Here is a 144,179-nt window from a genome sequence, read left to right on the forward strand (position 1 = left end):
TTGTAATTTAGTATAGGGTAGGGAATTTTATTATTTTGGGGGGCTTTTTTATTTTATTAGGGGGCTTAGATTAGGTGTAATTAGTTTAAACCTTGTAATTTTTTTTATTAGTGTTTGTTTTTTTTGTACTTTAGTTTATTTTATTTAATTGAATTTAATTTTAAATGAAAAACACCACCAGTGAAACTTACCAGATGTATAAATAAGAGGCGCCAAGTGCTCAAGTGTATAAACTATTCAAAATTACTCTATAAAAAACTACTCTAAAAATAATGCTCTAATAGTGTTAGGTACATTATTAGTGTATACACAAAATCGTGAGATGACTAAATGTCAGCTATATAATTCACTCAAAAAAGTAATAATAAAAGTAAACCAGATATAATGAGTATCCTGATGTATATCACAGAATTGTGAATATCAATGACAATAGCAAAACAGGTGAAAATACGTAATAAATCACATATAGATAGGTGTATTTCCAATAAGTAATAATAGTAACTAAAGTTTATAAATAAAACAAAAGTGTCTTTGAATAAAACCAGTGTTCAAAGAATTCCCATATAGTGTTCCAAAATTGTTGATGATAAACTTTTTGGCAGCTCCTCTGGTGTGTTATGCCCCAGTAACACGATCACGATATCCTAGAAAACAAAACATAGAGGGCGCCACATGCATGCGTGCAGGTCAGGCGATCAGGATCCAAAATATTAAAGTTAGCCAAATAGCTACTCACATGGTATAAAGCACAGTTGTGCAATATGAGCAGACTGGAACCTCAAGTCGTCCGGTAGACACTCAGGCAGTATATTGGATGTTCCCACAGGAGAATGGTAGCAGGGTCCCTCTATGGCAGTGATTTTTAACCTTTTTTTTGCCGTGGCACACTTTTTTACATTAAAAAATCCTGTGGCACACCACCATCCCAAAATTTAAAAAAAAAATCACACATTGTAGCCTAATACAGCATATATAAATACACACACATACTGTATGTATTGTGCTGTTATGCCATGCCTCCTACAAACTACCCCTGCACTGGAAGTTAAAAACAAGCAAAGTTTAAAAAATATGTCACACTTTTGTCAGTCTGCTGTGGCACACCTGAGGATCTCTCACGGCACACTAGTGTGCCACGGCACACTGGTTGAAAAACACTGCTCTATGGCACCAGGGGGAGTCCAGGAGAGATGAGCACAGGGCACTTTGATCCCACCAGGGGGAGTTTGGTAGAGGCTAGTAGCCAAAAAGACACACTGTGATCCAAATATGGAAATAGGATATTCCCAGTCAGGCGTATTGTTTCAGCTCTGACTCAAAGAATAATATATGGTGTTACCAGTAGGTGGCAACTGCAAATACTATAACAAATAGCAGATAGAGCAATGCTTGATTCTTCCAAAGAAGATTAAAAAATAGCACAGAGTAGCAGCGAGTGTGAAATTTAAAAAGATTATTTAATAAAAAGGTTTTAAAAAAGCAACGCGTTTCTCCGTGTCGCAGCACGGTTTCATCAGGCCCACCCACAAACTAACATAGCTGATTTTAGTGTTGATGATTGAAAGCATACAGTGTCAAGGGCTGTGGCTTTAGTCAGGTGTGGTTTAATAACAAACATAAGAGGTTAGTAAAGGTTAGTTCCTTTCAGCATATGACAAGATTGTTAATGAGACCACAAACAATGAAATTACAACTCCCCAAAAATAGAAAGATATGGGATTAGGTCAAAAACAAGTATCAAAAATAAGTATCAAAAACGAGTATCAAAAAATAAGACTGACTTAATTATAAATACATAACAACCACATCAATAAGCGGAATGACCCACCAGTCATATATAGGGGATGTGTTTGACAGAATGCTCTGCCATTGATGGAAATATCTACTTAAAAGGTTATCCTTCGTTGTTCATATTGTATATATTACTAAAGCTCTCCTCAAGTCATATATAAAGGGCGTGTGTTTACTACGTGTTCGGGGCTGGCATCCAATAGAGAATGAAGAGTGTATTTGTTTACACGGTTAGCGGCCAATCCTCTGTAAGGGGTATATCTTATTTACAAAACTCACCAATGTACGTACAAAAGATTTTGACTTATTACTCTCATCGTAGTATTATGGTCACTACAGTCTATATCCTACGTTACGTGACTTGGTTATAGATACAAAACAACCACGACAATAAGCGAGATAACCCGCCAATCATATATAAGAGGTGTGTTTGACGGATTGCTCGGCCAATAGTATACAATAGAAATATCCACTCAAAAGATTATCCTTCATTATTTGAATTATATATATTACTAAGGCTCTCCTCGAATCGTGTATAGAGGGCGTGTGTTTGTTAAGTATTCAAGGCTGACAACCAATAAAATATGTAGGGTGTGTTAGCGGCCAATTCTCTGTGAGGGCGTGTATTTATTACATGTTCGGGGCTGACATCCAATGATATATGGGGGGTGTATTAGTTAATATGGTTACCGGCCAATCCTCTGTAAAGGGTGTATCTTATTTACAGAGATCGCTGATGTATGTACAATGGGTCATTACAGTCCTTATCCTCCATTGTAAAGGCCAATATTTTCAGTTGGTCACCAATTCAATGATCAACACGCCTGTACACATCCACCATACACATATAGAATAGAAAATAATAAATAAAATAATTAATGGCCCTCCAAAACATGATCACAAGATATTAGCCAAACAGACAGCAGAGGTATAATCACTGTCCCTTAATCACATAGTGATCGCCGTAAAAAAGATCTGCATCGTAATCACATGACCAAACCATGGTGGGTTCTAGAACCTAATTGGACTAATAGAGACACAATATGTCTAGTTGCTTAAGACAAATATGTATAGTTATCAATATTTGATCACCCCTAACGCAGTAAAGATATAAGTATAAATAAATACTCAAAATCTATAGGCGATATGTATCTACGGTGGAAATAATGACATAAGGCCATCTATAATCAGACTATATGTCAATAAGCAGTAAATAAGTCTATATCAAATCTAAACACATAATCCAGTACAATCACATCACTGACAGATGTAATACCATCAGCCCATTGACCAAAGTATCATAAACCAAACATAATAATATCAATAATTCCTAAATGTATCAGACCAACAATCATAAGTTGTGAAATTACATTAAAACTACAAAGCCTAAATGTATCAGACCAAAAATCATAAGTCATGAAATTACATTGATACTACAAAGCCATATGTATATATGTATATATATATATATATATATATATATATATATATATATATATATATATATATATATTATAGTGAAGATGATTCACCTAGATCATCATTTTAATCATACCAATGTACTGGAGTATATATCTGTGACACACCTTAACGCATAACCCAAATCAAGAACAGTGAGCCAAAATCGCCATTAACAAATACGATTGATCCTAAATCGGTATACAAATAATAAATAACTTAATAGATAAGTGTATATAACCCATAGGGTCACTAAATAATACATGTACTGATAACTGTATCAAAAGGACAACAAACAAAACCTTAAACTATCAAAAGGCAGCAAGATCCATATTCATATTAAGGCCAACTGGGAATAGTGTCCTAAGTTGGTATATCCAAAAAGTCTCCCTTTGTGGTAACCAGGTGAATCTATTGTAAAGATGGGATGGTGGGATAGATTCAATGGGACAGATAGTAAAAGTATCAAGGGAACCATGATGGTTCAAATGGCAATGTCTAGGCACACTGTGGTTCCTAATGTTGTTCTTCATATTTCTATAATGTTCGTTCCATCTATTCCTGATTAGTCTGCAGGTGCGACCTACGTATTGAACCCCACAATATTTACAGGAAAGTAGATAAACTACATATGTGGATTTACACCATAAGGATTGACGTATTTTGTACTGTTTCCCTGTGGTATAGGAATGAAATTTATTACCTCCCTGATTGATATATTTGCACATGTTACAATTCCTTAAACCACATTTAAAAATACCCTTTTTGCTTGTACTAATACTAGCTGGCCCATTATTACGTTGGTTATTCACTTGTTTTTTGTGGACAACTACTTTACTTGGTGCCAAGTGGTTTGTTATTGTTGGTGCTCGCCTAAAAGTACATCTAGGTACAGGAGCCAACAACTTTCCCAAAATGGGGTCCCTACATAATAAACCCCAATGTTTTTCCACAATATTCTTAATTTTCTTATGGTTGATGTTATACTGAGTAATAAAAGTGGAATTGGGTTTAAATTCACTAGTACTTTCTTTTTGGTTATTTTGTCCAAAATAGGATTTTCTGTCATCCCTCTTTGCACATTCATAAGCTGTTTGGATTACCTGTTCCGGATAACCTTTTTCACTGAACCTATTTATTAAGATTGTACTCTGTTCCTCAAAATCCTCCAGACTACTGCAGTTTCTATGGATCCTTTTAAATTGTCCGTAGGGAATATTATTTTTCCACACTCTATGGTGGTTACTTTTGTAATTAAGATAACTGTTACAGTCTACGGTTTTGAAATGGGTGGTAGTAACAATCTTGTCAGCGCAGAAAGTTAAACAAATATCCTTTGGGCTTATGTCATTATGTCATTATGTATCCACCATCACCCCCATATCGGAATGAATAATAAACCCCCCACAACGCAATATGCCAAATTAAACTATTAACCCCTAATCCGACATTCAGCCACATTGCAATCTCCCTAATATATGTATTAATCCCTAACCCGCCATTAACCCACATTGCAATAAACCTAATTAATCTATTAACCCCTAAACTGCCAAACCCCCACAATGCATTTAACCTATTTAAATTAATAAGCCCCCTAAACTAACTCCCTCTAAATTAACCCCAATTACCTAAATTAAAAAAATATTAAGTTACAATTAAAAATCTAACATTACTTAAAAATAAAAAATAACTAAATTTAAATTAATCTAAAATTACAAAAAATAAAAAAGTCTAACATTATAGAAAATAATAAACCAAATGATCAAAAATAAAAAAAATAAACATAATCCCTATGAAAATAAAAAAGCACCCCCAAAATAAAAACACCCCCTAATCTAATACTAAACTACCAATAGCTCTTAAAAGGGCCTTATGTAGGGCATTGCCCTAAGTTAAACAGCTATTTAGCATTAAAAAAAATCTAAGTCCCCACACTAACAGTAAACCCCCACACCCACCAAACAACCCAAAATAAAAAAAACTAACACTAAAAAACCTAAGATACCCATTGCCCCTAAAGGGCCATTTGTATGGACATTGCTTTTAGAAGGGCATTCAGCTCTTTTACTGCCTTTAAAAGGGCATTCAGCTCTTGTACAATGCCCAAAATCCCTATTCTAAAAAAACAAACCCCCAAAAAATAAAATCCAAACTCTAACCCCCAAATAGGTACTCACCGTTCCTGAAGCCCGGCGGAGAAAGTCTTCTTCCAAGCGGCGATATCTTCTTCCATCACAATCTTCTATCGTCATCCAGGACCAAGCCAACGCGGAGCGGAGATGAGCGCGGAACAGAGGACCGGCGACCGCAGAGCCATGGAGCATGGAGATCCTCTTCGTACGATCACGCCACACACTGAGGATTGAATTCAAGGTACACGTTTAAATATGGGGTACCTTGCATTCCTATTGGCTGATTTGGATCTTCAAATTCAAATCAGCCAATGGATGAGAGCTACTGAAATCCTGTTGGCTGATTTGAACAGCACTGTGAGTTAATAGCTTAATTAGGTTAATTGTGCTGTGGGGTTTGGCGGTTTAGGGGTTAATAGATTTATTAGGTTTATTGTGATGTGTGTTAATGGCGGATTAGGGGTTAATACATTTATTAGGTTTATTGCGATGTGGGTTGATGGTGGATTAGGGTTTAATAGTTTTATTAGGTTTATTGCGATATGGGTTAATGGCGGATTAGGGTTTAATATACTTTATTAGTTATTGCTGTGGGGGTTGGCAGTTGACAGGTAGATAGATATTGCGCATGCGTTAAGTGTTAGTTAATATTTTCTGGGAGTTACGGTACTCACATTTTCAGTGCAAGGCTTGCTGCACCTATCTATGTGTGGCGAGGTGAAAATGGATTAAAATTTCTCCATTTTCGCAGCGTAAGTCCTTGCGCTGAATATGTGATAGCGATTTGCAATGTGATTCTATATTAGCTTATGGGAGTAAATATTGCGGGCGACGGGTGAAATATGCGCACCACATTTATATGCAGCGCGGTATATGTGATACCAAAACCGTGTAAAAAACGTCATTGACGGCTTTTGCGAGCAATGACGCATATGTAATCTTGCCCATTGTATATTGTTTTTTTTATATTTTATTTCTGTAGGTTTTCTACAAAATGTGCATGATGGTACAAAATGAAAAAAAAAAACCTTCTGATTTCTAATTACTATTTTTATTTGGAAAATATACTTAAAGAGTTTTATATATATGAAAAAATATGCTAAACGTAGATCCGGAAAGATTATTAAAATTTAAGGGGAAAAATTCACTGTTTTTCTCATTTACAAGATCAGGAAATTTCTTTTTTTTTTCATTGTGGTGGTCGATTTTTAATATATATTTTTTTTATTTATTTCGGAAAGTTATGGGGGCATATCTATCAAGCTCCGTATGGAGCTTGACACCCCGTGTTTCTGGCGAGTCTACAGCCTCGGCTTATTCATTTTAGAATCTCTAAGTGAAACATTGACAAAGGCTCACGGAGCCGAAACGCGTTTGTTATTTAACTTTAGAGTCTAATACCGCATTGTCACTCTAGCCACCTGATGCCGGTGTTTCCAGTTCCCGGCCAGGAAACAGAGGAGTGACTAGCGGTTTAATTGCTTTTAAAGTTGTTTTGGTTCTAAGGTTGTGGGTAGTTTAACCAATTTCTAGGGAGGTTTATCCCCCCTTTTCTTTTTTACTTAATTAAATAAAGCATGTATGTTTTACAATGTTACCTTTGAAAGTGAGAGTGAGTGCTATCTAAACCCCTAATCTGTCTATCCTCTAGTGTTTAAATGTATCTTATTTAAAGGGGTAGCACCGGAATATAAATTTCTTATCTCACTTATCTACAGTGTAGTGCCAGTTTTCTCTCTTTGTTTCCAATAGTATTATAATTGATGTGAGAATTATACTCATATTTTCTTTGAAACTAGAGCACACACTTAACGTTTAAATATGGCCTCTTTTGATTTAGGGGCAGAAATGCTCGAGTGGACGAATGATATTACTAATTTAACAGCAGAATTACAAAATAAAAACACCAATGAGAGTAATAAGAATTTTGAGTGGTTTGAACCTTTGAAACAGCTTAAAAAAATAAGAAGGAAACAAATTAAAAAACAATGGAACATTGGAATGTATAATTTTTATAAGGAGAACAATGTCATTCCAAGAGGATTACGTTTAAAAATGTTTCCTTCTTTCAAAGATTTCAAACCTGAATTTAAAATAAAATGGGAAATGGCACTTACTGAGTGCTCCCTTAAACTTATGGGATATCTCACTGAACATGAATTAGACAAATTAACTGAAATTAATGAGGATATTACGACTTTATGTAATGATCTTAAACAATATGAGTTAAAGGAAGATTTTCAAAAATCTTATAAGAAAATTAAAGGGGAAGTTGAAAAATTTGCACGCTTTATATCAGAGCGCAAAGAACGCAAAATAGACAGGGACCTTAAAGATTACTCCTCTGATACAATTTACTCATGGGGGCAAAATAAAATTGTCAATTCAGACACAGAGATGTCAGACAGAGAAGGTGACAGCACGGAAGCTGAAATCTCTGAGGATGAATCAAGGCCCAAAACCATATTAAAAAATACAAACAGAATTAAGCCACACAAAGTCAATAATTCAGATATCCCTTTAGGCGTAGAACAAGAAGGGGGCGCAAAAATAAAACCCAGAACAAGGAAACAAGTGAGGTTCAATTACAAACCCCAGTACACCAAGAAATGAATACTCAGGAATTAAATATTATTAATCTCTCAGATGTAATTCTTACCCCTGAACAAATATCAGTCCTCAAAAAAGGCCTATCCTTTATACCCACACCACAATTTAATAAATTTGAGGCAATAAAAGATTTACACTTATTCACGCGTAAGATTCTTTTAAAAAAATACTTCAGTAACTCTGATTCAGAGAATTTGAACTCTACAGACCAAGCAGCTATTAATGATTTGATTGCATTATTAGAAGAAACCAGCAGCTCCATAAGTACTAGTGAAAACACTAGTTGGCGCAACATATTGAAAATAAAGTCCAAATTTGTACCCCCGAATAGTACTTCACATAGTGCACTCACATTTCTGAACTTAGTATGCCAAGATATTCTTAATATTCAAGGGAACACTGAAACTTCCGGTTTTAATCTAAGCAAAGAAGAGAACATGGCACTAAAACAACTATCTGAACTAAAACATGTCCAGATCAAAAGTAGTGATAAAGGGGGGAATATTGTAATTTGGCCTGACAATATGTACAGAGAGGAGGCACTACGCCAACTAAATAACCCTCTGAATGACAGAATTCTACTTTGTAACCCTATGGATATGTTCCTCAATAGTTACAATAAACTGATCAAATCAGCTCTAGCATGTGGTACTATAGATCAAAAAGAATTTAACTTTCTAGAAATTACACAACCCAAAATAGCCACTCTATATTTACTGCCTAAAATTCATAAGGATACTATCAAACCACCAGGGAGACCAATAGTCTCAGGGATTGGTTCCTTAACTGAGAAAGCTAGTAAATATATTGATGCTCGGCTTAGATACATTGTAGAATCCCTACCATCATATACGAGGGACACAATGCATCTCTTGAATAAACTCAATGATCTCCAGATTGACACAAATGCTCTGTTGGTAACTTGTGATGTGGAATCGCTCTACACTAGCATAAAAACTGAGTGGGGTTGTAGAGCAACCACACACTATCTCAACAAGAATACTAATATGACTCAAGAGGTTAAAGAATTTATTTTGGATATGTTAAAGTTTGTACTCACTCACAACTTTTTCGTATTTGATGATAAGTTCTATTTACAGACATGTGGTACCGCCATGGGCACATCTTGTGCCCCGACATACGCTAATATATATCTGGGCTGGTGGGAGGAAACAGTGGTTTTCAATGAAGACCTTAAACATCTGACCCAATATGTCTCCCACTGGTCCAGATATATAGATGATATATTATTCGTATGGAATGGACCACCAGACCTTTTGACTAAATTTATAACAGTTCTCAATGACAATCCTTTTGGACTATACCTCACATCTACTATAAATAAGACAAAAGTGGAATTTTTGGACCTGTATATTCATAAAACCGATAATACTATTGAAACATCGGCATATAGAAAGCCTACATCCACGAATAATATTTTAGATGCTAATAGTTATCACCATCCAGCAACTATTAGGGGGCTCCCAATGGGGGAATATATACGTCTAAGACGTAATTGCAGTACTATTGAGAACTTTAAGATAGCTGCTAGAGATCTGAGAAAAAGATTACTGGAACGTGGTTATTCTAGAAAGTTACTAGCCAAAGCTTACAATCGAGCATTACTGAAGGATAGAAGGGAACTTTTAACTCCCAAATTAAAAGAATCTAATACCCCTCTTAGGTTTATTACCACTTTCTCACCACAAAGTGATCACATTACCAGCATTTTACGAAAACATTGGTATGTCCTTACCCAGGACACACTTTTAAAACCATTGCTACCTGAGAGACCGTTGGTAACATACAGGAGAGCAAGTAACATCAGTGACAAGCTTATAACTAGTCACTATGACAGGAATGCAAAGAAATCTCCAACTTACAAGGGTTCTATAGGCTGTGGGCATTGCAAAGTATGCCAGCATATGGTAAAAAAACAATCTATAGTGGACAGATTTAATTATACGTGGACCATAAAAGAACATATTAATTGTCAAAGCACCAACGTAATTTACTGCATATCTTGTAGTTGTAATTTATATTACGTTGGCATGACTACACGTAGTCTGGGTAAACGTATAACTGAACATCTGAGCAATATAAGGACAGCCCACAAAGATGTTGAAGATAAAAAACAAATAACTAGTGTAGCCAAACACTTTCTTCAATGTCATAGTGGGAAAACCAATGCTTTAAAATGCTGGGGATTAGAGAAACTGAAACCAGGAATAAGAGGGGGGAATACGGAAAACAGACTGTTAAAGATGGAAACCAAATGGGTTTTCAATCTGAACACTGTCATACCCAATGGCATGAATGAGTTTAACAATTATTGGGTATATATCTGAATAGTGATCACTTTCTCTATTGCTGTCTGTCAATGTGTGTTTTGTATTTCCAATTAATATCACTTTATTTTAGAGGGATACGTGGTTCCGAATAATGAATAATTTGGCCACTGTAATAATTGGATGTGTAACGGTGAATCGGGCATATACCAAATAGTCCATAGACAAGCACATATAAGGGGTCTGTAAATGATGAATAATCCAGGCCAAAGTGAGACGATAATACGTTTTCTTGTCCTGTTTAATCCTTTTTGCTAAAGAAAGTAAAAGGCCTTTATGTGTCAAATATGTGACCCATCACCCTACATTATAACCTAACCATCTCACACACTGACTTTAGATGTTTTGATTGCTAGTGATATAGATGTAATAGAATCATTATAATTGTTTTTCAAAATTGCACATATATCTGTAATCACCCACTGTCTAAAGTCATATTATTTTATGATTTTAAGATACATAGTGGAGTTATGTATAAGAATTTTGTGCATGCTTAACCCAAGAAGCTTATAGGAATATAAACACAATCCTTTTTAACAAGTGCGATATTTATGGCAACCATGAAATACACTCTGTGAATAACACAATAATGGGGAGCTATAGATTATCGTTTAAGGAATTGTAATTTATAAGCAAATAGGGATTGAAATTCGGATTCTAATTAATATGCATCCTACTTGTAGTTTGATGTCTTACCATGTTTGATAAATAGGAACATTTTATAAGAGATTTGTCCGGTGTTGGATTAATTTCCAAATTGAACGATATTTCATTAACAATATATATCTTCAATTCACCGTTATATGATGGTAATGAATGTCATCTATTAGTAAGCAAGAGAAAGAGCGTGATGACTTTTACTTTTTCTGATATATTCAACCAATAATAGTGCAGACTATTATAAGAGAACCTAACTAATATCCAATCCTAACTCGTTTAACAGTGGGTGGAAGCATACCTGAACGCCCATTGATAGATAATGAGGCGTTGTTTTGTAGCACCCTCCGGATTGGCTAGCAGCAGTACAAGGTTTAAATAAAAAGCCGCGCACACTACAGCCTCGGCTTATTCATTTTAGAATCTCTAAGTGAAACATTGACAAAGGCTCACGGAGCCGAAACGCGTTTGTTATTTAACTTTAGAGTCTAATACCGCATTGTCACTCTAGCCACCTGATGCCGGTGTTTCCAGTTCCCGGCCAGGAAACAGAGGAGTGACTAGCGGTTTAATTGCTTTTAAAGTTGTTTTGGTTCTAAGGTTGTGGGTAGTTTAACCAATTTCTAGGGAGGTTTATCCCCCCTTTTCTTTTTTACTTATTTAAATAAAGCATGTATGTTTTACAATGTTACCTTTGAAAGTGAGAGTGAGTGCTATCTAAACCCCTAATCTGTCTATCCTCTAGTGTTTAAATGAGTCTACAGACTCGCCAGAAACACAAGTTATGGAGCAGCGGTCACAAAGACTGCTGCTGCATAACCATGTCCGCCTGCTCTGAGCAGGCGGACAGGAATCGCCAGAAATCAACCCGATCTAGTACGATCGGGTTGATTGACACCTCCCTGTTGCGGCCCATTGGCCGCGAGTCTGCAGGGGGTGGCGTTGCACCAGCAGCTCTTGTGAGCTACTGGTGCAATGCTGAATACGGAGAGCATATTGCTCTTCGCATTCAGCGATGTCTTGCGGTCCTGATCCGCACTGTCGGATCAGGTCTGCAAGACATTTGATAATTCGGCCTCATGGTTTCTCCTAAAACTGCATGATGTAGTAAAAAGGCAACATATCAGTTGTGTGAGTAAATCAACTGAAACAGATGTTTAAAGAGACATAAAACCCACATTTTTTCTTTCTTGACTAAGAGAGAACATTGAATTTTAACCAAGCTTGGCAGATTCGCAAAGGTGCAAAAGAGAAAAAAAGCCCAATTTAACCAATAACTGTTTACAGCTATAAAAAACGATAATCTCAATTTAAAGCAGAATACGTGCCGAGAGAGACACGTGACAGTTTGTCCTGGGACGAGATGCTGTGAAAGTGAACACGCTGAAATTGCATCTTAAATGAAAACACATCAGCAAGAAGGCATTGTGAGGATACTCTAGTGGTAAACCACACTTTATCTAACAGAACTACGGATATGTGCTGAGAACCATCAGAGGTCCAGTAAGAATTCCCCGGGTAAGCCCGGTTGTACACTCCATGAATTTTATTTGAATCAATAAGGATATTGCAATATACAGAGTTGTCATTCTATTTGGACATTTGGGACTCTATATTTGTTTTGTTTTTGGTTATTATATGAACACTTTTATGTATGTTTTATGTTGTGATCTAGAAACACAATTTGCTCTAGTGGGGAAACAATAACAGCATCTAATCAGAAAATCATATGCAAGAGTGCAAACAATCAGTGCCACATGAAAAAAAAACATTCCTGTAGTGAGCAAAAAATTTAGAAATGGTAGAGCACACCCACTGGGATAGAATATTAGAAGTGAAGAAGATCAAAAAACTGACAGACTGTGTGCCAAACGGCACACTCACCCAACCTCTGCCGGTCCAGTCGTACAATTAATCACTGCATATGCTTCTGTAGACTACTATCTTCAAGGGGGGTGGAAAGCCAAGCAACAAACTTAATCCGTGGGTGTCTGACACGGCACCTGCTCACACCCTCATGTAATGTATTCCTCCACTCGGTCATCCGTAAAAACCTATGATTACAGGTCACCAGTGGGCAGCACAGATAGGGGAAGGACGAAGGAGTATGCTGGTTCCAGACCTCACCAGGGGAGGGGCAGTGTTAGATTGTAGCAGGAGCTTCCACACAGAAAAAGGTAAAGGTAGTACAAATAATTCATGGATGCTTAAAGGGACATCCTCACCAAACTGCAACATAACATAAGGCACTTTGTAATCCAATCCAGTGTGTGTCCAAATCCCAAGGGAAAAAGAGGGGGCTCAAATCATGGGCACTAGGAGACTACACATTCGATATAGAGAGCTGACAATGGAGTATAATCCCAAAAAGGGGAATCGAATGGGATAATAAAACGTAAGGACCTGTGAAACAGATATGGATGCCCAGTAAAGATATATGTTAATACATCACTTGACATTACACAAGTGCTACATATGTCCTGTGCACATGCATTAAAAAACACAGGCCATGCTCAGAGAACGTTATTTGTTTTAAATATTGCCGAATTTACATCGGTGCCGGATGTCTTGAAGATGGACCCGCTCCGTGCCGGAAGGATGAAGATAGAAGATGCTGTCTAGATGAAGACTTCTGCCCGTCTGGAGGACCACTTCTGCCCATCTGGAGGACCACTTTTGCCGGCTTCGTTGAGGGCATCTTGCCACTTGGATGAAGACTTATCCCGGTAAGTGAATCTTCGGGGGTTAGTGTTAGAATATTTTACGGGTGTATTGGGTGAGTTTTAATTTTAGGTTAGGGCTTTGGGCAGCAATAGAGCTAAATGCCCTTTTAAGGGCAATGCCCATCCAAATGCCCTTTTCAGGGCAATGGGGAGCTTAGTTTTTTAGGGTTTTATTTGGGGGGTTGGTTGTGTGGGTGGTGGGTTTGGTGGGTTTGGGGGGTTATGTGTATTTTTTTTACAGGTAATAGAGCTGATTTCTTGGGGGCAATGCCCTGCAAAAGGCCCTTTTAAGGGCTATTGGTAGTTTAGGTTAGGCTAGGGTTTTTTATTTTGGGGGGCTTTTTTTATTTTATATCTTGTAGTTTATTTTTTATTTTCTGTAATTTAGTGTTTGTTTTTTTGTAATGTTTTTGTAATTTAGCTAATTGTATTTGATTTATTTAATTGTATTTCATTTAGGTAATTTATTTAATTGTAGTGTAGTGTTAGGTGTTAGTGTAACTTAGGTTAGGTTTTATTTTACAGTTAAATTTGTATTTATTTTAGCTACGTAGTTATTAAATAGTTAATAACTATTTAGTAACTATTCTACCTAGTTAAAATAAATACAATCTTGCCTGTAAAATAAAAATAAACCCTAAGCTAGATACAATGTAACTATTAGTTATAATATAGGTAAGTATTTAGTTTTAAATAGGAATAATTTAGTTAAAGATAGGAATTTTTTTTAGATTTATTTAAATTATATTTAAGTTAGGGGGTGTTACGGTTAGACTTAGGTTTAGGGTTTAATAAATTTAGAATAGTGGCGGCGACATTGGGGGAGGCAGATTAGGGGTTAATACATGTAGGTAGGTTTGCGGCAACATTGGGGGAGGGAGATTAGGGGTGAATAAATTTAATGTAGGTTTCAGCGATGTTGGGGGCAGCAGATTAGGGGTTAATAAGTATAATGTAGATGGCAGCGATCTCCGAAGCGGCAGATTAGGGGCTAATAAGTGTAACATTAGGGGTGTTTAGACTCAGGGTTTATGCTAGGGTGTTAGGTGTAAACATAAAATGTGTTTCCCCATAGGAATCAATGGGGCTGCGTTATTGAGTTTTACGCTGCTTTTTTGCAGGTGTTAGACTTTTTCTCAGTCAGCTCTCCCCATTAATGTCTATGGGGAAATCGTGCACGAGCACGTATAACTAGCTCACCGCTAACTTAAGCAGCGCTGGAGCGAAATTTTGCGCTACGCTCACTTCTTGCCTGTTAAAGCCGGGTCGATAAAACCCCGTAATACCAGCGCTGCAAGTAAGTGAGCGGTGAGAATAAACTGCAAGTTAGCACCGCACCCCTGTTACCGCAAAACTCGTAATCTAGGGGTAAGTTAAGAAGTAGCGGTCATAGGACCAGTGCCCCTTAACTTGTCCGCCACCTTTAGGATACGATCGGGATGATTGAAACCCCCACGATTGAGCAGGGGGCTGCATTGCACAAGCATTTCACAAGAAATGCTTCTGCAATGTTAACTGCCGACAGCGTATGATGTCGTTATCTAGCAATGTCGGGCGGACATGATTCGATACAGTGAATCATGTGAGCTCGACATATGATAAATGTACCCATAAAACATTTACACTTATTTTGTCAATATTTAAACAAATTAAACTATAAAAAATACATCTACATGTTATTCTCATACTAATTCTCTCTTTGGGGCATATTTATCATAGTGTGAGCGGACATGATACGATGTAGCGTATCATGTCCACTGCACATCGATAAATGCCGACAGCATATGCTGTCAGCATTTATCATTACACCAGCAGTTCTTGCGAAATGCTGGTGCAATGCCGCCCCTTGCAGATTCGCGACCCTGCTAGATTGGCCGCTAGCAGGGGGTGTCAATCAACCCGATCGCATTTGATCGGGTTGATTTCTGTCTGCCACCTCAGAGCAGGTGGGCAAGTTATGGAGCAGCTGTCTTTAGACCGCTGCTTCAAAACTTCTGTTTCCGGCGAGCCTTCAGGGGCATCAAGCTCTACTCAGAGCTTGATAATTTGGCACCTTTGAATGCATCGTTCTATCTAGCATTTATTTAGGGAGATATTTATCAAAGCGTCAATCTCTGTGCATTCACCGGCATCAATATGCTCGCCAGACATCTCTGCCACGGATCTACTTACGATGCCCTTATTTATCAAAAAACTGTCAAAAACACGGGCGTCAAATACACAATGTCGTGGTTATTCTGTTTTTGCCCAACTTTATTTATACCATTTCAATACTGTCCATGAACAAGCACATTTCTCTAAAGCTAATATTTTATTTTCCATCTGTTAATGTTCAAGAAATAGCTAAATTTATACCTCAACAAACAATATCTAATAGAAAGTTATTTTTATATTTATTTGTTATACAAACAAATCTGTTATATATGTATATATTTAAGTATATATTTATGTATACATTGCTAGATTGCTAGACATTTTTTCTGCTCCTTATTCCTTTTATTTTATTTTTTTTGTGTGTGTAACTTGAAGCAATACCTGGCTATTTTTTATGCATTTCTTCTATTTTTAGCAATTATAATAATGTCTCATTTGATAAAAACAACCCTCATAAATTCTGCTTTATCTTTTGCATAAAAATGATTGCATTAGCTTTTTTTGGTTTTATAGGAACATTGCAAACGAAATAATGGTCAAAGGACATTTTTCTTGTTTATATTTCTGTGATATTTCAGGGATAACGTTTTCTAACTATTGCAAATAGTAAATATTTGGAATTTGTATAGATGATAGTAGAATATATTATAAATGATTGAAGTTATTCCAACCATGAATTAATTATGGCATTACAAGTTTTACAGCTCTTATATGAGTAATTAAAACTAAGTAGAGAATACTATTGTAATGATGTGCAGTGAAAAACATTTACAGCACACCTTTTAGCTTGAGGGAAAATTATGTATATGTATAAAATAATAATCTGATCCTTAGCCAAACACAGGATTGTGTCGTTAGTGTGTATTATTCTTTGTCTGCTTTTGTTACACTGTAATCCCACATGCAGACAACTACAACCAATAGTACATTATGGGCTACATTACAAGTGGAGCACAAAATATCGCTTTCACTATTTTGCTGGTATTACAGTTGAGGTGCAATGCGAACGCGACCTCGTGTTCGTATTGCATGGAAGCATTGTGCTCATGAAAGCGCACTTCTATAGGCTCCAATGGATCTGATCTCTGGTTAATTTTATAAGTGCTAATTGCTAGCGCAAGCTCGCGGTAGCATTAGCCAGCCACTTGTAATGGCTGGTTACTTATCACGCTCCCACAAACGGGCAAATTTGCCCATTTGCGGGCGTGAGATAAATTAGCGCTCCACATGTAATCTAGCCCTATATGTTCATTTACATTTTGTACATAAAGGAAATAAAAAAAAAGTATAACCAGGCCTTATCTTATAGTCTAAACAATTTAATGTACATTTGTGTATATCTTTATTTGCTCAAGATTATATTACAAAGTTAAGCTCATTGTTTTCTAAAATTGTCTTTTTTGACAAAACTATTTGAACTGAAATAAAATATATGATGTGATTTATTTATTTTTTAATGACAAAGTATCTGTGTATCAGTGTTGAAGCTGTAGAATTGAAAGGGTTGGTTTGTGAAGAAGAATTTCTATATTTGGTGTGAGAGTGATCCCACTGCCTGCCTGAGCGCACACACTCTAAGTTTGAATGCAATGTTTGCTGTGATTCACTGTGTTTGCTTCCTGAGTTTACACACATTGTCTTAACAATCTTTTTCAGACTGTATTATCAAGTTTGTCTCAGCCCAGGCTCTAAATAAGTAAATATTGCCTTCTTATACAACTAGAAGTCTCAGGTTTTTTTGTTAGGAAGCTACTACATTAGCATGCTGTATGGCTTACACCCCACTGTATGTTCCAGACACCTGATAATTGCAGCCTCTCCCCTATGCCTTACAGTCACACCCAGCCTTATGTGCTGCAGCATTACAACGACATTGCTTCACAATTTTATTTCAACAACAGATAATTTTTCACAAAGCCAACAGCTAGTAGTTTAAGCTGCTCGAATGGCTTCTTTTTCTCAGTCATCCAGCGGTGATGTTTTTCCATGGCAACCAGATGCTTCAAAGGGGGGAAGAAAAGCATATCTTGGTCCAACTACATCAGAAAACCATGTGACCAGAATTTCTAATAGTTCTTCTTCTTTCACCACAGAGGACATTTTTAAATACAACAAAGTAACAACTACTACTACAATTACTAATGGCTGCGCTAATGACTCCCCTCCTTCCATATCCGAGGACATATTTAAATCTCAACTCAAGATAACATCTGACCTCCACAATTCACATACTTTGGAGGAGGCGGAGACCAAACTAAATTCAAAACTGTCATCTTTCATGGACAAGGTGGGTACTGGGGGAAGGGCATATTATTTCACTCATTACTTCAAACTGATTTATTAACAAGAGCAAAAACATATGAGTAGCACTAAACAGGTGTTTATGTAGACAGATAGATACATAGATAGATAGATGATAGACAGACAGATAGTAGATAGATAGATAGATAGATAGATAGATAGATATAAATATAGATAGATTATAGATAGACAAAAATATAGAAAGATTACATCTATTATTATTTAAATGGCAATTTTATTAAGTGAATAGAAATACAGAAATAATTTATGCAATCTTAAATTATAAGTTCTAATTTAGATTAAAACTGAACTTGCAGTGATCATATCTGGTTTGCATCAAAAACAGACATGATGTGAAATATGTTTTATTTATCTTATTTAACTTATTTTTGTGTTAACCTACTAGTCCTAAAGCCTGTGTACACGGGTCATTTTTTGCAGTACATCGGTCCCACCCATTGCTCTCTCCCCTCCCTCTCTTTTGCTATCTCTCTCCCCCTCTCTTTTGTGCTCTCTCCCCCTCTCTTTTGATCTCTCTCTCCCCCTCTCATTTGCGCTCTCTCTCCCCCTCTCATTTGCGCTCTCTCTCCCCCTCTCTTTTGCTTTCTCTCTCCCTCCTCTCTTTTTGCTCTCTCTCCCCCCTCTCTTTTGCTTTCTCTCCCCCTCTCTTTTGCTCTTTCTCCCACTCTCTTTTGCTCTCTCTTTCTCCCCATATCTTTTGCTCTCTCTTTCTCCCCCTCTCTTTTGCACGCTCTCTCTCCCCCTCTCTTTTGCTCTCTCTCTCCCCCCTTTCTTTTGCTCTCTCTCTCACCCCTCTCTTTTGCTCTATCTCACCCCCCTCTCTTTTTCTCTCTCCCCCCCCTCTTTTGCTCTCTCTACCCCCTATTTTTCTCTCTCTTCCCTCTCTTTTGCTCTCTCTCTCTCTCCCTCTTTTGCTCTCTCCCCCCACTTTTGATCCCTCTCCCCTCTCTTTTGCTCTATCCCCCCTGTTTTGCTCTCTCTCTCCCCTCTCTTTTGCTCTCTCCCCCCTCTCTTTTGCTCTCTCCCCTTCTGTTTTGCTCTCTCTCACCCCCCTCTTTTGCTCTCTCTCTCCCCCATATTTTGCTCTCTCTCCCCCCTCTCTAAATATTCACATATCAACTTGTATAAATATATATTTAAACTTTGCTGCCATTGCTGCGCTACTTACCCCCTTCGCTGTGTGAAGTTTTCATGCAGTGTCACGGCATGAAAACAAGGCTCCCGTTTGGAGCCTATGGAAGCGAGCTCTCATGAGCGCAATGCTTCCCAGTAATGCGAACGCAAGCTTTCAACTTGTACACTCAAAATTGAGTTCAACATTCCCACATTGCTCTCAACTTGTAATACCAGCCCACATTAGCATGAGCTGGTATTACTCAGTGGAGCTCTAATATCACAAAAGCGATATTTAGTGATCCACTTGTAATCTGGCCCTAAATATAAACTTTATAGCACCGCACAAAGTGTGCTAATGCTACTGTCCCCCAATTGTTATCAAAGTCAGTGTTTCGCACTCACCATCATGCATGCTTGTTTACAGGGGGGGAACTACCATTGGTGCAGCAAGTGCGGTGGAACCAGGGCCCAAGTGCTTGGGGGGCCCAAAGCAGCCATTCTATACATAGGCATGTGCAGATTTCTATCTATATTATTGTTAATGCTTTTTGCTGAGTAACCTTTGGGGGGGGGCCCAAAAAATAAATTGCACCGGGCCCTCTATTAAGTAGGTCCGCTACTGCTTGTTTACCTACCTCTCAGGGCTCCAGTAGAGTCTATTTATTTTAACCTGTCACCAATAAGAAGCTGTAAGCCCACTACATAGAGATAGGAAGTGGTGCTCATGCGCCTTTTCTTTAGCTGGGCATCAAGCTCTTTTTATGGAGACAGCTGTACAGGTTCTTATTGGTGGTACTGCTCAGTGAAAGGTAAGGTTAAAAATAGATGTGGGCAAAGTACCTACTGATGTTACTAAAAGTACATTTTCATTACAATTTCATGGTAGCAGACTAACCAACTCTTTGCAGTGCTATAAAGTACTGTACATAAATGACACAAAAATTAGATTTACCGTTATTTTTTTCGGTCATTAAGGGAAGTCATATAGGCAAGTATTATTTATGCAGTTCTGAAGAAAATTTAAGCATCCAAAAAACGTTTCAAAACATAGAACCCATTCCTATCTATATGAGTTTGCCATGCAAAAATTTCCTATTCAGGAATGGTGAATTTTTTTATTTGTTGTCTAAGCCTTTCTGACTAGTTGGCATCTATTTATCAAGCCGTCAACTTACCTGCATTCAACGGCACGAATACGCTCGCCTAAGATCGCCTAACATCGCTGCCACGGACCTGAATACGCTCTGCAAAATTATCAAAAAAGCTGTCAAAAAGCCGTGCACCAAGTACGGTGCGATGAGCAACGGACTGTTGTTAACTAACAGTCATCGATCTCGATGCTCTTCGGCTTTTTTACAGCATTCTTGGTACCCTGTCACTAAACACCCACACTATACTATACAGTATACCCCCTAAACCGCTGCTCCTGGAGCCCACCGCAACTGAATAAATTGTTTAACCCCTAAACCGCTGCTCCTGGAGCCCACCGCCACCTACATTATACTTATTAACCCCTAATCTGCCCCCCTACACCACCGCCACTATATTAAATTTATTAACCCCTATTCTGCCCCCCCCCCTACGCCGCCGCCACTATATTAAATTTATTAACCCCTAATCTGCCCCCCCACACCGCCTCCACTATATTACATTTATTAACCCCTAAACCAAACCCTAACACCCCCTAACTTAAATATAATTTAAATAAATCTAAATAAATATTCCTAGCATTAAATAAATTATTCCTATTTAATACTTACCTATAAAATAAACCCTAAACTAGCTACAATATAACTAATAGTTACATTGTAGCTATCTTAGGGTTTATTTTTATTTTACAGGCAACTTTGTATTTATTTTAACTAGGTACAATAGTTATTAAATAGTTATTAACTATTTAATAACTTCCTAGTTAAAATAAATACAAATATACCTGTAAAATAAAACCTAACCTAAGTTACAATTACACCTAACACTACACTATAAATAAATTAATTCCCTAAATTAACTACAATTAAATACAATTAAATAAAATTATCTAAAGTACAAAAACAAACAAACACTAAATTACAGAAAATAATAAAATAATTACAAGATTTTTAAACTAATTAAACCTAATCTAATCCCCTTAACAAAATAAAAAAGCCCCCCAAAATATAAAAAAGCCCTACCCTACACTAAATTACAAATAGCCCTTAAAAGGGCCTTTTGCGGGGCATTGCCCCAAAGTAATCAGCTCTTTTACCTGTAAAAAAAAATTACAACCCCCCCCTCCCAACATTAAAACCCACCACCCACCCAACCAACCCTACTCTAAAACCCACCCAATCCCCCCTTAAAAAACCTAACACTAACCCCTTGAAGATCACCCTACCTTGAGACGTCTTCACCCAACCGGGCCAAAGTCCTCAACGAAGCCGGGCAAAGTGGTCCTCCAGACGGGCAGAAGTCTTCATCCAAGCTGGGCAGAAGAGGTCTTCCAGACAGGCAGAAGTCTTCATCCAGACAGCATCTTCTATCTTCATCCATCCGGCGCGGAGCGGGTCCATCTTCAAGACATCCGACGTGGAGCATTCTCTTCATCCGGAGTCTTCTTCAACAATGACGGGTCCTTTAAGTGACATCATCCAAGGTGGCGTCGTTGAGGACTTCGGCCCGGTTGGGTGAAGACGTCTCAAGGTAGGGTGATCTTCAAGGGGTTAGTGTTAGGTTTTTTTAAGGGGGGATTGGGTGGGTTTTAGAATAGGGTTGGTTGGGTGGGTGGTGGGTTTTAATGTTGGCGGAGGTTGTAATTTTTTTTTACAGGTAAAATAGCTGATTACTATGGGGCAATGCCCCGCAAAAGGCCCTTTTAAGGGCTTTTTGTAATTTAGTGTAGGGTAAGGTTTTTTTTTATTTCGGTGGGCTTTTTTATTTTTTAGGGGGATTAGATTAGGTGTAATTAGTTTAAAAATCTTGTAATTATTTTATTATTTTCTGTAATTTAGTGGGGGGTTTTTATACTTTAGATAATTTTATTTAATTGTATTTAATTGTAGTTAATTTAGGGAATTAATTTAATTATAGTGGTAGTGTTAGGTGTAATTGTAACTTAGGTTAGGTTTTATTTTACAGGTATATTTGTATTTATTTTAACTAGGAAGTTAATAACTATTTAATAACTATTGTACCTAGTTAAAATAAATACAAAGTTGCCTGTAAAATAAAAATAAACCCTAAGATAGCTACAATGTAACTATTAGTTATATTGTAGCTATCTTAGGGTTTATTTTATAGGTATTTAGTTTTAAATAGGAATAATTTATTTAATGCTAGGAATATTTATTTATATTTATTTAAATTATATTTAAGTTAGGGGGTGTTAGGGTTAGGGTTAGACTTAGGTTTAGGGGTTAATAAATTTAATATAGTGGCGGCGGTGTAGGGGGGGCAGATTAGGGGTTAATAAGTATAATGAAGGTGGCGGTGGGCTCCGGGAGGGGTGGTTTAGGGGTTAAACACTTTATTTAGTTGCGGCAGGCTCTGGGAGCGGCAGTTTAGGGGTTAATAAGTATAATGTAGGTGGCGGCGGTGTAGGGGGGCAGATTAGGGGTTAATAAGTACAATATAGGTGGCGGCGGTGTAGAGGGCGGCAGATTAGGGGTGTTTAGACTCGGGGTACATGTTAGGGTGTTAGGTGTGAACGTTCCCATAGGAATCAATGGGATATCGGGCAGCAGTGAACATAAGCTTTCGCTGCTTTCAGACTTCCATTGATTCCTATGGCATCCGCCGCCTCCAGGGCAGCGGATTGAAAACCAGGTGCACTATGCCGGAATAGTGCCAAGCGTACCTAGGTCAGATTGTGCCGAACTTGCGTTCGGAACATCTGTAATGACATAAGCATCGATCTGTGTCGGACTGAGTCCGGCGGATCGTATGTTACGTCACTAAATTCTACTTTTGCCGGTCTGTAGAGTTTGATAACTAAGGCGAATCAGACTCGCCACAAATACGCTGCGGAATTCCAGCGTATTTGCGGTTGACAGCTTGATAAATAGATGCCTTTGAATAGACACCATTTAAATTAGAAACACTACTTTAATTATGTAATAGAAACATTTAGTTAAACATTCAACAAAAAATACAGTCAGGTGTTTTATAGGTGTTTCAAGGTTTTGCTTAAAATGTGTCAGAGCCAACCTTACCATTTACGGGGCCCTGGGCAAAATGCATTTGTGGGGTCCCTCAGCCCAGTGCCCTTATTCCCCTCCACTGTATTCCCTGTCATTGTATGGCCCGCCCCTGTGCCAACATTCAGTGATACCTATATAAAAGAATAACAGAAAATATTAGACCTCCTGATGTCATAATCACTTCTCATAAACTAAATACAACATATAGATTGCACCATCTCATAACCTCATCGCTGACATTGCGGGGCCCCCCAAAGAGCTGGGCCCTGTACGGGTGTCCCTCATGCCGTGCCTGAAGGGCAGGCCTGCAATGTGCATCAATATAATTCAAGTCATTTGCATATATTTTGAGAAAATGAGGCAAAAGCATGTGTATTTGCCTGAAAACCATACAAACCCTTGTAAGAAACATGAACAATTAATTTAATTAAATTTGCTATAAATATGTTATGAAAAATAGGTGAAATTGTTCCCTTTTATGCTTCTGTTAAAGTAATTGCTGTTACAGGGTGGTCAGATGAAGAAACCCAGTGTTCTGTAATGTTTCCCTATGGCGTTACGTTTTCCTACCTACGACCACGCCTACAATAAACTTGCAAATACCCCTTGAATGCATGCGCTCACTGCCGCAGTCGGCAAACATTATAGAACACCAGCCTACAAAAAACTTGTAAATACGCTTATGCACGCATGCGCTCACTGTCGAAGTCGGCAAATATTCCAAAACACAGTCCACAATTTCGGCAACTAGCTATTTTTATTCTGCATATTCAATATTATGATACTGATTTCTATGATTAAAGGTGTGAATGTATTTCAATAAAGCAGACATAATCCAAATAGTTACAAACATTGAGGCCTACTTATCAAGCCATCAACTTACTTGCATTCAACGGCACCAATATGCTCGCCTGACATGCCTAACATCGCGGCCGCGGACCTGAATACGCTCTCCTTATTTATATAAAAAGCTGTCAAAAAGCCGTGCACCAAGTACGGGGAGCGATGAGTAGTGGTCTGTTGTTAACTAACAGTCATCGATCTCGCTGCTATTCGGCTTTTTCACAGCTTTATTTGTATACTGTCACTAAACACAGCCACTATACTAAACTGTTTAACCCCTATCCTACTGCACCCGGACCCCGCCCCAACTAAATAAAGTTATTAACCCATAAACCACCGCTCCCGGAGCCCACTGCAACTCTAATAAACTTATTAACCCCTATCCCGCTGCTCCTAAAGGTATTAAGCCCTAAACCTCTGGCCTCCCACATCACTACCACTTACTAAACCTATTAACCCCTAAACCGCCAGCCCCCCACATCACCATAAACTAAGTTAAACTCTTAACCCCTAAACCTAACAACCTGCTAACTTTATATTAAATATTAACTCATCCCTATCTTATAATACATTTAAACTTACCTTTAGATTTAAATTAAACTATATTAAACTATTAATTAATCTACCCTAACTATTATACTACAATTACATTAAACTATATTAAACTAATAATTAATCTACCCTAACTATTATACTAAAATTACATTAACCTATATTAAACTAATAATTAATCTACACTAACTGTTATACTAAAATTACATTAAACTACAAATTAAATTAACTATATTATATATTTAAACACCTAACCCTACTCAAATAATTTAAATCTACAATAAAAAATTACAAATTTGCAAAAAACTAATAACTAAGTTACAAAAAAAATAGTTACACAAAATAAAAAAGAAATTATCAAATATTTAAACTAATTACACCTAATCTAAGAGCCCTATGAAAATAAAAAAGCCCCCCCAAAATAAAAAACCCTAACCTAGAATAAACTTTAAATAGCCCTTAAAAGGGCCTTTTGCGGGGCATTGCCCCAAAGAAATCAGCTCTTTTACCTGTAAAAAAAAAATACAAATACCCCCCAACAGTAAAACCCACCACCCACACAACAAACCCCCCCAAATAAAACCCTAACTAAAAAAACCTAAGCTCCCCATTGCTCTGAAAAGGGCATTTGGATGGGCATTGCCCTTAAAAGGGCATCTAGCTCTATTGCTGCCCAAACCCTAATCTAAAACTAAAACCCACCCAATAAAACCTAAAACAATTCTATCAGTCAATCGGAATTAAGGTTGAAAAAATCCTATTGGCTGTTGCAATCAGCCAATAGGATTGAGCTTTCATCCTATTGGCTGATGCAATCAGCCAATAGGATTGAGCTTCAATTCTATTGGCTATTCCACTCAGCCAATAGAATGCAAGCTCAATCCTATTGGCTGATTGGATCAGCCAATAGGATGAAAGCTCAATCCTATTGGCTGATTGCAACAGCCAATAGGATTTTTTTCAACCTTAATTCCAATTGGCTGATAGAATTCTATCAGCCAATCGGAATCTAAGGGACGGTATCTTGTATGACGTCATTTAAAGGAACATTCATTGTTCAAGAAGACGTCGAACGAAGGGGATTCTCCGCGTCGGATGTCTTGAAGATGGAGCCGCTCTGCGCCTGATGGATGAAGATAGAAGATGCCGTCTGGGTGAAGACTTCTGCGGGCTTGGATGAAGACTTCGGCCGGTTGGATGAAGACTTCTGCCGGCTTCTTTGAGGATGGATGTCGGATCTTCAAAACTGTAAGTGCAGCTTTAGGGGTTAGTGTTAGGTTTTTTTTAAGGGTTTATTGGGTGGGTTTTAGATTAGGGTTTGGGCAGCAATAGAGCTATATTCCCTTTTAAAGCAATGCCCATCCAAATGCCCTTTTCAGGGCAATGGGGAGCTTAGTTTTTTTTAGTTAGGGTTTTATTTGGGGGGGTTGGTTGTGTGGGTGGTGGGTTTTACTGTTGGGGGGGTATTTGTATTATTTTTAACAGGTAAAAGAGCTGATTTCTTTGGGGCAATGCCCCACAAAAGGCCCTTTTAAGGGCTATTTGTAGTTTATTGTAGGTTAGGGTTTTTTTAATTTTTTGGGGGGGGTTTTATTTTCATAGGGCTCTTAGATTAGGTGTAATTAGTTTAAATATTTGATAATTTCTTTTTTATTTTGTGTAACTTAGTGTTTATCTTTTTTTGTAACTTAGTGTTTGTTATTTTTTGTAACTTAGTTGTTTTTTATTGTAGATTTTAATTATTTGAGTAGGATTAGGTGTTTAAATATGTAATATAGTTAATTTAATTTGTAGTTTAATGCAATTTTAGTATAACAGTTAGGGTAGGTTAATTAATAGTTTAATATAGTTTAATGTAATTGTAGTCTAATAGTTAGGGTAGATTAATTAATAGTTTAATATAGTTTAATGTAATTGTAGTATAATAGATAGGGTAGGTAATTAATAGTTTAATATAGTTTAATTTAAATCTAAAGGTAAGTTTAAATGTATTATAAGATAGAGATGAGTTAATATTTAATATAAAGTTAGCGGGTTGTTAGGTTTAGGGGTTAATAGTTTAATTTAGTTTATGGCGATGGGGGGCTGGTGGTTTAGGGGTTAATAGGTTTAGTAAGTGCTAGTGATGTGAGAGGCCAGGGGTTTAGGGGTTAATACATTTATTTAGTTGCGGTGGGCTCCGGGAGTGGCGGGATAGGGGTTAATAACTTTATGTAAGTGGCGGCGGTGTCGTGCGGTAGATTAGGGGTTAATAAGTATAATGTAGGTGGTGGCGGTGTAGGGGCGGCAGATTAGGGGTTAATAAGTATAATGTAGGTGGCGGCGGTGTAGGGGCGGCAGATTAGGGGTGTTTAGACTCGGGGTACATGTTAGGGTGTTAGGTGTAAACATAACTTTTATTCTCCCATAGAAATAAATGGGATATCGGGCAGCAGCGAACATAAGCTTTCACTGCTTTCAGACTCCCATTAATTCCTATGGCATCCGCCAGGGCGACGGATTGAAAACCAGGTACGCTGGGCCGGAAAAGTGGCGAGCGTACCTGCTAGGTATTTGTTAACTAGCAAAAGTAGTCAGATAGTGCCGAATTTGCATTCGGAACATCTGTAGTGACGTAAGCATCGATCTGTGTCGGACTGAGACCGACGGATCGTATGTTACGTCACAGATTTCAACTTTTGCCAGTCTGTAGGCTTTGATAACTAAGGGGAATCAAGCTCTCCACAATTACGCTGTGGAATTCCAGCGTATTTGCGGTTGGCGGCTTGATAAGTAGGCCTCATTCCCTTTCATGATGAAACGCTAATACATTTTGGAACTATTAAAATTATGTATTCTTTATTGAAATACGTTCACTATTTTAATTAAATGAATCAGTATAATAATATTGAATATACAGAATAAAATAACAGTTGTAGGAAACCTTTTTTAAAAAATGGTATTTTGATGTCCCCAGCTAGTTGCCAAAATTGTGGACAGTGTTTTGTAATATTTGCCGACTTCGGCAGTGAGAGCATGCATGCAAAAGTGTATTTCCAAGTTTTTTGTAGGCTGATGTTCTATAATGTTTGCGAACTGCGGCAGTGAGTGCATGCGGACATTTTCAAGTTTGTTGTAGGCGTGGTCGTAGGTAGGAAAACGTAACGCTGTAGGGAAACATTACAGAACACCAGCCATAAAATATACGTAGATACTTTTTCTCTATGTCCCACTATCTTTTGATGCAAAGTAGCCATTGTGCTTGTTTTGATTTTTTTAAATACCAATTTCACATAAAGGTCATGTTTCCATAGTTGTTATCAACGTCCGTTACGTGTTATTTTTTCATTTTACCTGTTAATGTGTCTAGAAAGTTTAAATTTTTTTCAACTTAGCACTTCCTAAACATTGGCACCACATTTTCACCGTACAAATTATTGTTTTAATACTATGCCCAAAAAGGATGTCTCACAAAAGTAGACAGTAAGGCACAAAGATTATCACGGCCAGTAGTACAATGTACGTCCAGGATATGGCCCTTAGGTTAGGAAGTGACTAATAGGAAAACACAGTCCCAGCAGAAAGGATAAGACCCAGGATATGGCCAATCTAGTGGCCAAGGCGTAATCAGACAAAGCAGGTTTCGCAACAATTTGGCAGAAATATGTCAGAATCATAGAAGAGAAAGTAGTAAAGTCCACGCTAATAGGTCAGAATCAGATGGGCAGATATGAGCCAAAATCAATGTCCAAAGGAATACTAACAGACGAGCCAGAGGTCAGAAGGTTGCGGGCAAGAAAGGTACCAGGGCATATCCATATACATGGTCAAGAACAAGCAAAAAGGTCAGACACAAGATAAACAGCAAGAATAGTGCACCCAGAATATTAAATATACATGAGCGCAGGGTAACTGCAGGAAGAGCCTTTAAAAGTGCAACAGGACCCAAGATAGTGAGCCTCAGCACAACAAGTAATTAGCGCACCAGCGTAGTGTCGGTACAGCAGAAAAGACTCAAAGGTTAGCTGCACTACCCACCAAGGAGACAAGGAGGCAGCCCTGCCAATATGTGTACAATAAGTCTGGCAGAGGATTGAAAAATGCAAGAACCTATTCTTTCCTACATCAATATACACACCTTAAGAAGAATGGTGTGTATGACAGCATATGCCTTTTATTTGTAATGCTTCACATCCATTTGAATAGCGGGTGCACATATTTCAACAGTATTTCAAACATATTTCAAGCAGATTTGACAACATACTTGATTTTAAATATCTTTGATTGACAGAAGCAACATATACCCTTGTCAATGCAAAAATAAATATCACAGCAAATATCAATTCATAAAATTTGCAATTAATAATTATATATTATTTTATGTAATTTTAGAATTAACATTTTGAAATGTCCATACACTTAACTGGACATTAAAATCAAACGCAAACACACATATACATACTGTATATATATATATATATATATATATATATATATATATATATATATATATATATATATATATATATATATATATATATATATATATATATAGTGTATCCCACAAAAGTGAGTACACCCCTCACAGTTTTGTAAATATTTTATTATATCTTTTCATGTGACAACACTGCAGAAATGACACTTTGCTACAATGTAAAGTAGTGAGCGTACAGCCTGTATAACAGTATAAATTGGCTGTGCCCTCAAAATACCTCAACACACAGCCATTAATGTCTAAACCATTGGCAACAAAAGGGAGTACAACCCTAAGTGGAAATGTCCAAATTGGGCCCAAAGTGTCAATATTTTGTGTGGCCACCATTATTTTCCAGCACTGCCTTAACCCTCTTGGGCATGAAGTTCACCAGAGCTTCACAGGTTGCCACTGGAATCCTCTTCCACTCCTCCATGATGACATCACGGAGCTGCTGGATGTTAGAGACCTTGTACTCCCCCACAGATGCTCAATAGGGTTTAGGTCTCGAGACATGCTTTGCCAGTACATCACCTTTACCCTCAGCTTCTTTAGCAGGGCAGTGGTCATCTTAGAGGTGTGTTTGGGGTCGTTATCATGCCCTGCAGCCCAGTCTCCAAAGGGATGGGATCATGCTCTACTTCAGTATGTCATAGTACGTGTTGGCATTCATAGTTCCCTCAATGAACTGTAGCTCCCAAGTGCCGGCAGCACTCATGCAGGCCCAGAACATTACACTCCAACAACCATGCTTGACTTTAGGCAAGACACACTTGTCTTTGTACACACGCTTGACACCATCAGAACCAAATAAGTTTATCTTGGTCTCATCAGACCACAGGACATGGTTCCAGCAATCAATGTCCTTAGTCTGCTTGTTTTCAGCAAACTGTTTGCAGGCTTTCTTGTGCATTATCTTTAGAAGAGGCTTCCTGCTGGGACGACAGCCATGCAGTCCAATTTGATGCAGTGTGCGGCGTATGTTCTGAGCACTGACAGGCTGATCCCCCACCCCTTCAACCTCTGCAGCAATGCTGGCAGCACTCATACGTCTATTTCCCAAAGACAACCTCTGGATATGACGCTGAGCATGTGCACTCAACTTCTTTGGTTGACCATGGCGTGGCCTGTTCTGAGTGGAACCTGTCCTGTGAAACCGCTGCATGGTCTTGCCCACCGTGCTGCAGCTCAGTTTCAGGATCTTGGCAATCTTCTTATAGCCTAGGTAATCTTTATGTAGAGCAACAATTCTTTTTTTTCAGATCCTCACAGTGATCTTTGCCATGAGGTGCCATGTTGTACTTCCAGTAACTAGTATGAGAGAGTGTTAGAGCGATAACACCATATTTAACACACCTGCTCCCCATTTACACCTGAGACCTTTTAACACTAATGAGTCACATGACACCGGGGAAGGAAAATGGCTAATTGGGCCCAATTTGGACATTTCCACTTAGGGGTGTACTCATTTTTGTTGCTAACGGTTTACATTAATGACTGTGTGTTGAGTTATTTTGAGGGGACAGCAAATTATACAGGCTGTACACTCACTACTTTACAAGTGTCATTTCTTCAGTGTTGTCACATGAATAGATATAATAAAATATTTACAAAAATGTGAGAGGTGTACTCACTTTTGTGGGATACTATCTATCTATCTATCTATCTATCTATCTATCTATCTATCTATCTATCTATCTATCTATCTACAGGGCTCAACATTTCAGGTCATATGCTACTAACCTAGCCAAAATGTTACTTCTGATTCTACCCACTACTTCACCCTCCTCTTTGCATATGTTTAGCCATTCTGCAGTCATTTTTTATATTTTTTTATTTTATACCTTAACAAATTAAATAATTCTATATACAGTAATAGATTTATTTTATATAAGTGCATAGCAGTTAGTAACATCAACTTGGCGGTTATGGGTAAGACAACAGCTGAATAGAAATAGGAAGTTGTTGAAGTGAGAGTGAAGAAAGATAATGCTGACAGTCATGGAAAGTCATAGCAGACCTGGAAATTTTCTTTGAATAATTAGCAAATCTCCCTTCTATCTCCTAACTATCTTTCTCTCCTCCCTCCTCTCTTCAATCTCCCTTTTTACCCTCTCCCTTATCTCTCAGGTCATATTTTCTCTTTGCACTCTCCTTTCCCTCTCTCATATCCTTTCACTCTTTTTTTCTCTACTCTCTATTAAAACTATCTTCTTCTCCAATCTCTCTCTCTCTCTTCCCCGTTAACCCTTGCAGAAGTGACAGTCTAACCACTAATGGTGTTCCTACAGCCCTAGAGGAATAACATATCCTTGTCCTATCTAGGATATGTAATATCCCTTCAGATAATATTTCTAGCACATAGTTGATCTCTTGTTAATTTTATTAGCGCTAATTGCTGTTTGCAATAGCAATAACCAGCCGCTTGTAATGACTGGTTATTTATTGTGCACCAACAAACGGTGCGCAATAAATTAGCGTTCAACTTGTAATCTAGTCCTTAGTTGCCAGAATTTGCATTAGTTTGTAGTTCAGGGCTATACTCCTTAAAAATCCATTTCAATATGTTTAACATCTCCATTGATAGGACCAATTGGGGAAAGATAAAATAAGTCCTAAACTAATCAAACATTCACTGTGTAGCATGTAGCAGGTTCACAATCCTAGCTTTCATTGTTTTTTGGAATGCCACTGTTGAGGTTAACACGGTACAAAGCCACTGGAAAACCATGTGATAACTGGCTTACCTTTTTTTAAAAGAATGAACTAGCTTCAACTTTGAAAACCCTACAAAAGCAAGTGAGGGGCTTCAAATTTAATTATATTTAATTGAAACAGTCCTGATACATTGTAAATCTAGTCCTATATTCCAAACCACATTGTATTTACAAAGAGAAAAAAAACATATAGTAAGTTTCCTGATTATGTCTCAATTGTAGATACAATTCTTGGAAAAGCAGCGTGAGATTCTGGAAAACCGTTGGTCAATGTTGCAAAGTGTAGAAGACACCCCAGTTCAAGACCTGGAGCCTATTTATCTGTCTTACTTAAGTAAATTACTGGCAGAAGTGAATCGTGTATCCAAGGACAATCATCAAACCCAGAGGAGCCTACTGGACATGTTGGATTCAGTCAATGAAACAAAGAACAAGTAAGAGACACTGTAAATGTGGGGAAGCTGGTTTGTTAGTGATGGTTGTATCCAGAGCCTAGTTCAATGAATTGTTCTCATTACATATTTATTCACATTAACAATTAGGTAGCATAACTCGGAAACTTAAATGTCTGAGACTGATTTAATATGGTCATGTATTTCAAATTAGGTTCTATCACACTTACAATGTTTTGCCACTACACGTCCTTTATTTATTCATGTATTATTTACTGCCTTTGCTGACCTGATCCTTAAAATTAACACTTTGATAAATTACCTGCTTTTCCATTTTCATTGCTAGCAGTCATATGTCAAAGTGCTGGGCTGTCATTATCTGTTATGAGAAAATAAATAGGCAGCACATCATATTGTACTGAGCTCATATGTGGCTGAAGTAGGGGTGAAGGGTTAAGGGGATATGATGAGGCATGCAGCTAACAGAGAAGTTGAAGGGCAGAGAAGTCTGATGAGGCATGTAGCTAACAGAGGCACCTGAAGGACCAGGGAAGTCTGATGAGGCATGTAGCTAACAGAGGCACCTGAAGGGCCAGGGAAGTCTGATGAGGCATGCAGCTAACAGAGAAGTTTAAGGGCAGAGAAGTCTGATAAGGCATGTAGCTAACAGAGGCACCTGAAGGACCAGAGAAGTCTGATGAGACATGTAGCTAACAAAGAAGCTGAAGGGCAAAGAAGTCTGATGAAGCATGTAGCTATGAGAGGCACCTGAAGGGCCAGAGAAGTCTGATGAGGCATGTAGCTAATAAAGAAGCTGAAGGGCAGAGAAGACTGATGAGGCATGTAGCTAACAGATAAACTGAAAGGCCAGGGAAGTCTGATGAGGCATGTAGCTAACAGAGGATCTGAAGGGTAGGGAGTCTGATGAGGCATGTAGCTAACAGAGGAGCTGAAGGGTAGAGAATTCTGATAAGGCATGTAGCTAACAGAGGAGCTTAAAGGCATAGAAGTCTAGTGAGGCATGATAGAAGTTCAAAGGCAGGGAAGACTGATGATGCATGTAACCAACACAGAAGATGAATGGCCAGGAAAATCTGATGAGGCATGTAGCTAACAGAGGAGCTAAATGACAGAGAAGTCTGATGAAGCATCTAGCTAACAAAAGAGATGAACAGCCAGGGAGGTCTGATGAGTCATGTAGCTAACCAAATAGCTGAAGGTCAGTGCAGTCCAATGAGGCATGTAGCTAACAGAGGAGCTGAAGGGCAGGGATATCTGATGAGGTATGCAGCTAACCAAAGAGCTGAAGGGCGAGGAAAGTCTGTTGAGTTATATAGCTAACAGAGAAGCCAAAGGGCTAGAGAATTCTGATGATGCATGTAGCTAACAGAGGAGCTGAAGAGCAGGGAAGTCTGATGAGGCATGTAGCTAACAGAGGAGCTGAAAGGCCAGGGAAGCCTGATGAGGCATGTAGCTAACAGAGGCACCTGAAGGGCCAGAGAAGTCTGATGAGGCATGTAGCTAAAAAAGAAGCTGAAGGGCAGAGAAGTCTGATGAGACATGTAGCTAACAAATGCACCTGAAGGGCCAGGGAAGTCTGATGAGGCATGTAGCTAACAGAGGCACCTGAAGGGCCAGATAAGTCTGATGAGGTATGTAGCTAACAGAGGCACCTGAAGGGCCAGAGAAGTCTGATGAGGCATGTAGCTAACAAAGAAGCTGAAGGGCAGAGAAGTCTGATGAGGCATGTAGCTAACAGAGAAGCTGAAATGCCAGGGAAGTCTGATGAGGCATGTAGCTAACAAAGAAGCTGAAAGGCAGAGAAGTCTGATGAGGAATCTAGCTAACAGAGAAGCTGAAGGGCAGATAAGTTTGATGAGGCATGTAGCTAACAGAGAAGATGAAGGGCAGGGAAGTCGGATGAGGCATGTATCTAACAGAGAAGATGAAGGGCCAGGGAAGTCTAATAAGGAATGTAGCTAACAGATAAGCTAAGGGCAGGAAAGTCTGATAAGGAATGTAGCTAACAGAGGAGCCGAAAGGCAGGGAAATCTGATGAGGCATGTAGCTTAAAGAAGAGCTGAAGGGCCAGGGAAGACTAATGAGGCATGTAGTTAACATAGATGCTGAAGGGCCAAGGAATTATGATGAGGCATATAGCTAACAGAGGAGCTAAAGGACATGGAGGTGTGATGAGTCAAGTGGCGAACAGAGGAGCTAAAGGGCAGGGAAGTCTGATGAGGCATGTAGCTAACAGAGGAGCTGAAGGGCAGGGAAGTCTGACGAGATATGTAGCTAACAGAGAAGCTGAAGGGCAGGGAAGCCGGATGAGGCATGTAGCTAACAAAGGAGATGAAGGGCCAGGGAAGTCTGATGAGGCGTGTAGCTAACAAAGGAGCTAAAGGGCAGGGAAATCAGATGAGGCATGTAGCTAACAGAGGAGATGAAGGGCAGGGAAATCTGATGAGGCATGTAGCTCAGGAAAAAAGAGAGGAAATGCTCAATTGGAGTAAAAGTTCAAAATATTTATTTGTAATCCAAGTAGGTAAAAACGTCATAGAGGAACATAATGTGCAATAGAGAGTAGCACCACTGGCTTACGCATTTCGGCTTGCTCCGTAATCATAGCCTAAGGCGCTATGTCTAGCTCACAACTTAAAACAGGTATAGAGAAATCCTATTGGTTAAAACATTATATGCCCTAAATGCACAGGCCAACGAACAGCATATGGGAAATACAAGTTGAAACATATATAACATATTTAAACAACTGATATCAATTAGTATATTTGTAATTTTGTACACTAGGCAAATACATTGTTTCATACATATATTAGAAACATAGTAATGACAAGCAGTTGGATCGTAGATACAAATGACAAAATATGACATGAATAGTATAAAAGGCAGGTATATAAGGGACATATGACACCCATAAATGAGGGAAATGTAGCAGATGAGACCAATGCATAACTGTTAAATAAAAGTGTCACTAGATATCAAGATATTCATAAATATATTATTGCATAAGTCATAAATTCACTCCCAAAAATGTATAAAGTCAAATCTAGAATTAAGACCATGTGGTATCCTAATTCCCATTCGAAAAATCCAGTACATCTTCCTTTTGGCTAATAGGAGATCTAGGTCACCACCCCGTTTGGGGGTTTTGACCTTTTCAATAACACACCATTTTAAAGTATTGAGGGAACAGTTGTGCCGTGTGGCAAAATGTTGGACCAATGGAGTAGAGGACTTCCCAGTTGTAATAGTTGAGAAGTGTTCCCTAATACGTGTATTGATATCTCGACTAGTGAGTCCAATGAATTGAACCTTACATAGGACAAAATTTATCAGATATATTACACCAGTAGAGGTACAATTAAAGCAAGATTTTTATGTTGAATACTTCACCCTTGGTCTCAGATTTAAAGGTAGAGGTGACATGAACATGGTCACAGGGTTTACATTTCCTATGTCCACATTTAAACATGCCTACATGTCTGAGCCATGAGGAGAAAGATTGGGTAATAGGTTTTAACTGAGTGGGAGACAAGATAGATCCTATAGTGTGACACTTTCTGTAAGGACAATTCATACCCTTTTTAGTTACCATGGAAAGAGCATAATCTGTAGCTAACAGAGAAGCTGATGGGCCAGGCAAGTCTGATGAGGCATGTAGCTAACCGAGAAGCTGAAAGGCCAGGGAAGTCTGATGAGGCATGTAGCTAACAGAAGAGCTGAAGGGCAGGGAGTCTGATGAGGCATGTAGCTAACAAATGAGCTGAAGGGCAGAGAAGTCTGATAAGGCACGTAGATAACAGAGGAGCTGAAGGGTAGAGAATTCTGATAAGGCATGTAGCTAACAGAGGAGCTTAAGGGCATATAAGTCTGGTGAGGCATGAGAGAGACGTTCAAAGGCATGGAAGACTGATGATGCATGTAACCAACACAGAAGCTGAATGACCAGGAAAATCTGATGAGACATGTAGCTAACAGAGGAGCTGAATGGCAAAAAAGTCTGATGAGGCATCTAGCTAACAAAAGAGCTGAGCGGCCAGGGAAGTCTGATGAGTCATGTAGCTAACCAAATAGCTGAAGGTCAGGGCAGTCCAATGAGGCATGTAGTTAACAGAGGAGCTGAAGGGCAGGGATATATGATGAGGTATGCAGCTAACCGAAGAGCTGAAGGGCCAGGAAAGTCTGTTGAGTTATATAGCTAACAGAGAAGCCAAAGGGCCAGAGAATTCTGATGATGCATGTAGCTAACAGAGTTGCTGAAGGCCAGGGAAGTCTGATGAGGCATGTAGCTAACAGAGGAGCTGAAGGGCAGGGAAGTCTGATGAGGCATGTAGCTAACAGAGGAGCTGAAAGGCCAGGGAAGCCTGATGAGGCATGTAGCTAACAGAGACACCTAAAGGTCCAGAAAAGTCTGATGAGGCATGTAGCTAACACAGAAGCTGAAGGGCAGAGAAGTCTGATGAGGCATGTAGCTAACAGAGGCACCTGAAGAGCCAGAGAAGTCTGATGAGGCATGTAGCTAACAGAGGAGCTGAATGGCAGAAAAGTCTGATGAGGCATCTAGCTAACAAAAGAGCTGAGCGGCCAGGGAAGTCTGATAAGTCATGTAGCTAACCAAATAGCTGAAGGTCCGGGCAGTCCAATGAGGCATGTAGCTAACAGAGGAGCTGAAGGGCAGGAATATCTGATGAGGTATGCAGCTAACCGAAGAGCTGAAGGGCCAGGAAAGTCTGTTGAGTTATATAGCTAACAGAGAAGTCAAAGGGCCAGAGAATTCTGATGATGCATGTAGCTAACAGAGAAGCTGAAGGTCATGAAAGTCTGATGAGGCATGTAGCTAACAGTGGAGCTGAATGGCAAGGAAGTCTGATGAGGCATGTAGCTAACAGAGGAGCTGAAAGGCCAGGGAAGCCTGATGAGGCATGTAGCTAACAGATGCACCTAAAGGTCCAGAGAAGTCTGATGAGGCATGTAGCTAACAAAGAAGCTGCAGGGCAGAGAGGTCTGATGAGGCATGCAGCTAACAGAGGCACCTGAAAGGTCAGGGAAGTCTGATGATACATGTAGCTAACAAAGAAGCTGAAGGGCAGAGAAGTCTGATGAGGCATGTAGCTAACAAAGAAGCTGAAGGGCAGAGAAGTCTGATGAGGCATGTAGCTAACAGAGGCACATGAAGGGCCAGGGAAGACTGATGAGGCATGTAGCTAACAGAGGCACCTGAAGGGCCAGGGAAGTCTGATGAGGCATGTAGCTAACAGAGGCACCTAAAGGGCAGAGAAGTCTGATGAGGAATCTAGCTAACAGAGAAGCTGAATGGCAGAAAAGTCTGATAAGCAATGTAGTTAACATAAATGCTGAAGGGCCAAGGAATTATGATGAGGCACATAGCTAACAGAGGAGCTGAAGGGCAGGAAGGTGTGATGAGGCATGTGGCGAACAGAGGATCTGAAGGGCAGGGAAGTCTGATGAGATATGTAGCTAACAGAGAAGCTGAAGGGCAGAGAAGCCGTATGAGGCATGTAGCTAACAGAAAAGCTGAAGGGCAGAGAAGCCGGATGAGGCATGTAGCTAACAAAGGAGATGAAGGGCCAGGGAAGTCTGATGAGGAATGTAGCTAACAAAGGAGCTGAAGAGCAGGGAACCCCGATGAGGCATGTAGCTAACATAGGAGATGAAGGACCAGGGAAGTCTGATGAGGCATGTATTGTAGCTAAAAGAGGAGCTGGAGGGCAGGGAAATCTGATGAGGCATGTAGCTAACAGAGGAGCTAAAGTGCAGATAAGTCTGATTAGACATGTAGCCAACAGAGAAGCTGAAGGGCAAGGAAGTCTGATGGGGCATGTAGCTAACAGAGGAGCTTAAGGGCATAGAAGTCTGGTGAGGCATGAGAGAAGTTCAAAGGCAGGGAAGACTGATGATGCATGTAACCAACACAGAAGCTGAATGGCCAGGAAAATCTGATGAGGCATGTAGCTAACAGAGGAGCTGAATGGTAGAGAAGTATGATGAGGCATCTAGCTAACAGAGGAGCTGTATGGCCAGGGAAGTCTGATGAGTCATGTAGCTAACCAAATAGCTGAAGGTCAGGGAAGTCCAATGAGGCATGTAGCTAACAGAGGAGCTGAAGGGCCAGGGAAGTCTGATGAGGCATGTAGATAACAGAGGAGCTGAAGGGCAGGGAAGTATGATGAAGCATGTAGCTAACAGAGGAGCTGAAGGGCATAGAAGTCTGATGAAGCATGTAGCTAACATAGGAGCTGAAGTGCAAAGGAAGTCTGATGAGGCATGTAGATAACAGAGGAGCTGAACGGCAGGGAGTCTGATGAGGCATGTAGCTAACAGAGGAGCTGAAGTGCAGGGAGTCTGATGAGGCACGTAGCTGACAGAGGAGCTGAAGGGCAGAGAAGTCTGATAAGGCATGTAGCTAACAGAGGAGCTTAAGGGCAGAGAAGTCTGATAAGGCATGTAACTAACAAAGGAGCTGAAGGGGCCAATGAAGTGTGATGAGGCATGTAGCTAACAGAAGTTGAAGAGCAGGGAAGACTAATGAGGCCTATAGCAGAGGAGCTGAATGGCCTGGAGAAGTTCAAAGGCAGGGAAGACTGATGATGCATGTAACCAACACAGAAGCTGAATGGCCAGGAAAATCTGATGAGGCATGTTGCTTACAGAGGGACTGAAGACTAGGCAGTATAATGAGACATGCTGATGACAGAAGGGGTGAAGTAAGAGTAGTCACCACCATGTTTTTCTGGACAGTAAATAGTTGTACATCCTTCAGGGTGTGCATAGAGGAACATGAATAGCGCTAACCAGCAACACTATTCATGTTGTGCCCTACAGCATGTGCTACTCATAGCTGTACAAGAAATATGGAGGAAATATGTTGAAATTGCAACCCTAGCTGAAGTGTCAGAGGTCTTGATATGACATGACAGTGATAGTGAGACTGTAGCTAACAGAGGAGCTGAAGGGCAGGAAGTCTGATGAGGTATGTAGCTAACAGAGGAGCCAAAGGGCAGGGACATCTGATGAGACATGTAGCTAACAGAGGAGCTGAAGGACAGAGAAGTCTGAGAAGGCATGTAGCTAACAGAGATGCTGACATGCCAGGGAAGACTGATGAGGCATATAGCTAAAAGAGGAGCTAAAGGGCAGATAAGTCTGATTAGGCATGTAGCCAACAGAGAAGCTGAAGGGCAGGGAAGTCTGATGGGTCATGTAGCTAACAGAGGAGCTGATGGGCAGTGAAAACTAATGAGGCATGTAGCTAACAGAGGAGCTGAAGTGCAAAGAAAGTCTGATGAGGCATGTAGCTAACACAGGAGCAGAAGGGCCAGGGAAGTCTGATGAGGCTAACAGAGGAGCTGAAGTGCAAAGGAAGTCTGATGAGGCATGTAGCTAACACAGGAGCAGAAGTGCCAGGGAAGTCTGATGAGGCATGTAGCTAACAGAGGAGCTGAAGGGCAGGGATTCTGATGAGGCATGTAGCTAACAGAGGAGCTGAAGGGCAGATAAGTCTGATAAGGCATGTAGCTAACAGAGGAGCGTAAGGGCATAGAAGTCTGGTGAGGCATGAGAGAAGTTCAAAGGCAGGGAAGACTGATGATGCATGTAGCTAACCAAATAGCTAAAGGTCAGGGCAGTCCAATGAGGCATGTAGCTAACAGAGTAGCTGAATGGCAGGGATATCTGATGAGGTATGCAGCTAACCGAAGAGCTGAAGGGCCAGGGAAGTCTGTTGAGGTATATACCTAACAGAGAAGCCAAAGGGACAGAGATTTCTGATGATGAATGTAGCTAACAGAGGAGTTGAAGGGCAGAGAAGTCTAATGAGGCATGTAGCTAAACAAAGAGCTTAAGGGCCAGGGAAGTCTGATTAGACATGTAGCTAACCGAATAGCTGAAGGGCCAGGGATGTCTGACGAGCCATGTAAATAACAGAGGAGCTGAAGGGCAGGGAAGTCTGATGAAGCATGTAGCTAACAGAGGAGCTGAAGGGCATAGAAGTCTGATGATGCATGTAACTAACAGAGGAGTTGAAGGGGCCAGTGAAGTGTGATAAGGCATGTAGCTAACAGAAGTTGAAGAGCAGGGACGACTAATGAGGCCTATAGCAGAGGAGCTGAAGGTCCTGGGAATTCTGATGAGGCATGTTGCTTACAGAGGGACTGAAGGGGAAGGCAGTATGATGAGACATGCTGATGACAGAAGGGGTAGTAAAGTAAATTTTTTTACCACCATGTTTTTCTGGACAGTAAAGTGTTATACATCCTTTAGTGTGTGCAGGGAGGAACATGAATAGCGCTAACCAGCAACACTATTCATGTTCCGCCCTACAGCATGTGCTACTCATAGCTGTACAAGAAATATGGAGGAAATATGTTGAAATTGCAACCCTAGCCGAAGTGTCAGAGGTCTTGATATGACATGAGGGTTATAGTGAGGCTGTAGCTAACAGAGGAGCTGAAGGGCAGGAAGTCTGATGAGGTATGTAGCTAACACAGGAACTGAAGGGCAGGGAAGTCTGATGAGGCATGTAGCTAACAGAGGAGCTAAAGGCAGGAAAATCTGATGAGACATGAAGCTAACAGAGGAGCTGAAGGACAGAGAAGTCTGAGAAGGCATGTAGCTAACAAAGATGCTGAAGGGTCAGGGGAGACTGATAAGTCATATAGCTAACAGAGGAGCTGATGGGCATAGAAGTCTGGTGAGGCACGAGAGAGGTTGAAGGGCAGGGAAGACTTTTGAGGCATGTAGTCAACAGAGAAGCTGACGAAGCATGTAGCTAAGAGGAGCTGAAGGGTGGAGAATTCTGATGAGGCATGCAGCTAACATAGGAACTGAAGGGTTAGGTAAGTCTGATGAGGCATGTAGCTAACCAAAGAGCTGAAGGGCCAGGAAAGTCTGATGAGGCATGTAGCTAACAGAGGAGCTGAATGATAGGGATGTCTGATGAGGCATGTAGCTAACTATATAGCTGAAGGGCAGAGAAGTCTGATGAGGCATGTATCTAACAGAGGAGCTGAACGGCAATTAAGTTTGATGAGGCATGTAGCTAACAGATGAGCTGAAGGGCAGAGAAGTTTGATGAGGCATGTAGCTAACAGAGTAGCTGAAATGGTCAGGGAAGTCTGATGAGCCATGTAGTCAACAAAAGTTGAAGGGCAGGGAAAACTAATGAGGCATGTAGCTAACGGAAGATGAAGGGCAGGGAAGACTAATGAGGCATGTAGCTAACAGAAGAGCCGATGGGCCAGTGAAGTCTGATGGGGCATGTAGCTAACAGAGTAGCTGAAAAGGTCAGGGAAGTCTGATGTGCCATGTAGTCAACAGAAGTTGAATTGCAGGGAAGACTAAAGAGGCATTTAGCTAACGGAAGATGAGGGGCAGGGAAGACTAATGAGGCATGTAGCTAACAGATGAGCTGAAGCATGAGGGAATTCTGATTATGCTTGTTGCTTACAGAGGGACTGAAGTGTAAGGCAGTATGATGAGCCATGCGGATGACAGAAGGGGTGAAGTAAGGGTAGTCACTACCATGTTTTTCTGGACAGCTATGAGTTATACATCCTTCAGGGTGTGCAGGGAGGAACATGAATAGTGGTGACCAATAGTTCTATTCATGTTCCTCCCTACACCATGTGTAACTCATAGCAGTCCAGGGAACATTGAAGAAACATGGTTGAAATGGCAACTCTAGCTAAAGTGCCAGAGGTCATGATATAACATGAGGCTGACAGTGAGACTGTAAATCCAAGGGGTCAGATATGAGGTCTGATGTGCTGACTGAGGGGTTGAAGGTCCAGGAGGTTTGTTGTTGGCTGGCTCTAGACATATGCGGGTGGGGTTACTGTACATCTAACGCAGGCCTGTAATTTTTTGCTGTACTTATTTTATTGGGGCAAAATATGTCTGCACCCAGGTGGCAATTTAGCTTAGCACTTCCCTGTAATTATGTATATTATAACCAGAGCATTAAGTGTTAAAAGAGGAACCAAAATGCATTTTTCATATCTAATTATGTGTGCTCACTAGTTGATAGGGACAACTCCCACAGTTCTCATAACTAAATGGCCTAGATTACAAGTGGAGCGCAAACTAAAGCACAGGTTGCGTTATCCTTATTGTGACCGTGCTCTAAGAATAGCACACAATCTGGTATTACAACTGAATGGTAAAGTTTAACCAGAAAATTTGGGACATGAAACCCCAAATTTTCCTTTCATGATTCAGATAAAGAATACAATTTTTGAAAAAAGTTTCCAATTTACTTCTATTATCATTGTTTTCATTCTCTTGTTATTCTTTGTTGAAGAGATAGCTAGGATGGTAGCATGCACGGCTGGAGTACTACATGACAGGAAATAGTGCTGCCATCTAGTGCTCTTGATAATGTGTAACATTGTTGCAAAATTGCTGCCATATAGTGCTGCAGACACGTGCATGCACGTGCACTCCTGAACTTACGTTCCTGCTTTTCAACAAAAGGATAAACAGAAACAGAAGTTAAGAAGCAGTGGTCGTAAGACCGCTGCTCCTTAACTTCTCTGTACTGCAATCATCCCGATCAGATACGATCGAGATGATTGACACCCCCTTTTGGCCAGGAATGTGCAGAGGGCGGCATTGAACAAGCATTTCACAAATGTTAAATGCTGACAGTGATGCCGGGCTACATCGAATCATGCCCGCCTAGTATTTAATAAATTAAACCCAATATGTTTATTCAGGAATGGAATATTTGTTTTTTAAAAACTAAGATACCTGTAATTTATTTTGAAATTTCATTGTTTAGATGAAACAAATAAATGAATACAATGTTAGTGGAAACTAACTTATTCCTGTTGTCAAAATATATACGGCCAGAATATGAGTTTTGCGTTATGAGCGGCTCGCTGCTAACTTGCAAGTTATTTCCACGGCTCACCTCCATATAGCGCTGCTATTACAGGTTTGCAAAAACCCGACGTTAGCAGGCAATATGGCAGCGTCAAGCTCCATACCGCACACAAATACCAGTGCTGCTTTGAGCTGGTTTTACGTGCTCGTGCACGATTTCCCCATAGACATCAATGGGGAGAGCCGGCTATAAAAAAGCCTAACACCTGCAATCAAGGAGCGTAAAGCTCCGTAACGCAACCCCATTGATTCCTATGGGGAAAGAAAAGTTATGTTTACACCTAACACCCTAACATAAACCCTGAGTCTAAACACCCCTAATCTGCCGCCCCTGACATCACCGACATTCCCAATGTCGCGGCCACCTACCTACACTTATTAACCCCTAATCTGCTGCCCCCAATGTCGTCGCTACCTACATTACACTTATTAACCCCTAATCTGCCGCCCCCAATGTTGTCGCTACCTAGCTACACTTCTTAACCCCTAATCTGCCGACCCCAACGTCGCTGCCACTATACTAAAGTTTTTAACCCCTAAACCTAACCCTAAATCTAACCCTAACCCTAACGTAACCCTAACCCTAACACCACTAACTTTAACATAATTAAAATAAATATAAATAAAAATTACAATTAATACCTAAATAATTCCTATTTAAAACAAATACTTACCTATAAAATAAATCCTAACCTAGTTACAATATAACTAATAGTTTTTAGGTTTTATTTTTATTTTACAGGTAAGTTTGTATTTATTTTAACTAACTAGAATAGTTAGTAAATAGTTATTAACTATTTACTAACTACCTAGTTAAAATAAATACAAATTTACCTGTAAAATAAAACTTAACCTGTCTTACACTAACACCTAACATTACACTACAATTAAATAAATTACATTAATTAAATACAATTAACTAAATTACAAAAAAATAAACACGAAATTACACAAAATAAAAAAGAAATGATCAAATATTTAAACTAATTACTCCTAATCTAATAGCCCTATCAAAATAAAAAAGCCCCCCCAAAATAAAAAAAACCCTAGCCTAAACTAAACTGCCAATAGCCCTTAAAAGGGCCTTTTGCAGGGCATTGCCCCAAAGAAATCAGCTGTTTTACCTGTAAAAACAAATACAAACAACCCCCCAACAGTAAAACCCACCACCCACACAACCAATCCCCCAAATAAAATCCTATCTAAAATACCTAAGCTCCCCTGTTCCAATCAGCTGTTCCAATCAGCCAATAGAATGCAAGCTCAATCCTATTGACTGATTGGATCAGCCAATAGGATTGAAGCTCAATCCTATTGGCTGATTGCATTAGCCAATAGGATTTTTTCACCTTTATTCCAATTGGCTGATAGAATTCTATCAGCCAATCGGAATTCAAGGGACACCATCTTGGATGACGTCCCTTAAAGAAACCTTCATTCTTCAGTAGCCGTTAAGAGAAGAGGATGCTCTGCGCCGGATGTCTTGAAGATGGAGCCGCTCCGCGTCGGAAGGATGAAGATAGAAGATGCCGTCTGGATGAAGACTTTTGCCCGTCTGGAGGACCACTTCTTGCCGCTTGGATGAAGACTTCTCCTGGCTTCCTTGAGGACTTCTGCCCGCTTGGATGAAGACTTCTCCTGGCTTGATGAGGATGGATGTCCGGTCTTCAAAAACTGTAAGTGGATCTTCGGGGGTTAGTGTTAGGTTTTATTAAGGGTTTATTGGGTGGGTTTTATTTTTATCTTAGGGTTTGGGCACCGAAAAAGAGATAAATGCCCTTTTAAGGGCAATGCCCATCTAAATGCCCTTTTCAGGGCAATGGGGAGCTTAGTTATTTTATATAGGTTTTTATTTGGGGGTTGGTTGGTTGGGTGGTGGGTTTTACTGTTGGGGAGTTGTTTGTATTTTTTTTACAGGTAAAAGAGCTGATTTCTTTGGGGCAATGCCCCGCAAAAGGCCCTTTTAAGGGCTATTGGCAGTTTAGTTTAGGCTTGGGTTTTTTTATTTTGGGGGGGCTTTTATATTTTGATAGGGCTATTAGATTAGGAGTAATTAGTTTAAATATTTGATCATTTCTTTTTTATTTTGTGTAATTTAGTGGGGGGGGTTTGTAATTTAGTTAATTGTATTTAATTAATGTAATTTATTTAATTGTAGTGTAATGTTAGGTGTTAGTATAAGACAGCTTAGGTTTTATTTTACAGGTAAATTTGTATTTATTTTAACTAGGTAGCTAGTAAATAGTTAATAACTATTTACTAACTAGTCTACCTAGTTAAAATAAATACAAACTTAGCTGTGAAATAAAAATAAAACCTAAGATAGCTACAATGTAACTATTAGTTATATTGTAGCTGGCTTAGGTTTTATTTTACAGGTAAGTATTTAGTTTTAAATCGGAATTAGTTAGTTAATGATAGTAATTTTTATTTAGATTTATTTTAATTATATTAAAGTTACGGGTGTTAGGGTTAGACTTAGGGTTAGGTTTAGGGGTTAATAACTTTAGTATAGTGGCGGCGGTGACATTGGGGGCAGCAGATTAGGGGTTAATAATTTTATTTTAGTGTTTGCGATGCGGGAGGGCCTTGGTTTAGGGGTTAATAGGTTCTTTATGGGTGTTAGTGTACTTTGTAACACTTTAGTTATGAGTTTTATGCTACAGATTTGTAACGAAAAACCCATAACTACTGACTTTCAGTTTACGGTACGGATCTTGTAGTTATGGGCTGTACCTCTCACTTTTTGGCCGGACAGGTAAACTCGTAATACCAGCGCTGTGGAAGTCCCATTGAAAAATGACTTTTTGAAAGGTGCGGTAGTTACATTACGTTACGGCCAATAAAGTGTGCGGTACAGCTATACCTGCAAGACTAGTAATACCAGCAGTAGTGAAAAAGCAGCCTTATGAGGCTTTTTCACTCATAACGCAAAACTCGTAATCTAGCCGTTAGTTTCCAATGGTGGTGTTAACCAGTTTCAGGCACCCATTAACCGCTAAAACAGCTGTCAATAAAAACACTATCCATCTGTTTACAAATCTGTTGGATTTTTGTTTTCCTGTTCTCAATCTATGATAAAGAAAGGCCAATTTCAGCTTCCATTCAAGCTTATGGGAGTTGAAAAACTAGAATTTCCTCATATTTTTTAGTTTATGATATGCAGCTGTTAATGGACTTTTGACAGCTTCTCTACAAAGGGTGAAAATGCCCTTTACGTCTTGTATTTCAAAATATGAAACATACTTAAAACATGTAAAACACATAAATACAATTAAATAATTGGAATAATTAAGACGGTTCCTATAAATATGAATGTTTGATTTATTAAATGCTAAAATATTATATATGAAAGTAATAATTCATAATTCATGAAGAAGAAAAATATATTAAAAAGGAGATTAACATAGCTGTAAAATATATGCCTGTTTATTGTGGCTGAGCTGATAAAGTAAGTTTTGCAAGTGAGTTTTTACACCATCTTCTTTTTTAAACAACATACACTGACACACATTTTCCTCAAAAGTTCCCAAGCTGATGAATGTTAAATGACTCAAGGGGAAGTTATGTTTAACACCTTAAAAAATGTTCTTGCTTGTTTCTTAAAGTTGAGACTCAGGGGCCGAATTATCAAGCTCCAAATGGAGCTGCTCCATAACTTGTCCGCCTGCTGCCCTGCAAGCGGCCGATTGTCCGCGAATCTACAGGGGGCGGTATTGCACAAGCAGTTCTAGTGAAATGCTTGTGCAATGATAAATGCCGACAGCGTATGCTGTCTGCATTTATCGATGTGCAGCGGACATGAAACGCTACATTGTATCTTGTCTACTCGCACTTTCATAAATATGCCCCTCAAAGTTAAGACTACTGATGTGAACGCTACTATATTTCCTTATGTATCTCCTGAACATATTTCTCCTACAGCTTATTTAGTCTAATAAAAACATACTACATTGTGGAGTGATTTATTTTGTACGGCTTCCACTAGACTAACTCAGTTACTCCAGATTAACGGCTCAGTGAGCTCCTTGCTCACATGCCTCAGGGCAGGTGTCTTCAAACTTTTTTCCCCAAGACCCAGAGCCATGATACCACATACCTTCGTGACCCTATTTGTATGCTTGGTCTGAACATTTCTGAAGTAATATTCAAGATAGCTGCAATTTGTGGAAAAGTAACTAAAATGTGTGCATACTACTGATTGTAGTCAAACCTGGAAGTGTTGTAAAAGGTAATAACACACATACACTCTCACACAACACACACAATCTCTCATACAACATACAACCACACTCTCATACAACACACACACACACACTCTCATACAACACACACACACTCTCATACAACACACACACACTCTCGTACAACATACAAACACACTCTCATACAACACACACACACTCTCATACAACACACACACACACACTCTCATACAACACACAAACACACTCTCATACAACACACACACACACACTCTCATACAACATACAAACACACTCTCATACAACACACACACACACTCTCATACAACACACACACACACTCTCATACAACATACAACCCCACTTTCATAAAACACACACCACATACTCATATAACACACACACAGCACACACACACTTATGCAACACACACACACTCATACAAAACACACACACCACACACACACTAATGTAACACACACACATATAACACACACACACACACACTCATACAGCACACACATACCATACATACTCTCATATAACACACACACACTCATACAAAACACACACACCACACACAAACTAATGTAACACACACACATATAACACACACACACACTCATACAGCACACACATACCATACATACTCTCATATAACACACACACTCGCCCACAAAACACACAAGTTGCGACCCAGTAAACATGGTGTTGAAACCCGATAATGGGTCCCGACCCGTAGTTTGAAGAACGCTGCCTTAGAGAGATGCAACTGCAACTCACTGACGAGGCCCATGAAGGCAGAATTATAGTTCTGGTATTTATTGTTTTTTTGTTCATGACTGGGCTGTCTTTTTGTCATTATTAGACTGATATACCAAAGTATATTAATCCTCTGTGAAAGGCATAGTGAGCTAAAAGAGACTTAACCGAAGTGGCACTGGCCTGACAATCAAGCAAGGAACTTTTCCAGCTTATGTTACTTCTCATTTGAGAGTGTCTCTATCTTTTCTTTCTTCTATTTCATTTTTTTTTAATGCTACTGTATGTCACTTTTTTAAGTGATTTACAACTTTTGAAGTTTAATGGAAATAAGGACTATGATTTTGTTATGTGTTCCTTTTCTTTTTTTGAGATCCCTACATTTAATCTTTTTTTTTCATGTTTTTAAACTTAAGTACATTTAAAATTTGATTAATATTTGTAAAAAAAATAATTTTCTACTATTTATAAATTGTTATAGTTTATTGCAGTTTGAAGCTTCTATCCTTCTTGAAGACTTTATCCTGGGACCCACAACTTAATATGATCATGCAATTAAATGAACATGTAGGGGCCTATCTATCAAGCTCCATATGGAGCTTGAGGGCCCGTGTTTCTGGCGAGTCTTCAGACTCGTCAGAAACACCAGTTATGAAGTAGTGGTCTAAAGACCGCTGCTCAATAACCTGTCTGCCTGCTCTGAGGAGGAGGACAGAGATCGCCGCAATTCAACCCGATCGAATACGATCGGATTGATTGACACCCCCCTGCTAGCGGCCGATTGGCCGTGAATCTGCAGGGGGCGGCGTTGCACCAGCAGTTCACAAGAGCTGCTGGTGTAATGCTGAATGAAGAGAGCGTATTGCTCTCCGCATTCAGCGATGTCTGTCGAACATGATCCGCTGATCGGATTATGTCGGATAGACACATAATAAATAGGCCCCGTAATCTAAAGTGCTGAGATTGAAGAAGGTCCCTTTTGTTAGAATATTTAGTCACTGGTACTTTTCCCAATCTAATTAATTTTGGTACATTTCCAATAGCATGCCAGGTCAGGGCAGAGCCTAGTAAGAAACTGTGCTCTGAATGAGTATTACATTATAATTATACACAGCAATCTCCCAAACTTATTCACATACCACATCTATATTTACCTTATTGAATTTATAATTCTGCAACCAAAACACCAAATTACTGGGAGGATACCAATAATTTGGAAAACATTTCACAACATAAAGCACCTTTCTGGGATGATTTTTCCTATTCATGCTACACCTCTTTAATGTAGGTTAATCCATTAACATCACGATCAGGGAAGAAAATTGCATTGTCCTCAATGCTTTTGATAACTTAATACCATTGAAGCTTAGGGGTAGATGTATTAAGCAGCGGATGCTGCTATCTACCCCTGTAGTTTCAGGCTTGGAAACATAAGTTAAGAAGCAGCGGTCATAAGACCGCTGCTCCTTAACTTGTCCGCCACTTTCAGGTGGTGGACTGCAATCATCCCGATCCGATCGGATGATTGACACCCCCTGCTAGCGGCCGATTGGGCGCGAATGTGCAGGGGGCGACATAACACAAGCATTTCACTAGAATATTGACCCCTTAGTATCAAGATGGAATATTTAAGGGTGAGAACTGATATTCCCAAGTCAATGATAGGTACTGAATATTAAGAAATTGGTTCAGTGATCTTCCTCTCTATGGGTCAGATAAAAAGTTGTGGGTTATTTTTTTTGTTCACTCACCCGCTAACTGCGCCTAAAGTAAAAAATTATTATGCCTGCATTAGTACACGTATTACAAGTTGAAAGATGGGCCAACTTCAGGACTTTGGACACACTGCAAAGGCGCTAAATTATCTCCATAGACTTCTATGGGGCATGCTGAAAAAAAAGTTATCATTCGCACGCTAACCCAACACTGTGCTAGAACACGTGCGCTAAACCTGAAGTGAGTTAAGAATACTGTAATTTCCTATGTTTTTCATATAGAAGAACATTTTATTTTTATTTATACTGTATATTATTTTTTTAAATATATCTATACCTATATGTATATATGAATATATAAATACATATACATATATATATATATATATATATATATATATATATATATATATATATATATATATATATAAAAAATAAAAATACATTTCTAAGTGAAGAACAAAGGAATTAGTACTTCATTTAAAAAACACATTACAACATTAAAAATTAATACAAATTATAGATATATATGTATGGGCTTATGTGTGTATTTATATATTTATATGTGTATTCATCGATATCTACAGTATTATCTACATGTGTATGTGCAAATTGTACTCTACATTGAATATTCTAATATCCTTAGGCTTAAATATGACTTAGGGCCCAATTCTCTATTTGTGTGGTGTGATTTAATCAAATTGGTCTCATGCATCTTGTGGTGTGTTAATCTCAAAGAAAATGGGCTGCCCCTCATTGTAAAGATGATGGGGCCCATTTATTACAGTGCGGATGGACATGATACAATGTTGCGTATCATGTCCGCTGCACATCGATAAATGCCGACAGCAATTTATCATTGCACAAGCAGTTCTTGTGAACTGCTTGTGCAATGCTGCCCCTGCATATATACAGCCAATCGGCTGCTAGCAGGGGGTGTCAATTGGGCAGATTGATGTCCGCAGCCTCAGAGCAGGCGGACAAGTTATGGAGCAAGGCTTGCGCGTAAACAGGGGCATCAAGCTCCATTCGGAGCTTGATAATTTGGCCCCGAACTGCTGGTGCAATGATGAATGCTGAAAGCGTATGCTGTCGGCATTTATCGATGTGCAGCAGACATGATACGCTACATCGTATCATGTCCACGCGCACTATAAGAAATATACCCCATATTCTCAATTGACTGCAAATATCAGCGCACAATGAGTTGCCATATTTCATCTAGATTGTAATTGGGCCCTCAATTCCCCCTGTATTTGTCTGTAAAATGTTGTCTTTTATTTTATTGGTTCTCCGTTGTACTTTGATCCTTGTACCCATGGGCAGCGCTGCAGAATCTGTTGGTGCTCTACAAATAAAGAATAATAATAATAATAATTTCTGTTAAATATTACATTTTTACATTACAATTTAATAAATATATTTTTAATCTGAAAGGGTTTTATGATTTGCCATATGGAAATAATGTATTGATGTTAATAATGTATTACGTACAGTATTTAGATTATGTTAAAAAATATATATTTTTTAATTTAATAAAGCGGTTATAAATAAAATTGAATGCACGCTATTGAAATATTTCTACATATACAATTCCCAACAGACCTACAGACTTTTTTTTGGTGGACATGCCACTTTGTGTAGCTGTACACAATATCTTGCTCAATGTGCCTAGAGAGATATAGCTCACTGACGAGGCTGAAATGACTATCTGGAGTTGCCATGTTCCTTGTTCAGAGGAGTATCGCCTGGTATTACAGAGTTGGATCATCCTTTTTAAGAGGAATGATACTGATATACTTCAGGAAAGTTCTCCTCTGTGAAATTGGGCTAAAAGAAGCAGCTCCCAGGTGGTGGCATACCAAAGAAAAGGCTCTTGTGGTGCTGTTCGTTTCTAGTGGAACACTTCTCTTTCTCGGCCTAATATTCAAACCCTCACTGCCCAGGTGGGATGTTCTAAGAAGTCTGGTTGGTACCGTGAGGCCTTGAAAATAAATTTAGAAACACAAATTTTATCTTGAGAAATGTTTATGTTGCTATGTAGTGTTCTTTATGTGAAAGACTTCTACATTACAATACAAGGTCTAAAAAAAAGAATCCCAAAGATTTTGAGTGAGGTTATAAATATCAAGCCCTCTGCAAAGTCTCAAACAATTAGCAATTGGATCTTAAATCACGCAAACACTTGTTTTGTACTTGAATCCACTGTTGTGGTATAGAATGTATATGTATCTCATAAGCTACCTTTAGAGCACACCAGTGTAAGGATAGCAATTATATAACTGATTATTAGTCAAAGAAATAATGCTATCAATGTATCATAGATGTAGCCTAAGCATGGAAGATTCATGTCAAATTATATAATAAACCAACAATATATTTATTAATCTATATTTTACTTTTATTTTTTCATAGGTTTGAAGATGAGTTAAGTTTACGTACTGACTTGGAATATTCTTTTGTGGGGATAAAAAAGGTATGTGTCTGTGTATGTATTTATGGTATATACTTACTGGATGCAGTAATATAAAAAACTAACCATAAAATAAACTGGTCTTACTTTCCCATACCCCTTACCAATTCCTAACCCTAAATCCAATCACGAACCCTGACTTTAATGCCAAATCCAAATTCTAAACCTGACCTCAAAACCTAACCCTTACATGAATTCATTAATGATTTTGAAAGTGAAATCTCTTAGATGGAAATATTTAACAAAGTCTCTGCCTGTGAGACCCCAGCCATGACATTGTTTTTAGTTATTATCATGGCTTGAGACAACTTAATACTGATCCTTTCTGCTAGGAAATTTACTACTGGAGTGCCATGATTAAAAATATTGTAATAGTGAATAGTGAATGGGGAAAAGAGGAGGCAGTGCGACTGCATGTTAGCTGAGAGATGGACAGCTCCAGGCAGAAGAAATATGAGTTGATGGATAAAAAGTGAGAAAACTACATATGGTAACCAACTACATAGGGTGTTTGAGGTGGAAGGTCATAAGTAAGGTAGTTTGCAGTTGGCAGAAAGTTGCTGTTAATTGCACTTATGGCGAATCAATGACACAAGCACTTAAAGGGACACTAAACACAAATTTTGGGGTCAGTGTCCCTTTAAGGTGGCACTCAGAACATAATTGCTGGAACTCTGCCTCTAGACTAAAACCATACTGCTTGGTTACATTGTAGTGCTTAACAAATTATTTTTTCTTTTAAATCCATGCATATTCTCAGCAATCAAACTTTAACTGATGATAAAGCTTATAGATTAGAAAGAATAAAAGAATGGTTCTTTAACGTCCCACACAGATCACACAGATGCTAATTGCATCTATCAATGATGGCCTTTAAATTCAAAGGAATAAACTGAACAAACACATTTTTTTATATTTTAATCACTATTCTAAAGACCAGCCCTATTTTCTGTACATGCCTCGTTTTTCTCAAAGGGGATTGGGATATGCCAATATTTTCTTCCAGAATTAAATTATATTAGTTTGTATTAAAAAAAACTGACAGATTGTTGTTATATAGGCACCATACAACCCAACTGCATTCATTAAGCACTTTTTAAATTGTTGCTTTCCAGCCCCAGCTACTGGTGATTAGGGTTAAAAGAATATTAAAGTATTTTTATTTCTCTAAAAGGGTGTGTTTTTTACTAAAATGGTTGTTCATGTGCTGATAAATAAATACTTTTTATTTATAAGAGGGTGTGTAGCTGTCCACCGATGACAATGCAAGAATTTTCCTTGTATCAGTACGTGAGCTTGTTTCCCATGGACAAGTAGTGAATAAAAAATCCATCTCCTGTTTTTCTCCTTATTAGTTTAAATGGCTTTAACATGAACTTTTTCATGCAAAAATATTGTAAACATATTTATATTTACGAGCATGAAAACCATGAGTTTGAGTATATACATAGCTATGTGTAAATACGGTAGCTCATCCAGATTTAATCAACACTGCCAGCACAACTGACAGACCGGCTAAACTGGTTACAGTTGGCAAATTATGTAGCAAATCTATGATTACATCATGGTCAGGTGCATAATCCATGGCATGATGCATGAGAATATTGTCCTGAAAGTAATTTCTCCCCCAAGGAGGAAAGCAAAGCGTATACGTTGCTTATAACTAGGCCTTGTGCTAACTTTAGGAATACATTTTTCACAGAAATGCAGCTCAATATATGTGATTCTAATATTTCTGGTTTGCATCACTGGAATGAATTGATCTGGGAACTTCTGACATTCTGAACTTAGCTTGCTTGGGACCTCTCTTCAAAAATGTATTCTTCTGTTAGTGCTTCTGTTCAGAAGATTTTGACTTTAAAGGGATATCAAACCCCTCAAAAAAAATTCCCAATAGAGGGCTAGATTGCAAGTAGGGATGGGCGAATGTTTCGCAACATTCGAAAAACGGCACGAATTTTAACACATTCGTTCATTCAAATCGAATTTCAAATGTTTACATAATATTATAACATTCGATTTTCAAATGTTCGATTTCGAATTTTACGATTACATTCGAAAATATTCTTTTCGAAAAATTCAAATTTAGATTGTAATAGCATTTCTAATGCTTTTTCTTTAAATGTAATATTCGAATTATGCAATATTCGAATTCGAAAAATTCGAATTTATATTCAAATTTGAAAAATTCAAATTTATATGTTTGTAATAGTATTTCTAATGCTTTCTTTAAATGTAATATTCGAATTATGCAATATTCTATATGGAAACATTCGAAATGATATATTTGTATCTATTATGTATCAATTTACTAGATTCCCGCCCTACCACATAAACTATTGAACTTCTGAATAGTATTTGTTAAATAGAATGTTAAATTCGAAATTTCGAATGTGGACATTCGATATAATTATAAACATTCGAATTATAAAATGACATTCGAAAACTGTAAATAACATTCGATTTTTTAATTTTTAAGAATATTCGTTCTAATCGACATTCGGATTTAGAATTCGAATTTTGGTAATAACATTCGTTCTACATTCGAAATTTGAAAATTTACACATTCGCCCATCCCGAGGGCAAAAATATTAGTGATATTGTGCTATTTGTGCACTCTAATAACAAGTCCAAAGTAAATGTTTACCATTTAAGTGTTAGGGTGTGGTAACATCTGTGTGTTGAATAATAGATGAGCAAACTCCCTCACATAATAGACTCTCATGAAAATCTGTGTTATATATATATATATATATATATATATATATATATATATATATATATATATAGAGAGAGAGAGAGAGAGAGAGAGAGAGAGAGAGAGAGAGAGAGACATAGGGGCCAAATTATCATTGGGCGAGCAGACATGATTCGATATTGAGGATCATGTCCGCTGCACATCGATAAGTGCCAACAGCATACGCTGTCAGCATTTATCATTGCACCAGCAGTTCTTGTGAACTGCTGGTGCAATGCCACCCCCTGCAGATTTGCGGCCGCTAGCAGGGGGTGTCAATCGACTCAATCGTATTCGATCGTGTTGATTTCTGGCGATGTCTGTCCGCTGCCTCAGAGCAGGCGGACAGGTTATGGGGCAGTGGTCTTTAGTCTTTAACCTTCAGGCTCACCGGAAACACGGAGCTTGATAAATAAGCCCCATATAATAAATACTGTACACATAAACACTTTTGTCCCCTTCCCTACACCCTTGTTATATGCTATATCCCTTTAATTCTGCCACAAAACCTTTGTTTCCTAAGTGTTAAGCCTAAATATAGTTTAAAACTCTTTATTTCCTTAGCATTTTATCGCCCCTTCTAATACAAGCACAACGAAAATATTTATGACGATTTGCACTATCTATTAGTTAAAAGCATCAAAAGTTTTAACCGTGTTGAGATGCTTTTGATTAACATGCCAGTCCAATAATTATAACATTTTATGACAATCAACCCTATGCTACAGTGTGTATAACCCCTCTCAAAGAAGTTAAAGCACAGAAGAATTGCTGCTCAGGAACCACGGAGCACTGCTGATCCTGAGTGGATCCAATCAGCAGAGCTGGTCGCACGACTTAAATATAGGGCTTAGCTTATCAAGCAGCGGATGGCTGCTTCAAAAGCCCATTGTTTCCGTCTTGCCTGAATTGAAAGTTAAGACGCAGCGGTCCTAAAAGGTGGCGGATTGAATTCATCCGATCCAGTGAGCAGGAGCGGCAGCTCACAAACATTTCTGGTGAAATGCGCTGTCCACATTTAGTGAATCAAGCCCATAGAAGAATGTTGATGTTATGTGTAATGGAATGATGTATGACCCTTGATCACATTGGATGCTGTGGGCATTTATCGATGTGCAGAGGACATGATCCACACAATGTTAAATCAGCCCCTATTTCTCTAACCCTAACATTAATTCCTAACCCCAATTCTCCTTACAGTTAATAACAATGTTGTATGTTGCATGTGACAATGTTGCTACAGCATCTCATAGGAAGTGAGATTTCTGCACTTCTTGTGAAATCTCAGTCTTTTAGTTGTGTATAAATATGCACTCTCTAGAAATTTTAAGTAGAAATATAAACTACATTAACATAACTAATTTTCACACAAAAAAAGTTATTTAACCCCATATGAATCAAGGTTAGTTTTTACATTAAAGGGCCTAGTAATTATGGTCTAGTTTCCATTGAGGTGGTAAAGTTTGGTAACTGATGGAGATGGAAACTAGGCCAATAATCGAAACTGATTTACAATTTTCTGCAATTGTTTTTTCATTTCATGTTCTAATGTTGTAGCAAGTATCATCAGTGAGATTTTAGTTGTGTTTTAGTGACTCTAAACCATTATGTAATTTATTCCCTAATGTTTTTTTGGGGGAGGGGTATAAAATGTATTCATTATAATGCTTTCAGTGGGTTCTCTTAATGTATGTAAATAGTTTATATATATTTTTATAATGCGATTGGAAGTGTCTGGAATAAATACAACATTTTAGTTTAAAAACAATTGTGGAATTTTGTGAACAGAGAAAAAAAAATCCAGCTATTATCCAGCTTGAAGCTGAGGAACAGCAAAACCATCTTAATCATCTGGACATGTATAAACATCATCAGGGTCCTCAAAGCCCAGGACTACACATATCCTAATGGTCCTTAGTTGTTTAATGAGTTTAATTGCCATTCTTTCAAAACAAATAGAAATTAGAAAACATTTTACTGTGCAAACAGCACTTAAAAAAAAGGGTGACTATTCAAGGGTCATTACTTCTACATCATTGTGTCAGGCTGTTCAAATGTATTTCTAAGAGGAACTTACATTTTTTAAATCCTTAGCCACCTCACATTTTATGCATAGATCACTGCTGTAAGCAGAAAGAACTTAATCATAATAATAATAATACTTTTTTTTATCACATAGTATATTGAAAGCAATATTTTTATCTAGAGCAATTAAAATAAAAGAACATATATTTACATTTTATATTTGCCTTTAGTTACTCATTCTGTTTACATTTGTTCTAATGTTTCCAGGTGTTAACACAAAATATTTCCATGCTTTTACAAGTGTTTAACTATAAAGTATTGTACTTTCATAGCTCAACATATGGCTCGTTTCCATTGAGTCGTAAAAAATTAAGCCGTAAGCTACCGAAGTTGGCGACAGCTAAAAAAAACTTTACGGCTCAATTTTAGTACCAGGTTTCCATTGAAATATTTTGCGCATTGTGTGCAGTGACTCTCTCCGTATAGGTGTAAGTTACCATTGTGTTAACGCTTCCATCTGACATTGGATTTCTTGAAAATCAAGTTAGTTGATATAGTAACACGACCATACACTATAAAATGTACAAATGTACAACGTCCTTATCTCTGATCACCACTAAAGAGAAACAAAAACAAAGATAAACTTATTTATAATGCATATTTTTTTAACTATAAGCAAATACTACTTTTTAATATAATTATATTTTCCACTGTATTAATATATGTAATATTTATTGCTGCTCTTAGTTTGAATTTTGTCGATATTTGCTTGCATTTATTCATATATGTAAATACATACTGATATTTCCATAAGAACATAAGTGCAACTATTCCTATACATAGGACAATAATAATATTACATATTACATTTTTTTTCTACATTGAAACACTAGAATTATTTGAAAGTTTTAAAATTCCTATGGGAAATAGATTTCAAAAAACATATTTTTCCTCTTTTACACCTAGTTGAGCTGGGTGTATTTTTCTCAATGTATCGACAGCCTCCAACAGTGTATTAAAAGGTCAACCTAAATTTGGTTCTAACTCATAATATAAAGTTGCAACCAATTATTGTTTTCAAATGTAGTCCAATTTTCGACCAAATATGGTTAGCATGCAAAAAGACTTACTATTTACGTCTCTGCTGTTTTAAAATGTCCGCCTGACCCCTCCCCTATTTTGTCACCAGCAGTCTGCAGGGGGCTGCATTCCACCAGCTGTTCACAAGAACTGCTGGTGCAATGATAAATGCCGACAGCGTATGCTGTTGACATTTATCAATGTGCAGCGGACATGATACGCTACTTCATATCATGTCCACTCGCACATTGATAAATATGCCCCATTGTGTTATCCTTTATATAGGACACAGTGAATATTGGGGCAGGGATCGGCCATACTTAAGTCAGGGCTTACAGGGGCAGAGGAATAAGGGAGATGGACTGAGGGGCCCCTCAACTTTTTTCTTGTCCAGGGCCCTGCAAATGCTAAGGGTGGCCCTGCCTTGCAAGCATTAATTCATTTGTTTTGAGTGTTGATTACATATGTATATATAGATAGACATACACACATATATATATATGTTATATTTACTTTGGAATGCTTAAACAAATAAATTATATACATTATATTGTAATGAGATGTTCAGGTCAGGTTGGATTACTAGTTGCTTATTCGATTATACTGTGTAAATGCCTGATATGCCTGAAACTTGTGTTAGTTATGAGTCTTTATGTATTAACTCATTTTCATCCCTTGGTTTGATTTTCTCTTTGTAACTATTTATCTACCATGCTATTGTGGGGTTAATAATGTCATACTTACATCAAAAGAAGGTGGGGATTAGTCAATTTAAATTCTATGGCGAGTTGAGGGAAGTTATGGTCTGGGATTAAGGCTGTGGTAATACCTTATTGCTTTGGAAATGACTGTAAGTGTAAAATATGTCTGTTTTGTAATAAAGTACTCTTGCTGGATAGACTGAGAGGTATCTTGGAAATTTCATAGACACGGAGGGCTTGCACTGTGGGCAATTCAGCATTGTGATTAAGATTTTACAACTGCAGTAACACAAGTATGTCAAATTCATAAAGACTCTATTACCCTTGTGAAGAATATCATCTTGCAGTCTAGTCTTGCTTTTGTAAAGATGATGAGGTTGTTTTGATTTTTTTTTCTTCAACAGTTTTCTTCAATGCGTATATTAGAGTATAAAAGAAAAAAAGAGTACTTTTATTTATACAGCATTTCCCCATGCTAATATGTTTGTTCCAAAAGCATTTTCAGATTGTGGTACAAATCTCTGTAAATTACCCAATTTACTGTAAGTGTAAAATATGTCTGTTTTGTAATAAAGTACTCTTGCTGGATAGACTGAGAGGTATCTTGGAAATTTCATAGACACAGAGGGCTTGCACTGTGGGCAATTCAGCATTGTGATTAAGATTTTACAACTGCAGTAACACAAGTATGTCAAATTCATAAAGACTCTATTACCCTTGTGAAGAATATCATCTTGCAGTCTAGTCTTGCTTTTGTAAAGATGATGAGGTTGTTTTGATTTTTTTTTTCTTCAACAGTTTTCTTCAGTGCGTATATTAGAGTATAAAAGAAAAAAAGAGTACTTTTATTTATACAGCATTTCCCCATGCTAATATGTTTGTTCCAAAAGCATTTTCAGATTGTGGTACAAATCTCTGTAAATTACCCAATTTTTGAGTTGCTAGTAGGCATGCGTTTATTTTCAAATTTGAATGTTAGAACAAATGTTATTGTAGAAATTCGATTTACATAATCGAATGTTGATAAAAACAAATGTTCTTATAGAATTCTATAATCGAATCTTATTACTGTTTTCGAATGTCACTTTCAATTACAAATGTAACTTTGGATTTCAAATGTAATTTTTGATTTCGAATGTCACTTTCAATTTTAAATGTACATTTGAAAATCCAATGTGTATATTCGATTTTACATTTATAAAACACAGTTGTAGACTAGAAATACTATATCGAATTCAAACTCGAGTATTACATTTATAAAACACAGTAGTAGACTAGAAATACTATATCGAATTCAAACTCGAGTATTACATTTATAAAACACAGTAGTAGACTAGAAATACTATATCGAATTCAAACTCGAGTATTACATTTATAAAACACAGTAGTAGACTAGAAATACTATTTCGATTTTGAATATTAAATTTATAAAATACTAGTTGATAAGCCTGCCCAGAGGGCAGTCTATGTGTTGTAAATACAATCTCCCAAGCTACAAAAAATAGAAATACAGAATAAACAAAGCTATAAAAAATAATAAAATTAAACCTAAACTAATACCCCTATAAGAATAAAAAATCCTCCTCAAAATAAAAACACCCCCTAATCTAATACTAAACTACCAATAGCCCTTAAAAGGGCTTTTTGTAGGGCATTACCCTAAGTTAAACAGCTCTTTTACATTAAAAATAAACAAAGTCCCCCCTAACAGTAAAACCCCCCACCTACCAAACCCCCCCCCCAAAAAAAAACTAACACTAATAAAGCTAATCTACCCATTTTTGTATGGGCATTGCCCTTAAATGGGCATTCAGCTCTTTTTCTCTGCCCTTAAAAGAGCATTCAGCTCTTTTGAGATTTGCCCCAAAAAAAACCTAATCTAAAAAAACAAAACCAATAAAAAATTGAAAACAAATCGAATATTAAAAATTTTAATCAGATAAAACGAATTAGTAATTGAATGTGATACAGTTAAACATTTTATTATTCGAAAGAATACTTTTGAATGTTATTGAAAATTTTAAAATTAAAATTTGAAAAAAGAATGTTAGAGTGTTATATAAACATTCAAAATTCAATTATAACGAACGAATGTATCGAAATTCATTTTACATTTTGAATGTTTCGAAACATTCGACCATCTCTAGTTTCCAGATATTAGTTTCCTAAATCAGTTTTAATGAATCTGGTACAATAACATGCCCAACTAGCTTAAAATGTATTCTAGAATTCAGCAAAAAAAAATCAGTTTAAATAAAAAAAAGTTAAAACATTTTAAAACATTGTTTATTCAATGCAACATGCAAAAAAATAATAATCAATGTCCCTCCAAGACCTTTGCAGTTGAAGATTAGAAGCATTATTATATTCATAGCTTATGAGGAGTCACAATTATGTCCCAAACTCACTGAATACTACCACAGTGTAAAAATCGGAGTGCATGATGTTTTTAAAAAATAATTTGTTCCAGGTCATCATAAACCTGCTTGTTTTTTTTAGAGTCAATATGTTAATACCAACCAGCAGGGACGTGCATTCATTAGAGGCAGGTGAGGCAGTGCCTACCCTGGCCAATGTGGGAATTACATCTATTTTTTAATAAATACAAAAAAATAAAAAATGTTTTTTTATTTTTTTTATTTTTTTTTAACATATGAAAGGTGACCCCCCCTACCCCCCCAGCCCTCCACCAAATTATGCTTATTATTGCAATTTTATTATTGTTTCCTAACTTTACTACATTGCATTCATATTGCGCAAGAAGGTAAGAGGCCAGCTGTCCTTCCATTGCGCAATATGAATGTATTAGTCTGTTATGTTATGGGCTGCTTTAGAGACTGCCACCCAGTGGGGAATAATACTAATGCAGCAGTCTCTATGCAGCCCATAACTGCTCCCACCGGAGGCTAGCCTCGGGAGCCCTGAGCCCTGCCTGCCCGGCCGCTCAGCCAATCAGGCATCAGTATGTCTGAGTCTCTCTAGGCTGAGTTGCCGGGCGGGAAATTGTTGCGCAGCCGCATTGGTGGTCAGGTTGATGTGCAGTCAGTGTCACGTGCGACCGGCGTCAGAGCAGAGATTGAAGATGACGGACCGGACGTGCTGCTGCAGTTCTCCCAGTCTCTGTCTCAGAGCGTGACCTAGGCCAGCCCAGTTGTTGTCAGGAGTGAGGAGTCACAGGAGTGAGTCGGTCGGTGACGGTCAGGAGCGGAGGAGTGGAGCAGGAGTGTTCTGTCACAGTGTGTTGGAGTCAGGTCAGGTGTCACTGTCAGCCGGAGGACTGGAGGTGGAGGACTAGGAGCCCAGCCGGAGCGTAGCTACTAGCCAGGTAGGTGAGGTGAAAATTGCTATTGCTCAATGTGGCATTGTGGCTGGCTGGTCAGGAGGACTCAGGAGGTGTGAGGGTGACAGTTCAGACGACCGTCGGTCAGTGCCAGTGAGTGGTGGGATCGGGTGGCTAATAACAGGAGTGTACTACTCCTGTTATTAGCCACCCGACCCACCACTCACTGGCACTGACCGACGGTCGTCTGACCTGTCACCCTCACCTCCTCCTGAGTCCTGAGTCCTGACCAGCCACAGGCAGAGTCCTCCAGTCCAGAGTGGGATCAGTATTTTAGCTTTACTTTGTGTCTGCTGCTGCCCCAAAGCGCTCTAATGTATTTGTGCAGCAAAGTCCTTCATGAACTTGGAAATGGGGCCTTTGGAAAAGTTTACAAGGTAAATGTTTCCAAATTTAACAAGTTTGGTTGAAACTGAGGATTCATTTGTACACTGTATACGTAATAAATACTGTATAACGTCCCGTGTAAAAAAAGTCACGTACCAAATACAGAGCTTTTTCTCCACAATGAAAAAACTCTACAATTTTCATAGAATCCTGTGGAGTTTATTCACATAATAAAAAGTGGAGTGGTCATGCACTGGAGAGAGAACTCCCATCCTAATGATTATAGGTCATAGAATGTTCTTACTATATAGGAACATTTATTCTTTACCTCCCTAAGTATGTACCCATGTACAATTTAAAAGTATTTTTTTATGCACAGTACATATCAACAATTAACCATTGCATTGCAAAAGATTTACATACAAAATAAATGCTTTAAAAGCATTTAAAAACTTTCATTTGCACTGTTTTAGTGAAAATCTTTTTGAATATTGTTTATCTTAACTCGTTTGCTGTGGCCAGTTTAGGACACTTCTGAACTGATCAAACAATTACTGGGTAGGAGGGTCAGATATAGTACACTTTAGATTACCAGGGGCAGTGGAAACAAATTTGTGAGGGGTTAGTATCAAAGGAGTGACAAATAGGAGAAGAATTTCAACAAAGGATATCTGTTTTTCTTCATTCTTTTGATATCCTTTGTTGAAAAGCATATCTAAATATGCTCAGTAGCTAGTGAGCATATTTAGATATGAATTTCAACAAAGGATATCTGGTTTTCTTCATTCTTTTGATATCCTTTGTTGAAAAGCATATCTAAATATGCTCAGTAGCTACTGAGCATATTTAGATATGATTTTCAACAAAGGATATCTGGTTTTCTTCATTCTTTTGATATCCTTTGTTGTAATTCATATCTAAATATGCTCAGTAGCTACTAAGCATATATAGATATGCTTTTCAACAAAGGATATCAAAAGAATGAAGAAAATCAGATATCCTTTGTTGAAAATCATATCTAAATATGCTCAGTAGCTACTGAGCATATTTAGATATGCTTTTCAACAAAGGATATCAAAAGAATGAAGAAAATCAGATATCCTTTGTTGAAATTCATATCTAAATATGCTCAATAGCTTCTAAGCATATTTAGATATGCTCTTCAACAAAGGATATCAAAAGAATGAAGAAAATCAGATATCCTTTGTTGAAAATCATATCTAAATATGCTCAGTAGATACTGAATGGTGGCTGCATATAGATATTGGCTCGCCCATGTGCAATTGCTATTTCTTCAACAAAGGATATCTAAAGAATGAAGGTGTATCCGATTCCTAGACACTGCCTCACCAGCCTCTGAAGTCACCGCACATCACTGCCAACCAGGGTGTCTGGACTGTATTAATTTTAAGCTTTATTTAACACCAGTCTGAATCAAAGTCTTCTGCTATATATTAAATGTGTTTTTTCTTTACAGGATATGGATTGCTGCAGTTTGGAGAAAACTGAATTAGAATGCAAACTGCAGGAACTGAAAGAAATAATAGAGTTGATGAAATCGGTCTATGAGCAGGTAATGTAATTATATCGCTTGCCTCTCTGATGTTTCTTAATTTAACACAAATCTTTAAAATCTGTGGTTGTAAATTTACATAGTAACATTAATTTGTCACCATACTGTCTGAGGGCCAGATTACAAGTATAGCAAAAAATATTGCTATCACGAGTGCAATATTTGTGCTCCACTTAGTAATACCAGCACATGTAAATGTGCTCTGGTATTACAAATTAGGTGCAATGTGAACGCGACCTTGTGTTTGCATTGCATGGAAGCATTGAGCTCACGAGAGCGTGCTTCCATAGGCTCCAATGGGAGCCTCGTTCCCATGGTGTCACACACGGCATAAGGACCTAGCACAGTGAAGGGGGTAAGTCGCACAGCGATGGGCTTCAAATTTAAATATATATGTAAATTAATATATACAGTACATATATATTTAAATGTTATGTGTTTATATATGTATATACACATATTAAAACATAAATATATGTATATAAGCATATACATATATATTTACAGCGATAACACAGTCCTTATAGACCGCAATGTTTCAGTGCTGTTTTTTTCTAACACCCTAAATCCGCCAATTTTAACCCCTAAAAACTGCTTCATGCATTTAAAAAAAAAAAAAATGCTACAATTTTCTATTTTAGAAAACAAACTTCACACTGCATTTTGGGGGCAAATAAGGCACATTTAGAAAATTAAGCAGAGATCTGATCTCTGGTTAATTTTTGGAGCGCTAATTGCTACCTCAAGCTTGCGGTAGCAATAACCAGCCACTTGTAAAGGCTGGATATTTATAGTGCACCCGTAAACAGGCAAATTTGCCAGTTTACCGGAGAGTGATAAATTAGCAATCCACTTGTAATCTAGCCCTAAGTGATTAAAAACAGCTTAGTGTGTAAAAAGAAGCAGTCATTTGTTTTAGAATTGAGATAAAGAGAAAAATATACAGCGCTAAAAAAGTCTAAAGATTTTCCAAGCCACTCCCCAACCACCTCTCCAAAATGGCCACAGTGAAAAACAGAGAATACGAAAATGAGAGGGAGCTAATAGCCAGGAAAATCAACACACTTAATCTGTAAATACTATGGTATAAAAATAAATCAACGAAATGTAAGGAATAAAAACGTTTTTACTACAATTAATCACAATAAAAGCAACAAGGGACGTCTCCCTATAAATTAATATAACTCACATATAACATAGAAAGTTCATATTAGAAAAGAAAAAAATAATATATATTATTATCTTGCTAGAATACCACCCAAAGAAAAAATAGAAACGAAAAAAATGTATATAAAAAGCCTTTGTTAAAAATACATAAATATCACAAAAATTCATCAAAATTGTAGCTCCCAATGTTCATAATATAGTAACATTAATATTGTCCATAAAAAGATCCAATTTGAGATAAAGTTGATGTTCAGGGTATGGATGATGTAATAACTGAATGTTAGTTGATACTTTTCGTTATTAAGGCTGATTGAATTGTAATTTTGTTGCTAAACGAAAGTTAATATAGTGCTTGGACAAAATTTATGAACCACCTTTTATCGGGAGTGTATAGAAACACTTACGTGTGAACATGTAGAACAGTCTCTTATATGTGAGCCAAAACAATATCAAAATTAGCACTCCGAAGCGCCTTGCCAGATCACCTATATAGTGGTGTAATCTGTGTGATACTGCTCACCTTTAGATAGAATAATAGCGGTTTCTCCAAAGTGTAATATGACAGCCTCAGTTCGTAACTGAACTTTCACACTAACCGCTTGTGATGATGTCCGATGTCATCGACTCACTGGAAGACCGCCGCTCCTAACGCCTCTCAGAACAAAAAGGAGCCCGGCAGCAGCAGAAATGACTTCACCTCCGGAAAACCGCACTTAGTGTATGACACGCGCGGGCAAAGGACTAGGTACCTAGTTGGAATTGCTCTTTGCAGGACAAACAACTTCTTTCCTTCTACGCGTTTCACCCAATGTAGGGCTTTATCAATCTTGATAAAAAGGCGATTCGGAGTGCTAATTTTGATATTGTTTTGGCTCACATATAAGAGACTGTTCTACATGTTCACACATAAGTGTTTCTATACACTCCCGATAAAAGGTGGTTCATAAATTTTGTCCAAGCACTATATTAACTTTCGTTTAGCAACAAAGTTGCAATTCAATCAGCTTTAATAACGAAAAGTATCAACTAACATTCAGTTATTACATCATCCATACCCTGAACATCAACTTTATCTTGAATTGGATCTTTAATGGACAATATTAATGTTACTATATTATGAACATTGGGAGCTCTTTTTGTTTAAGAATTGTGCAGGTCTTTTGTAACATATTTGAGGGCTAATTCACTGGTGTGCAGTGCACAAATGTCTGACTATATAGAGTATAAATTATCTATGGAGGTTGTAACCAAGAGACAGATGGTAATTAAAGGGTGACTTTGAGTTAGTGTAGGGCTTTTTTAGAACAGAAGTGTTAATTGCTTGTTTGAAGAACGATATAAATCTTGTGATGAGATATTGTTTAGTCAGAAAGGTCTTGAGCTGTGAAGGTCGTAGATGGTGGAGGCATAAGAGGTAAATAAATGGAGACCAAAGTATGGAATGGGCATCTGGAACAAACCCAAACATACTTAATTTTAATTATAAAGTTATATGATTGACAGATAGATAAATCGTTTTGATTGATTGATTGATTGAGAGAAAGATAGATGGATGATATATTGATGATTGACAGACAGATAGTCAGATAGATATATGAAGATAGGCAGAGAGACACCTATAGTTTGTGTCTTGCCATGTATACTCATTTATACACAAAAGGCTGGCTTCCAACCTGTTCAGGTTAACATCTTAGTGGTTTAATGTGATGGAGGTTGTGGTGGTTTAGAGGTTAATAGTGTAGAGGGGTATTTTGTGATGAGGTTGTGGAGGTTTAGGGGTTATTAGTGTAGAGGGGTATTTTGCGATGGGGTTGTGGTGGTTTAGGGGTTATTAGTATAGTGGGGTATTTTGGGATGCGGTTGTGGAAGTTTACGGGTTATTAGTGTAGTGGGGTACTTTGCAGTGGGCTATGTAGCAGTTTAAGGTTTAATTAGGTTATTTAGTGCAACTGTTTTCTCCAGACAAACTCTTTACCCAAACTCTCAGGTCACGTAAAACGTTTAAGTGTTAAATGCGATTGTGTTTGAGAAATCGTATTTACTTTCAACTTGTAATACGAGCGGCCATTGCCACTCTACAACTCCCATAGAAAATATGGGGAACGTAAATTACTGCAAATTTGTATAAATTAATTTGAGGTAATTAAAAGGGACAATCTATACCAGAATTTTTATTGTTTAAAAAGAAAGATAATCCCTTTATTACTTATTCCCCAGTTTTGCATAACCAACACTGTTATATTATTATTATTATTATATTCTTTTGACAGACTTGCATTTTAGCCAATCAGTGCTGACTCCTAGGTAACTCCACAGGCGTGATCACAATGTTATCTATATGGCATAAATGAACTAACGCCCTCTAGTTGTGAAAAAACATAAAAATGCGTTCAGATAAGAGGCAGCCTTCAAGGGCTAAGAAATTTGCATATGAGCCTCCTAGGTTTAGCTTTCAACTAAGAATATAAAAAGAACAAAGCTAAATTGATGATAAAAGTAATATAGATTTGAACGTTAAAACACCAATATACAGAGCAGTCTTTTGGGGAGCAGTCAGAGTGTGAGGCTCTCTAAATCTTCAGCTTCATCAGAGTGAATAAATTTTGACTACAACAGAAAAGAAGAAGCATTTGGAAAATAACAACATGGAGAAGAAACTGCTGTTTGTTCTGGGAATCTGTATTCTGGTGATTCTTTGTTCCAATACAGGAACAGCATCTATGGAGAAGTCTACGGCATCACAGTTTTTGGGAAAAATTAAAAGAAAACGCTCTTTACATGAAGAATGTTATGCGGAAAATTGTAATTATGAGGAAGTCCTGCAGTCTCTTGGAAACCGTAGAGATGCTGATGCTTACTGGAATCAAAGAAGATGGAAAATGAAATGCGTCCAAAAGTTTTATTCTGGGGTCTACAAATATATTTTTATTCAGATGCAATCAATTTTATGTTATAACTGAACTGCATGCTGGGATGAGAAGCAAAATGAATAAAGATTATTTAACATTAAAAAAACAAAAAACAAAAAAAAAAACACCAATATACAGCACCATTATCACCCTTATCTACACTAGTGCGCATGATGTAGACTATTTTCCTCTACACCCTTGAATACCCCATACACCTTATAAGCCCAGACAAGCCCTTGCTCTCAAATTCCATAAGTTTGCCAAACACTCACTATCAAAAACCTGGACAAACCTGAATACCTGCAAAACCAAAAAACAAACAAAAAACGGTTTAAAAACTGTTTAAGTATTTTTAACAAATGGTCCCAATAAGATCTAAAGATATACCCTTGCATCCCTGTAGCTCAGATGTAATATGAATGGTGTATATTAAGTGCCTGAAGCTGGTCCAGTAAAAAACGCTTCCTCCTTGAAATCCTGTGTCTGGGAGGTTTTGAAAACAACAATATATGTACAGTATGCAATAACCTCTGCTAAAATTCCAAATGCTAATATAGTTTATAATAATCTACACATTTTTTTTATGCATTATTCAAACTCCCTGATCCTTATCAATTAAGCACTTTTCCTCTAAATTAAAAATACAGGTTTTTTATTTTTTATTACAAAAGATAAAAAGTAACTTTTAGTTGAAAAACCTCAAATACATCAGCAGGTTCACAAATTACAAGCAAAACGGTTACTAGTAAACATCATTTATAGTTCATATACCACCCACCCCCAATTGTTCTTTCAATATAGGTTATACATAGCATCACTGTGTTTTATCCTGAATAGCATTCAAAACACTTAGCACTTTACTTGTTCCTTGGATGAAATATTACGTTAGGGTGTTACTGTGTAACAAAATAAACACAGTTCCAGGTTATAAATAAACAGTAAAATTCACATGTAGCCTTAAATGACCTACTTTAGAAAAAATATTAAAGTTTGCAAATAGGTGTATAAACATTTAATACAACGTCACATAATTAGACTGAGATAATTGCTCATTAAGAAACTACAAAAACAAAAAAATAACTGAAATGGAAAAGAAAATTCCAAGATGGAATCTCCTATGATGGATAATCTCAGGCTTTTGTGGAGAATGTGAGGGGAGCAGCCTGTGAGAGGGGCTGTGTTAGTGTGACAGAGAATAAATAATAGTGTCAGAGAATGTTCAGGGTGACAAAGAAAAATGAGAGGGTTAAGCCTCACTTGGTAAGTGTGTGAGAGACTGGAGATCCAGCTTTAAAAGGGCAAGAAGCAAGAGGGAAGAGGGGATCCAGATTGTGAAAAGGCCCTGAGTACTGTGGTAAAAGGGGTGGATGCTTGCAAATAAGATGACTATCCATGGGTTGAATCAGTGAGATGGACCATGAGACAGAGAAAACCATAAATATTGCCTCAAATGGTTTTGTTTGAGGGATTGAACATACATTGTACCTGGGATGGCAAGATTGTTGATGTACATTTTATGACCTTGGACAGTTTTCAGTCACCCAATGAGCTTCTTAGAATGGCTAATTTCAACTTTTTAAAGTTACTTATTAATTTCCTGGTGGCTCTAAGAATGTACTACCAGATATTTATTTCTATTCTTTTAAACCCTGAGAAATGGCAGTGTGTGAAGAGGGTCTTTTATGCACAAAAAGACATTTCCAATTCCTGAAAGCCATAAATCTAACCCATATGTTGCTCAAGACACCGCAAGAAAGGAACTCCAAACTTTTTCACTTTCTCAATGTACAATTGGTATGCAATCATTTCATGTGATTTCTTATTGGAGAACTAATTATGCATGGCTGGTTTTAATATTCCTTTTTTTTTATAAGCAGCTAATTCATTAGCACTACTGTGAAAAGTGCCTTCTAAATAGTCCTAGCACACCCTTCCCATTTAACACAATGTTAATGCTTGCTTTAATCCACAGCTGTCATAATACCAGCTATAAACCCTCCAATCTGTAAAACCATGTGGGGTACATTTTTGGTTCATTGGCAGCATCTACTGTTACCTTTAATTACCTGTTCCCTGGGCTAAATAGTGTCTTGATGAGGTAAGTAAGTCATATGCACTTTGTTATAATTCAATACAACATGGGTTAATTGTGCAGAACAAAAATGTGCATTTTTGTAATCGCCACTGTAAATTTGCACAAGGTTTGTAAGAATGGAGACAGCACTACAAATTCTTAAAGTGATGCAAAACGGTTGTATTAAATACTCATTACAATATTTTTTGTATCATTTAAACCCTATAGGTCATTGCAGTAATCTACAAAATTATATTATATTATTAACACTTGCATAACATAACACTTGCACTAGCAGCACTTTCTTAATCTGCATTTCATGCTGGGTTTTTGGAGTGGTTTTAAAAGTCGTTAACAGACACTTTTCAATCCAGTCTGCTCCCCCCCCCCTCTACATATGTAATCTTATTTCTAATGTCTTCTGTGTATAACCCCTGTGGCCTCTTAACCTGCATTAAGAAAAAAAAACTCTGCATGTGTCAAAATAGCTGTGCGTTCTCCTTAGCAGATTACCGTTACTTGAAGACTGAACATTTGTGAATGACTGTTCATTTTACAGAAATGTTTTTATTGGAAATCAGTTTGACCTCTTAATGCCTAAATACATGTGAATGAACCAACTTGCCTTACCTGATTGTGTCTATTATATGCTGTTATACATTTAATCTCTTACTAATTGTTTATCAACTTGATAAACTGTGTGGCAAACTGTGTTGCTCAAGCAATACAGTATGTGTTGTTCCAACTATCTTGATATTTTCTGGATATATCTTACATTACCTGACTGCTCCAGTTTTGTACCAACTCTTTTACAACGTACCCTATTTGCCATTTCCTATGCTGAATTTATGGAACAAGATTACTTCAGCCTTGTAGTACCTCTTGTTCTATTGGACACCAAATTAATAAAAAAATATATATATATCTGAGGGACTTCTGGTGGGTGGAGTATTAAGATGGCTGCAAACTACTTCTCAAGTGCTTTGACAGTGTTAGTGTCCGAGAACCATAGTGGACAGAGATTACTTCAACTACTTTACCCTGGAAGGCATATTAACTAATTGAAACTTTCCCTGATATATTGTGATGGACATTTGTTTTTTGAGTTTAATTCTATATGAGAGGTAGCATAGACATATTCACTAATAAGCTGGCTTTAGTGTTTCTGCCTCTTCTGGTTTATGATTATGATTTATTGTACTCTTGCTTGATCCCATATGAGGAGATCAGGGAGGCTGGACACACTACCCGATTGGGGATTTAGGCCAGTGATTGTGATGAAGGTGATTGTTTGACATTGAATCCAACATTACCTACTCTACTTTTATGTGCCTGTTGCCTGGGGGGGGGGGGGTCTCTACTGGGTTCATGAGGTAACCATGCTGAAGCTATCTTGACAGAATCCGCTAGGCATGGTCTCTTTTATGTGGAAAATTAGTTTGAGGTATATGTGGACATAGATGATTTGGTGTTGGCTATGGAGATAAATGCTTTTCTAACTTTGCAGTACAAACCTTTGACAGCCTAGCACACAAATGACCAGCAAGTGGAGGAGACTCTGAGATGGAATATATTTGTGGACTTACCTGCTATTCTACTGCTCAAATGGGACACAGCTGCTTCACTATATGTGTGAAAACATACAGAGGACATCATCTACTGTGTATGGCATAGTATTTCTGGTTTTCTGCTTTACTCAGTGGCAGCATCACTACCCTACAGTTTTGTTACAGTATTTTCCCCTGATGGGTGGGTGGGTTAATTTATTCTTCTGACTGAGAAATAAATCCAACATCTTCCAACTGATTTATTTACCTTTAGATAAATAATTTCTGTTTTGCTAAACACCCTTTAAACCTCTGTTGATTGTAAATAAGCAAACATCTCAACTTTGCTCATGTAACTTAATTCATCCAAATGCAGTTACAGATTATGAGGGTCCATTTATTAAGCAGCGGGTGCTGCATTGACGCCCCATCGTTTCTGGTCTGCCAGAGATGGAAGTTAAAAAGCAGTGGTCGTAAGATCACTGCTCCTTAACCTCTCTGCCACCTTCTAGGTGGCGGACTGAAATCATCTCGATCCAATCCAATCGGGATGATTGACAGCCCCTGCTAGCGGGCGATTGGGCAGAGGGTTGCATTGCACAAGCATTTCACCAGAAATGCTTGTGCAATGTTAAATGCCGACAGTGTATGCTGTCAGCATTTAGCGAGGTTGAGCAGACATGATTCGCTACAGCGAATCATGTCTGCTCGATCATTGGTAATTCTTCCCCTATATCTTCAATAACTGCAATCAAGCACTTTCTGTAGCTCTGAATAATATTTCTACACTTTTCAATGGGATTTTGGCCCACTCTTCTTGAGTTAACTGTTCCAGTTCACTCAAGTTTGATGGGTGCCTTTTCTCACTATGAGTTTCAGATCTTTCCACAGATGTTCCATGGGATTCAGACCTGGACTCATAAAAGGATTCTTCTGAACAGTCCAATGTTTTTTCTTTTCATCCATTGTTGGATGCTTTCTGAGGTATGTTTCATGTCATTATCCTGCAGGAGAACCCATGACCTGCAACTGAGACACAGCTTTCTGACACTAGGGAGTACATTTTGCTCCAGAATGTCTTGATAGTCTTCTGATTAATCAAGCCCTGCACAGATTCTAGGCACTGAGTACCAGAGGCAGCAAACAACCCCAAAACATCACTGAGCCTCATCCATGTTTCACAGTGGGGATGGTGTTCTTTTCTTTGAATGATAAGTATAAGAGCAGGGGGCATGCTGCTTAGAAGCCTGTATCTCAGGCATCTAAGCAGATACAGACCCCAAGACCCACAAATTGAAAGGTAATCGCCTAACCTTTCCAAAAGTGTAAGTCTTGGGGTTCTGAAAATAAAAAAGTTAAAAAAAATTTGTAAAAAAAAATAAATTAAAAAAAAAACTTAAAAAATCTTAGCACCCAGGTGGGAAAGTGCTTAGCACTTAAAGGGTTAAAATACAATGGTAAACATGTAAACAATAATTCTCAACACAATGGTACAATGTAGACATTGGAACACAAAAATGACTTTGCTCCTATAAATATGACTGTTATTTATATATTTTTAGACATTGTTTCAACCCTCTTTTTTTCTATGTAGATCATACAGTATTGACTCCTATAGCGTCCAACATTAACAAAAAAAACATTTCCTAAAACTAAAAAATGTCCACTCTTGGACCAAATTACATTGATTTGTAATATCGAGGGGTACAAAAAGGAAGTGATAAAATCAAAGGGTCACTTTTGGACACTCAGTATATATGTTTTTGTTTATGTTTTATACACCTTAATAATAAAAGAAACATAAAGAAATAAGTTGAACAAGTTAAGGTAGGTGCTAGGTGTTAAGGTAGGTGTTTAGTGTGTGTGTATAAAAGGTCAATGAGTTTCTGGACTCCTGACAGACCCTTGCATTTTTCATCTAGTGCTGCACTGACATTTCTGGATTCTGAGTCATGGGGAAAGAAAAAAAATTGTCAAAGGATCTGTGGGAAAAAGGTAGTTGAAGCCGGCAGAAGTGGTCCTCCAGATGGGCAGAAGTGATCCTCCAGACGCAATATTGTAAGCAGTAATTAAGGTAGGAAAAATCCTATTGGCTGATCAAATCAGCCAATAGGATTGAAGTTCAATCCTATTGGCTGATCCAATCAGCCAATAGGATTGAGCTCACATTCTATTGGCTGTTCCAATCAGCCAATAGAATGCAAGCTCAATCCTATTGGCTGATTGGTTCAGCCAAAAGGATTGAACCTCAATCCTATCGGCTGATTGCATCAGCCAATAGGATTTTTCCTACCTTAATTCCGATTGGCTGATCAGCCAATCAGAATTCAAGGGACACCATCTTGGATGATGTCATTTAAAGGAACAGTCATTCAGTTATCGGATGTCGTTAGAAGAGGATGCTCCGCATCGGATATCTTGAAGATGGACCTGCTCCATGCCAGATGGATGAAGCTAGAAGATGCCGCCTGGATGAAGACTTCTGCCCGTCTGGAGGATCACTTCTGCCCATCTGGAGGACCACTTCTGCCGGCTTCGTGGAGGACTTCAGCCTGTTTGGGTGAACACTTCTCAAGGTAGGGTGATCTTCAAGGGGTTAGTGTTAGGTTTTTTTAAGGGGGGATTGGGTGGGTTTTAGAGTAGGGTTGGGTGTGTGGGTGGTGGGTTTTAATGTTGGGGGGTATTGTACTTTTTTTTACAGGTAAAAGAGCTGATTACTTTGGGGCAACACCCCGCAAAAGGCCCTTTTAAGGGCTATTCGTAATTTAATATAGGGTAGGGCTTTTATTATTTGGGCGGCCTTTTTTATTTTATTAGGGGGATTAGATTAGGTGTAATTAGCTTAAAAAACTTAATTTGTAATTATTTTATTATTTTCTGTAATTTAGTGGGGGTTTTTTTTGTACTTTAGATAATTGTTTTTAATTGTATTTAATTGTATTTAGTTTAGGGAATTTATTTAATTATAGTGTAGTGTTAGGTGTAATTGTAACTTAGGTTTTATTTTACAGGTATATTTGTATTTATTTTAACTAGGAAGTTATTAAATAGTTAATAACTATTTAATAACTATTGTACCTAGTTAAAATAAATACAAAGTTGCCTGTAAAATAAAAATAAACCCTAAGCTAGCTACAATGTAACTATTAGTTATATTGTAGCTATCTTAGGGTTTATTTTATAGTTAAGTATTTAGTTTTAAATAGGAATAATTTATTTAATGACAGGAATATTTATTTAGATGTATTTTAATTATACTTAAGTTAGGGGGTGTTAGGGTTAGACTTAGGTTTAGGGGTTAATAACTTTAATATAGTGTCGGCAATGTTGGGGGCGGCAGATTAGAGGTTAATAAATGTAGGTAGGTGGATGCGGTGTAGGGGGGGGAAGATTAGGGGTTAATAAATATAATGTATCTGCGGAATCTGTTGGCGCTCTACAAATACCTGATAATAATAATAATAATAATAATGTAGGTGGCGACGGTGTAGGGGACGGCATATTAGGGGTTAATAAATATAATGTAGGTAGTGGCGGTGTAGGGGGCGGCAGATTAGGGGTTAATAAGTATAATGTAGGTGGCGGTGGGCTCCGGGAGCAGCGGTTTAGGGGTTAATACATTTATTAGAGTTGTGGTGGGCTCTGGGAGCGGCGGTATAGGGGTAAAACAGTATAGTATAGTGTGGGTGTTTAGTGACAGGATACCAAGAAAGCTGAAAAAAGCCGAAGAGCAGCGAGATTGATGACTGTTAGTTAACAACAGTCCGTTGCTCATCGCACCGTACTTGGTGCACGGCTTTTTGACAGCTTTTTTGGTAACTTTGGAGAACGTATTCAGGTCTGCGGCAGCGATGTTAGGCGATCTTAGGCAAGCGTATTGGTGCCGTTGAATGCAAGAAAGTCGACGCTTTGATAAATAGATGCCAAAGTCTTAGTGGTCCAGTCCTGGGTGCAGGGATCATAAAAACAGCAAATATGATATCTCTCGAACTAGGACAGCATAAAACATATATAGTTAGTATTGTCAACAAAGGCTGTTGTAGATATCTACCAATAGTTGGTGGAATATTAGATTCATCACAGCAGCCTCTGGAAATTAAAGTAAAATATACACTGTCAATACTAAATAAAGATATGATAGATAACTTATTAATTGTACTACATGACTGTTCAAATACAGGATCTTTCTATTTTCTTTAAAGAGGAAATTTAAGTTCTCCATTCTGAGATCTGCAACAAACAAAAAGATAACATTGTTTTGGTAGGTTATAAGTTTGTAAATAGCGACTCCATTTGTAATTATTGAAAATCTAAGTTCAAATGGTAAAAAATGATTTAGTGCATGAAAGCAAACATAACCAATAACATAATTCCTCTATTATCTTTTACTATAGGAGCTAAAAAATGTGATGCAGGAGGCAGGGGATATATCGGTGCTGGTGAATATGGACGGACGTTGTCCTATAAACCTGGACAATATTGTACAGGAGGTAAAAGAGCGCTATGAAAAGATTGCTGCAAAAAGCCGTGAAGAGGCACAGGCACTGTCCAGGAGTAAGGTAAGTGGTAGTAAAGCACACGTGACAGAAATAAGGCGTTAGGTTAGACCGCATGCACAGGAAAATTTGTTTTTATAAGGCTGCCCTGACATTGTGTAAAGTTCTTACATCAGCCAAGAGCAACTTATAACCCAAAGCAACTAGATGCACATAAATGATCTGTTTCACTGAATTAACTCTAATAGCTATAATATATAGATATCAGTTGCTTTAATCCACACACCAGCCTCCACACTGCAAAAGAAGAGACACAATTACTTTTTATATCTAAGTAGCAATACCAAATATCAAGCTAATCAATGTTTATTTTACATGAATAATTTAAATTAATAAATACATCTGTCATTCCTTTAAACACTTTAAGTGGAGAATACAGTAAATAGGATATTTTTCTACACATTACATTTAACCAATACCGGAGTCGCTCTCCTGGGACACTCCCCGTAACTATAAGGAGACTGTCACTCGTTTGTGTGCCCCCGGGAGGCTGATCATATCCCCCACTAAAGGTCAGCCTAGGTGTAGTAACGTTACCTGTACTGGGTGTATGTTTAACTTTAGAGCGGCTCCTTCTCAGTGTGCTCAGCTAACTCCTTCATCAGTTGTCAGGGCTAGATTATGATGATGTGTTTTGAGACACTTTTTTGATTCGCGTAACAGTTAACCAGAGTCCTGAAGTCGCGTTAATCATTCTAGTGTAAATCGCAAATGCGCTCACTCATTCGCATTTATTTTCAACTTGAAATACGAGCGGATTTTAACTTGCGCACAAACGGCCACAAAAAAATAATAACGCTTGCTCGCAAACAATAGATTACCACTCGTAATCTAGCCCCTTACAGATACCTTACAATAACATTTTATTTATTTATGTTTGTATTTATTAATTATTTTTTGTTGTTGCTCAAAACTAAAGGTGTGCAGCCCCTACTGTCCCTATAGAGGAGCCTCCACTGAGAAAAGGGTTTTAAAATGACTTTATATAGGGGGAACACACTCTTACTCTGTATCTAGTTAACATCTTTAAATTATAAGTGTTAAATAGGCTTTAGCCTATGCTGGTAGCACCATTAGCTGGCAACAAATAAACAACACTTTTAAAGGAAAGCTTTGTTGCAAATGTCATTTGCCATTTAACATGATGCTGTATGGGTTTATATTTTTAGATTATGCAATGGACCTAGATTAATTACATATCATGTTTAAATGTGTGATATTTCTGCATTATAGCCTCAGATAATGACAACTAGTTAGGGATATGTGCAATTAACTTTCTAACATTGTAAAAAAAAAAAAAACAACAAAAAAACAGGAATAAATAAGATAGGGGAAGTAAATCAGATCTCTCAACCAATGATAATCCCACAAAATTGAGGAAAATGGAGGATGTTTGGGAGCTTGGCTGCATATAATTAATATTATTTGCACTATTTATTTGCTCATTTAGACACACACACATTTTAACTCACTCTTCATAAAATTGCACAGATTTGTTCATGTGCAGCTTGTCACAAATGACAAATTACTTTGCCCAAATCCCGAATGAGCTGACATCACCTGAGGGTAACAAGTTGAAATATAACATTTTTCAATGTGTTATTAACCTATGAGGTCTATTATATAATCTAAAAATAAAAACCCAGGAGGTATTAAATCATTTGGTAACTGACTTTAAATATGCAACAATTTTATTCTTTATATATTTTTTGTGCCGATCACAATTTTACAGGAAAATGAACACCTGAACATGTTTTAATGCCGCCCCTTTATAAAAATAAAAGGTAAAAGAGGGCTTTAAAATTCTATGTTTGATCACTTGTTAAACTAAAAAAAATTAGTTAATTCTGATGTTTTCCCTGAACTGAGTGAAGTGGCTTAAAAGAACAGTAAAATCAAAATTAAACTTTCAAGATTGAGATATAGGCCTCTATTTATGAAGGTCTGGCGGACCTGATCCGACAGTGCGGATCAGGTCCGCCAGACCTCGCTGAATACGGTGAGCAATACGCTCGCCATATTCAGCATTGCACATGCAGCTCACAAGAGCTGCTGGTGCAATGCCGCCCCCTGCAGACTCGCAGCCAATGGGCCGCCAGCAGGGGGGTGTTAATCAACCCGATCGGGTTGATTTCCGGCGATGTCTGTCCGCCTGCTCACAGCAGGTGGACAGGTTATGGAGCAGCGGTCTTTGTGACCGCTGCTTCATAACTGCTGTTTCTGGCGAGCCTGCAGGCTCGCCAGAAACACGGGGCATCAAGCTCCATTTGGAGCTTTATAGATAGGCCCCATAGCATGCAAATTTTAAATTACTTTCCCATTTCCCAGTGTTATGAAATTTGCTTTATTTTCTTGGTATCCGTCTGTTAAAGAGCATACTTAGGTAGGTTAGTTAGTTGCTGATTGGTGGCTGCACATATATGCTTCTTGTACCAAGAACATAAAGTAAATTTGAAAGCTGTTTAAAACTGCATGTTCTACATGAATCATGAAAGTTTAATTGTGACTTTACTGACCCTCTAAGTGCATCTGCCTTGTTTCCTAAAGACAAATCCTGCCCTGGTTAGGGGGGAGGGCTGAAATGATGTTGGAGCATTTTCAATTCAATGGAATAGAGAACGACATCTCAACTCTCAGGGCGTTTAACTCAATGCAAATGATTGGATATATTTTGTATTTCTACTGTACAGCTAAAGCAAGGTGCTCTGAGGGCTGGACGATGTGAGACAGAGCTTGAGAACAGTCGTAGTGAGATCGCTAATCTTAACACCAAAATACAGCGCCTGAGGTCGGACGTATTGAGCTTTCAGAACCAGGTAAAAATAATACTAAGGGTTAATCCTGGTTACACTTCACATGTCCTCATATGAGAACTGTCAACAATATCATACAAGTAGCAACATAGCCAACACATTTACCTATACCTGCTCAGATACAGCTGCGCTGTAGATGCCTTAACAATGACTTTTTACACTGAAAAGTATTAAATGTCTGGTAAATTTCTTCATTGGCTTCAGTTTTGTATTCGAAATAGCTGGTTTTGCTAATTGAAAACACAACCCTAATTCTCAAACAACATTCCCATCCAAACAAAATTATGCACACCTGCCTATCTTATCTGTTGTTTTATACATACGCAAAGGTCAACACTTAAACAGATGTATTAAGCACTTATAAATAGTGGGGTACTGTTGAATATTCTTGTCCTTGTTTACACTGCCACTCAGTGCAAATATTCTATGAATATTAAGTAAATGTTAATGTATTTTTTTTTAACTCTGTGCATTACAATAAAACAATCTGCCTACACTACCTCACCTTTTTGAAGATGTTTTGCAATATCACGTTGGAAGGTAAATCTCCTGAATATCAATAAACCCAATACAAAAACACATGCATGCATACACACGCACACACTTCAGTACTTTGAAACTCAGTAATATCATACCTTTCTATAAATCTGTCATGAAATTAATTATATTTACACTGTTAGATTTTATTATGGAATACTGTACAAGCCTTTCTAATTGCTCTATAGCATGTAGAGGTAACTATAACTACATAAAGTACTATTATCTGACAAGCAGCCACACTCTTTGTATACACACATTATCAACCAACACATGCAGTGTTGTGAGGTGTTCAGTATATCCAGACAGTCCAATATATTAACTGGCTCTCAATTAAAGTTAAGTAAAAAAACACAGATACTAAACAGTTTGAATTTGATCTGGGGTCAAATATGGACAAATTGCTAAGAATGGGCTACAGGGCAATGGGACTGATCGGAGGTCTGGTGTGAGCATATTACTGAAAGGTGTTTCAGCTCCCTTTGTGAGGTTGAGGTTCAAGCACAAATTCAAAGGACAGCTAAAAACAGTAGCATAGAATAATCAATAAATGCATAATAAATAGACAATGCAAAAAACATAGGGGTCCATTTATTAAGCAGCAGATGCTGCTTCAGAGCCCCATCATTTCAGGTCCACGTGAAACGGCAGCTAAGAAGCAGATGACCGCTGCTCCTTAACTTCTCTGCTACCTTTTAAGTGGCGGACTGAAATCATCCCGATCAGATATGATTGGGGTGATTGACAGCCACTGCTAGCGGCCAATTGCCCGCCAGTGAGGAGGGGGCAGAATTGCACAAGCATTTCACCAGAAATGCGTGTGCAGTGTTAAATGCCGACAGCGTATGCTGTCGGGATTTAGTGAGGTTGAGCAGTGAGGTCGAGCAGACATATCATGTCCGCTCGCCTCTTAGTAAATCTACCCCATAGTTTGATTTTCACGAGTAGTACATTTTATTTCTCACAAATTTCAGTTAATTTTATTTTCCTTCCTAAATCATCATGTGACAGTCATCAGCCAATCACAAAATGTACATACGTATATTCTGTGAATCTTGCACATGCTCAGTAGGAGCCGGTACCTCGGAAAGAGTGCAAATAAAAAGATTGTACATATTTAGATAATAAATGCGAGTTGGAAATTTGTTTAAAATTGTATTCCCTATCTGAATTATGAAAGTTTTATTTTGGCTTTAGTGTCCCTTTAAAGAAAGATTCAATGATCCAGATAAAACATGCCATTTTAAACAACGTTCCAATTTACTTCTATTATATGATTTGCTTTATAATCTTTGTATCATTTGTTGAAAAGTATACCTAGGTAGGCGCAGGAACAGCAATGTACTACTAGCTTGTGATCTTTAGGAAATTCTAACATGGTGCATACTCTTGTAATGTATGACATGAGTTTGAGAAATACTGTACCTAGTCATAGTCACTCTAAAGTCCTCAGCACATGAAATATTCTGATGTGTGGTCCTGTTTGTGAGCACAGTGTATATACCTGGAACAAGAAGTATCAGAGTCAAAGAAGAGAAGTGAAGTTGCCATTAAAGATGCCAATGAGAAACTTACAGAGCTACAGGAGGCTCTACAGAAGGCCAAACAAGACATGGCTCGCCAACTGCATGACTACCAGGAGCTTCTCAATGTGAAACTGACCTTAGATGTAGAGATATTTACGTACAAGAAGCTACTGGAAGGAGAGGAGAGCAGGTAGGTTGCACGCTGTAAAAATGAAGTTTCATCATCACAAATAGAAATCACTGTATTTAGGAACTTACCTTGTTTAACTTCTGTAATGCTTAGAATATACTTTAACCCTTAACCAGAAACCAGAAAGGTATACAATGCAATCGAAAGTGTTGCTGCCGTCTCTGGAGTCTAAATAGTTAAACAGTTTTTTGTTTTTTTTTAATTTTTAGTTTTGTAAGAAAAAAAACAACATATTTTTCTAACATTTTGAAGATGTATAAAGTTTTTAGATCACATTGATTGCACTTTGTACATTGATTGAACGTCATATTTTACAGATAAATATAATATAGGAGCGCCAAACTGGCTAATGTATGTTTAACAGGAAACCCAATTTAAATTTGCAAATTATAAAATGCCAATTATAAAAAAGATTATCACGATTTAAAAGGGCAGACTTTAGCTGAGTATATTAGATGTTCTCATAAATTGTCTGATATTAAACAGATAGACTACCTTATATATAGGAGATAAGGGTAGTGGGTATTATACCATACGTGTGTATCAACTATTGATTATATCAATATATAAAGACCGTGATAGATGGTTCAAATACTATTAAAAACAGATGTATTTACAACCAGATTGGGATGGTGATCCCAACTCAAAGATACAATGATAAAAATTACAAAAGTGGAAAGATGAAATAAATTATATGAATGGATGAGATAATCAATAAAACAAAACAAAAATGATAAATATGAATAACAATAGCTCAGAAATGTATAAATTTAACATTATGCAGAAATAGAGTAGTTCTAACACTATGTAAGAGTTGGTATTAAATAATGTTTGATGTTATATCCTCCAGCGGGGATATAGTAAAAAAGGTGGAAGGAGGGCCTATATTAGGGGCCGGTTACTGGTAGGGATGGGCGAATGTGTTTATATCCGAATTCGAATGTTAGAACGAATGTTATTGTAGAAATTCGATTTACATAATAGAATGTTGATAAGAACGAATATTCTTAAAAATTAGATTTTCGAATGTTATATACAGTTTTCGAATGTCCAATTCGAATTCGAATGTCACATTCGAATTCGAATGTCACATTCGAATTCGAATGTCACATTCAAATTTGAATGTTACATTCGAATGTCACATTCGAATTCGAATATTACATTTATAAAACACAATTGTAGACTAGAAACACTATTTTGAATGTCACATTCGAATCGAATATCACATTCGAATCGAATATCACATTCGAATCGAATGTCACATTCGAATCGAATGTCACATTCGAATTTGAATATTACATTTATAAAACACAGTATTAGACTAGAAATACTATTTCGAATTTGAATGTCACATTCGAATCGAATATCACATTTAAAACACAGTATTAGACTAGAAATACTATTTCAAATTCGAATGTGACATTCGAATTCGAATGTAGCATTCAAATTCAAATATTACATTTATTAAACACAGTTGTAGACTAGAAATACTATTTCGAATTCGAATGTCACATTCAAATTCGAATATTATATTTCGAAATTGAATGAATACATAGCTAAACATTCTATTATTCGAACGAATATTTTCGAATTTTATTGAAAAATTGGGAAACGAAAATTCGAAAATAGAATGCTAGAATGTTATATAAACATTCGAAATTCGATTCGAACGAACGAATGTATCAAAATTTGTTTTAAATTTCGTATTTTTGGATACATTCGCCCATCCCTAGTTACTGGATACCTGAGTGATAAACGTGTACATGTTAAAATATAAAAAAAATTGAAAAAATATGAAAAAATAGGTGAAAAATTAAAAAAGTTAAAAAAGTAAAAAATATAATGAAAAAATAAAAATGAAATTCCAATGATGTGCTGAAAATTCAAGTGTATAAAAAATATATACAGGGAGTGCAGAATTATTAGGCAAGTTGTATTTTTGAGGATTAATTTTATTATTGAACAACAACCATGTTCTCAATGAACCCAAAAAACTCATTAATATCAAATCTGAATAGTTTTGGAAGTAGTTTTTAGTTTGTTTTTAGTTATAGCTATTTTAGGGGGATATCTGTGTGTGCAGGTGACTATTACTGTGCATAATTATTAGGCAACTTAACAAAAAACAAATATATACCCATTTCAATTATTTCTTTTTACCAGTGAAACCAATATAACATCTCAACATTCACAAATATACATTTCTGACATTCAAAAACAAAACAAAAACAAATCAGTGACCAATATAGCCACCTTTCTTTGCAAGGACACTCAAAAGCCTGCCATCCATGGATTCTGTCAGTGTTTTGATCTGTTCACCATCAACATTGTGTGCAGCAGCAACCACAGCCTCCCAGACACTGTTCAGAGAGGTGTACTGTTTTCCCTCCTTGTAAATCTCACATTGATGATGGACCACAGGTTCTCAATGGGGTTCAGATCAGGTGAACAAGGAGGCCATGTCATTAGATTTTCTTCTTTTATACCCTTTCTTGCCAGCCACGCTGTGGAGTACTTGGACGCGTGTGATGGAGCATTGTCCTGCATGAAAATCATGTTTTTCTTGAAGGATGCAGACTTCTTCCTGTACCACTGGTTGAAGAAGGAAACTGGCAGTAGGACTGGGAGTTGAGCTTGACTCCATCCTCAACCCGAAAAGGCCCCACAAGCTCATCTTTGATGATACCAGCCCAAACCAGTACTCCACCTCCACCTTGCTGGCGTCTGAGTCGGACTGGAGCTCTCTGCCCTTTACCAATCCAGCCACGGGCCCATCCATCTGGCCCATCAAGACTCACTCTCATTTCATCAGTCCATAAAACCTTAGAAAAATCAGTCTTGATATATTTCTTGGCCCAGTCTTGATGTTTCAGCTTGTGTGTCTTGTTCAGTGGTGGTCGTCTTTCAGCCTTTCTTACCTTGGCCATGTCTCTGAATATTGCACACCTTGTGCTTTTGGGCACTCCAGTGATGTTGCAGCTCTGAAATATGGCCAAACTGGTGGCAAGTGGCATCTTGGCAGCTGCACGCTTGACTTTTCTCAGTTCATGGGCAGTTATTTTGTGCCTTGGTTTTTCCACACGCTTCTTGCGACCCTGTTGACTATTTTGAATGAAACGCTTGATTGTTCAATGATCACGCTTCAGAAGCTTTGCAATTTTAAGAGTGCTGCATCCCTCTGCAAGATATCTCACTATTTTTGACTTTTCTGAGCCTGTCAAGTCCTTCTTTTGACCCATTTTGCCAAAGGAAAGGAAGTTGCCTAATAATTATGCACACCTGATATAGGGTGTTGATGTCATTAGACCACACCCCTTCTCATTACAGAGATGCACATCACCTAATATGCTTAATTGGTAGTAGGCTTTCGAGCCTATACAGCTTGGAGTAGGACAACATGCATAAAGAGGATGATGTGGTCAAAATACTCATTTGCCTAATAATTCTGCACTCCCTGTATATTACATATCAAAGTGTCCCATAAATAGAAGTGTCCAAAATTTATACATAAAAAGTTCTGTAATATATTTGATGATTTTAATGTCCAATATATGTGATTTGTGAATTCCTTCGAGGTGTCTGAAATCCCACTGCTAGTTGCAGAGTGCTATTCCATATATAAATAACCTAAAATAAAAACAAAAAGAAAAATACAATGTGCAAAAATGCCGTCTTGTGACATGACATGTCTTGAAAAAGGCCCTATTCAAGGGCCGAAACGCGTTGATTATATCCCCACCAGGATTTGTGAGGCTTTTTATTTCTTCCAGGATCGTTTGTTTGGTGAGTTAACTATAATAGTCTTCACCTATTAACGGCATTTTTGCACATTGTATTTTTCTTTTTGTTTTTCTTTTAGGTTATTTATATATGGAATAGTACTCTGCAACTAGCAGTGGGATTTCAGACACCTCGAAGGGATTCACATATCACATATATTGGACATTAGAAGCATCGAAATATATCACAGAACTTTTTATGTATAAATTTTGGACACTTCTATTTATGGGACACTTTGATATGTAATATATATATATATATTGGACACTTGAATTTTCAGCACATCATTGGAATTTAATTTTTATTTTTTCATTATATTTTTTCACATTTTTTATATTTCAACGTGTACACGTTTCTCACTCAGGTATACAATAACCGGCCCCCTAATATAGGCCCTCCTTCCTCCTTTTTATTATATCCCCGCTGGAGGATATAACATCAAACATTATTTAATACCAACTCTTACATAGTGTTAGAACTACTGTATTTCTGCATAATGTTAAATTTATACATTATGTTATTGTTATTCATATTTATCATTTTTGTTTTGTTTTATTGATTATCTCATCCATTCATATAAGTTATTTCATCCTTCCACATCGAGTTATTTTCATAACTTTTGTAATTTTTATCATTGTATCTTTGAGTTGGGATCACCATCCCAATCTGGTTGTAAATACATCTGTTTTTAATAGTATTTGAACCATCTATCATGGTCTTTATATATTGATATAATCAATAGTTGATACACACGTATGGTATAATACCCACTACCCTTATCTCCTATATATAAGGTAGTCTATCTGTTTAATATCAGACAATTTATGAGAACATCTAATATTCTCAGCAAAAGTCTGCCCTTTTAAATTGTGATAGTCTTTTTTATAATTGACATTTTATAATTTGCAAATTTAAATTGGGTTTCCTGTTAAACATACATTAGCCAGTTTGGTGCTCCTATATTATATTTATCTGTACCATATATAAAAGATCCGGTTAGGGGGTCTTTTATAGTGTAGCGTGTATAAAACCATGCGCAGTCCTCCACATATTGTTATACTGAACTTCATATTTTGTCTCAAATCTATTTTTTTAGACTACTAGATCCACCTGTTGTGAATATCCAGTGTACAGAAGGTAAGTTCCCAATGGTATTATTACTACACTGCTTACTTTGATATCCTTCACAATGTCTTGTTCTACCTTATTTTCTATTTATTTATAGTAGACACCCATGGAATGAAACGAAAATCCAGGCTGATGAGAAGAAGCAGCTCCAGGAGCATACAAAGTAACACCTCAGATTATTAAATTAATTTTGCTATAGTGACCTTTCCAAAGCCTCAGCCTTCTTTTCCTGTTGTTTATCCTGCCATTTCAACATGGAGTAAAAGGACATGATGAAGTCATATTAAAAAATATATGGCCCATATTTATCACAGGTGACTCCATAAAACTGATACTATTAGCTGGATTCCAAAACCACATCATATGAGTGAATGCAGAGCTAGGGGCCAAATTATCAAGCTCCGAATGGCCGCAAATCTACAGGGGGTGGCATTGCACAAGCAGTTCACAAGAACTGCTTGTGTAATGATAAATGCCGACAGGGTATGTGCGGCGGACATGATACGCTACATAATACGCTACATAATAATAATAATAATAAATAGGCCCCCTAGCCTGGTTAAATGTAAATTCACATCTGCACCTTCCTTCTACTGAAATCTATAGGCTAGCTGACATATCATATTGAAAGTTTTACTTAATTAAGTATTCATTATATTAACAGCCAATACACATTGAAAGGTAAATAAACATTTTTATGCGCTAATAAAAAAAACACACAGCATATTTGCTTTACAGAAGAAGTTTTTTTATGTTTTATTTTACTTTGTTGTCTTTCTTGTTACTAAGCTTATTAGCTTTCTACCTTCCGAGCTCCTGGCATGATTTGGTAACACAATGAATGGTGTGGCATCCAACATTAAAGGGACATTAAACACAAACTACATGATTATGAACCTTCATATATATATGAATAATTTTGCAATGAAAACTGCTTTATTTTGTCAAATTAGTATATTGTTTTATGTTTATTCTTTTCACTGATTTCCCTGTACCCCTGAACAAAAGAACCCTTGCCAATTAATCACAAACTAATATTCAGATACAGCACAAACTCTGTTTGCACATGTGCAGACTGGGGTAGCCTGCACTCTTTTATTACCTTGAGGTAGTTTAAGATTTTCTTACCATGATTGTTGATGCAAAACTGATAATCCACCTTTTAAAAACATGTGACACCATATAAGCATAGGGAGGGAGGGAAAAGTTAAAAAAAAAAAAACTCACATAAATGGGTAAAAGTATTAACCCAAGCCTCCCTTGGAGAAAGTCAAACAAGCCCAATTTTTAGATGTATTTTACAGCAAAAGTTGCAAAAATAAATAATGAATGTATATTTCAAAAATGTTTCACTTGCAATAATAAAACATTTTATGCATTTTTGAAAAGTCAACTTTAAAGTGAAGGTAAACTTTGATGAATGAAAGCCCGGTTTTTAAAAATACTATTAAAAACAGGGGCACTTTCATTCATCAAAGTTTAGAAAGCAGCCGTTTTGTTTAAAAACTTACCTCTCTCCTCTTCACAGCTGGAGCAGCTTCCCCTGTCCGGAGATCTTCTCTTCACACGTCAGCAATGACTAATCCGGCTTCCTCCAATCACGGCTTTCCACCCAGGGGAATCATTACCTGAGGCCATGCCGTGATTGGAGGAAGCCGGATTAGTAATTGCTGACGTGTGATGCGAGGATCTCCGGGCGGGGGAAACTGCTCCGGCTGTGAAGAGGAGGAGAGGTAAGTTTTTAAACAAAATGGCTGCTTTCTAAAGTTTGATGAATGAAAGTGTCCCTGTTTTTAATAGTATTTTTAAAAACCGGGCTTTCATTCATCAAAGTTTACCTTCACTTCAATGGTCCTTTAAATGTTGCTTATTTACATTAGGCCACCATGTATGTGCAGTAAAAGTTGAGGTGACTGGGAACATGGTGTCATTGGTTCTCATTGTCCCTGTATATGAGCCAAAAGTGCTCTTGTATAAACTTACTGTGTCTTTATAGCCTTGCCAGGAGCATAGTATTGAGAACAAGAAAAGCCAACAAATAAAGGTAAAAAAAAGTGAATTTTTAAAAATGAAATATATCAAGTTTTTTGTTATTGGCATATAAACATTGATTAATGTATAAAGGGACAGTAAAGTCCCTACAAATTGCATAGACCATATAATAGATGACTACATAAGTGTACAAAAACAATACATCTACAGTGTAGTACTTATAAACAATGAAGGTATTGTTGTCAGGGTGCTTTTCATTGCTTACAAAAGTGTTCTCCTGTGCATTGCTCTTGTAAAGACTTCTGATTGGCTGTAGGTATGTCCTTTGCCAATTCACAAGAGCAGTCTTTAGTGAATAGCAGTGCCTTTAGTATTTCTATTGGCTTTCTAACATGTAAGTGTATTTGTTTATGCTTGCTTAATTTTTTTAGTCTATCTTAACTTTAAAAGGTCTGTTTTGCATCTTTAGACTTGAATTGATTGCCATGTTCCTTATTATACATTCTTAGTTGCCAAAATAGGTTAAACTGGTCTTTTAGAGCACATCTGTTTCATCAGCAGACCTTAATGAGTTAGCATATTACTCAAATATTTGCATATGAAGGATCAGTTAGACATGTTACAAATATTGTGTATGTGAAAGGTTAAAGGGATATGAAACACACATTTTTTTCTTTCATGATTCAGATAGAGCATGCAATTTTAGGCAACTTTCTAATTTACTCCCATTGTCATTTTTTCTTCATTCTCTTGGTATTTTTATTTGAAAAGCAGGAATTTAAGCTTAGGAGCCGGCCCATTTTTGGTTCACCACCTGGGTAGAGCTTGGTGATTAGTGGCTAAATGTAGCCACCAATAAGCAAGAGCTACCCAGGTGCTGAACCAATAATGGCCCACGTCTTAAGCTTACATTCCCACTTTTATTTAAATAGAGATACCAAGAGAACAAAGAAATATTTATAATAGGAGTAAATTAGAAAGTTGCCTAAAATTGCATGCTCTGTCTGAATCATGAAAGAAAAAAATTGGGTTTCATATCCCTTTAAGTAAAAGCTGTTTAAATTTAAGGTGAAACTCATAGGAAGTGACTGGGACTCTATTGGTCCTTGACTGATAAGAGCAACTTCCACATAAAAGTTGGTTTATTTAGCACAGGAACATCTATTACAAATACTATAATACTGTTAGATAATATTCCCTAAATAAAAAGAGAGAAGCGCTCAACCTGGGAATGAACAATAGCATCATAGCTTGTTCTATGGCTAATTACCTCCCAAGAAGGTAAATATGTGCCTTTCACAGAGAAGAAATTTCCTGAAGCATATCAGTCTGATCCTGACTTAACAGTACAGCTCAGCCCTGAAATACCAGGCGATCCCTCTCTGAACGAGAGAAACAGCAAAACCCCAGACGTACGTTTCAGCCTATTGTGGGCCTCGTCAGTGAGGTGCAGCCATATCCCTCTAGGCACACTGAGCAAAGGGTCCACGTCTGGATTCCCGCATCACACTTAGGGAGACTTCCCTAAGAGTCATAATTTGCATAAATAAAAAGGGAGAAGCGCTCAACCTAGGAACGAACAATAGTATAATATTCCCTCTCATATGGAGCAGATAACATTTGTGAGTACCATGTCCATTTAAATAACCAGTATTCTCCACAGAAAATGTTGCTAGCCAGGTAGCATATTGAAGTAGCTGGGGGCAGTGTAATACATTGCAATATTATAACATTTTCTGTTATTTATGTTACGTGTTACCTAAAGCACAAATATATTACATAATTTAACATAAATAAATGTAATGATTATTTGTGAAGCAAACATTGAAAATATTTAATATTAGATAATTTTAGCATATAACGGTGGCTTAAATTTTAGCCAGGTGGTCACCAGAGTGGTATTGCAGTTAAATAGATCCTAGGAAGAACACAGTGTACCTAATGAATATTAAAGGGACAGTCTACAATAGAATGTTTATTGTTTTAAAATATAGATAATCCCTTTATTACCCATTCTCCAGTTTTGCATAACCAACACGGTTATATTAATACACTTTTTACCTCTGTAATTACTTTGTATCTAAGCATCTTTTGACAGCCCCCTGATCACATAATTGTGACTATTTAAAATCGAATGAGTTGTATGTTGAGTTAACTCTTAAATAACTTCCCGGGCGTGAACACGTTATCTATGTAGACCACATGAACCAGCAGTCTACTGTTTTGAAAAGTAAATAAAAAAGCATGTGACTAAGAGGCTGTCAATAGAGTCTTTGAAACAGGCAGACATTTAGAGGTTTAAAGGTTATAAAGTATATTAATCTAACAATGTTGGTTGTGCAAAGCTGGGGAATGGATAGTAAAGGCCTTATCTATCTTTTTAAACAATAACTATTTTGTGTAACTGTCCCTTTAAATGAGGTAGCCTTGATATTTAGTAGAAAAAGGCCTTTTTAAAATCAATTATAAACAAGATAACTATTACTGGAAACAAGTGGGGATCAGACTTAAAATTCATCAGAAAATCACTTTCCTATATTCAACATATTTTATTATGTTTTACCCATTGATACTTTATTATATTAAATCAATCATTTATATCTTTTTTTTTTTATCTCTTGTCCTTTCAATTTTGACCTCTATTTAAAGGGCCATTAATAAGAAAAAAATAGCATGCTCTAATTCGTTAGAGCACGTCATTTTAACACTAGTGACCCTGCAACTGGGTCAAACACATAGTTAAAGTACCGCTCAGGAGCAGCAGAGAACTACTGGTCACGAGCAGAAACTGCAGTTCACCCAATCAGCAGCTGTATTTGCACGACTCAGCTGCACGACTGACACTGCTGATTTCATTAGTGGGAGTTTCTGATAGGGATAAGCAGTGCTCTGTGGCTCCAGAGTGGTATTTTAACTATGTGTTAACACCTTTGTGGGGGTTAAACACAGAGAGACAAGGCCACTAGTATTAAAATTTCATGCTTTGATAAATTGGAGCATGTATTCCCCCACACACACGCACTATAATAATCCATTAAATATCAGTCACAAAATGTCAGGTTTTCTTAAAAGGTGACTAAGAACAGTTCCAGTTCACATTTGCATGATTCCTTGCTGAGGTACCCAGGAGAGGTCACAGAGTTATCAGCCAATGAGAATGCATAACTGCCATGTATATAGAATACTCTGTTTTCAGTGCCAAAAGCACTATCTTGGTGCAAATTTTCATTTTCTTTCAGTTGTTATTTACAGCACAATAAAAAAGGGCTTTAGATATTTAAAAGTTAAACTTTAGTGAGCTTTGAAACATGATACAATATAAAAAAGGGTGTTCAGAATGTATTTCTTTCCCTAAACTGACCTAAAAGTCATGTAGAATTAAAGGGACATTGTAGTCCAAATTAAACTTTCATGATTCAGATAGGGCATGCAATTTTAAACAACTTTCCAATTTACTTTTATCTTCAAATTTTCTTTGTTCTCTTGGAATGGTTTTCTAAAACCTAAAGCTAGGTAGGCTCAAACTGATTTCTAAACCACTGAAGGCCACCTCTTATATCAGTGCATTTTGACAGTTTTTCACAGCTGGATGGTGCTAGCTCATATGTGCCATATAAATAACATTGTGCTCACTCCTGTGGAGTTAGCACTGATTGGCTAAAATTCAAAAGTTCAAGTCTGCCAAAAGAACTGACATAAGGGGGCAGTTTCCAGAGGGTTGGGGGTAGATGTATTAATGGTCTAGTGGACATGATTCGCTGCTCGACCTCGCTAAATGCCGACAGCATACACTTTCGACATTTAACATTGCACAATCATTTCTGGTGCAGCAAACTGAAGTACTTGTCTGCAAACCATTAAAGGAACACAGAAGCCACAACTAAACTTTCATGGTTCAAATAGAGCATTCATTAAAAACAACTGCATTCAAAAACATAAAAGACAAAGAAAAAGCTTTAGAACAGATTTTAACTAAAATCTTAAAAGATGTACTTAATTTGATTACATAGGATCTGCAGCTCACTGAGTAACTGAAATAGATGAAAGAGATGACAGAAATATAGATCCTTGTTATTATTAAATCTACTATTCATTTTCAATTGAGGGTTTGTGTCCTTTTCTGGAAAAAAAAGTCAAGCTAATTAAAATAAATTTGCATAAATAATTATAGAGCATAAATCAGGAACTAAAGCTGCTAGGACTACGTTGAAATGATAATTTGTTTATTATTAGATTCCAATACACTTTACTTAGAAGAAGTTTGACCATAATAGCATTATGCGACTTGATATTACAAGTCTAAGGTAAAGTGCGTTAACCAGAGAAGGGTTAGTGCGGCTGACTTTGCTCGATTGCAACCTATACTTTCAATGGATATCATAACCACACTAACTTGAACTCATATTACAAGTTATAGTTTTCCTTCAAGTGAAAATCAAAACTGCGTTAGAATATTTAGCGCGACTTGAGATCTGAAATAAACTGTAAAATGTATAACTATTTGTGTGTATATATATATATATATATATATACCCATGTATGTGTATAAATATATATATATATATATATATCAAAATAACAAGAGTATTGCATTGAGCAATGATACTTTTTTTATTGGACTAACTATACATTTATAAGATGAAAAGCTTTGATACTTTTTTAGTCCAATAAAAAAGTATCATTGCTCAATGCAATTCTCTTGTTATTTTGATATCTAAATCTCTGGACTAACAGGGCTACTCCAATGAAACGTCCGGGTTGGCTACCATTGAAAAAGGCTCCAGCGAGAGCCGAAACGTCTGGTTTCCTCTTATTACATCATTAAACGTATTGTTTCCAAACCTGTTGAGCCTGCTGTGTATTGAGTCCTTGTGTACCGCAAAGACCATTCGTGGGATTCATCACATTTCTTGCTATATTTATATATATATATATATATATACATGTGTATATATATATATGTTTATATGTGTAAATACAGTATGTATTTATATGTGTAAATATGTATGTGCACACATACATACAAATATACACATAAATATTCATGTATATACTTATATATACACACACACACATATATATATATATATATATATATATATATATATATATATATATATATATATATATATATATATATGTATATATACTTTTGAGAACTTCCTAGTTGAATACCTTGCAACATGCAATATCATGTTTAAAGTGGCTTTTAATGGAAATACTTTTAATTCCTATGTTGTTCACTTAGAAAAAAAAGTATATATATTTATTTTTTAAATATTTTAAATATATATAAAAATAAAAAGTCAATACGACAATAAAAGTAAATTAGGAAATTAGTAATTATGTTTTTCCGAGTTGCATGCTCTATCTACATCTAAAACCTTTATTTATTTTTTTAATTACATGTCTCTTAGGAGGGAAAACATATTAAAGGGACACTAAACCCAATTTTTTTCTTTCATGATTCAGATAGAGCATGTAATTTTAAGCAACTTTCTAATTTAGTCCTATTATCATTTTTTCTTCGTTCTCTTGCTATCTTTATTTAAAAAGGAGGCATCTAAGCTAAGGAGCCAGACAAATTTTGGTTCAGAGCTGGACAGCACTTGTTTATTATTGCTGTCCAATAAGCAAGGACAACCCAGGTTGTGAACCAAAAATGGTCCAGCTCCTAAACTTACATTCCTGCTTTTCAAATAAAGATAGCAAAAGAATGAAGAAAAATTGATAATAGAATTAGAAAGTTGCTTAAAATTGCATGCTCTATCTGAATCATGAAAGAAAAAAATTGGGTTCAGTGTCCCTTTAAGTTAAATTATTTTGGGTATTTCTTGACTGTTACAGGGTTTCTTCTGTTTTACCATTTTGATTCTAATTTCTAAAAACAAAATCTTTTTACTCAGTACCATAACAACCTTTTTATATTGTATCATCGGTAGCTTGTACCTATATTACAATTAATAATTCTTACAAGTCTATGCATTTTACATGTGATATCATATTTCTCCCCTAGATTAGTATTTGTATCTATAAAGTATTGCATTTATGTCCATATGCTATTACCTTTTAAAAAAATTCCTTTGTATTCTGTAATTCTATGAAATTAAACATTTTCCGTCATAATAAATGTTTGATAACTTTTATGGAAATGATATTTTGTTGTGTTTAAAAGGACACTATACTAATAACATTTGTATTATACATATAAAAAATAGTTATTAAACATGTATTTTTGAATAAAGACTCTGTTTTCTTTTTATTCTTCCCCCTATTTGTGTCAAAATTATTCTCAGTGTCTGGGATCACCAAAACCTTGCCTAAGAACCCCCATTCCCTACACAGAATCACCCAAGCCCAGCATCCAGACCAAGCATACCCTGCCCTGGGTCACTCAGCCTCAGCCTCACCCCGGCCCTTGAACCTCCAGCACCCCATGCTCTTATGCTTGGTTTCAGATTAATAATTATCAAATGTTGCAAATTAAACTTAGGTGAAATCTGTTTTCTTTTAAATTAAATTTGTTTGTACATAACTGATCCTGCTATTGTAAAAGAGACAAATATATTGCACAAAAAACATCAAAAATACATTGCAAAGTACAGTTACATTCAGAGATACAAACATATACATCTCTAAATATGTTTATGTATATATATACTGTATATATATATATATATATATATATATATATATATATATATATATATATATATATATATATATATATATATATATATATATACAGTATATATATATATACATATGTATTTATATGGGATACTTGAGAGGTAAAGTGCACTCTTTCCAAAAAAGCTCTTGACCGCATATCTAAAAAGTCCAAAATTTATTAGTCAATTAATCCAAGCTAAAACCATAGCTGTAGCACGCCATAAAATCATAGCAAACATATCACATCACAGGGAGTGTGAACAGTAGCACTTTGCAACCCGACGCGTGCAAAAAGTTTACTTCTAGCGCAATTAATGCTCTAGCTAAAGCACTAAATAGCGCTCCCCTTGCATTCTAGTCCCTCATGCCTGCACTGGCTGATACAAACAGTTTATTCAGCAAAGTCAAAACACAGATTTGTTGTTTTTTTAAAACAAAAAAACCTGTAATACATTTTGAGAGACCTAATAATGTAGAGGAAACAAAGACAAATTTGAGTATACTATACATTTATTATTTATATATGGAGACAAGTTGCCATAAAAAAAGCACTTTTTGCAATTTATATAGGTTAGTTTCATAAAATAAAAGGAAGTAGTCTTTATTTTACCATATTAATAGAATTAAACATTTGTTGCTTCTAGTGTAAGGTCAGATTGTTTGCTGATATACATACTGGCTGAAAAAGTATTTCTTAGACCATTTGGGAAAGTATTTATAGCTACTGTTAAAAGGAAATAAATATGATGTTTCTTCCTAAGGGATCAACCTAATTAAACTTGCTTTAGACCAGTGGTCTGAAAGTACGGGCCACAGGGCCAAATGCAGCCCTCAAGATAGTTTGATCTGGCCCTCCCTTGTTTATCAGGTACATCATTAATTGGGGCCCATTCATTTTTTAAGGGTTTTAAGTGGTGTAACTAGTTTATGTTCTACACAGGCACTCACAAGATATCTATAAAGACAAGCATGTATTGTCCAGTGTAGACTCCCTCCATGCACTGCTTGGATAAATGTCCTTTTTAAGCTGTTATACAGTTCCAGTATGATCACTTTATTGGCATTCACAAGATATAGATGACTGTGTATGTCTATTGTGGGATACAAATCCCATCTTGCACTACTACTTGGGTAAATGTCACTTCCAGTTCCTAGTATATCCAGCTCCATAGCACTCATTCTGTTTAAGCGTCCCACGAGAAAAAGCACGCTTTGCCAGTGGCCCCCACATACATTAACTTGATACCCCTGCTCTAGACAGTAAATTAAAAACTTTTTAAAGTGAATGCAAGATTTTCTCAGAGCAACATATTTTAGGTTCCCCACATATCATTGCATAAGATTTTGCATTGTATGCATGTCTGACACAATCAAATTGCATTAAAAGATGGTGTAAAAGATATTTTGTAACAAAACTTTAGACCATCACCAGTGCAACAGAATTCTCAGCCATACCATCAAACTGCTCTATTCCTGGTCTTAGGTCAACCAGTTACACCCCTTAATTAGCATTCCCCCCCCCCCCCCCCCCCCCACAACACCAAAGACAAATTGCCCAGGCTCTGCTCCCCAGCCAACCAGAATCTTCTTACACCGTTCCAGGACTGGAAGTGTAGTGGTCAAATGTTTGTTACAGCAACTGCCAGATGATTCTGAAAAAGACTAGCAGCCATAATTGATTAATGTATATATGGGATAGTGTGCTTCTCTAGCACTTTTTATATATTTCACCAGCATTTAATGTGTCTTGTGTCAACATATTTTTATATACACCTATTGCTTATATCGATAACTTAACCTTTTTCAATAATTTTTGAATTGTTAAAATTTTGCTCAAGCAAGAGATTCTGCAATAATAATATATGGTGTCAAGTGATAAGTGAGCCCCACATTGTATGATCTCACTGACAGACAGATATATTTATATTCCTTGGGTGAGATTACATATGCGGTGCAGGCTTTAGCGTAACTGCTGAAACTCACGCCGCCCGTAATTTCACCTCGCACATCGGGGTATCACATATACGGCGTCGGCAGTTCATAAAGTGCCGTAAGTCGGTTAAACTAGCGTTGTCCAGAAATGAGCGTAAATACAAATTTCTGGAGTCGCCAGTGACTTATGGCACGTTAGAAACTGCCGGTGCCTAAAAAAATGTAAAATCTCTCGGAAAAGTCTAACCCGCCTCCCAAACATAAACCCGACACGTAAAACCCCTATATCCGCCATCAAACCCACATCGGAACTAATAATAAAAGTATTAACCCCTAAACCGACAACCCCCCACAACGCAATATGCCTAATTAAACTATTAACCCCTAATCATGATCTACCTAATAAAAGTATTAACCCCTAAATCTGCCAACATCGCAAACTACCTAATAAATGTATTAACCCCTAATCCGCCCTTCACCCACATCGCAAAGTCCCTATTAAAACTAATAACCTCTAATCTGCCATTAACCCACATCGCAAAGTACCAATTAAAACTATTAACCCCTAATCCTCCATTAACCCACATCGCAACAAACCTTATAAATCTATTAACCCCTAATTCACCAAACCCACACAAGGCAATAATCCTAATAAAACTATTGACCCCTAATCCGCCAAACCTACATAATGCAATAATCCTAATAAAACTATTAACCCCTAAACATCGCAACAAACCTTATAAATCTATTAACCCCTAATTCACCAAACCCACACAAGGCAATAATCCTAATAAAACTATTGACCCCTAATCCGCCAAACCTACATAATGCAATAATCCTAATAAAACTATTAACCCCTAAACCGCTAAACCCACACAACACAAATAACTAATTAAATTACTAAGCTCCCTAACCTAAAACCCCCTAAATTAACCCCAATTACTTAAAAAATACTAATTTACAAACAATTAAAATAAAAAAGCTAATATTACTTAAAAATACATAAAAATTACATAAAATAATAAATCAAATTATCAAAAATTAAACCTAATCCCTATGAAAATAAAAAAGCTCCGCAAAATAAAAACACCCCCTAATGATAAGCTACCAATAGCCCTTAAAAGGGCTTTTTTTAGGGCATTGCCCTAAGTTAAACAGCACTTTTACCTTAAAAAATACTAAGTCCCCCTCTAACAGTACCAAACTCCCAAAATAAAAACTTAACACTAAAATATCATAAAATACCTATTGCCCCTAAAAGGGCATTTGTATGGGAATTGACCTTAAAAGGGCATTCAGCTATTTTACTGCCCTTAAAAGGGCATTCAGCTCTTTTTCAAAGACCCATAAAAAAAACTAAAAACTAAATTAAATTAAAAAAAAGCCTAAGTCTAACCCCCAGATAAGTACTCATGGTTCCTGAAATCCGGCGCTGAGGTCTTCTTCCAATCAGTCAATAGGATTTCAGTAGCTCTCATCCTATTGGCTGATTTGAATTTGAAGACGGAGAATCAGCCAATAGGAATTCAAGGTACCCCATATTTAAACTTGTACCTTGAATTCAATCCTCAGTTTTCCTGCGGTGATTGTACGAAGAGGATCTCTGGGCTTCAGGAACCGTTAGCATTTTAATGGGCCTTTGAAAAAGAGCTGGATGCCCTTTTAAAAGCAGTAAAAGAACTGAATGTCCTTTTAAAAGCAGTAAAAGAGCCGAATGCCCTTTTAAAAGCAGTAAAAGAGCTTAATGCCCTTTTAGAAATGCCCCTTTAGCGGCAATGGGTAATTTAGGATTTTTTAGTGTTAGGTTTTTTATTTTGGGGGTTTGATGGGTGAGTGGGGTTTATTTTGGGGTGTCTTTTTTATTTTCATAGGGATTAGGTTTAATTGTTTTATTTTTGATAATTTGGTTTATTATTTTATGTAATGTTAGAATTTTTTGTAATCTTAGATTAATTTAGTTTTTTTTATTTTGAAGCAATGTTAGCTTTTTTATTTTGTTTGTAACTGAGTATTTTTTAATTTAGGTAATTGGGGTTGTCATGTTTCTTGTTCAGAGGAGAATAGCCTGGTATTTCGGGGCTGGATTGACCTTACTTGCCGGGATCAGACTGATATACTTCAGGAAAGTTTTCTTCTGTGAAAAGCACACTGGTCTAAAAGAGGCTGCTTCCGGGTGGTAAATCGCCATAGAACAAGCCACTGAGCTGTTGTTCGTTCCTGGTAGAGCGCTTCTCTCTTTGTATGCAAATTATTATGACCCTGGGGAAGTCTCCCTATGGGTGATGGGGGAAACCAGACGTGGACTCCTTTCCCAGTGTGCTTAGAGGAATGTGGCTGCACCTCACTGACGAGGCCCATAGGAGGCCGAAACGATCGTCTGGGGTTGTCATGTTCCTTGTTCAGAGGAGAATTGCCTGGTATTTCGGGGCTGGACTGACCTTACTTGGCGGGATCAGACTGATATACTTCAGGAAAGTTTTCTTCTGTGAAAAGCACACTGGTCTAAAAGAGGCTGCTTCCGGGTGGTAAATCGCCATAGAACAAGCCACTGAGCTGTTGTTCGTTCCTGGTAGAGCGCTTCTCTCTTTGTATGCAAATTATTATGACCCTGGGGAAGTCTCCCTATGGGTGATGGGGGAAACCAGACGTGGACTCCTTGCCCAGTGTGCTTAGAGGAATGTGGCTGCACCTCACTGACGAGGCCCATAGGAGGCCGAAACGATCGTCTGGGGTTGTCATGTTCCTTGTTCAGAGGAGAATTGCCTGGTATTTCGGGGCTGGACTGACCTTACTTGGCGGGATCAGACTGATATACTTCAGGAAAGTTTTCTTCTGTGAAAAGCACACTGGTCTAAAAGAGGCTGCTTCCGGGTGGTAAATCGCCATAGAACAAGCCACTGAGCTGTTGTTCGTTCCTGGTAGAGCGCTTCTCTCTTTGTATGCAAATTATTATGACCCTGGGGAAGTCTCCCTATGGGTGATGGGGGAAACCAGACGTGGACTCCTTGCCCAGTGTGCTTAGAGGAATGTGGCTGCACCTCACTGACGAGGCCCATAGGAGGCCGAAACGATCGTCTGGGGTTGTCATGTTCCTTGTTCAGAGGAGAATTGCCTGGTATTTCGGGGCTGGACTGACCTTACTTGGCGGGATCAGACTGATATACTTCAGGAAAGTTTTCTTCTGTGAAAAGCACACTGGTCTAAAAGAGGCTGCTTCCGGGTGGTAAATCGCCATAGAACAAGCCACTGAGCTGTTGTTCGTTCCTGGTAGAGCACTTCTTTCTTTGTATGCAAATTATTATGACCCTGGGGAAGTCTCCCTATGGGTGATGGGGGAAACCAGACGTGGACTCCTTGCCCAGTGTGCTTAGAGGAATGTGGCTGCACCTCACTGACGAGGCCCATAGGAGGCCGTAACGATCGTCTGGGGTTGTCATGTTCCTTGTTCAGAGGAGAATTGCCTGGTATTTCGGGGCTGGACTGACCTGACTTGGCGGGATCAGACTGATATACTTCAGGAAAGTTTTCTTCTGTGAAAAGCACACTGGTCTAAAAGAGGCTGCTTCCGGGTGGTAAATCGCCATAGAACAAGCCACTGAGCTGTTGTTCGTTCCTGGTAGAGCGCTTCTCTCTTTGTATGCAAATTATTATGACCCTGGGGAAGTCTCCCTATGGGTGATGGGGGAAACCAGACGTGGACTCCTTGCCCAGTGTGCTTAGAGGAATGTGGCTGCACCTCACTGACGAGGCCCATAGGAGGCCGAAACGATCGTCTGGGGTTGTCATGTTCCTTGTTCAGAGGAGAATTGCCTGGTATTTCGGGGCTGGACTGACCTTACTTGCCGGGATCAGACTGATATACTTCAGGAAAGTTTTCTTCTGTGAAAAGCACACTGGTCTAAAAGAGGCTGCTTCCGGGTGGTAAATCGCCATAGAACAAGCCACTGAGCTGTTGTTCGTTCCTGGTAGAGCGCTTCTCTCTTTGTATGCAAATTATTATGACCCTGGGGAAGTCTCCCTATGGGTGATGGGGAAACCAGACGTGGACTCCTTGCCCAGTGTGCTTAGAGGAATGTGGCTGCACCTCACTGACGAGGCCCATAGGAGGCCGAAACGATCGTCTGGGGTTGTCATGTTCCTTGTTCAGAGGAGAATTGCCTGGTATTTCGGGGCTGGACTGACCATACTTGGCGGGATCAGACTGATATACTTCAGGAAAGTTTTCTTCTGTGAAAAGCACACTGGTCTAAAAGAGGCTGCTTCCGGGTGGTAAATCGCCATAGAACAAGCCACTGAGCTGTTGTTCGTTCCTGGTAGAGCGCTTCTCTCTTTGTATGCAAATTATTATGACCCTGGGGAAGTCTCCCTATGGGTGATGGGGGAAACCAGACGTGGACTCCTTGCCCAGTGTGCTTAGAGGAATGTGGCTGCACCTCACTGACGAGGCCCATAGGAGGCCGAAGCGATCGTCTGGGGTTGTCATGTTCCTTGTTCAGAGGAGAATTGCCTGGTATTTCGGGGCTGGACTGACCTTACTTGGCGGGATCAGACTGATATATTTCAGGAAAGTTTTCTTCTGTGAAAAGCACACTGGTCTAAAAGAGGCTGCTTCCGGGTGGTAAATCGCCATAGAACAAGCCACTGAGCTGTTGTTCGTTCCTGGTAGAGCGCTTCTCTCTTTGTATGCAAATTATTATGACCCTGGGGAAGTCTCCCTATGGGTGATGGGGGAAACCAGACGTGGACTCCTTGCCCAGTGTGCTTAGAGGAAGGAATGTGGCTGCACCTCACTGACGAGGCCCATAGGAGGCCGAAACGATCGTCTGGGGTTGTCATGTTCCTTGTTCAGAGGAGAATTGCCTGGTATTTCGGGGCTGGACTTACCATACTTGGCGGGATCAGACTGATATACTTCAGGAAAGTTTTCTTCTGTGAAAAGCACACTGGTCTAAAAGAGGCTGCTTCCGGGTGGTAAATCGCCATAGAACAAGCCACTGAGCTGTTGTTCGTTCCTGGTAGAGCGCTTCTCTCTTTGTATGCAAATTATTATGACCCTGGGGAAGTCTCCCTATGGGTGATGGGGGAAACCAGACGTGGACTCCTTGCCCAGTGTGCTTAGAGGAATGTGGCTGCACCTCACTGACGAGGCCCATAGGAGGCCGAAACGATCGTCTGGGGTTGTCATGTTCCTTGTTCAGAGGAGAATTGCCTGGTATTTCGGGGCTGGACTGACCTTACTTGGCGGGATCAGACTGATATACTTCAGGAAAGTTTTCTTCTGTGAAAAGCACACTGGTCTAAAAGAGGCTGCTTCCGGGTGGTAAATCGCCATAGAACAAGCCACTGAGCTGTTGTTCGTTCCTGGTAGAGCGCTTCTCGCTTTGTATGTTAATTTAGGGGGTGTTAGGTGAGGAAGTGTTAGGTTAGGGGGCTTAGTAATTTAATTAGTTATTTTCGTTGTGTGGGTTTGGTGGTTTAGGGGTTAATAGTTTTATTAGGAGTATTGCGTTGTGTGGGTTTGGCGGAGTAGGGGTTAATAGGTTAAGTTTATTGTGTTGGTGGGGGGTGACGGTTTAGGGGTTAATAGTTTTAATAGGTACTTTGCAAAATGGGTGAATGGCAGATTAGGGGTTAATAATGTATTAAGGTATATTGCGTTGTGGAGTGATGGAGGTGTAGGGGTTAATAGGTTAATTAGATGTTTTGCAATGTGGGGGTTGACGGATTAGGGGTTAATATAGTTTATTAGTTATTGTGGTGGGGGGTGACGGTTGACAGGTAGATAGATATTGCGCATGTGTTAGGTGTTAGTTATTTTTAGGAGGTAGATAGATATTGCTCATGCGTTAGGTGTTAGTTACTATTTTCAGGGAGTTACGGTTCTCACATACTCAGCGCAAGTCTTGCTGCGCCTACCTATTTTGTGTGGCGAGGTAAAAACCGTGTAAAAAACGGTGTCGCCAGCTTTTGCGGGCAACGCTGCATATGTAATCTTGCCCCTTGTGTCTTTTATAGACTTTTTCACTGATTTTTAGTCATTTTAATTTGGAAATAACATAATTTATGCTTACCTGATAAATTTATTTCTCTTGTAGTGTATCCAGTCCACGGATCATCCATTACTTGTGGGATATTCTCCTTCCCAACAGGAAGTTGCAAGACGATCACCCACAGCAGAGCTGCTATATAGCTCCTCCTCTAACTGTCATATCCAATCATTCGACCGAAAACAAACAGAAAAAGGAGAAACCATAGGGTGCAGTGGTGACTGTAGTTTAATTAAAATTTAGACCTGCCTTAAAAGGACAGGGCGGGCCGTGGACTAAATACACTACAAGAGAAATAAATTTATCAGGTAAGCATAAATTATGTTTTCTCTTGTTAAGTGTATCCAGTCCACGGATCATCCATTACTTGTGGAATACCAATACCAAAGCTAAAGTACACGGATGATGGGAGGGACAAGGCAGGATTAAGCGGAAGAAACCACTGCCTGAAGAACCTTTCTCCCAAACACAGCCTCCGAAGAAGCAAAAGTATCAAATTTGTAAAATTTTGAAAAAGTGTGAAGCAAAGACCAAGTCGCAGCCTTGCAAATCTGTTCAACAGAGGCCTCATTTTTGAAGGCCCAGGTGGAAGCCACAGCTCTAGTAGAATGAGCTGTAATCCTTTCAGGGGGCTGCTGTCCAGCAGTCTCATAGGCTAGGCTTATTACGCTCCGAAGCCAAAAGGAAAGAGAGGTTGCCGAAGCTTTTTGACCTCTTCTCTGTCCAGAGTAAACGACAAACAGGAAAGATGTTTGACGAAAATCCTTAGTAGCTTGTAAGTAAAACTTCAAGGCACGGACTACGTCCAGATTATGTAAAAGACGTTCCTTCTTTGAAGAAGGATTAGGGCACAACGATGGAACAACAATCTCTTGATTGATATTCTTGTTAGAAACCACCTTAGGTAAAAACCCAGGTTTGGTACGCAGAACTACCTTATCTGCATGAAAAATCAGATAGGGAGAATCACATTGTAAGGCAGATAGCTCAGAGACTCTCCGAGCCGAGGAAATAGCCATCAAAAACAGAACTTTCCAAGATAAAAGTTTAATATCAATGGAATGAAGGGGTTCAAACGGAACTCCTTGAAGAACCTTAAGAACCAAGTTTAAGCTCCACAGGGGAGCAACAGGTTTAAACACAGGCTTAAATCTAACCAAAGCCTGGCAAAATGCCTGGACGTCTGGAACCTCTGCCAGACGCTTGTGCAAAAGAATAGACAGAGCAGAAATCTGTCCCTTTAAGGAACTAGCTGATAATCCTTTGTCCAAGCCCTCTTGGAGAAAAGACAATATTCTAGGAATCCTAACTTTACTCCATGAGTAAGTCTTGGATTCACACCAATAAAGATATTTACTCCATATCTTGTGGTAGATTTTGATTGAAGAATAAACTAAGTATAAAACACCACACTCCTCTTACGACCTCCATCTTGGTTGAAGCTTGCAAGAGAATGACTGGATATGACAGTTAGGGGAGGAGCTATATAGCAGCTCTGCTGTGGGTGATCCTCTTGCAACTTCCTGTTGGGAAGGAGAATATCCCACAAGTAATGGATGATCCGTGGACTGGATACACTTAACAAGAGAAAAATATTTTGTATATATGATTTTATAGTGCTGTTATCTTTGTGTTTTTTAATTATCTGGTTATTTTCTATAACATCTGCTATTATAATGGTTTAATATATTATTAAGACATATTCACTTTATTTTGCTCTTGTTTTGATTAGTAATACCTTTGGTACTGCTCTCCATTGTTTGTTAAACATAAATAAATATGTATATAAGCATATACATATATATTTTAATTAAAAACACAGTTCTCATAGACCGATGTAAAGGCACTTTAACCCCTTATAACTGCTTCATGCAGTTTTTATTAAAAAAAAAAAAAAGCAGCTCATCTTTTAAATTTATATAGAACTACTATTCATTTTATTTTGGGGGTAATTGGAGCACATTTTTTAATTAACTAGAGCTCGGGGGAGCATTAACCAGCCACTTGTAATGGCTGGTTATTTAACGTGCACCCATAAACAGGCAAATTTGCCCCTTTACGGGCACACGTTAACATAGTGCTCCACTTGTAATCTAGCCCTTGGTAATTTAATGTACAATATAAGGGTAAATAAGTAATTTGATCCAATGAAAAAAGGAAACTTTACTGTATGTGAAGGAGAGACAAGCCCAGTGCAATATTTAATTTGTACACTTTTATTTTGTATTTTATTTTGTATACAGCAGTGTATTTGGATTGTGATTTTACAAATTCTGATTATGCTTTCACAGTTTCTGTGTGTAACGTTAACAAATTAGGCTCATACTTTGTATATTTATGTGTATCCTTTACAAATTGCAGTTGCAATTTGTATTTCTTCTATTTAAAATAAAACTGACAGCTTCAGTTTTTCAGAGAGCTTTATTGCTTTCTATGGGCCCAATAAGCAAATATTCTCTAGTTTAGAGAGAAATTATAGTGCAGACTTCACAAGGGCTTAACGCCTTGAATTCTATAAGAAAAAGTGCAGAACCTAGAAAGTAATGAGGCTCTCTAGGATACATAATTTCACAGGAAAGAGAGAGGTTAACAGGAAAACACATGGGGCTGATAAAAAGGGGTAGATTTACCAATGTCTGTCTGACATGGAACGCTGTAGCGTATCATGTCTGACAGACATTGCTGAATGCCGAGAGCATACGCTGTCGGCATTTATCATTGCACAAGCAGTTCACCAGAACTGCTTGTGCAATGCCGCCCCCTGCAGATTCACGGCCAATCGGCCACTAGCAGGGGGTGTCAATCGTATAGGGTTGAGCGGATTGAAGACTGCAGCCTGAGAGGCAGCGGACAAGTTACGGAGCAGTGGTCTTTAGACCACTGCTTCATAACTACTGTTTCCAGCGAGCCTAAGAGCTCGCGCGATATTAAGGGGAACAAGGGCCATTCAGCCCTTGTTAAATTGACCCCAAAGTCTCAATATGCATCACATACAAATAAAACTTAAATGTTTTCTTTCAAATTTAACTTGTTTTGCCCCTATTTTAGTATATATTACTTTTTTTGTCAGTTAAATAAGTGTTTTGTGAATAATTTTTGGCGAGATAATTTAGTGAGACCAGCTTGTTTAACCTCTTAAGGACATATGACGGAATTTTTCCGTCATATAACAATTGAGCAAACTGAAAGCTGTGTTCTTAAAGGGTAAAAATCTTACAACATTTCACAATAATCGTGAGAGAGCTTCAGACATACCATGGGAACTATCCTGTTTAGCCCAGGGAACTCCCTATCCATCCCACTTTCTGAAGATCTGTTTTATTTTACAATAGAGAAAATAATTACTGCTGGATCTAAATCTAAATATATTACATATGAAATATAAATGGCAAAGCTAAAATGTAATAATACTGAAAGGACCTAATCTGAAGTGTAACGTAATATAAAATACAAAGCACAAAATGTAAGTGTAACAAAACTCTCATATCATTCAGTGCTATGTTGCACTGGGTTTGTCCCCCCCTTCGCTGAGAACACTGCTTAGACAAGTACAGCAAGATTTGCCTGTCTAGAATCTTGTGAGAGATCTTGTAATGCTGGAGGGTTCTGCCCTTTTTCAGCACTAGACATGCTTGCATTATACCTTTCCATATACAAAAATATATTAATCTGTTACAAACAACTGTAGCCTATAAATCAAATGACATAAATAATTTCCTAAATTATATTAAAAAATTGTATAAAAATATAAGTAAATTTACATAACAAAACAGACTCTACTAAATTAGTAATGTTATGTTGACTACATGATAGCTGTAACATGCTTAAGAGACATCTGTTCAGTCTTTCTACTGCCATATATTTTATTAATAAACATTGTTTTCCTTTACCATATGCATCACTATATTTTGGCTCTACACTATCATAACTTCATTAAAATTTCATAAAAGTCGGTATTATTATGCAGCATGTTTTAATATATTTTTTTATTTAAAAAAAGGTTACCTACTTTTTTAATTCAGATCAGTGGCCAACTTGAAGCCTTAAAGGGACACTAAACCCGATTTTTTTTCTTTCATGATTTAGATAGAGCATGCAATTTTAAAGGAACAGTCTACACCAGCATTTTTATTGTTTTAAAAGATAGATAATCCATTTATTACCCATTCCCCAATTTTGCATAACCAACACAGTTATATTAATATACTTTTTACCTCTGTGATTATCTTGTATCTAAGCCTCTGCAAACTGCCCCTTTATTTCAGTTCTTTTGACAGACTTGCAGCTTAGCCAATCAGTGGCTGCTCCCAGATAACTTCACGTGCACGAGCACAGTGTTATCTATATGAAATACGTGAACTAACACCCTCTAGTGGTGAAAAACTGTAAAAACGCATTCTGAAAAAAGGTGGCCTTCAAGGTCTAAGAAATTAGCATATGAACCTCCTAGGTTAAGCTTTCAACTAAGAATACCAAGAGAACAAAGAAAAATTGGTAATAAAAGTAAATTGGAAAATTGTTTAAAATGACATGCTCTTTCTGAATCATGAAAGTTTATTTTGGCCTAGACTGTCCCTTTAAGCAACTTTCTAATTTACTCATATTATCCATTTTTCTTCATTCTCTTGCTATCTTTATTTAAAAAGCAGGAATGTAACGCTTAGGAGAAGGTCCACTTTAGGTTCAGAACCCTGGATAGCACTTGCTGATTGGTGGCTACATTTAGCCACCAATAAGCAAGTGTAACCCATGTTCTGAACCAAAAATTGACATGGGCAGGGAGTAGTAATTTTTACCTTTCTACACTCCTTCTTAGCCCAATAGGGGTGCAAAATAGAAGATTAGGGTGTTTTTGCACCCCTTGGTCCCTCCCTAAGCCATCACAGCTTTTTTGGCAGTCGGATTCACAAATACTTCTGTATTTAGAATTATTAAATTATTATATACATAAATACATTTTGTTTGTTTGAATTGATATATTTTTCCATATACAGTATATACTGTACATGCAGACACCATAGCTTTACAATGCACATTCCATACTATGGGGTCAATTTATCAAGCTCCGTAACCTGTCCGTCTGCTCTGAGCCCGCGGACAGAAATCAACCCGATCAAATACGATCGGGTTGATTGACACCCCCTGCTAGCGGCCGATTGGTCGGGAATCTGCAGGGGGCGGCATTGCACCAGCAGTTCACAAGAACTTCTGGTGAAATGATAAATGCAGAGAGCGTATGCTGTCTGCATTTATCGATGTGCAGAGGACATGATCCGCTATATTGGATCATGTCCGCTTACACTTACATAAATAGGCCCCAAAGAGTCTTCATTACCCCCACATTGACAACATACATATACAAATATAAATACATTGCAGAAGTAGATATGCAAAGGACAAGGGTATTCAGTCACAATAATTAAACTATAAGATCATTGACCACAATCGGGCAGTCTGGGTATAGTGGGCAAATATCTCATATACAGTAAATGGAGATATCCCAACACTTGACATTTGTTGTGACTGACAATCTCATTCTTAGGTAAGGTTAGAGTTGGAGTTAGGGCTTAGGTTATGGTTTAGGGTTAATAATGGCCAGAAGATATAATAAAACAGCCAATAGCCTGCAAGTTTATTATAACAGGAAATGATCAGCATAGCCAGACAGAGCATTAATGTTTCCTAGCAAGTCAGGTAAAACAGGTAACTGTTTTCTTTCTAACAGTAATGTTGTTTGAAACATTTCTGCAAAGGAGACATTGCAGCAGCTACATTCTGGCAATATGGAGGCCACCACATTTTGAAAGACATAAAATTGTAGTCTTTGCAGCTTTACTGAAGTTAATTTTATACTCTGCAGCTGGTATAACAATTCATTGAAAATTTGTACCTTTAAGGTCAAATAAGTAACAAAATTTAAAAGAACATATTTGAATGAGCAGATAAGCATTTGGTGAAGTCTTTAAAACACAAAACCTGTTAAGCTTTGTAAAATGATAATATCACTCATAATTTTTTTTTAAAAAGGAGTAGGATGTATTAGTAATAAAATAAATATTTAGGAAGAATTTCCAAGGAGACAATCTGAAAAATAAATATTTGTAGACAGCAGGAGTGCAATATGTTACATCCAAAATATTATTCCCCACTCCCAGCAAGTATTAAACTCACAATAGGGAAGCTGTTGCCTCAGCTCCAAGATAGTGTTGACAATATGGGCAAATAAATTTGTGGAATACAGTAAAATACACAGGAGAAAATCATCTTTATTAATGTGTACTTGAAAGGGACATTAACCCCTTAACTTGGTGACGTAATCACACCCATGTGATTCCCCCGGCGATGTACGACCACTTTGCCACCCTGGAGTTCCTGGGAAGCACACAGAAAGGGCTGCCCTGAAAGCAGGCCTTGGAGCACAACACATGGTCATCATTCGTGCTAAAAGCATTGCATCAAAAAGTAACCATTGCCTTATAAAAGATCTCTGTATACAATTGTTATTTTAAGAGCATTTAAACGCTTTTGTTAGCAAAATCCATATTGTTTGTCTGAATAGGGAACTCATTTAAGGTGCATGAGTAGCATTATGGGACTCGCTGCACTGAGATGGTTACACCTGGGCAGTTGTGAATAAAAAGTTATTGAAAAAAAGTAGTTTTATTTTGCAGATGTTGGCCGAGGCTGCAGAGATGAATTAGGAGATGAACATATCCTGTATGTTGTAGTCTGCACAGTTAAAGGACCAGAATTATGTATGCTCTTCAGGGTGCCCGCTGCAGTCACACCCATTGCCAGGGTAATTTTGCAATGAGATAAGAAGCTAAAATCCTTGGCTTTCCAAGGAAGTTCAGGGTAGTTGGCAAATAAGCATTTTTCTTTTAAAAGGGCCATAAAGAATGAATTCAAAGTACGTTTTAAACATTCAGTGATCTCTAGAATTTCCCGACTTGTTCTCTCTTTTACACTCCAATCATTTATCAAATTGTATCATTCTTTTTCTTTGTAACATCACCCAGAGTAATGTTACTCAAACAGAACCAACCCAAATTCATTAAATTCACTAGGCACTGTGCACCAGTTTAATAAAACTACTAATCACACTATATTTATAAACACTGCCAGAAGATTTTCAGGGTCTGGATTCTAATCTGAGATTACGTGTTAATTATGGGAGCGGGTCTGATAATAATCTTAACACGAGTTGGGTAGTTACAAGTGTCAAAAATGTCACTTTCTGCTTTGTGGTTAAACTTGTTTTACCTGTGGGTACTGTATAACAAATTTGAATGGTGGGAAATTCTATTAATTTGGCAACAATTAATACAATTTATTTAGGCAACTGAATTTGTCTTTACACTGGGTAAAAACCGAAACACTTTTATGGCTATTTAAAGGGACATAAAACAAGTTGGGATAGAGACAAAATATAGAAAATATGTACTTTAATTACTTTACCTGCAAATTTATACTGCAGTGCCTCGTCATTAACCCTTTCTTTTTAGTTTCTGAATTGTAAAGCTCTAACTCCCCAAACACATTTCCTTCTATGGCTGTATCTGTTTTGGTAGAATGCAGAAATGAATAGGGATTATCTGCTGGAGCATGCCTAGAAACTGTGGACTCAGTTGAAATACAATGCCTGTGTCTAAACACTGATAAGAGGGGTGGAGTTGGCTGCCCCAGTCAGCTAAGCTATGTCATTCATTTTGCTCTTTTTAAAAAAAAAAAAAAAATTAAAATACTCGCCAGCAATTTTTAAACAATTTTTTTATGCAAACTATTTTGAATTAGTCTTTTTAGGATATGCAAAGATCTCAACCTGTTTTATGTCCCTTTAATAAAGGGTTGTTACTATAAACCGAACAACCGTTTTTCAAGTAACCCTGTCCTCAGAACATCCTTGTGTTTTTAGAATTTTCTGTCTATATATTTTATACTGTTAGTAAACTGTGATGGGGATTAGTAAATCAAAATGTACCTTAAGGTCCTAGTTCCATATTATAATGATCTATTCCTCTATGTTGTCAGGTTGTATTTCTATTTAATCATTGTGATATTTTAATATTAGTAAAAAAAAAAAAAAAAAGTTTTAATCTAATTTTTGGTGACTAATCACAATAAACAAGGAGCACTATGGGCTCCATTTATCAAGCAGCTTCAGAGCCCTGGCTTGTTAATTAGCAGCGGACCTAAAGGACCAGTCAACACAGTAGATTTGCATAATCAACAAATGCAAGATAACAAGACAATGCAATAGCACTTAGTCTGAACTTCAAATGAGTAGTAGATTTTTTTTCTGACAATTTTAAAAGTTGTCTTTTTCCACTCCCCCTGTACCATGTGACAGCCATCAGCCAATCACAAATGCATACACGTACCATGTGACAGCCATCAGCCAATCACAAATGCATACACACTTATTCTTGCACATGCTCAGTAGGAGTTGGTGACTCAAAACGTTTAAATATAAAAAGAATGTGCAAATTTTGTTAATGGAAGTAAATTGGAAAGTTGTTTAAAATGGCTGCTCTGTCTGAATTATGAAAGTTTAATTTTGATTGAGTGTCCCTTTAACCTCTCCACCACCTAAAGTGTGTCGCATTCCAATGATTGTGATCAGATCAGGATGATTGACAGCCCCCTCTTGCACCCCATTGGCTGTGTGCTAGCAGGGGGCAGCACTGCACAAGCAGCAGCAGCTTGTGCAATGTTAACGGCGGGCAGTGAACTGCTGCTCGCCGCAAAGCTGGGCGGACAACGTTCATCACAGCAAACCTCGTCCACTTGTTATGTATTATGTATTATCATTAGTGATTATCATTTTACTAGAAATATATTATAGCCATATGTGATTTTAAATAGCAATGTTTGCATATGATCTAAAGTACCCAGAAAAACCATACCTTGTTTTTTCTGTAGACTTTAATTAATACAAAGACCCAGATATGGGGGGGGGGGGGGCAACATGTGAAATGCAAAACAAGTAAGATTTTTGTGTAATTTTCTTTAGCATACATGGTAAACATAAGCAGTGAAGTCTTCATGGCTTAGCATCAGTTCACATTCACAGAACACCAACATTTATATTTGGAAATCATTTTATATTTTTTCACTTTGTTCCATCTTCAAATTTTTAAGCAAATGGGTAAAAATAAAACGTGTAGACATAAAATGATTACATACATTTTAAACTAACCCAAATTCTGTTTTCATGGAGGAATGATGTAACAGCTTGACAAGGTATGTATGTTCTGTACAAACTCAGCAAAGAAACAAGTAAACAAAAGTAAAATATCTGCATCAATAGACATATAGAATTTTACACTCACAGTCTCATATACTGTATATATATCCATATGATACACACTCTAATTAGATATTCAGAAGTAAATAAAGTATGCTGGTTCTATAAATACTAGGCTGAAAGCTCACATCTAAGGCTCATCTGTGTATACAGTAAACAGAGCTGTTGGCAAGGAGAACTAAGAGTGTGGAGGAGTGACATTCCTTGCTGAGCAGGTAATGCCACCTGTATGAGAACTCTTTTTTTTCTTTTCAGGATACTATGTGAAGTTGTGTGAAGGGGGTTGGGCCATAAGTAAAATTGTTTGGGGCTTTGAGAGTTTGAGTTTTTCTCTGCTTTAGCTCTATTCTGGTTATGTGTTCTACATAAATGCCTTTTAGCCAATAAGAAGAGAATGAGAGTAATGTATTCCTGTGGCCTGAAGCCGGGGAGTAATGCAATGAAAGTACAATTATCTATGCACATATAGAAGACCGAGCTTGCACACACTCAGGGCTTGAAAAGGTTTTGCTGGTTTCCAGCATTTCTTTGTGTTCAGCCATAAACCTTGTCTCCTACCACACCCTTATCAACTGGGAAGTAGCTATAGAATTACTCCATCTACTGGTCAAATATGGAATATGCAGCTTAGACTGCTTGGAGGACAATAAAATGGTATATGAAAAACTAGCCCTTAAATTAGCGCGGTCTACGTACGACAATGATGGCCAGTATGAAATTGCAGAGGACTAGTACTTTTTTTCTTCTGGGCTAGTAACTTTTAACACTGACTAGTAAATAAGTGATATTTCCTGTATATTATGGTGGAGATAAAAGCTTGAGATTAAACTTTTCTCCATTTCGATGTTTAAACACAGTACTGGAAACAAAAAGCAGGAATGTTGTATATCTCATTTGCATACTTTACCCAGAGTCGTGCCTAGCGAAGCTCTACAAAAAGGTACGGCGTGATTAAAATCATGCATGAAAAGCAAGCTGTGCATTTCTTCCATATAAACCCAAAACGTTTCTTCCATGACTCAGAAAGAGCAAACAATTTTAAACAACTTCAAATGTTCTTAGTTTTCTGGTTATCCTTTGTTGAAAAGCAGTAAAGTAAGCTCAGGAGTGTGCACGTGTCTGCAGCACAATATGGCAGGAGTTTTGCAACAATGTTCTACTTTAGCAAGAGCACTAGATAACAGCACTATTTCCTGCCATTTAGTGCTTCAGGCACGTGCACGCTACCTACCTAGGTATCTCTTTAACAAAGAATAATATGAAAACTAAGCACATTTGATTAAAAAAAAGTAAATTGGAAACTTTTTTTAAAATTGTATTCCCTATCTGAATAATCACAGAACAGTTTTGGGTTTTACGTCCCATTAAATTTGCTAAATTATTCTTCGTCTACGGTGGAGCAGAAAGGATTTATTTTCCTTGTCTTTGACATTTATTTATTGTATTAATATTATTATTATAAATTCTTGTTATTGTGTTTGAGAATGTGGCTTAATCACTATGGGCCAGATTACAAGGGAAGCGCTTAGTAACACTTCCACTTGAGCATTAATTGCGCTAGAAGTAAGCTTTTTGCACAGTAAATTGTGCTTGCTCGGTTACTAACCCGATGAGTGCAAATAGCGAAATGTACAATATCGTGTGCGCATTCACGTATTCCCTCCATAGAAGTCAATGGAAAAAGTGGGGTAAAAACTAACACCCTACTCTCACGTACAAACCTGATCACATATTCTCATGTGCGTTAATCCGACATGAAAACATGAGTATTTTTGTGCAATATATATATCTATACCTATATATATACAGATATATATAGGAATATATATTTAGAAATACTTAGAACATATTCTGCTATGTGCAGAACATTGGAATGTGAAATATTTACAGTAGATACATTGTTAAAGCCTTTATTAAAAATTAATTATGCATAAATATGATTTTACATGTTTTCATCTACTTAACTGCAAAGGGCTCCAATGTACTTTTATATATGTCTATATGTGTGTACATATGTATTTATGTATTTATATGTGTATATATGTCTATAAATACACATATAAATATATATGTACACACCTGAGATCTCAAATCTTTGAGCCCTTATATCTTGTGTGCAATATTTTTTTAAAATAATTTTTATTACATAGTGTTATTATAAGTGTAACTATACTTTGTAATGTATTTTTAATGTGTTTTGTGTAACGTTTTAGTTTTGTGAAACAGTTAACCAGAGTCACTGTAATCATTCTAGCATAAATCACGATAGCGCTCAAGCGATCGCGTTTACTTTCAACTTGTAATATGAGTGGTAAGCCCAACAAGAGCAAACCTCCGCAAAAAACCCTTATGTGCTCCACTCGTATTCTCAAAATAATTTCCTCCTAAAACTAATTCTAATGCAGACATCCAAAAATGATCATCCTCCCTTATGCATAGAAACTCGTGAAGTGTAGTTGAGGATTACTTGGATTATACTTTATATTAGAAATTTAATGCTAACCATTTTTTTGAACATAATATATGAATTAAAGGGACAGTAAACACCAGAATTTTTTGTTGTTTAAAAAGGTAGATAATCCCTCTATTACCCATTCCCCAATTTTGCATAACCAACACAGTTATAATAATATACTTTTTACCTCTGTGATTATCTTGTATCTATGCCGCTGCAAACTGCCCCCTTATTTCAGTTCTTTTGACAGACATGCATTTTTAGCCAATCAGTGCTTGCTTTTAGGAGCTTCACGTGCCGGAGCTCCATGTTATCTATATGAAACACATGAACTAACGCCCTCTAGTGGTGAAAAACTGTCAAAATGCTTTCCGATTAGAGGTAGTCTTCAAGGTCTAAGAAATTAGCACATGAACCTCCTAGATTTAGCTTTCAACTAAGAATACCAAGAGAACAAAGCAAAATTGGTAATAATAGTAAACTGGAAAGTTGTTTAAAATTACATGCCCTATTTAACACATGAAAGATTTTTTTTTACTTTACTGTCCCTTTAAAGGCAATTGGGTTTGTCATTCTTCTAACAATGCTAAATTATTATTTATTGTGTTATGCTGGTGTAGAAAATGCGTAAACATGGAAACTATAATCATAAATGCAAATTAAAAACTCTTTAACAAGGTATTTTTCACTATAGTCTTACAATAAAAAAGGACAACCAGTCTTGTTTTAAAGACACATAGGACCCATATTAGAAATGTACTGCAATGTATGTCAAGTAGATAGGATAATTTTTGCTGTACACTTGCTTTAAAAAATTTTTAAAAAAATCCAACGTAAAAAAGCATCAATAGAACTCAAATTTTATTTTAGCATGCACTGAATAGGTTACATATTAAGTTGCACCCTGTGCATGCTCAGAGTCACATGTCAGAACCCTGCTAATGCTTTTACCTGTATCTGAAATGTACTGCAGTGCATTTGGAATACTGTTTTGTATGCCCATATAAAGTCTTATATAATGTACTTTTGACTGAGTAACTAATGAAAGTGCCTGAAATTCCCAGATGCATTCTTAGACATCAAACTGTTTTTTTCATGCAGAATGGTACAGATCTATAACAGTATATGAAGCAAACAAAACAAGTGAACGTGCAAGATTCTCTTCACATTTGTAGCACGCCCTGCCCTGGGGTGATGGTTCCTTTGTGAACTGGTAACATTAGACATGGGGCTATAAAGACGTGCAATCACTAAACAAGATACGTTCTCCTGTGTATGAACATGTAGTGTGAAAGCAGGCACAGACAACCTTAAAGGAATAGGAAAGTCAAAATTAAACGTGCATGTTTCAGATAGTGCATGACATTTTATCACACTTTTAAATTCATTTCTATTTTCAAATGTAATTCATTCTCTTGGTATCTCTTGTTGACAAATAATATGCACATATCCTACACTAGTGGAAGCTAGCTGCTGATTGGTGTCTGCATACATTTGTCTCTTGTGATTGGCTAACCAGATTTGTTCAGTTATCTGCCAGTAGTGCAATGTTGTTCCTTCAGCAAAGGATAACAGCAGAATGAAGCAAAATTGATAATACAAGTACAGTACATTTGAAAGTTGTTTAAAATTGTATGGTCTATCCAAATCAAGGAAAAAAAATGTTGGGGCTTCCTGTCCCTTTACCATTGTGGGTTATTGTACATCAAGGTGTTGCCCCCATCTGCTGCCTTAACCCCTTGGTTGATAAAGAGGCACAGAGAAAATAAGAATGGTCTGTTACTAAAAAAAAAAAAAAAGAGAAATGTTTGTTTTGTATATGCTTCATGTAAACTTAGCTCACGTTTAAAACATGGAAAAATCCCACTTTTAAGGAACATTGTTACATACCTTTCATTCATCCAGCAATTTGTGGGATTACCCTAAATCTGATGCTAAAACTGTGTTTCCCTCTTCCTCTACTCTATGTTATTGTTTCTTTTGAGATATTACTGTACAGCCCAAATCCTACCCCTAGTCTCTGAGCAGATAAACTCATGACTGTCCTGATCCTGTTACAGATTTTCACCATTGCCTTACACTCAGTCTTGGGATTCAGTTGTAGTCCCACAGGGGTTGTAAGTCCTACTTGCCTCTTTCCTGTATTTTCCTATCCACTGTTAAAGGGGCAGTAAGGTAAAAATTAAATACTCATGATTTTGATAGAGCATGCAATTTACTTCTATCATCTAATTAGCTTGGTTCTCTTGCTATTCTTTGTTGAAAATCATAATAGGTAAGCTTAGGAGCAGCAAAGCACTACTGAGAACTAGCTGCTGACTGGTGGCTGCATATATATGATTCTTGTCATTGGCTCACCCAGTGTGTTCACCTAGCTCCTAGTAGTGCATTCTTGCTCCTTCAACAAAGGATACACAATAGAATAATAACAGACGTAAATTGGAAAGTTGTTTAATATTGAGGCCTGTATCTGAACTATGAAAGAAAAATGTGGAGTTCCATGTCCCTTTAAGCATACAATGAAAGAAGGTTTTGGTTAAGTGCTACTGCATTTGGATTTTTATGGATTAAGGGGTTGCAGCCCCCCTAAGCGACATGCAATATAAGTAGCTGACTTATGTTAATTAGTTTTTTTAATCTTTTTTTTTCAAGTTCCTGTAACAATTAGGGTTTGAAAGTGTAGATCGCCCAAGCCATGTGTATTGCTATGTTGCCCCTGACTGTTTAATGGAAAATAACTACTCTGCTTTATACAAGAAAAATGTTTACACCCAGGCCAAAAAGGGTTTGGTCTGGGTCTAAACATTTTTTCTTGTATAAAGCAGAGTAGTTTATACATTCTCTTCATATTCACAATTCTCACTCTCTCTATTTATGCATTTCTGTCCTTGCAGTATATGGTCCTGCAATTTCCCTTCCAATGGCATGGAGTCTAGCAGGGTGACATACCTGAGTTGCTGGTATTTAGTCCACCCAGAGTCTAGGACTGGAGCCAATAAAATAGATACAAACATCAAGAAAATGTGCTGAGAAAACAAACACACACAAACTGTTTGCTAAATGTTCAAAAGAAATGATTTTGTTATACTTTGATTTGTTAATCAAAATCTTATAGCATCTATAAATACTTCTGTTTAACAGCAGAAACAGAGCAGTGAATGATAAATGCCATGGTCTATTTTGTATAATTGTAACATTTAGGACTTAGCTATCAAAGAGGAAGTTTGATTATAATAACACAAAATGCAAGTGCCATGATACGTATCAGCTGTTGAAAATGAACTTTGGTGAAAAGGAATCGGATTATTAACTTGTATTTGTACAGTGCAAACAGATTTTTCACCATTGAGTACTGAGGTAGAAGATTATGTTGCATAATGAGATAGCTAAGGCTTATATGGGTATTGAGTGGTTTCTTCGAGTCAGAATAAGTTTACTGTTTATATAATAAGACTTCTTGGTTACTCCGGAAACCATTACACACACTCACACACACACACATATATATATATATATATATATATATATATATATGCAAATTAATTTACTATCAAGGGTATAGAACAAATTTGAAAAATAAAACGGGCAGAAAGACTAGTGGAATTAAAGGAAAAAGATACAATTTTAAGCAACTTTTCAATTTACTTCTGTTATCAAATCAGCTTCATTCTCCTAGAATCCTTTGTTGAAGGGGCAGCAATGCACTACCGGGAGCTAGCTGAACTCATAATTTGAGTGCAGTCCCTTCCCCCTGTTTTTCCCACTCACAGCCTCCTTTTCACCACTTTTCGGGCCCAAACCACACCCACAACAGGCCCACACAGTTCACAGCACACCCAACCTCACCTACTGCTCGTCCGTCCACCTCACTCTCACATTTCAGACCTGCCCACAGCCTCAAAGTGCCCCCTATTTATTCTTTCTGTTGGCGCCACTGAAAGAGATCCCTAGTAATATGGTAAGAATCAAGTGTCTTTCAAACAAGTATGACAAGATTATGGGAGTACATCTGCTAAACCTCTTCTAACGCTACTTTCCTCCACATGAAAACTTTTAGGACTTTACAACGGAAAAAAAACCCGTCATCCGAGAAACAAACCTTTTTAATTATGACTGAGACTTATAGAAACCACTTTTTTATTTTAATATTTATTCTTTTTTACTATTTTTTGTTTATTTTTCTAATTATAAGCAACAACAGAAATAATTGTATTCATATGCAGAAAAAAAGTGTATACAGGATATTGATTGTATATATTACACTATGGCCTTGCATGAAAAAAGGTTTTGTTAGTAGTTTTTTACTAACTAATGTAAAGTCCATTGCTGATTGGCTAATAAGCAGAATTACCACTGTTTTATTGGATATAGCAATGGACAAAATAGTGCACAAACTCCCTTTAAATGGCTGAGTCATAGCAGTTAGCATGCCTTGTATAAAACCTCTAAATGAAGCATATGCAAATGTATGTGCTGCTTTTCTTTAGCATTGGACAATACCTAGTCCTACCACAATATCCCTACTCAGCTGTAACCAGGAAGTGTGATATGAACGGTGAGGTGTAAATGAGATCTGAGCTCATGACACTGCATCCTTGTAGGAAAATTCACAATAAAGTTCATACATCTGGGATTTGACAATACGTCCATTGTTAGTAAGGATTCTCTGTGAACAAGTTTAGAGCATACCAAGGCTGTGACTATTTCTGTCTGTAACACTAGTTGGCACATGGCTACCAGCCTGCTCTAGAAATATTTCAAACAACCTGTTTAAAAAGTTTCACTATTCAGATGATAGGCATTTTAACTAGCTGACACTCGGAGCACCTGAATTCCTTCACATATTGTAGAATCAGGTTCCCACAAGATCTAATGCACCACACCTCTGCCTCGTCCCCAGGAAACTGATCATTAACCACGTACAACAATGTCCACGGATGCTATGCCCAATATACCCATAAAAATTGACTACTCTAAGGCGCACAGGCTAGCCAGTTCTTGCACTGTTCCTAGTAAGCCCTTTCAAGATTTATGGGTGCTTTTCTATCAGAAGCCTTTGGGCTTATACGTGGGCTGGTGACACTGACAAAACCAGTTTCCGACCCTCCTAATTCCAAAGATGCTACAGATATCAGACATACTACAGATTCCATCCTGGGGGCAAATAACATACACAAAATACAACTATGTAGGACTCAATCTATGGCCAGTGTACTGACTTTAGTCATGAAGCAGAAACATCCTACACTAATAAATCACCATATAATAATTTTGCTGACACTTTAGTATCTAGTACAAAGGACAAGCTCATATTACCTATGTGGTAAACTATGATTGGTAAGACCAAGTACGAGGCTTTCATCATATATTCCCCGGGGTTATTACACCATAGATTCTAAATTAAATAAAATACTGTTTATCAACCTGGACATAAAAAAAATTAAAACCATCTACAGGAGGCTTTTAAAAATGTGCTGTATTTAAAGGGACATTCTAATGCGACATTTGCATGCTCAATTATTGCATTAGTGACTACAACTGAGTTAAACACACAGGTAAAGCACCACTAGAAACTCCCAAGCAGTCAGGGATTAGCAGGGTTGTGCAAATGCCATTCCAATTGACTAGCTAGCTATGTCCAGCTCAGAAGATACAAGGATTACAGGATTTATGGAGGTTAAACATATAGGGCTAGATTACAAGTGGATTGCTAAAAGGTTATCTCTGGTGTTTGCGCACATCGGGTTTTTCGTCGGTTTAGCGCACGATCGAAAACAGTTTACTTTTAACTTGTAATATGAGTACAATCCGATGTGCCCAATCTGGCCCATAATAAACTGGAGTCAATAATGCAAAAACTACATGAGCTAACAAATTAAGAGCATGATGTTTGAAATAAAAATATCCCTTTAGCTTTAAAGCCTGAGACTGACAACAATTATATACAGAATGCAGACTGGTAAATTGCACTATGTAGCTAATTGAGTGACAGGCAAGCACAAGCAAATTGGGTATCAGGAGCATGTAAAGGGTACCAGTTACTGTGTCAGAAAAGGTCAAAAGATTTGTTTTTCCTTCACAAAATCACTGTGTTGAATTTTGCAGGGTTAAACGTTGGCATATGATGTAGGCAATCTTTGCAGACAAAAAAATAAAAAAGGAAATTTATGCTTAGCAGAGCTGTATATATAGCTCCTCCCTTCCCCCTCCCCCTCCAGTCATTAGACCAAAGTTAGGAAGAGAAAGGAAAAGCCAAAGGTGCAGAGGTGACTGAAGTTTAATAAAAAAGAATATATACCTGTCTTAAAAATGACAGGGTGGGCCGTGGACTCGTCATATTGTAAAAGACAGAAATTTATCAGGTAAGCATAAATTTCCTTTTCTTTTACAAGATATGACGAGTCCATGGATTTCCTCCTTACTTGTGAGATACAATACCAAAGCTACAGGACACGGATGAAAGGGAGGGACAAGACAGGAACCTAAACGGAAGGCACCACTGCTTGAAGAACCTTTCTCCCAAAACCAGCCTCAGAAGAAGCAAAAGTATCAAATTTGGAAAATTTGGAAAAAGTGTGAAGAGACGACCAAGTTGCAGCCTTGCAAATCTGTTCAACAGAAGCCTAGTTTTTAAATGCCCATGAGGAAGCCACAGCCCTAGTAGAATGAGCCGTAATTCTTTCAGGAGGCTGCTGTCCAGCAGTCTCATATGCCAGATGTATGATACTCTTCAGCCAAAAAGAAAGAGAGGTAGCCGTAGCTTTTTGGCCCCTACGTTTTCCAGAAAAAACAACAAATAATGAAGATGATTGACGAAATTCTTTAGTCGCCTGCAAGTAAAACTTCAGGGCACGGACAATGTCCAAGTTATGCAACACTGCATAATTAATTGATTATGATTAATATTCTTATTTGAAACAACGTTAGGAAGGAACCCAGGTTTGGTACGTAAAACCACCTTATCAGAATGGAAGATAAGATAAGGTGAGTCACATTGTAACGCTGAAAGCTTAGAAACTCTATGAGCAGAAGAAATAGCAACCAAAAACAAAACTTTCCAAGATAACAACTTAATATCTATGGAATGCATGGGTTCAAACGGAACCCCTTGAAAAACATTAAGAACTTAATTCAAACTCCTGGGTGGAGCAATTGGTCTAAACACAGGCTTGATTCTGGTCAGAGCCTGACAAAAAAACTGAACGTCTGGAACATCTGCCAAACGTTTGTGAAGTAAAATTGACAAAGCAGAGATTTGTCCCTTTAAAGAACTTGCTGATAACCCTTTCTCCAATCCTTCTTGGAGAAAAGACAGAATCCTGTGAATCCTAACTATACTCCATGAGTAGTTCTTGGATTCGCACCAATAAAGATATTTACGCCATATCTTATGGTAAATCTTTCTAGTAACAGGCTTACATGCCTGAATCAAAGTATCAAGGAACGAATCAGAGAACCCCCGCTTAGATAAGATCAAGCGTTCAATCTCCAAGCAGTCAGCTACAGAGAAATTAGATTTGGGTGTTGGAAGGGACCCTGAATGAGAAAGTCCTGCCTCAATGGAAGTTTCCATGGCGGCAGAGAGGACATGTCCACTAGATCGGCATGCCAAGTCATGCGAGGCCACGCAGGCGCAATTAGAATTACTGAAGCCCTCTCCTGTTTGATCCGAGCAATCACTCGGGGAAGGAGAGCAAACGGTGGAAACACATAAGCTAGGTTGAACGACCAAGGCACTGCCAAGGCATCTATTAGTTTGGCCTGAAGATCCCTTGACCTGGATCCGAATCTTGGAAGCTTGGCATTCTGACGAGAAGCCATCAAAACCAACTCCGGTCTGCCCCATCTGAGAATCAGAGTGGCAAAGACTTCCAGATGGATTCCCACTCACCCGGATGAAAAGTCTGTCGGCTTAAAAAGTCGGTTTCCCAGTTGTCGACTCCTGGGATGTAGATTGCTGACAGATAACAAGAGTGAGCTTCCGCCCATCAAATTATCTTGGATACCTCTGTCATCGCTAAGGAACTCCTCATTCCTCCCTGATGATTGATGTAAGCCACAGTCGTGATGTTGTCCGACTGGAAAAATTTGGCCGAAGCCAACTGAGGCCACGCCTGAAGCGCATTGAATATTGCTCTCAATTCCAGAATATTGATTGGAAGTAGAGACTCCACCTGAGTCCACACACCCTGAGCCTTCAGGGAATTCCAGACTGCACCTCAGCCTAGTAGACTGGCGTCCGTTGTCACAATCACCCAAGAGGGTCTGCGGAAACAAGTCCCTTGGGACAGATGATTCGGCGACAACCACTGAAGAAGAGAGTCTCTGGTCTCCTGATCCAGATTTATCTGAGGAGATAAATTTGCATAATCCCCATTCCACTGTCCGAGCATGCACAGTTGCAGTGGTCTGAGATGAAAGCGAGCAAACGGAATCCAATTACCTCCATGCACTGAGCCACTGATGGCCGAGGATTGGACTGAAGAACTCGGCATATATTCAGAATCTTTGACTTTCTGACCTCTGTCAGGAAAATTGTCATGGATATAGAGTCTATCAGAGTTCCCAAGAAGGAAACCTTTGTCTGTGGAATTAGTGAACTCTTTTCTAGATTCACCTTCCATCCGTGAGTCCTCAGAAAGGACAACACCATGTCTGTATGAGATTTTTTCAGATGGTAAGACAACGCCTGGATCAGAATATCATCCAGATAAGGCGCCACTGCAATGCCCCGCGGCCTGAGAACTGCCAGAAGGGACCCTTGCACCTTTGTGAAGATCCTGGATGCTGTGGCCAACCCGAAGGGAAGAGCCACAAACTGAAAATGTTTGTCCAGGAAGGCAAACCTTAGAAACTGCTGATGATCCTTGTAGATAGGAATATGAAGCTATGCATCCTTCAAGTCCATGGTAGTCATATACTGACCCTCTTGGATCAATGGCAGAATTGTTCGAATAGTCTCCATTTTGAAGGATGGGACTCTGAGAAACTTGTTTAGACTTTTTAGATCTAAAATAGGTCGAAACGTGCCCTCTTTTTTGGGAACCACGAAAAGATTTGAGTAAAACCCCTGCCCCTGTTCCAGTCTTGGAATGGGACAAATTACTCCCATAGTAGAGAGGTCTTTTACACAACGTAAGAACGCCTCTCTTTTTATCTGGTCTACAGATAATCATGAAAGAAGAAACCTCCCCCTTGGGAGATAATTTTTTAATTCCAGTTGATACCCTTGGGACACAATTTCCAGAGTTCAGGGGTCCTGAACATCTCTTACCCAGAACTGGGCAAATAGAGAAAGTCTGCCCCCTACTAGATCCGGTCCCGATCGGGGGCTGCCCCTTCTTGCTGTCTTGGTAGCAGTAGCAGGCTTTTTGGGTTGTTTACCCTTGTTTTAAGTCTGGTAGGGTCTCCAGACAGACTTGGCCTGAGCAAAATTCCCTTCCTGTTTAGCAGAAGAAGAGGAAGAAGAGGGTTGACTCCTTTAAAGTTCCGAAAGGAACGAAAATTATTTTGTTTACCCCTCAATTTAGCAATTTTATCCTGAGGTAGGAGATGACCCTTACCTCCAGCAATGTCAGAAATGATTTCCTTCAAGTCAGGCCCAAATAGGGTTTTTCCTTTGAAAGGAATAGCCAAAAGCTTTGACTTAGATGACACGTCAGCAGACCAAGATTTTAACCATAACGCTGTACGCGCTAAAATGGCAAATCCAGCATTCTTAGCCGCCAATTTGGCAATCTGAAAGGCGGCATCTGTGATAAAAGAATTAGCCATCTTAAGAGCCTTAATTCTATCTAAAATATCCTCTAAGGGAGTCTCAGTCTTAAGAGACTCTTCTAAGGCATCAAACCAGAAGGCCGCCACAGTGGTAACTGGTACCATGCAGGCCGTCAGTTGTAAAAGAAAACCCTGATGAATAAACAATTTCTTTAGAAGACCCTCCAATTTCTTATCCATAGGGTCTTTGAAAGCACAACTGTCCTCAATAGGAATAGTTGTACGCTTAGCCAGGGTAGATATAGCTCCCTCCACCTTAGGGACCGTTTGCCACGAGTCCTGAACAGTGTCAGATATGGGATACATTTTCTTAAAATTAGGAGAAGGTGAGAACGGTATACCCGGTCTGTCCCATTCCCTCTTGATAATCTCCGAAATTCTCTTAGGAACCGTAAAAACATCAGTGTAAGCAGGTACCTCTTAGTATTTGTCCATCTTAAACAATTTCTCTGGTGGTACCACAATAGAAAAAAAAAATAGAAACAGGAGCACCAGTGGATGTGCGAGTAGCGTTTATTGAGAGCAATATCGCTACATTAAAAAGCTTCAAACTCGTGCTGTGGTCAACGAGTACAGTTACACAATGCTTCTCTAGATATTGACAGCAGTCAGATGGCTGACATAGGGAGGAAGAGTGTGTAGCAGCCGACGCATTTCGGCTTCTCAGCCGTAGTCCTAGCTGAGTTTGAAGCTTTTTAATGTAGCGATATTGCTCTCAATAAACGCTACTCGCACATCCACTGGTGCACCTGTTTATATTTTTTTGCTATTGTTAACCAGGATTCCCCCAAGTGAGCACGGTTGTAGGCACCTGTATTGGATATGAGGAGTGCCTCCTCCCCCCTCTATTCCGGATTGGACCGCAAGGCTAAAGATTGAGTGACGTTCGACACCAACAGCCAATGAAGCAGGAGCTAGCTGCACGTGTCTGAGGAGGGTGTGGTCTATGTTCGGAGGTTCCGGCCAGCTTACAGATCAGAGTGGAACGCCACCAAACAGTACAGACGACTTGGCGAGGACAAAATCACAAGGGGTCCTCCACATACAGGGGTATGCTCAGTCCAGACGTTGGAAAGCCGAGCCCACATATGATTGCACCCTAAGACCGGACGCGGTAAGACAGCTTCTTTACTTTGTCACAACATTGTTATTATCCTCACCTGACTTATAGGTCTTTTTGACTGTATTGGTGCATTTGAGAGTCACCGCCAGCACTGGGGTTCCATCAACTCTTACTTGCAAGAGAAGTTAATTAAGTGGTTTATTCACGTCAAGGCTTATTAGACACACAGTGGGTAAATACAGTGTGTAAAAACTTTTGCTGTTTGGTACCACAATAGAGTCACAGTCATCGCTAAAACCTCCCGAAGTAACAGGCGGAGGTGTTCAAGCTTAAATCTAAAGGACATGACGTCCGAATCCGTCTGAGGCAACACACTTCCCGAATCGGAAAGTTCCCCCTCAGACAGAAGTTCCCTGACCCCCAAATCAGATCCCTGTGAGGGTACATCGGAAATAGCCAACAAAGCATCAGAGGACTCAGTATTCACATTGACCTCTGTCCTACTGCGTTTGCCCTGTAACACTGGCAACTTAGATAAAACCTCTGTAAGGGTAGTTGACATAACTGCAGACATATCCTGCAGAGTAAATGAATTAGACGTGGTTGAAGAACTCGGCGTCGCTTGGGTGGGCGTTAAAGGTTGTGACGCTTGGGAAAAATTTGGCGGCATTCCCTGATTCTCCTCAGACTGAGAATCATCCTTAGACACACTTTCTTTAAATAAAATCTGCTCTTTACATTGTAAGGCCCTTTCAGTACATGAGGGACAAAAAGTAAGAGGGGGTTCCACAGTGGCATCTAAACACATAGAACAAGTAGTTTCCTCAAGTTCAGAAATAAACAGACTAGCAATAGCAATAATAGTCGTTAACCTTATTTATTGACCTCTGAAGTCAAAAACACATACTCAAAAAAGTTTACTTAAAAAGTGTACTGCGCCTTTAAATAGTAAAAGCACAACAATTTTTCTCTACCTCAAAAAAACGATGTTTGCAGCAATAAAAATATCCTAATAAGCCCAATTTAGCTAAATAACGGCTAGATTACGAGTTTTGTCTGTAAAAACTTGCGTTGCTAACGAGCCTTTTTTTTCCAGCGTTCACTTTAAACAACGCTGGTATTACAAGTTTTCTGAATGGCTGCGTTAGCCTCAGAAAAGAGAGCGTTGAGCAAATCTAGCGCCACTTCTCCCTGTATTACTAGCGTTGCTTACGTTAGCGGTAAGCTGGCTAAAACGTGCTCGTGCACGATTTCCCCATAGGAAACAATGGGGCTGAGACGGCTGAAAAAAAACCTAACACCTGCAAAAAAGCAGCATTCAGCTCCTAACGCAGCCCCATTGTTTCCTATGGGAAAATAGTTCTAAGTCTACACCTAACACCCTAACATGAACCCCGAGTCTAAACACCCCTAACCTTACACTTATTAACGTCCCCAACATCGCCGACACCTACATTATAATTATTAACCCCTAATCTGCCGCTCCTGACACCGCCGCCACATACATTATACCTATGAACCCCTAATCTGCTGCCCCTAACATCGCCGACACCTACATTATAGTTATTAACCCCTAATCTGCCGCCCCCAATGTGGCCGCTACTATAATAAATGTATTAACCCCTAAACCTAAGTCTAACCCTAACACCCCCTAACTTAAACCTATTTTTAATAAATCTAAATAAAATTACTATAATTAAATAAATTATTCCTATTTAAAACGAAATACTTACCTATAAAATAAACCCTAAGCTAGCTACAATATAACTAATAGTTACATTGTAGCTATTTTAGGATTTATTTTTATTTTACAGGCAACTTTGTATTTATTTTAACTAGGTACAATAGTTATTAAATAGTTATTAACTATTTAATAACTACCTAGCTAAAATCAATACAAAAGTACCTGTAAAATAAACCCTAACCTAAGTTACAATTACATCTAACACTACTCTATAATTAAATTAATTACCTAAACTACCTACAATTAAATTCAATTCAATAAAATAAACTAAATTACGAGGAAAAAAAACACACTAAATTACAGAAAATAAAAAAGAAATTACATTATTTTAAACTAATTACACCTAATCTAATACCCCTAATAAAATAAAAAAGCCCCCCAAAATAATAAAATTCCCTACCCTACACTAAATTACAAATAGCCCTTAAAAGGGCCTTTTGCGGGGCATTGCCACAAAGTAATCAGCTCTTTTACCAGCCCCTTAAAAGGGCTTTTTGCGGGGCATTGCCCCAAAGTAATCAGCTCTTTTACCTGTAAAAAAAAGAAATACAATACCCCCCCCCCAACATTACAACCCACCACCCATACACCCCTACTCTAAAATTCGAGGGACGCCATCTTGGATGACGTCATTTAAAGGAATATTCATTCGTCGTTAGTCCGTCGGCCTAGAAGGATGTTCCGTGCCGGAGGTCTTCAAGATGGAGCCGTTCCTCGTCGGATGTATGAAGATAGAAGATGCCGCTTGGATGAAGATGTCTGCCGGTCCGGATGTCCTCTTCTGCCCGGATAGGATGAAGACTTCTGCCGGTCCGGATGTCCTCTTCTGCCCCATCGGATGACCATTGGTGGCTGGCTGGGTGAAGACGGCTCAAGGTAGGGTGATCTTCAATGGGGTAGAGTTAGGATTTTTTAAGGGGGGGATCGGGTGGGTTTTAGAGTAGGGGTGTGTGGGTGGTGGGTTGTAATGTTGCGGGGTATTGTATTTCTTTTTTTTACAGGTAAAATAGCTGATTACTTTGGGCAATGCCCTGGAAAAAGCCATTTTAAGGGCTGGTAAAAGAGCTGATTACTTTGGAGCAATGCCCAGCAAAAGGCCCTTTTAAGGGCTATTTGTAATTTAATGTAGGGTAGGGAATTTTATTATTTTGGGGGGCTTTTTTATTTTATTAGGGGGATTAGATTAGGTGTAATTAGTTTAAAATATTGCAATTTCTTTTTAATTGTATTTAATTGTAGGTAGTTTAGGTAATTAATTTAATTATAGAGTAGTGTTAGGTGTAATTGTAACTTAGGTTAGGATTTATTTTACAGGTACTTTTGTATTTATTTTAGCTAGGTAGTTATTAAATAGTTAATAACTATTTAATAACTATTGTGCCTAGTTAAAATAAATACAAAGTTGCCTGTAAAATAAAAATAAATCCTAAAATAGCTACAATGTAACTATTAGTTATATTGTAGCTATATTAAGGTTTATTTTATAGGTAAGTATTTAGTTTTAAATAGGAATAATTTATTTAATTATAGTAATTTTATTTAGATTTATTAAAAATAGATTTAAGTTAGGGGGTGTTAGGGTTAGACTTAGGTTTAGGGGTTAATACATTTAATATAGTAGCGGCGACGTTGGGGGCAGCAGATTAGGGGTTAATAATTGTAGGTAGGTGGTGGCGATGTTAGGGACAGCAGAATAGGGGTTAATAACAAATGTTATAGTGTTTGCGAGGCGGGAGTGCGGCGGTTTAGGGGTTAATACATTTATTATAGTGGCGGCGATGTCCGGTCGGCAGATTAGGGGTTAATAATTGTAGTTAGGTGGCGGCGACGTTGGGGGCGGCAGATTAGGGGCTAATAAATATAATGTAGGTGTCGGCGATGTTAGGGGCAGCAGATTAGGGGTTCATAAGTATAATGTAGGTGGCGACGATGTCCGGTCAGCAGATTAGGGGTTAAAAAAATTATTATAGTGTTTGCGATGTGGGGGGGCCTCGGTTTAGGGGTTAATAGGTAGTTTATGGGTGTTAGTGTACTTTGTAGCACTTTAGTTAAGAGCTTTATGTTCCGGCATTAGCCCATAAAACTCTTAACTACTGACTTTTAAATGCGGTAGGAGTCTTGGAGGTAGAGGCTGTACCGCTCACTTCTCCAAGACTTGTAATACCTGCGTTAGGAAAATCCCATTAAAAAGATAGGATACGCAATTGATAGTTATATTGTATCTAGCTTATGTTTTATTTTTATTTCACAGGTAAGTTTGTATTTATTTTAACTAGGTAGACAAGTTAGTAAATAGCTATTAACTATTTACTAACTACCTAGTTAAAATAAATACAAATTTACCTGTAAAATAAAACCTAACCTGAGTTACACTAACACCTAACATTACAATAAAATTAAATAAATAAAAAAAAAAATGCATTTATCTAAATTACAAAAAATAATAAACACTAAATTACACAAAAAAAAAGGAAATGATCAAAAATAAAAATGAATTACTCCTAATCTAATAGCCCTATAAAAGCCCCCCCCAAAATAATAAAACCCCTAGCCTACACTAAACTGCCAATAGCCCTTAAAAGGGCCTTTTTTGCGGGGCATTGCCCCAAAGAAAAGTAAATTTATGCTTACCTGATAAATTAATTTCTTCTATGGTACGACGAGTCCATGGATTCATCCTTTACTTGTGCAATATTATCCTCCTGCTAACAGGAAGTGGCAAAGAGCACCACAGCAGAGCTGTCTATATAGCTCCTCCCTTAGCTCCACCCCCCCCCAGTCATTCAACTGAAGGTACAGGAAGAAAAAGGGGAAACTAAAAGGTGCAGAGGTGACTGAAGTTTAAAACCAAAAAATATAATCTGTCTTAAAATGACAGGGCGGACCGTGGACTCGTCGTACCATAGAAGAAATTAATTGATCAGGTAAGCATAAATTTACTTTTCTTCTATAAGGTACAACGAGTCCACAGATTAATCCTTTACTTGTGGGATACAATACCAAAGCTACAGGACACGGATGAACGGGAGGGACAAGACAGATGGTTAAACAGTAGGCACCACTGCTTGAAGAACTTTTCTCCCAAAAATAGCCTCCGAAGAAGCAAAAGTATCAAATTTGTAAAATTTGGAAAAGGTATGAAGCGAAGAATAAGTCGCAGCCTTACAAATCTGTTCAACAGAAGCATCATTTTTAAAAGCCCATGTGGAAGCCACCGCTCTAGTAGTGTGAGCTGTAATCCTTTCAGGAGGCTGCTGTCCAGCAGTCTCGTATGCCAAACGGATGATGCTTTTCAGCCAAAAAGAAAGAGAGGTAGCCGTAGCTTTTTGACCTCTATGTTTTCCAGAATAGACAAAAAACAAAGAAGATGTTTGACGGAAATCTTTGGTTGCTTGCAAGTAAAACTTCAAAGCACGAACCACGTCCAAGTTGTGCAACAGACGCTCCTTCTTAGAGGAAGGATTAGGACACAGAGAAGGAACAACAATTTCCTGATTGATATTCCTATTAGTAACAACCTTAGGAAGGAATCCAGGTTTGGTACGCCAAACCACCTTATCAGCATGGAAAACAAGATAAGGCGAGTCGCATTGCAATGAAGATAGTTCAGAAACTCTTTGAGCCGAAGAGATAGCAACTAAAAACAGAACTTTCCAAGATAGAAGCTTAATATCTATGGAATGCATCAAAACGGTTCAAACGGAACCCCTTGAAGAACTTTAAGAACTAAATTCAAACTCCATGGCGGAGCAACAGGTTTAAACACAGGCTTGATTCTAACTAAAGCCTGACAGAACGACTGAACGTCTGGAACATCTGCCACTTGAGCAGTAGAATTGATAAAGCAGATATCTGTCCCTTTAAGGAAGTAGCCGATAGCCCCCTCTCCAATCCTTCTTGGAGAAAGGACAAAATCCTAGGACTCCTGATCTTACATGAGTAGCCCTTGGATTCACACCAATAAAGATATTTACGCCATATCTTATGATAAATTTTCCTGGTGACAGGCTTTCGAGCCTGAATCAAGGTATCTATGACCGACTCAGAGAAACCCCGCTTGGATAAAATCAAGCGTTCAATCTCCAAGCAGTCAGCCGCAGAGAAACTAGATTTGGATGCTGGAACGGACCTTGAATCAGAAGGTCCTGTCTCAGTGGCAGAGTCCATGGTGGAAGAGATGACATGTCCACCAGGTCTGCATACCAAGTCCTGTGTGGCCACGCAGGTGCTATCAAAATCACTGAAGCTCTCTCCTGTTTGATTCTGGCAATCAAACGAGGAAAGGGAGGAAATGGTGGAAACACATAAGCCAGGTTGAACGACCAGGGTACTGCTAGAGCATCTATCAGTACTGCCTGAGGATCCCTTGACCTGGACCTGTAACAAGGAAGTTTGGCGTTCTGATGAGACACCATCAGATCCAATTCTGGTGTGCCCCATTGCTGAATCAATTGTGCAAACACCTCCGGATGGAGTTCCCACTCCCCCGGATGAAAAGTCTGACGACTTAGAAAATCCGCTTCCCAGTTCTCCACTACTGGCATATAGATTGCTGATAGATGGCAAGAGTGAGACTCTGCCCATTGAATTATTTTGGTAACCTCTATCATCGCTAGAGAACTCTTTGTCCCCCCTGATGATTGATATATGCTACAGTCGTGATATTGTCTGACTGGAACCTTATGAATCTGCCCAGGGCTGCCACTAGAAATTTTGGGGCCCCTGACTTGACCATTGATCAGGGCCCCCCCCCCCTTGACATGTGCAATTTTTGACCAAGTGACTAAAACGTATATGCACTTTATTCTTAAGTGTCTATTTAAACTTGGAAATGTTGTAAAGGTAGTAACATACACACACACAGACACACTCATACACTAAAATACACACTCACACATAAGGATTCACATATAGATACTCTAGCAGACACGCAAAGAAACACACAAAAACACTCAGACACAGACACCCACACAGACACTCAGGACTTGATTACATTGACAAGTAATGAGGTAGGCTACAGTTTTGTAAAAAAAGGAGATTTAGAAAACAAAATATGGAGTTCTGATTATCTTTTTGTAAAGGAAGATGCCAACTAAATGATGACAACAGCATGCAGTGGCTGAAAGGAAGGGCCCTGAACTGCCTAAACAATAATTTAAAGGTTAAATGGTGGATTGGTGACTTCTGTAAATGTCTCATTAGTCTCAAAGTCTGTAGAAAGATGTGAATAATCAGTAGTACGGTAAAAATGTCCTAAAAAGGAACAGACAATGGACACACACACACACAAACTCAAACTTGCACATACACCCAAAGAAACACTGACAGAGACAGCCTCAGAAAACACACAAAGACATACAAACACACACACAGAGACAACCACATAAAACACAGAAAGACATGCATACACACACCCTCACTGAGACATCCACAGAAAACACACAGACATACACACACCCTCACAGAGACACCCACAGAAAACACACACCCTCACTGAGACATCAAAAGAAAACACACAAAGACATACACACACCCTCACAGAGACACCCACAGAAAACACACACCCTCACAGAGACATCTACAGAAAACACAGACATACATACATATACACACACACACCCTCACAGAGACATCCACAGAAAACACAGACATACACACCCACCCTCACAGAGAGACCCACAGAAAAAAATACATACACACTCATAGAGACACAAACCAAAGCACAAAGACATAAACACAGACACCCACAGAAACACTCACAGGAGGAAACATTTATGCACCTTGCATCCCCTAAATCAACAGTGTGTGACATGCATGATAAAAAAATTGCAGAAATTAAGAGATCAATTTTTAAAGAATCATATTTGTAAATGTGTAAGCAAAAATAATTCTGTGAATTCAAAATTGTACATTAATGATCTGGGTAGATGGCTAGATGAAGAAAAGTACTTTTAAAAGGTTGACATATGTTTGTTTGTTTTTTCCCCAACCAAGAGCACCACTTCAAATATAGTGTACAAATGTTCCCATCTGTCAGCTGTACTTATGGATTTTGAAAATGCTGTACTCTATATGGTCTTGGTGGAACCATAAGCTGTGGTACTCATACCATTAGATCTGGTTAAATGCATAATTTAGGCTTGTTGGTATGTATTTCAAAATAAAGTCAGCTGTACTGTAAACTGAACAGTTTAAGTTAACCTGACTCATTTCAAACACTGAGCAATCTAAGTCTGAGAGTATAACATTTTATGCAGATGTAAAAATCTTAGATGAAATGCCTCCTTGCATCTGGAAAGTCCTTGCATAAAGGGGCAGTAAAGTGTAATGTTTTATAAAATACACTGCTGCTAAAAAAAATATGTTTTTATGGACCCCTGGCCCCACCATGCAACTACTACCACACTGAAGTTACAATCAGAAATTGCACAAAGAAATAAAAAACATTTGCTAAGTAAGTCATACCTCCTCTGCAAATGAAGGTTATCTGCAGTCTGACTCAGGCACACACTGTACAAACAAAGTCTGTCTCACACTGTGCATAGTGGTTTAGTACACATTCAGAAATCCTCTCAAATGCTAATACTTTACTCCTTGTAATACCATTTCCCATGCTCAATTAGCACTCTGCTGTAGTACCCACTGGTGGCTGCCAAAAATTTTTTTTTTAGTTCTTACCTCATGGGGTCCCCCTGGCCCATTGGGCCCCTGACAGGAGTCACCCCTGTCACCCCCTGATGGCAGCCCTGAATCTGCCCGAAGCCAGCTGAGGCCACGCCTGAAGCGCGTTGAATATCGCTCTCAGTTCTAGAATATTTATCGGGAGAAGAGCCTCCTCCTGAGTCCACAAACCCTGTGCTTTCAGGGAATTCCAGACTGCACCCCAGCCCAATAGGCTGGCATTCGTCGTCACTATGACCCACGCCTGCGGAAACACATTCCCTGGGACAGATGATCCTGTGACAACCACCAAAGAAGAGAGTCTCTGGTCTCTTGATCCAGATTTATCTGAGGAGATAAGTCTGCATAATACCCATTCCACTGCTTGAGCATGCATAGTTGCAGTGGTCTGAGATGCAAGCGAGCAAACGGAACTATGTCCATTGCCGCTACCATTAGTCCGATTACCTCCATACACTGAGCCACTGACGGCCGAGGAATGGAATGAAGAGCTAGGCAGGTGGTTAAAATCTTAGATTTCCTGACCTCCATCAGAAAAATTTTCATGTCCACTGAATCTATCAGAGTTCCCAGGAATGGAACTCTTGTGAGAGGGATAAGTGAACTCTTTTTTACGTTCACCTTCCACCCATGAGAAAAGCCAACACGATGTCAGTGTGAGACTTGGCTAGTTGGTAAGTTGACGCCTGAATTAAGATATCATCCAGATAAGGCACCACTGCTATGCCCCGCGGCCTTAGAACCGCCAGAAGGGACCCTAGCACCTTTATGAAAATTCTGGGAGCTGTGTCCAACCCGAAGGGAAGAGTAATGCTTGTCCAGAAAGGCGAACCTGAGAAACTGGTGATGATCTTTGTGGATAGGGATGTGTAGATACGCATCCTTTAAGTCCACGGTGGTCACATATTGACCCTCCTGGATCATTGGTAAAATAGTCCGAATGGTCTCCATCTTGAAAGATGGGACTCTGAGGAATTTGTTTAGGATCTTGAGATCTAAAATTGGTCTGAAGGTTCCCTCTTTTTTGGGAACCACAAACAGATTGGAGTAAAACCCCTGCCCCTGTTCTGCTTTCGGAACTGGGCGGATCACTCCCATGGTATATAGGTCTTCTACACAGCGTAAGAACGCCTCTCTTTTTGTCTGGTTTGCAGACAATTGAGAAAGATGGAATCTCCCCCTTGGAGGATAATCTTTGAAATCTAGAAGATACCCCTGGTTTACGATTTCTAAAGCCCAGGAGTCCTGAATGTCTCTTGCCCAAGCCTGAGCAAAGAGAGAAAGTCTGCCCCCTACTAGATCCGGTCCCGAATCGGGGGCTACCCCTTCATGCTGTCATGGTGGCAGTAGCTTCTTGGCCTGTTTACCTTTGTTCCAAGTCTGGGTAGGTCTCCAGACTGACTTGGATTGAGCAAAGTTCCCCTCTGGTTTTGCAGCAGGGGAACAGGAAGAGGGACCACCTTTGAAGTTTCGAAAGGAACGAAAATTATTTTGTTTGGTCCTCATCTTATTTGTCTTATCCTGAGGAAGGGCATGGCCTTTTCCTCCAGTGATGTCTGAAATGATCTCTTTCAGTTCAGGCCCTAATAGGGTCTTACCTTTGAAAGGGATGGCTAAAAGCTTAGATTTTGATGACATGTCAGCAGACCAGGACTTAAGCCATAATGCTCTACGCGCTAAAATGGCAAAACCTGAATTCTTTGCCGATAATTTAGCCAGTTGAAAAGCGCCATCTGTAATGAAAGAATTAGCTAGCTTGAGAGCCCTAATCCTATCCAGAATATTATCTAATGGGGTCTCAACCTGAAGAGCCTCCTCCAGAGCCTTGAACCAAAAAGCAGCTGCAGTAGTTATAGGAACAATGCACGCTATAGGTTGGAGAAGAAAACCCTAATGAACAAATATTTTCTTTAGGAGACCCTCTAATTTTTTATCCATAGGATCTTTGAAAGCACAACTGTCCTCAATAGGTATAGTTGTACTCTTAGCCAGGGTAGAAATAGCTCCCTCCACCTTAGGGACCGTCTGCCACGAGTCCCGCATGGTGTTTGATATGGGAAACATTTTCTTAAAAGTAGGAGAGGGAGCGAACGGAATACCTGGACTATCCCACTCCTTAGTAACAATGTCCGAAATCCTCTTAGGGACCGGAAAAACATCAGTGTAGGCAGGAACCTCTAGAAATCTGTCCATTTTACACAATTTCTCTAGAACTCACAATCAAACCTCCCTGAGCAACAAGCGGGTGTGTTCTAGTTTAAATTTAAAAGCCATCATATATGAGTCTGTCTGAGGGAACATCTTTCCTGAATCAGAAATCTCTCCCTCAGACAGCAAATCCCTCACCCCCAACTCAGAACATTGTGAGGGTACATCGGATATGGCTAATAAAGCGTCAGAGGGCTCAGCATTTGTTCTCACACCAGACCTACTGCGCTTCCCCTGCAACCCAGGCAGCTTAGATAAAACCTCTGTGAGGGTAGTATTCATAACTGCGGCCATATCTTGCAGGGTGAAAGAATTAGATACACTAGAAGTACTTGGCGTCGCGTTAATGGTTGTGACACTTGGGGAGAATTAGATGGCATAACCTGATTCCTTTCTGACTGAAAATCATCCTGCGACATACTTTTAGTAGCTAAAATATGTTCTTTGCAATTTATTGACCTTTCAGTGCATGAGGGACACAGTCTAAGTGGGGGTTCCACAATGGCTTCTAAACATATTGAACATTGACTTTCCTCAATGTCAGACATGTTGAACAAGCTAGTAATGACTACAAACAAGCTGGAAAACACTTTATTTAGTGAAAAAATAACAATCTTAAAAAACGGTACTGCGCCTTTAAGAGAAAAAAAGCATACACGTTCTGCAAAACTGCTTTAGAATACCCCAAACTTTCCAAATTTTGACAGCAGACTCAATTTGTGTAGTTAAATTTGCCCCACAAGAAAATAAAACATTTAACCCTTTAATGTGCAAACCGGATTGAAATAAGGCCTAAATCCGGAAAAAACACCCCCAGCATCTCGCCTACCTGCCCTCAGGGATGGTAAAATGGGGTTAAAGCTTCGATTTGGCCCAAAACTTCCACAAGGGCCCTCAGGAGTTCCAGAGCGGTTTTAAACTAGCCATGTGGGTTCTGAGATTAAAATGAAGCCAAGTGTACCCTCAATAACGATGCCAAAAAAAAACGTTATTGCCCACAAAACGTTAACAGCACTCCCAGTTCATAAAACGTTTGCCCACAAACATTCAAAAACCAGTGTCAACCATTTTTTAATTAGCCCCTTATGCAAGCTTAGTAATGCCCTTTCTATAGCTCTTAGGATTACTGCTTACCCTTACCCTCATGGGGATACTGTCAGCCTTTCTGAAATATACAGTCTCTTCAGAAAAAATGACTGAACATACCTCACTGCTATATAGCATGAAAACGTTCCTCACACTGAAGTTTCTTGTACCCCTCAGCCTCTGTGGGAACTGCACTGGATCTTAGTGACAAATGCTAAGATCATCATCCTCCAGGCAGAAGTCTTCATCCATCTGCTGCCTGAGAGTAAATAGTACACACCGGTACCATTTAAAAAAAAAAAACTCTTGCTTGAAGAAATTAAAAACTAATATTTTATCACCTCTTTCACTTTACCCTTCCTAGTACTTAGAGTAGGCAAAGAGAATGACTGGGGGTGGAGCTAAGGGAGGAGCTATATAGACAGCTCTGCTGTGGTGCTCTTTGCCACTTCCTGTTAGCAGGAGGATAATATCCCACAAGTAAAGAATGAATCCGTGGACTCGTTGAACCTTATAGAAGAAATCAACTCTTTTACCTGTAAAAAAAAATTGCAAACAACCCCCCAACAGTAAAACCCACCACCCCCACAACCAACCCCCCAAATTAAAACCTACCTAAAATACTTAAGCTCCCCATTGCCCTGAAAAGGGCATTTGGATGGGCATTGCCCTTCAAAGGGCATTTAGTTCTTTTAAGGTGTAAATGGAGTAAGTAGAGCGCTGGAAACAGTGATTCCAAACACCTCACAGTGAAAAAGTCCTTCAGACTTATTATCGTGTTCTAAGAAAAAAAGGGGGGGACGTGAGGGCGCTATTGAAAGCTTAAGAAATCTAGTTATAAATATTAGACACTATGTGTGTGCATATAGAAAAAAAAATTTTTTGGTCGATTATTTAAATTTTCTTATTTATTATCGGAGTGTTATTTTATTTAAATATTGTGTTGTACTTGTGCTGTGTAACCTTTAGGATACAGTATGAACGATTTTTATAATTGATCAGGATGTGAATTAAGTGCACCGTGATATAGATCTATTATGCCCAAATTACCTTGATTGATGTTACTAAAAATTGCTTACTGCTGATTTCGTATGGTTTTTGTTATATATTCCATATATGTAGACTACAGTTTCTGAAATGACAATGTTATCAGATTATCTAAATGCAAATCTCAGTATACATATTTCACACAATATTTAGAAACCACTTGGAAGGAGAATATGTCTTAATAAAAGTTATTTATTGTAGCGATATAAATTCAGATTTGATAATATAGCATAAGGGGACGTCTTCCCATAAAAAAGAGTATAGAAAATAAAAACTAAAACTTGATAACAATTAAAATTAGATTCCTAATAATTTCCCGCAGCTCTATATAACAAGGGAGTCTTTGCAGTAAGAGTTTCCAATTGCCGTATTTTGTTGACTTTTATTTTAACCTTTATTTTAAGATCCTATAATACATATTCATCTTATATCTACTTTTTAAAGTTTTTTTATATAAGAAAAGGATATATTAAGCATCATAGTAATAACAAGGGAGATGAATTATCTATTGTGATACAAGTATGAGTTTTCCAAGGATTCCTCCTTAACATAGTGTGAGAAAAAAATTCCACCTTTAATTAACTGAAAAATCAACCAATCAAAGTCTGGCATCAGCTATAAATATCTACACTTAGGATTCACAAGTATCTTGATAAAGCTCTGTATAGAGCGAAACGCGTCGACTCTTGTGACCCCTAGTTGCCTCCAGTAACTCTTGTGACCCTCAGTGGTATCAAGTGACTCTTCAAAAGTCTTTATTTCAAGCAATTGGAAAACTGCTATGACAGTGTAACCCGGGTTATTTCCACTACTAACAACAACTACATCACATCTTTTGGATATTCCTCTCCTGCGTGTATAAACACTAAGTGCAGGATTTTGCTGGAATACAGAGGTTCTGAAGAATTAAAGAGCCGGATTGTTACTTTGTAATGGATGAGAAGATCAAAGACCAGGCAGTGACGTCAGACGCCGACTACACGCGGCGGGTCTGAGTTTGCAGTCGCATAGAGGAAAGAAGCAGTGACTGAACCTGTCACAAAGGGAGAAGGTAACTCATACACCAAAGTATCACAATACTTATTTGTTCTTGCTTTGAACTGCCAAGTTTGTGACTAAATATTATACAGTTAACATTTGACTCTGGAAAGAATTTATTCCCATAATAAGAAATATTTCTGTCAACAAAATACGGCAATTGGAAACTCTTACTGCAAAGACTCCCTTGTTATATAGAGCTGCGGGAAATTATTAGGAATCTAATTTTAATTGTTATCAAGTTTTAGTTTTTATTTTCTATACTCTTTTTTATGGGGAGACGTCCCCTTATGCTATATTATCAAATCTGAATTTATATCCCTACAATAAATAACTTTTATTAAGACATATTCTCCTTCCAAGTGGTTTCTAAATATTGTGTGAAATATGTATACTGAGATTTGCATTTAGATAATCTGATAACATTGTCATTTCAGAAACTGTAGTCTACATATATGGAATATATAACAAAAACCATACGAAATCAGCAGTAAGCAATTTTTAGTAACATCAATCAAGGTAATTTGGGCATATTAGATCTATATCACGGTGCACTTAATTCACATCCTGATCAATTATAAAAATCGTTCATACTGTATCCTAAAGGTTACACAGCACAAGTACAACACAATATTTAAATAAAATAACACTCCGATAATAAATAAGAAAATTTAAATAATCGACCAAAAAATTTTTTTTTCTATATGCACACACATAGTGTCTAATATTTATAACTAGATTTCTTAAGCTTTCAATAGCGCCCTCACGTCCCCCCCTTTCATTTAGTTCTTTTACATTGCCCAAACCCTAAGCTAAAAATAAAACCCACCCAATAAACCCTTAAAAAAACCTAACACTAACCCCGGAAGATCCACTTACAGTTTTGGAAGACCGGACATCCATCCTCATCCAGCTGGGAGAAGTCTTCATCCAAGCGGAAAGAAGTCCTCAACGAACTTGGGAGAAGTCTTCATCCAAGCGGCAAGAAGTCGTCCTCCAAGCGGGCAGAAGTCTTCATCCAGACGGCATATTCTATCTTCATCCTTCCGACGAGGAACGGCTGTATCTTCAAGACATCCGGCGCGGAGCATCCTCTTCATATGGTCCCAGCCGTACACTGAAGATTCCGTTTAAGGGACGTCATCCAAGATGGCGTCCCTTGAATTCCGATTGGCTGATAGAATTCTATCAGCCAATAGGAATTAAAGGGTAAAACATCCTATTGGCTGATGCAATCAACCAATAGGATTGAGCTTCAATCCTATTGGTTGGCCCAATCAGTCAATGGAATTGAGCTCCCATTCTATTGACTGTTCCAATTAGCCAATATAATGTGAGCTCAATCCTATTGGCTGATTGCATCAACCAATAGGATTTTTTACTCTTTAATTCCGATTGGCTGATAGAATTCTATCAGCCAATCAGAATTCAAGGGACTTCATCTTAGATGACGTCCCTTAAAGGGAACCTTCAGTGTACAGCTGGGACCATATGAAGGAGGATGCTCCGCGCCGGATGTCTAGAAGATGGAGCCGCTCTGCGTCGGAAGGATGAAGATAGAAAATGCCATCTGGATGAAGACTCCTGCCTCCTGGAGGACGACTTCTTGCCGCTTGGATGAAGACTTCTTCCGGCTGGATGAGGATGGATGTCCGGTCTTCAAAAACTGTAAGTGTATCTTCGGCAGTTAGTGTTAGTTTTTTTTAAGGGTTTATTGGGTGGGTTTTATTTTTTTAGCTTAGGGTTTGGGCAAAATAAAATGCCCTTTTAAGGGCAATGCCCATCCAAATCCCCTTTTCAGGGCAATGGGGAGCTTAGGTTTTTTAGGTAGGTTTTTATTTGGGGGTGTTGGTTGTGTGGGTGATGGATTTTACTGTTGGGGGGTTGTTTTAATTTTTTTTTTACAGGTAAAAGAGCTGATTTCTTTGGGGCAATTCCCCCACAAAAGGCCCTTTTGTAGGCTAGGGGTTTTATTATTTTGGGAGGGCTTTTTTATTTTGATAAGGCTATTAGATTAGGAGTAATTCTTTTTTATTTTTGATAATTTCTTTTTTATTTTGTGTAATTTAGATAAATGTATTTTTTTTATTTAATTTATTTAATTTTATTGTAATGTTAGGTGTTAGTGTAACTCAGGTTAGGTTTTATTTTAAAGGTAAATTTGTATTTATTTTAACTAGGTAGCTAGTAAATAGTTAATAACTATTTACTAACTAGTCTATCTAGTTTAAATAAATACAAACTTAGCTGTGAAATAAAAATAAAACCTAAGATAGCTACAAAGTAACTATTAGTTATATTGTAGCTAGCTTAGGGTTTATTTTACAGGTAAGTATTTCGTCTTAGGTATTATTTAGGTAATAATAGTAAGTTTTATTTAAATTTATTTTAATTATATTAATGTTAGGGGTGTTAGGGTTAGACTTAGGGTTAGGTTTAGGGGTTAATATATTTATATAAATGTAGGTAGGTGGCGGCAAAGTCATTTATGGGTTTATGTTAGGGTGTTAGGTGTAAACATACATTTTCTTTCCCTATAGACATCAATGGGGCTGCGTTACAGAGCTTTACTCTCTGTATTTGCAGGTGTTAGGCTTTTTTTTAGCCGGCTCTCCCCATTGATGTCTATGGGCAAATCGTGCACGAGCACGTCAAAGCAGCTCAAAGCAGTGCTGGTATTTGTGTGCGGTATGTAGCTCAACGCTGCCGTATCGCCCGCAAACGCCGGGTTTTTGCAAACCTGTAATAGCAGCGCTATTAAAGATGAGCGGTGACAATAACTTGCAAGTTATTACCGAGCCACTCATAACGCAAAACTCGTAATCTGGCCAACTGTTTTTAGTGTGAGCTTTTACTGTGCATGTGCACTTGAAGAATGTCTAAATATGCTTCGTGCACCAGCATTTTAAACAGTGTGTCTGCTCAGAGAGCCAACTATGGCTTTTATCATTTAGACTTAGCTCTATGAACAGACACACAGGGGCATATCTATCAAGCTCCAAATGGAGCTTGATGCCCCGTTTTTCTGGCGAGCCTGCAGGCTCGCCAGAAACAGCAGTTATGAAGCAGTGGTCACGAAGACCGTTGCTCCATAACCTGTCCGCCTGCTCTGAGCAGGCGGACAGACATCGCCGGAATTCAACCCGATCGAGTACGATCGGATTGATTGACACCCCCTGCTGGCGGCTGATTGGCCACGAGTCTGCAGGGGGCGGCGTTGCACCAGCAGTTCTTGTGAGCTGCTGGTGCAATGCTGAATACGGAGAGTGTATTTCTCTCCGTATTCAGCGAAGTCTGGCGGACCTGATCCGTACTGTCGGATCAGGTCCACCAGACTTTGGTAAATAGAGGCCACAATCTAAATGCCAACATTGACAAGTTAAGGTAAGAGAAGCAAAAATAGGCATCATTTAATGCACTCATGTAGTAACAATATTTATAATACATTCCCAACTACTAACAGGTAGATCATAAGTTTCAGTAAAAAGGAAGAATAAAACATAACTTTTGTTAATTTTTTTAAATATAAATATATTAAAAAACACCCTCACAGTGAGAACAACAACTATTAAAGGAAAATGAAAACCAACATTTTTCTTTCATGATTAAAGCATTGAATTTTAAACAACTTTTCAATTTGCTTCTGTTATCAAATTTTCTTCATTCTCTTGGTATCTTTTGTTAAAAAGGCAGGTACGTAATCTTAGGAGCATGCACACCTACCTAGGTATCTTTTCAACAAAGAATACCATGGGAGCAAAGCAAATTCGATAAGTAAATAGGAAACATTTTTTAAAAATGTATGCTCTGTCTGAATCACAAAAGAACATTTTTGGGTTTCATATCCCTTTAAACTCAGATTACCACGGCTGAGTACAAGGCCTTTGATGAAGATGGTGTGGCAAACAGGTGGTTCTGACCTCCCTTTTCCATCATTCTATATGTAAAAGATTGTGTTTATTATTGCAATGATACCGGCCTCTCAGCCTTCAGTATTTGAATTCCTTTGCTTTGTGATACAATTGCCTTCATTTTCACCGACAGAGCAGATAGTGGCTATTCCTATAATGGCTCAGATTGGGTGATAACAAACTAACATCTAGATTACGAGTTTTGCTCTAAACAGGGTGCGAAACTGATGCCAAAAAAGTTGTGTTAGTTCACTCTCCATAGCGCTGCCATTACGAGTTACTGAAAAGCCTCTTTGTGCTTGCGATCAGGGATAGGCAAGGTGTCCATACACGGACACTGGTGTCCATGACTAGCCTTTGCAGTGTCCGTCGCCCATTTTGTGGTGGGGTGGGAGGAGTAGGACAGATGAATGCTGGTCCTGACTCCTCCTTAACGTTTTGGGGGGCTGGGGCCACCCGCGTGACACAGCTCAGTAGCGGGAAAGTGAGTGAGAGAGAGGGAAGAAGCAAGCTGCCTGCAGTGCAGCCTGTGTTAACCACCCATGAGTCGTGACCGTAACAATTGCTTGATCTGTGCGGCAGCCTGGTGCTGGTGTCTGTTTGTAGAAGTAGCAGACCGCTGCCTACTCTGACAAACCTTACCTAACCAAGTAAGTAACCAACCATGATGATCATGTGAGTAACATCA

General features: G+C 38.0%; 1 protein-coding gene across 1 annotated transcript; it reads left to right on the forward strand.

Moving 5' to 3' along the window:
* Nucleotides 1-17,523: 17,523 nt before the first annotated feature.
* Nucleotides 17,524-87,255, forward strand: LOC128654439 (keratin, type II cytoskeletal 80-like). The gene is made up of 9 exons (XM_053708345.1): nucleotides 17,524-18,160; nucleotides 32,274-32,485; nucleotides 52,464-52,524; nucleotides 64,209-64,304; nucleotides 76,396-76,560; nucleotides 79,248-79,373; nucleotides 81,403-81,623; nucleotides 86,500-86,540; nucleotides 86,629-87,255. Exons 1-9 carry the CDS (start codon nucleotides 17,819-17,821, stop codon nucleotides 86,712-86,714), a joined length of 1,350 nt encoding a protein of 449 aa, XP_053564320.1. The 5' UTR covers nucleotides 17,524-17,818; the 3' UTR covers nucleotides 86,715-87,255.
* Nucleotides 87,256-144,179: the final 56,924 nt, after the last annotated feature.

Source organism: Bombina bombina, chromosome 3 (assembly GCF_027579735.1).
Source record: "Bombina bombina isolate aBomBom1 chromosome 3, aBomBom1.pri, whole genome shotgun sequence".
NCBI classification, from domain to species: Eukaryota; Metazoa; Chordata; class Amphibia; order Anura; family Bombinatoridae; genus Bombina; species Bombina bombina.

What these genes read in the sequence shown, in the direction of transcription:
- LOC128654439 (XM_053708345.1), top strand. Translation starts at nt 17,819, where the DNA reads ATGGCTTCTTTTTCTCAGTCATCCAGCGGTGATGTTTTTCCATGGCAA. An exon ending in GTCAATGAAACAAAGAACAA is followed by an intron (nt 32,486 to 52,463) that starts GTAAGAGACACT and finishes ATTTTTTCATAG; the next exon opens with GTTTGAAGATGAGTTAAGTT. An exon ending in CTTTTGTGGGGATAAAAAAG is followed by an intron (nt 52,525 to 64,208) that starts GTATGTGTCTGT and finishes TTTTCTTTACAG; the next exon opens with GATATGGATTGCTGCAGTTT.